The sequence below is a fragment of the Phyllopteryx taeniolatus genome, chromosome 10 (assembly GCF_024500385.1).
Source record: "Phyllopteryx taeniolatus isolate TA_2022b chromosome 10, UOR_Ptae_1.2, whole genome shotgun sequence".
NCBI classification, from domain to species: Eukaryota; Metazoa; Chordata; class Actinopteri; order Syngnathiformes; family Syngnathidae; genus Phyllopteryx; species Phyllopteryx taeniolatus.
In genome coordinates, this window is record NC_084511.1 from 11,473,373 (window position 1) to 11,617,551 (window position 144,179).

Consider the following 144,179-nt stretch of genomic DNA (forward strand, 5'->3'; position numbering starts at 1 on the left):
ACGCTCTAACCAGTCGGCCACCGTGCCGCAACATACCGGTATTTCAAATCCAAATTAAATGTTTTCCTCTTTGAAGTAATCTCCAAAACGGTTCTACTTGATGAGCCCTTAAGCTTGGGAAAGAGAAAAAAATCACATGGAGCCAGGTTTGTAGGGAGGTTGATCCAGCACGCGAATATTCTTGTCAAGCAGGAATTGTCTGATGCTCAGAGCATTGTAAGCAGATGCAGTCGTTGTGAAGTAGACACAAGTTGTCCTATCTACAAAGCAAACGCCAGAATGTCTTTTGTGACACCAGTACTGGAACCTTTCTGAGACACCTCATACTGAGGCGATCAACAATTTAGGATTAAAACATGCCACTTCAAAATAAATAATTAACTACCTTCAAAGTTTAGCGTTTTGAGAGAATATTTAACTTTGTTTAGATCACAGGTAGGCGGCACGGTGGCCGACTGGTTAGAGCGTCTGCTTCACAGTTCTGAGGACCCGGGTTCAATCGCCAGCCCCGCCTGTGTGGAGTTTGCATGTTCTCCCCGTGCCTGCGTGGGTTTTCTCCTGGCACTCCGGTTTCCTCCCACATCCCAAAAACATGCATTGACAGCTGGGATAGGCTCCAGCACGCCCGCGACCCTAGTGAGGAGAAGCGGCTCAGAAAATTGATGGATAGATCACAGGTGTCAAACTCAAGGCCTGGGGACCACATTCAGCCCACCACATTTTATGTGGCCCACGAAAGCAAATCATTGCCGTCGACTTCCATGATTCTTGCTAAAATCTGTACCAAAATTTCACATCTTCATATGTAATAAATAACGTTGAGATTTTGCAAGCATTTTTTTGTTACCAAATTACTTTGTATATAACTCCACCAATAGCTGAACAAACTATTTTCCTTGACTTCTCATTTGAAAAATAGTTATCCATCAATTTTGTTGTGTACAGTATATGTAATACTTTGACTAGGCGCTGAAACATTCACACGGTTTCACAGTCATATTGGCCCTGTGAGGGGAAACCGTACCAACAATGTGGGCCACAACAAAAATGAGTTTGACATCCCTGCTTTAGATTAACTTCAGCATGTTCATGTTGGATTTGACAATTGTCCCTCATAAAGCAAAATAGTGTACATGGCTCTGAGGTTAAACGGCTCATATGTTTAAAATAATGTCAGTCATGAATGATTTTTGTCTTTTTCTTCCTTTGTGGAGGTTGAGCAAAAAGTAATGAGAAATATTTTAAATCCTCAGAGGGAATGATAAATAACCAGTAGATAGGTTTGACCTGCTGCGTGAATTTCTTTTTTAAGGAGACAGGGTCCCATCTGCATGCGCAAGTGGACACTTATAACTGGCATATAATTACAGAGCAAGGATGTGGCAACCTTGCCTGGGAGTGTGTACGCTGCGATGATGGGAGACTTGTGAAAGTCAAACAGCTACTTAGAAGTTGAAGGTGCATGCCAAAAATCTGGTTTGTTGGCCTCAGGACAAGGACAAATGTGGATGAGGCTGGGGGGAAGGAGCTGGAGGGATGGATTACTCCCCGAAACGTGCGGCGCTCGGCATGATGACGAGTGTACCTCTGCATGACAGGTGACCGCCATGATGAATTCCAGACAACGGTCATATGTCTGGAACGACTCACTGAAAGTGTGAAGTGATAAGTGCAGAAAGACAGTGGAAGGAGGGTAGAAGAAACACATCGGCATTCGAGCTTGCTCGTGTTCATCCAGTTAATTACTGTAATTGGTTCCGGCTGTGTACAAGAGAGTAAGCATTGATCAAGGAGTATAGCAGATAATTACCATACCTCTGAGGGCTAAGACTATATTATTATTGCTACATATCTCATTTAGTTGTTCATATAGCATGGATAATATAGCATGGATAGCTCACAGATGGGAACCGAAGGATGCAGGTTAAAGTCCTGCGGTGGATAAAAATATATGAAAATTGGGGCAAACCACTGGCGGTATGACACCATTTTGCGGCCCCCTACTATGACACCTCGGAATATTCCCCACATACTGTCTTCTGCCTGCCTGTTTGTCTGTCTGTCTGCCCGTCTAATATATGTCAATTAGTTGCAGTGTCTGTCGTCCACTTAAACAAATCTACACTTCCCTTAAATAAATGCTACTCTTTCCCATGAGGATAAAAAAAAAGGTTGGAAATGTCTCAGTATATTCTGTGAAGATAGTAGATAGTTCACATGGAGTAACTTTTTGAGCCCATTTAAACTGTTTTGCTAACAAAACAGCAGTATCTACCGAGGCCCATAAACACTCTCTCACTTTCTCTCAAATAAACTAAACTATGGAAAGTTTTAAACAGTTTTTCTGCACAGTTTTAAAGATGATCTACTGTGGTGACGGACTCAATAGTGTGCGATGTCATTGTGAAACATCAAGTGCCACAGCTTTGAGGAGCTGATGCTGTTTCTTCTGTCGGAAATTATCTGCCCTATTTTGGAGAAGATTCTCTCAGAGGGGACTGTCATTGCTACAATGCAGCTTCCAGCATCAGCAGTTGAAGTATCCACACTGGTACCTCTGTTAAAATGTTGGTGTTCATTCTTCCAATTGCACGGATGGGTGCCTTGTTTGTGGAGCCAGCTCAATAAGAGATTTTTTTTTCTTGCAGACTTTACACTGCCTTTGTATTGCCAATAAAGTTTAAATGTGTCCAGCCCTGCTGTTCCTGCTGTCACTCATCATCTTAACTATGCCTTATCAGCATGCTTCTGTTGTCTATGTTTGTGGCCCCTTGCTCTGTCTCTCTCATCTTCATCCCTCATCTGTGTGCTCTGTGTTGCGGTGCTGCCCCTAACCCCATCTGCTTCACACAGTCAGAGAGAGAAGATGCCACACATCCTGACCAATCGTGTGCAAGCTTTCATCGCTCACTTCAAAGATCTGGATCTCAGAGCTGTTTCATTCGTGAGCGACACATCACTAGCCTGCAACAGCGAGGCGGAAAACCAACATTGAATGCCCGTGACTTTCGATCCCTCAGCCGGTACGGCATTAAAGACCGGCATCATTTTGTAAAGGATATTGCCACATGGGTTAAGGAACACTTGAGAAAACCATTATCAGTTAACACAGTTTGTCGCAACATCTACAAATGCAAGTTAAAACTGTACCATGCAAAGTGAAAGACAAAAATCAACAACACCCAGAAACGCCGCCAGCTTCTCTGGGCCTGAGCTCATCTGAGATTGACTGATGGAAAGTGTGCTGTGTTCTGATGAGTCGACATTTGAAATTGTTTTTGGAAGTTATGGACGTCGTGTCCTCTTGGCCAAAGAGGAGAAGTACCATCTGGATTGTTAAAAAGCCAGTATATGTGATGGTATTTGGGTGTGTTAGTGCCCATGGCATGGGTAACTTGCACATCTGTGAAGGCACCATTAATGGTGAAAGGTAAATACAGATTTTGGAGCAACATATGTTGCCATCCTAGCAATGTCATTTTCAGGAACGTCCCTGCTTATTTCAGCAACACAATGCCAAGCCACATTCTGGATGGGTTACAACAGCATGGCTTTGTAGTAAAAGAGTATGAGTACTAAATTGGCCTGCCAGCAGTCCAGACCTGTCTCTCATTGAAAATGTGTGGTGCATTATGAGGTGCAAAATACCGTAACGGAGACCCCGAGCTGTTGAGCAACTCAAGTTGTAATTAGTTTCCTCCATTCCCAAACGCTTGAGTGTTGTTAAAAGGAAAAGCGATGTAACACAGTGTTAAACATGGTCCTGTCCCAGCTTTTTTGGAATGTGTTGCAGGCGTGAAATTCAAAATGAGTGAATATTTGTGGAATCAACAATAAAGTTCATTAATTTGAACAATATCTTGTCTTTATAATGTGTTCAATTGAATATACTGCAGGTTGAAAATTATTTGCAAATCATTGTATTCTGTTTTTTGTTTGACACAAGGTCCCCACTTCACTGGAATTGGGGTTTGTATATATATTTTTGTGCTAAACAGGGGTTTTGTTTTCGTTTAGCAAAATGCATTCCTATTGTGAACAATATTATTCTTACAGCTTTATGGTCTAATAATACAAATGACATTGCAATTTTATCTTCTGTTATATCCGAGTCGCTACACTTAAAAATTCTCTGGCGAGTAAAATTATTTATAAACTGATACAGTGAAGAAATGTCATAAAGTGAATGGCTTCGTTCCATCACATGAAATAAAGCTGGATTAGTTTAGTTCCATTTGATTTATTTCAATGATTAACTAGTAGCATTTTTTTCACATGAAAAATAATATACATCTGCTTCTGCACTCCCCTCATCATCCAGTGCCTGCAAGCATAAACATCTGTGCCTAAAATTGGCTTTTTAGTGAGTCCCACGATGTTCACGTGTCTATGTGACGAGCTGCAGGCGGTTGTTGGGGCAGCATCTACCATTGATGAAGAACACCAAGAAACAATTTATCGCCGGCGCACCGAAGGTAGCAAACATTAGCGATGCTGTTACAGCGTCTGCTTCGTGGTCATGAGGTGTTGTTGCCTCCAGTCATACGGCCATCATCATCAACGACCGATTGAATGAAGAAAAGGAGGAAGAAACTAGCAATGAACTTTCTACCTCAGGGAAAATAAGGACACTTTGTTGCTTTCAACTTTTTTAGGCTGTTGTCTTTAATGTTGAATTAACAATGCATAAGACTTTACGTATATGATCTCTTTAATTGCATGCTTTATGGTGGTATATAAACCTTGAATTAAACTGGAAGGTTGTAAATGTTATTATTACCATGAACTCACCAATATTTCCTTAATTGCCATTACGAGTACATGTTGACCATTGCAATTTTCCAAATAAGACGTCAAGTGAATGTCACATCTAAGCACTAAACTATAGTGAATCCCCCCCATTTACGGTTTGCTATTGCTTTAAAAAACTCATCCATTTGCAGGTTTTGTGCTCTTTCTGGAATGGCCCATGATAACAAAAGATGGCATAGTAAATAGTATGTCATGGAAGTATGTTCAAGTGATACAGCTAGACTGAGAGGCTAAGCTCTTTGTATATTGGGGAGGAGCCAAGTGTAGCGTGGGATTTTAGCGGAAGTAATGGAGAGTCTCTCCTGCATGTGTATGTTTTTGCTATGCTGAGTGGCTATTAAAACAATGTTTTTTCAATAATGTTGAAAGATGAGTTTGAAATCATCATTGTTTTTGGATTACAGTTTGGTGTACTTTTATGGTTTAAACTATTAATATAGGCAATTATATACATCTTGAGGAGTGCGTCAATTACGTTTTTTCTTTTTTTTCCCTCTTTGCAGCAGACATTTACAATACTGTATTGCAATGAATTTTACTGTTATCGTCTTCATAACAGAGGCATTTTGATTTGCCCTCTTATGTTGCTAATACCATTATATTAGCGGCATCTCTTACTATAATGCAGTGCAGTTCAAGACCACTCTAAACTGCAACAATCAGAAGATACTGTTAATGGCTACCTCTCTGGCAGTGTCAGTCAAAAGTGAGCATTAGAAATTAAAGGTTGAATTTGTCTTGAGTATTGCATCACCAAGGTCCACTATTGCTGCACTGTTGCTGTTGCCTCTGGACTACACTGTCTCCCTTTCTTGCAATCGTACCAGAGCAAATATTCATGAGGTAATACTGAATAAAGGTAGCACTTACATTGGCACGAGAATGTCATTTAAAGCCAGGTTATCAAAATCACTATTGTGTGGCTCTCTGAAAGATTAAGTCGGTAATGTTTACGGCTATTGTTGGATATTAAAGCTGACACTTTGGCTGACTTTGCAGTGAGCATTCTGTTGCAGAAAGAGAACCTCTACAGAAACAAATCCATCAAACACTTTGTAATTCAAACTATATTTTGTTACATATGAGTTTGGAAATGAGTTTTAACTGCTGTTAAGCACTCAACAAGCATGTTTAGCTTTTTCTTTGGCTTTGTGTGTGTGTGTGTGTGTCTTGTTTAAAGAGTATCAGTGATAACAGAGCAGCACCACATGCAGCTCTGTCCGGCCTGCAAGTACTTTATGCTACATCGACAATAATAATACATCAAGACATATGTGAAGTGACTTCTCTCTTGTCAAAGAGCGTGTGACGTTTTAAAAATGTTTTAGTTTTCAAAGCAGCAGCTTCTTTTTATGCTTGTATGACAGTTACAGTACATTGAAATATTACTTTAAACATTATCTAAAAAAGTAAAGGTTTGCCTTTTGACATTGTACAAGTAATTAATGGGGCAGCTGTGGCTCAGTTGATAGAGCCCGTCGTCCAGTGACTGAGAGGTCGGCAGTTTGAATCCTGGCTCCAACTGTCTGCTGTCGAAGTGCCCTTGGGCAGGATGTTGAATCTTAATTTGGTACCATTGGGCTGGCACCGCCTTGCATAGCAGCAGCTGCTCCTTGGTGTGTGAATGTGAGCCTCTGTAAAGCGCTTTAGGCAGCGCTATATAAGTGCACTCGATTTACCATTCAAGTATAAAAATGATAATTGTGTCATTGTAGATCGCAAGAAAGCCTATGACAGGGTACCCAGAGAGGAACTGTGGTACTGCATGAGGAAGTCTGGACTGGTAGGGATGTACACTGTATTGCCAATAGTATCTGCGCACCTGTCCAAATAATTGAAATCAGGTGTTCCAATCACTTCCATGGCCACAGGTGCATAAAATCAAGCGCCTAGGCATGCAGACTGTTTTTAAAAACCTTTGTGAAAGAATGTGTCGCTCTCAGGAGCTCAGTGAATTCCAGTGTGTAACTGCGAATGGATGCTACCTGTGCAACAAGTCCAGTCGTGAAATTTCCCCACTCCTAAATATTCCACAGTCAATTGTCAGCTGTATTGCAAGAACATGGAAGTATTTGTGAACGACAGCAACTCAGCCACGTAGTGGTAGGCCATGTCAATTGACGGATGCTGAGGCGCATAATGTGAAGAGGTCGCCAACTATCTGTCAATCGCTGCAGACCTCCAAACTTCATGTGGCCTTCAGATTAGTTTAAGACCAGTGCGCAAAGAGCTTCATGGAATGGGTTTCCATGACTGAGCAGCTGCATCCAAGCCATACATAAACCAAGTGCAATTCAAAGCGTTAGTTGCAGTGGTATAAAGCACGCCACCACTGGAGTGTAGAGCAGTGGAGATGCGTTCTCTGGAGTGATAAATCACGCTTCCCCATCTGGCAATCTGATGGACGAGTCTGTGTTTGGTGGTGGCCAGGAGAAAGGTACTTGTCTGACTGCATTGTGCCAAGTGTAACATTTGGTGGAGGGGGGATTATGGTTTGGGGTTGTTTTCGGGAGCTCGGCTTGGCCCCTTAGTTCCAGTGTAAGGAACTCTGAATGCTTCAGCATACCAGGAGATTTTAGACAATTTTATGCTCCCAACTTTGTGGGAACAGTTTGGAGCTGCTCCCTTCCTCTTCCAACATGACTGTGCACCAGTGCACAAAACAAGTACTATAGAGACATGGATGAGAGTGTCTGGTGTGGATAAACTTGACTGGCCTGAACAGAGTCCTGATCTTAACCTGACAGAACACCTTTGGGATGAATTAAAGCGAGAGCTAGACCTTCTTGTCAAACATCAGTGTGTTACCTCACAAACATGCCTCTGGAAAAAATTGTAAAAAATTCCCATAAACACACTCCTAACCCTTGTGAACAGCCTTCCCAGAAGAGTTGAAGCTGTTATGGTTGAAAAGGGTGGACCGACATCATATTTAACCCTATGGATTAGGAATGAGATATGACTTAAATTCATATCTGAGTCCGGGCAGGTGAGCGAATACTTTTGGCAATATAGTGTATGTTAGAGTAGTACAGGACATGTATGATGAGGGCAGCAGAAGAGTGGTTGGGTATGTTGTAGGTGTGATAGAGGAGTTTAAATTGGAATTGGGACTGGATCAGGGATCAGCTCTAAGCAGAACAGCGATGAGGTGTGGTGTTGGTGTGACAGAAGAATTTAAGGTGGAGGTGGGACTGCATCAGGGATCAGCCCTGAGTCCCTTCCTGTTTGCAGTGGTCCTGGATAGGCTGACAGATGACGTTAGACTGGAATCCCCCTAAACCATGATGTTTGCAGATGACATTGTGCTCTCCAGTGAAAGCACGGAGCAGGTGGAGGAACAGTTAGAAAGATGGAGGCATGCCCTGGAAAGCAGAGGAATGAAGATTAGCCGAAGTAAGACTGAATATACTGTAGGTGCATGAATGAGAGGGGTGGAGGGGGGAGAGTGAGACTAAAGGGAGAAGAGATCCCAAGGGTGAAGGACTTTAAATACTTGGGGTCAACAGTCCAGAGCAATGGTGAGTGTGGTAAGGAAGTGAAGAAACAGGTCCAAGCAAGTTGAAACTTCAAAGGAGCAAGTCAATAGATCAAATTAAAAGTCAAATAAAGTATGTTCTTTGTGTAGCTGTTTGTTCCTGCAGCCGTTTCAACCTTCAGTACTACGCAGCTTCGCCATCATAGCCATCATTCCTAATCCATCTCAGTGACTTTTTTATTGCTCTGCTTTGCCTCCTTTACATCATATTTCCTGATTCAATACTCCAGCACTCAAGTTACCCGTTCAAGGCAAAACCACCTGTCACATTAAAAGTAAACAGGCAACCTGTTCTATTTCAGTCAACCCTAAAGTTTGCTTTTACAATCAAAAAAATAGCGGCTTTGAGTCACCATGCCTGCTTAATTTGAAAAGTCAACAAAATCAATAAGATGTTGGTTTATTCATCATTACTGTCCATAAAGGCAACCATTTTTGCAACAGTCCCTGCAGCAAAGTTGCTTAGGAACTGCTTCCCCAAAACCATCTTTTTCTACTCACCTATTTATTCCACCTTCCGAAATCCCTGAGGTACCTATGCAATATATACTTTGCTCTCTTGAAATCTTTAAATGTGTGTATCCAGGATATTATCAGAACCGTTTATTTGACAATTGTTCACCTTCACCATCACTGGAGAGGCACCCTCTGCGAGGGATTAAGGTAAACTTCACATACTAAACCAATTAAAGCATGTTAGAATCCACGCTCTTATGGAATGTTTTATTTGTATTAGTCATTCAAACTGCTCTAAGTGCTAGAGGACTGCATCTTTTTGCACAATTGTCAAAAAAAAAAATAATAATAATAATGTACCGGCATTACCAGATAACGAGCAACCCTTTATTGCTCAGTGACTGTTTTTCTCAATGTCTTTATGTCTCAAAAGTGTTCTCTGTCAATTGACTGTCTGTTGTCGTACTAGAGCGGCTCTAATTACCAGAGACAAATTCCTTGTGTGTTTTTGGGACATACTTGACAAATAAAGATGATTCTGATTCTGATTCTGATTTTGTTTAAACTGAATGATAACAGACTGGCAGTAGTTTACACCTTCATTGTCTGTGTAAACAGCTTGATACCCTGGATAAAAAAATAATCCTCTAGTTATTTGTGCAATGCCTACAATAGAAGGTGACAGTTTGCAGACTGCTGTTCCAAGCCAACAGGTGTACAGTGATGGTTCAGCACGGGATGTTTTCACAGATCATTTAATCATTCATTCCAGTGTTGTCGTCACTCAGGTTGCCATCTGTGCTGCACTGGTTAAAAGCTTCAAATGCATCACTTTGTCCAAATATCGCTCATGTCAAAATTAATAATTAGATTTTCTTGAATTAAATCACTCAATTAGCAGTAGAATGAGGATATCGCAATAATACTGCAAAACACACTGCCACTGGGACGAATGTGCATGGCCACTAAAAGATGGCCTAAAATCCATTTAATTAGAAACAGTTGAGTCCTCTACATTTGAATTCAGTTTGAAACCATTGTTCAATGTTAAATGCATATTTTGCTGTATTATAATTCATTAATACAAATTACATAGCACAGTAAATAATATTATACTTCCCCTTTTGTAATAATTGTGTATTAATGTAGCATAATTACACTATATTTATGTCTTACTACAGTGTATTCCAACATGCAACTTTAATCTTCTGCTATGTTCTTGTTTCTCCTGTTCAGCCTGTATATGCTACCCTTGGGTTTAATTCTTCAGAACTTTAATTTTGACTATTATAGCTATGCAGATGACACATAATTATATTTAGCAGTGTCTCCAGATGACGACAGTTCAATTGAGGTGTTGTGTCACTGTCTAAAACAGATAAATAACTGGATGAGCCAAAATCTTCTTCAATTAATCTTCTTCAAAACTAAGATAATTGTTTTGGGCAATAAAGAAAAGAGGATTGCTGTTAGTAAATACCTGGAGTCACTCTCTTTAAAACCAAAGACCAAGTCCGAAACCTTGGTGTTCTGATAGATTCCGACCTGACTTTCAACAGTCATATCAAATCAATGACTAAAATTGCCTTCTACCTTTGAAGAACATATCCAGAGTGAAGGCTTGCATGTGTCAAGCAGACCAGGAGAAGCTCATCCATGCTTTTATCTCAAGTAGACTTGACTATTGTAATGGTCTTCTGACTGGACTCCCCAAAAAGAGCATTACACAGCTGCAGCTCATTCAGAATGCTGCAGCTAGGGTTCTGACCAAAACAAAGAGGTCAGAGCATATCACCGTATTTTCACGACCATAAGGCGCACTTAAAAGTCTTAAATTCTCTCCAAAATGGGCGAGGCGCCTTATAATGCGGCACGCCTTATGTGTGCATCGAGTTCCAAGATCTATAGATGTTGCTGTGTGATGACCGCTCCACTTGACCTTTTTTTTATTTTTAGCATTTCCTGCCGATACGCTGCTTACACAGAGGAAATTGGACGTGGCTGAGGACAGGGGAAGGGTGCGTGAAGTAGGACGCTCAAGCCACGACCCCAGTAGGTATATAGTGCCGGGGTTTTTTTTTTTTACCGCTTGACTCACTGGGAGCATTTCCGGGGTGTCAGTTACGCGGAGGAATATGGGAATCGAGCAGTTCAAGATCAACTAATCCATGCTTCCCAAGTGGAGGAAGCAGGAAAACGAGCTTCGCCAAGTCAAGAAGACGAAGCTGAGTTTCCACGGAAAAAATAGAAAAACAAAATGCGGAAACAAGGCGAGGTGGCCCGACCAACTCGAGCAATGGATTAATTAGCAAAGAACAGCCGGGAGAAGCGTCTCTACAGTCACTATTTGACTGAGTACAATAACCCGGGGCTTGCCATCATTCTGGGAGGCTTGACGAACCGCTGGACATCGTGTAAACAGGGCGTTCAAAGTGAAGTGAGCGGCGTGGGAGCCATGGATGACAGATGGCGAACACATCTTTACTAAGACTAGGAGGCAGCGCCAGGCGAGTTACGCCACAATTTGTACATTTATTGTGGATGCTGGGGCTAACGTGTCTGCTTGCACTGTTGTTCGAGCCCGACGTGTTTGATTGAGAACTTGCCAATAACCAATAATTAATATTTTATTACACTAGTTTTAAACCACAAATTTTACTAAGATGAAATGCAATTCTAGAGGTGCGATCTGCCTTCCATTTGGTCAAAAGGGGCCGGCCTCGCTCTCTGAAACGGATCAAAAGGCCGAAGCTCCTTTGTCGCTCTGGCTCTCTCACTCTCTCGTTGTTCCACCTGCCGAAGGCCTGGCCTAGCCCGGGGAGCCCCCAACCTCACCACGAGGTTGGGAGACACCGAACTTCCCTGCCGCACTGCCAAGCGTGGACCGCAGGGAGCACCTGCCAGCTCCCCAAAGCTATCCTTTTGGGTGTGGGGCAGTTTATGGATGAGGCTACGTTGGGAATGGATTGCGATCTTTCCCTGACAAGCTTTGCCACTGTCAGCGTGCCAGCCGACCTACACTTGAAGTGTGTCTTTTTCTCTTTGCTTCCTTTTTCTGCAAACCATCCCTCGTGAGCGCGCTTGCCAACCCCAGAAGGTCGACCCGCCTGCCTGAATTGGTCAACATGTAAGTCAAACCTGCGGTCTACTAAAAGTACAGATTAGTGCATATTGGGTTTTAAACTATCCCCAGCTATATGCATTGTCACCACATGCTCATTCTACCAATCTCACATCAAAAGTGAGTTTCCTTTGCCAATGTTCTTCTGTACTTTGCTTGTTTTGTGTTTTTCTGTGTTGCTTCCCTATAGATTCCCCATGTTAGATCATTACATTTTCCATAAAATTCTCTACCTTCATTGTTGTGTGTGTTTGGGTCCGAGGAAAGATACCTCTGGCCGTCTAGAACTCTTATCAAAATTTCAAAAAGTGTAGCAACCTTCAGATTGTGAGACTGATAAAATAGCTTAATTTATAATGCTGTCATTTAAAATTACGCTAAACCGGAAGTAATGCAGGCGTCGCTTCCAGCTCATTCTTTTCTCCTAAATTAATAACATTTTTATTTAACACATATACGCTACAAGGTTAAAAACTCTTCTTTTTCCCCCATGCTTTTTAGAGCATTTCCACTTTTGAATATTTCTTGCACTGTACGCTATTTTAATTTTATTTTTATTTTTGTTTTAAATGTTTATAAGCTGTTTTTTCTTTGTTTTTAAGTGCTTTTAATCATGTAAAGCACATTGAGTTACCTTGTGTATGAAATGCTCTATATAAATAAACTTGCTTTGCTTTAGATTGTCCCTTCTCAACGCTGCTATTTGTTTTTAGTTATTCTTTACAAAATCCTACTAAACTGAAGAAATAATAAAAATAGTAATGACAATAAGCAGCTGTATGACACTGTTATTCCTGTAATTATTCAACTAAACAAGCATGACATTGGAAACATTATGCCTTTGAAAAAAGAACCAATTATTCTGCTTTGCGTCACAAAAGACAAATTCTTTATTTTGGCAAATAATCAGCATAATCTATAATTATTGATCCTTTCAATGGATGAGTACGGTAATTGCATCTGTCTGCAGACTTTATTCAAATTTAATGACTGACAAATAAAATTGGTTTGCAGTACAAAAAGGAGGGAAAACAGAAGTTTCATTTACACCTTTATTTCCAGTGCTACAGGTTGTATTTCATTACTCGTATGCAAAACCTTTTTGCACAATGTAGTCATTCTGTATAATTTTTAACTCGGTATTGCACGAGAAATGTAACCTCGATAAAATGGACCCCGATATAACTGATATCGGATCAAATGGACCGTCGGGACTGAACAATGTGTTCAAAAATAGTTTCCATTTGTCAGTTAAACTGGTGTTGACAAAGTCTGTTACTGTAGTTCCAGAATTGGCTGCTGCTGTGTATTGGCACTGTGGCGCAATGCAGCCAATTCCAAAAGACATGCCTCCAATGCCTATGTGGTGGTCATGTTGAATGTGGCACATTGACGTGGTGGAAATGTCATGGTTATATCTATTTGTCTACTATATGTAGAGCACCAGCAGAGAGAGAGTGGCATTGTGGCAGTGTTAACTCTGAGGAATACAAAACACAAGTCTCTGTAGTCTGGAACATGCTATTTTGATATTTTTTTTTATCCATCCATCCATCCATTTTCTGAGCCGCTTCTCCTCACTAGGGTCACGGGCGTGCTGGAGCCTATCCCAGCTATCATCGGGCAGGAGGCGGGGTACACCCTGAACTGGTTGGCAGCCAGTTGCAGGGCACACATAAACAAACAACCATTCGCACTCACATTCACACCTACGGGCAATTTAGAGTGGTCAATTAACCTACCATGCATGTATTTGGGATGTGGGAGGAAACCGGAGTGCCCGGAGAAAACCCACACAGGCACGGGGAGAACATGCAAACTCCACAAAGGCGGGGCTGGGGATTGAACCCCAGTCCTCAGAACTGTGAGGCAGATGCTCACCAGTCGTCCACCGTGCCGCTATTTTTTTTTATTTATTTTGAACTTTTGTTTTTTTTTGTCGAGCCGTTCGCCTTTGGCAACGGATTTGGATCTAGGAAGCACACTAATTTCTCGCGGCTTATGAAAGCGACTCGCATGTGTTGAGAACTGTACGTCAACATTGTCACCATTACCAAGCACACCAGCATGGTAAGTTTGGATAAAATGAAAAACTTTCAAACATTTTCAAGCTTTTTATTATACTTATTTACAATAACTTTGTATTGTACTTGCCGTTTTAGGCCACGAAAAAACCCACTAAGGAATAATTTTGTACTGGACAGTAATATGTTTGCATATGGCCTAAAAAAAAGTGCTTCCATGGAACAGACAATCGGCTATAACGGACTTAGTCCTTTCTATCGAGGTTCCAATGTATAAGAACCATTTTTTTCCCCCCACCCTTGTAATTCACAAGATTAATTTACTTATTGGAGTAAGTAGTACTTTTTAAAATTAATCACAGCAAGCACAACAATGTAATTGTGTTGATGAATGTTAGTGTTTGCAGACTTAAATTTTAAGTCAGAAAATAAGACTACCTTCAACCAGACGATGAGCTAATACACATTAATTTGAAGTTGGTCATGATGCAACAACTGCTCACAATGCAGACAGGTTGATGTACTAGACTGTTTGTGAGACAGGCTTTCATGACCAGTGAGCCGTCTCGTTGCGAATGTCTATAATAATCCCAAAGAAAAAGATAAATGTTACAAATAAGTCATAAATTCAGTTCGAAATGAAATATTCTTCCTCCCTTCGCACCAATACGACTGTTGAAGCCTATGGCTAATGCCTGCCCTTTACCTGTCGTCATTCATCTCGAGGAGTCAATTGGTCTGCTTCTGCAGGGTGCAGAGGTAGTTACAATCTGGCTATGACTCACGTTTGGCTCAATTGTATGATTCCGTTGCACTCTTTGATAGGATGTCGGGGACTTGAAGCTTGATGCACTTTGACTAAATGACCACAAAGTGAAGATAGCGAAACAGAGAAAATAATATCACAGAGAAATATTTTCATCTCTTACCTGGAGGAATGTATTTGTGAAAATACAATTACAGGGTATACTAAAGAAGGAAAATGCATTTCCCTTTGTCTCGCCATGCTGCACTATTTGCATATACTGGGCACTCATGCCAGAGTAGCATCTGCTCCATTTGCACACTGATTGAGGAGTATCTGTAACATTTGCACAACCATTGTCCCAGATTATTGCACTACTCGTCACTTTAAACCGCATACACTCCTTGAAGTCTCAGCGCCCTTTGCACAATGGTCATTGCACCGGACTATTGCGATATTAGTCATTCGAATTGCTCTAAGTGCTAGAGGACTCTGCATCTTTTTGCACAATTGTTTTTTGTCAATGTCTTTATGTCTCCAAAGTTTTCTGTAAATTGACTGTCTGTTGTACTAGAGCGGCTCCAACCACCGGAGACAAATTCCTTGTGTGTTTTGGACATACTTGGCAAATAAAGATGATTCTGATTCTGATTCTGATTCTGATTGCCTCTGTTCCAGTTTTGTGTGATTAAAAATGCTGCAAAGCAGAAAGAACAATTTTCCGCTATTCCAGTAGAGATCATTTTCAAAGGAATGCCCGTGTTCAAATCCCAAATTGTATTAATATTTAATTGCATTAGAAATTGAATGGGGAATACAATTATATAAGTAAATACCGGTACATCTGTTTCGCCAAGCAATAAATTGAGAAAACTCCCTGTTAAGTGGCAAGGTAAGATGTGAGGAAATGGTTGTTTCAGCGTGGAGGCATGAGGAGTGGCGTAATCCACATTTCTATTAATCGACTTCCTCGATGTGAGAGAAAGAGAGAAATTCCTCTGTGATTGGCCTCCGTGATTCTTCTCATGTTTGGTCTTTTCCTTGAACGTTAGTGATAAAAGGTAGGAATTGATGCCGGAGTATATTTAAAATGTATAAGCAGTCTTTCAATTAACAGTTGCTTCTTTCATTTTGTCACCACCATTATCTGTTTATTTGTCCTGGAGAGCTACAAATTGTTATATGCTTAACTAAACAATGTAAGCAAAGTCAGCCCAGTATGGAAGGTTGCTTAGTGTGGTCATAGTGTGGTCATGGATATACCCAGGATCAACATCTTTTCGTTCAACTCTGTATCTCAAAGTTGTAATGTTTTTTTGTGTGCCAGAAGTTTTTTTCCCCGAGATTTAGTTCCATTGGCAGAGGCTTTCCTAATTTGTCCTGACCATTAGTCCGTCTATCCTGTCCCTGTGTAGCCCCCAAGGCCAGTTTTCTTCATCTCTTCTTATCTCAACAATATTTGCGCACTCATGCCGCTGGGTCCTGTTCTGGTCGGTTCATTCTATCACAGTTAGGGATGGGGTCTGCAGTCGCTTCCTCAGCCTGCCGCCATTGAGGTTTGGGAGCAGAGGAAACGAGAGGGGCAGGGTGCACAGGGACTCGGGAAGGTAAACTAGGAAAAACAGGTGGTACGGAACGAGGTGCCGAAGAGCCGGAACGGGAGCCTGCCGCAGCTACCAAGGAGCAGGAACGGGGTCTGTAGTCGCTTCCTCAGCCTGCCGCCATTGAGGTTTGGGAGCAGAGGAAATGAGAGGGGCCGAGTCCACAGGGACTCGGGAAGGTAAACTAGGAAAAACAGGTGGTACGGAACTAGGTGACTTGGGGGCTGGTTTGGATGGACGTGACTTAGGCGTAGAACAAGGTGTGGAAACTTGTGAAAAATTATATAAAACGGGAGGACAAAATATGACCTTTACTCTGGGGCTTCCATTGCCCACTACGCAGCGGTCCCGGATAAATAAAGGTAAGTAAAGGTCAGACGAAAAGGACTTGGGCTTGGACTCGCAGGGGTCGGAAAAGGGGAGACATGACAAAAACTGACTAGGACGGGAAAAACTAGGAAAGGAACCAGAAAAATCTAAATCTGTGTCAGAGTCAGAATCAGACAGGAGGTTAATTAAATCGGGGCCAACTTCACAATCGGAAAAATCATAATCTAAAAAAACATGTGGAGGTAAAATGAGTACAAATTAGGTAATAATGTAATGATGATGTAAAATGAGTAAAAGTGAGGGACGCAGGTGAAAAGGACAGAAGATGCAACGATAGGGCTGACTGGTGGAGGGTAGGCATGGTTGGCAGGCTGAGGGCGCTGGGAGGCAGACTGGTGGCGTGCAGGGTGACGCAATGTTCTTCCCGCTGGGTCCTGTTCTGGTAGGTTCATTCTGTCACAGTTAGGGTTTTTGAAGGCAAGGAAGACAAGGCAAAAACGTGGAGGACCCAAGTGCAGGAAAGCAAGGAGGCAAGGCAGGAGTGCAGGAGTCTCAATAAAATGATATTTTATTCCCCAAAAAAAGGCAAACAAGGAACGTGGAAAAAGTAAACTAAACAAAGTCCCACAACTGATAACCAAAGTAACAAAGAAGCACTTGAATAAACCTAAAACTGGAAACAAAGCATGACTGGTGAAATAACTGAGAGACAACTGGCGACTATGATGTGGCACAGACAGAGACAATGACACCTCACAACGACAATGAACCGACCCGAGCTGAAAGAAACTAGGGAATTAAACACAAGCAGTTTGACGAGACAACGAGGAACACTTGGACAAGACACGAGTGGCTGGAGGGAGCTGATTGGTTGACACAAGGTAGAAGGTTGACGAGAACAGGTGGACACTAACTAAATGAGCACACAAGACATGACAAACGTGGATGCAGGAAAACATGAAACAAAACCAAACACAACCCAAACCAAAACAAGATGACTAACAAATGAATGCTGTCTTTGACTTCGGTTACTGCTACTGTATGTTAGAAGCATGGAAGATTTGGAATTGTAATATATTGCATTGTGGTTTCAGTTGAGTGGTAATTAGCAGAGAAGGGATATGGAACCTTTTTAAAACCATGGTTTAAAACAAGAACTCGTTTGAATTAACATGTACATGGTTGCACATGATTAAAATGTGTTAAACTAACATATTATTTGATAATTTTTTTGAGGGAAAAATGGGGAAATTATGTCAGTTTAACACATTTTAATCATGTGCAAGCGAAAATTACCTCTTTTCCAGGTTATATATATATATTGCTTCTTACATTTGCCGGAGAATTATTACTGTGAAATACATGCAATTATGCCTTTGTCATCTAGATGCTATGTTGATGACAGTGTGACCTTTATTTAACAAATCAAAGTCAAATGGCATCCACAAATTGTGTCTATTCCATTGTATCACAACATGGTAAAGAAAGATGTCACCAACATTCCATTTATATGCTGAAATAACGGTGAGAACCATCATGAAATGTTTATTTATTTATTCATTTATTATTCTTTTTTTTAATAAGTTAGAGTATTACCTGTGGAAGTTGCTTGTGAACTGGGCTTTGTTGAGTGTTGCACTTTTGAAGCAGTATTTCATCACAAGGTGGCAAAACTTCACTTGAAGACCCAAACATCTACTGGGGACAAGAACAGTGTAAATTTTCTGCACAGAGCTGCACTTCCTTCTCTACCTTCAATGGAGCATGAGGAAAAATCCTGAAAGATGACAGTTGGAGAGGCTCAAATCTTCTTTGTCTAGACCATGCTCGTAAAGGTGACTGGCTTTTCAGGTTGAGCCCATTCCACCCCACCTCTGTTTCCTCTTTAATGAAAGCCTGAGGAGGTGTAGCTGCATCGAGGCAGGAAGCGGATGATTAAATCACACAGGATTCCTTGTCATATTTGACCTGAATGGACCCAGAGGAGATGTGGCGCAGGTGGGAAACACATAGACCATTCGCAGCCCCGCTTGAGTTGTGTCTGTTTTCTAAATTTATACGAACCTTTTGTTCATGCAAATCATCATGTCGTTTTTTTCTGAGTACCATGAGTTTCCCTTCATGTTGTAACGGTATCATAATGAATGCGGCTATCTGAGCCTCTTTCTTTCTGAGTGACACAAAGAATCAAGCTGAAAAGGATCCTTTTTTTCCAGATGTTCACAACAAGAAAGGAAAAAAATACATTTGTTTGAGGAAGTCTTATCTGCTTGAAAAACTACTCCTTTGAGCAGAACATCAATGTTCTTTTAATAAAGAAAACAAACCTACTCAATGGCTTCCACTACCAGCGACACAATATGTTTTTGGCAAATACTGCAAGTATAGAGTCCAACAAAAGAACATCATGAGGAGTGTATAGTCAAAACAGTGCTACTTTGAAGATGGAACATCTTAAGTTTCAACCAGAAAAGCATTCTGGTTGAACTTCTGTTTTATTTATGTAGGTTTTTACTTTCTGTTTTTGTTCCATTGCCATTGGCTTGATAAGACACTCAGCTAGATCTGTGTATCATTCATTCTTCCCCTTTTTAATTGGCAATTTTGAATCAAAAAACAAAATAACGACTATTTTGTCATGTGTGTTTAATCTAACGCAAAATAAAAAAATTTCACTTGTTTACTTTTAGGCTTATTTCAAAACTACAAAATTGGAAAGAAAAAAAAACGGTCACAAGACAGTTTGATTTTAATATTTTATTCAACATCAGGGACAAAAGTGTTTGAAGCATTATTGTAATCGGCTTCATGCATGGCGTCTGACACGGAAGATATGCTTTTGCTGAATTCAGAACCAGTTAATGAACGTTTTCTTATTGCTTGATCTATTTGCACCGTACTGTAGTGGCTTTCTGGAACCGCACCCCACAACTAAGACATGTTGCACACTGTTCTTCGTGTATCATTGCACAATGGTTGAAATAAGAATGAAAATAACTATGTTAAAGTGATTTGCCCTAAGTCTACTTGTCCACCTGTGGTGTTTCATGCAGGCAGGAGTGAGTTATACTGTAAACAATGCGACCACACAGACAAACAGCAGTTAGAATAATTATGTATTCCTTCTTAAGAGTAACACCTTTTATTACTCACAATACATAATAGTCCAGGTTTTAATAAACCTGATGGCTCATTTGATGGCTCTTGGTTGTGATCTGGACTAATTGTGGCAGCTAACATGTTAAAATTTCTTAACCAATGCTTTGTTACCAAACTTCCAGGTCATGTTAACCCAACCAATTAAATGTTAAAATCATACTCAGTCCTGTGGCCTTTTTTTACAATTTAGTGTTTTTTCTAATTATGAAAAATCTGAAACTTTTTGGGGGTGTTACATTTAAAACAAATAACTAGATGAGTAACGTTTTCATTTTTTGATTGCCAATTGAAAGAAAAACGAATGATTCGCAGATTCAGCTGGTATCCAGCAGCTGAACAAATGATTTTGAGTTGGCTCTGCGCTGACTGACGTCGTGCACTCGAATCCATCTGTCTGTGATGTTTGACAAGGAGCACCAAGTGAATATGTAGACTACTACGGTAGCTTTGCGCAGTAGCATCAAGCCACCTATTGGTTACCTGCTATGCACTTGTTACTTTTACAAAAATAGTGATTGTTTTGTGTGTTTTAACGTTACATTAGCGGTTGATTTCATTTTATACTCACATGAAAGTGTGTGTAATAGAGAGTAGCCCATCCTTGTTAGTGTTAAAGTTAAGAACGTGTTTAAATTTTTTAAAGTTTTTATTTTATTTAGTGTGTTTTTTGTTTGTTTGTTTTTTTAACTTCTGGTTGTATTTTATGACAATAAAGTAATGTTAAAATGTTACTTACAATATTGTCTGTACAGGTAGACATAATAAAAGCTTTAACAGATTGGTCTTCCAAAGGCAAAGGATGTCCCAGAATGCTCAACACTGCTGCTGACACAACACAAATCCTGAAAGAGAGGCGACTTGATTTTCCAAAGCAAAATGTCACAGTAATTTGAAGATTTCTATCAATGGGAAAGAGCTGACAAGGTTCCTCCACTATCAGATCTTGAAGACCACGATATAGGCTTAAATGAGGTCTGCTAAAAGGCTTGCAGCTTGACAATTTCTCCCAAGGATGGTTACCCTCAGACCGAATGGACCGTGCATTCCTCCACCACTTTTCTAAATAGAACGTAAAGCACAACTGAAACACCACAGGTGGGTGTTGTTTGCATATTAAAGGGATCATCGTACTTAGTGTGTGTCTTTGTACTGCAATCACCAGTATGAATAATATCTAACTGTAATACATTATATAATGTAATATCTACCAGGTGTCCTTCTCGAGAGATGCTGCCAATGAAATTGTGCAACAAATGATGTTCAAGGGGAGACAGGGGGCCAATTTGAACAATGGCAGCTTGTTGTGAGGTAGCGGTTACTGAAACATTTTGGCATTGAATGAGGGACAATAAGCAAAAACCACACTTCTCATTTTGTATCATTAACCATCATTAACTGCGGCCCGCTTCACACAGAGTGACGCGGTCGAAGGGGACTGAAGAAGAACTTTGCTAACAAAAAAAAATGACAGCTGGCAACTCTTTGTCAGACACCAAGCCACTGAGAAAAGCACATCAACTGTCGCATTGCAACTGAGAAACTGTGACCCTGTTGAGTTTTGAGGCTCCAAATACAATGGAGTGTGACACAGTGTGTCACAGTTTTATTACCCAAGAAGGATATTTACAGGAAGGAGCAGGTATACATTTCGTCACTGTCACGAGGCCTCAAGCTTACTGTATGTGCGCCTGAGGTAAACATACAATATACGCTTTTTTTTACACCTCTGTTCTGCCCCCCCCCCCCCCCCCCCCCGACCCCCACCCCCCAAAAATAATAATAATCAGACCTTTTGTTGAGTTGCAATGGCATTTCAACAGCGCACTTGTATTACAGATGAGACAAATAACTGGATGTCAGCAGCTGACATTATAAAGCTCGCCAAGAGCTGAATTAAATTTAAGGGTGGCGTTATTTGAAGAGCTTGAATCGCTTCTTCAGTCATCCCCTGTCGGTCCTTAAACCGGTTCAATACTTATTGCATTTAGGAGAAAAAAAAAGAAATTACCACACCAAAATCCCAACTTACCCTACTATAACATTGGTTCTCAATTGTTGTCACGCCCGCATTTTTCTATGGTTGGCAAGTCACAACCCAATTTTATAGCAGTTATGAACAATAAAGAACATATTGTTCAAAAATAGCCCACGAACATATGAATATCATATTGTTAAATAAAAAATACTCATGCTAAAATCTTTAATTTGCCTTTCAGAGCACCTTATTAAGAAACTGAGGATCAAGATAACCGCACAAAATGTAATATCTTGGCACTGATCTCTTCTTTTTAGAAAAGTGCAACATCAATAGTCTTTCTTTTTAAGAAACTAACAGTTTTAACGAGGGCTGTTCCACACCGCGATTTTTCAGGCCGATACCAGTATGAACACTCGCTGATACCGAGTACCAATATCATCAGTACCTTTGATGAATAAATATCAGTTAACGATGCACATGATGATCCATCCATCCAATTTCTTTACCGCTTATCCTCACTAGGGTCGCGGGCTGCTGGACCCTATCCCAGCTATCTTTGAGCGGGAGGCGGGGTACACCCTCAACCAGTCGCCAGCCAATCGCAGGGCACATAGAAACAAACAAGCATTCGCGCTCACATTCACACCAATGGGCAATTTAGAGTCTTCAATCAACCTACCCTGCATGTTTTAGGGATGTGGGAGGAAACCGGAGTGCCCGGAGAAAACCCACGCAGGCAACATGCAAACTCCACACAGGTAACTACCAAATTGTTTAAGGGGGCTTAAGATTGTTTTTACGGGGGCTAAAACACAAAAACTTGGCCATAACCACATACAACCAAATCTTTTTATTTTTTTATTTTTTTTTTAGGGGGCTTGATAACAAACTCTTAAACTCACTGCTGAGAATTATAACTTACCATTTCTTAAACTTCCCTTGGCACACTCTCTATCACTGTCATGACCTGTCTCTCCTCCGCTCTTTGCTGCTCCTCAACCTGTTTTTTTAGTACTAGCGGACTCCAGACTGTAGGTAATGTTAGGAGATGTTGGTGATTCTGGCGGCATTGTGTTAAGCAGTGCTCACACGCACACAGCGTTCTGCTTTCTCAAGACTCATTGCAATGTGGACTGCTCTTGGCGGGGGAAATTGATCATCTAATGTCAGTGGTTAAAGCGTCTAAGCGACGTGATTGGGCCAGGCAAGTGTCATTTACAGTATAGACCGGGGCTATTCAAGTTCATAATGAAGAGGCCCACATTTAAAAAACGTGCCATTATACTTACAATTCACTGAACACGAGTGACCACGTTTGAAATGCCTTTATTTTACTTTATGACTTTCATTCATCGTAGCACACCTACGGATATTGACCTAGGTGATTTAAATATAGCAGTTTTCGTTTCGGGTGACACGGTGAAGGACTGGTTAACACAGACTGGTTTTTCTGCCTCACAGTTCTGAGGTTCTGGGTTCAAATCCAGCCTTCCTGTGTGGCCTTTGAATGTTCTCCTCGTGCCTGGGTTTCCTCCGGGTAGTCCGATTTCCTCCCACATTTCAAAAACATGCATGTAGGTTAATTGAAGACTCTTAAATTGTCCATAGGTGTGAATGGTTGTTCATTTTTACTGTATGTGCCCTGCAAATAGCTGGCGACCAGTTCAGGGTGTACCCCGCCTCTTGCCCAAAGTCAGCTGAGTTTGGCGCCAGCACACCCGTGACCCTAGTGAGGATACGCGGTTCTGAAAATGGATAGATGAATGCATGTTGTCGTTAAACAGCAGTACAAAAGTGCTTTTAACAAAATTGACATGCATCACAGCTTTTCAAAGTAAGTATAAAGTGCAAAGAAAAATGGGTTGCATCACACCAGCATTTTTAGTAAATATAAAGTCCTAACAAAAAGGAGTTTGAATGCATTCACCAATCATTTTAAACATACTGTATTTTTCCCGGTTGTTTGACCTTCGAGTGGTAAAAGGCCCAGGATGTCCTCTCAAAAGCAGTCACCGTAAAAAAAAAATTTTAAAAAAAAATGCACATACAAACAACGTTGATCTGTGTGATAGTTGTCCGTACATTTGTCCACTGCCAGCGACATAACATCAGCGGCCCTCAGTTTATCGAGAACAGTTATGAAAACATACAATAGGTGGCCAAAACGTCCACTATTGTATCCGACAACGGTATAAAATTGATGGATGCTCTTAACCTGGTTTTTAATTTGGTCATCAGATGCCACCCAATTAACAGAAGTCAGCATTCAATCCTTTGCCATCTCTGTGTCGACAAATGCCTTTTTCTTTTAAGCAACGATCAGTGCCACCCGGCTAGAAGCTGCCTTTTGTTGCATACAGGACTGAGTGAAGATAATCCGGCTTTTCTCGTAGTCGTCTTTTAAACTTTCTATTTCCCGTGTGAGTGTATCCGAACCAAGGGGATAAACTGCATCAAAGTTGTGGTTTTGTTTGAAAGTGCCTCCGTGGGTAATACCGGCATTCCTTCGAAACCGTGTTCACCTCGTTACCAAGCAAACACATGGGTGTTTCCTCTGCATTTTCCGTTAATGAATATTTTGTTGAAATATCTGAGTTTCTGTCGATCTGTCCATCTTTTCCTTCAGGTCGATAACGGCATGTTTGTTGGAATACACGAGCCTTTTCTGGAGAAGAAGAGGACACAATAGGTTTAGTGCTTCATCGTGACGCATACGCCTCACTGTTGCCCACTGCCATTGCAGAGGACGTACAGCATGAATCAGCGCTTCACTAGACTGACTAATTTACATTATTTTGGTGATGCTTGGCGGGCCAGATGAAAAGCTTTTGCAGGCCAGATGTGCGGCCGTCAATTGATTAGGGCTTGTACAGTTCAATGCACTGCCGTAATTGGGACACATTTTTCGTGCGGTCCTAGTTCTTGCCTATTCAGTTTATTATCGTGTTACATCGTTATTGGATGCTTTAAAAAAAAAGGACCAAAGCTGCCCTCTAAAACAGTGAAGGGGACATGTCCTCTGCGTGTTTAACTACGCCTTTGATTGGAATCAAAATAATTCCATGACAAAGAGAAGCAGTGATGTAGAAATTATGTCACCAAATTGCCTGAAAAATCACTCATATTGTACTGAGCAGCCAGAACCTTTCATATTCAGCAGTAAGTTCCATGACTGGTTGAAGGGTGATAATCACAACTTTAATCAGTGGTACCTAAAAGTGGTGCTGTTACTAAATAAATAAATAATTTACAAACAATTAAAAGATTTCCTGACATCTCTTGGTTATGTAGTATGGTGGATCTGTATGCATTTATAGACTGGAACAGTTTTGCTGCACAGCAGAGGAGTCTGGTATACTCCCGCAGAAGTTATTTGTGTTGTATTGTGTTATTGGAATTGCAGTCGGAGAGAGAGAAAAGGGTTATAACAACATCATATGACATCAGTAACCTCACATAGGACTTGGATTTACAGAATATTACTTGGACTGGGAAGGGCACGACAAAAGTAGTTAGTCAGGCAGTGCTAACATTGTGTGGTGGGAGTGGCTATGCAGAGCCAGAACACTTGTTAAGAATTTGAGGGAAAATGAGGACAGTCCAAGAAGTTAACGTAATCATAAGTACTGTGTAGTTCAGCGGTGGCCACACACCAAGCAACTTATCCCCTCCAGAGACATGCTAGTGCCTAGTTTCCCAATCTTAACTGAACCAAGACACATACTGTATATTGCATAGAATATTCACATGGCACACCACCAAAAGAAATGTAACAAAAAAGGAAGTTAACTGAAAAAATATCTTGTTTCAATTGACTCACAAATTTACTCACTTGGTGTAAAGTCTGATTCTGTTTAGTTGAACACAAAGCTTTCATTCTGTGGTACGAATGTCAGTACGTGACTACAGAGGTTGATTTTACCTTCTGCCAGCGAGTGAAAGAGCATTTAATTGTTCTGCCTGTAACTGTATGTCGCTGGCATAGATAGCTAAATAAAGATGTATTATTTGTACTAAACCAATCATTTTCAGCTCAGTTAAGTAAATTTGGATTATTTCCCACAGCACAATTTATGACACTAATATGCTACGGCACAGTGGTTGAGATCACCTGTGCTAGTAAATCAACATTGTAACAGCAGCACATCAGTTATCAGGTGTCCAGAGTTGCTATGTAGGCACAATGAGGAAGGGCGGACCCAACCTCACCTCTTCAAGAGGGATGCCTGGGCCAGGGGGCGCACCCCAGTGGGACCCAGCCGGCAGGGCACCATCCGCTCCCAGGGACCCAGGGTTGTCCGCCAGCCCCCCGGAGGAGGACACGGTGCTGCTGGTAGGGTCCAGGAGGCTACTAGTTCCTAGCACTTGCCTACTACTTGGGCTTAATCGTATTACTAGAGGAGCATATTAGTTTGCTGTTAAGGTGTATTTGCATATTAGTAGGCCAAAAGTGCCACTAGTAGTAGAAAAAAAATATCACTAGTAAGACATTCTACTCGTGCACCAGAGGCGCTTACTGCTAAGCTTGATAGCAAGGATATATAATAAATGCTAACGGCGTGCCATAAGATAGAGCTTGTTGTGTGTGATATTTTCATCAGAGGGCCGTTCGTAATGTTCCACCTGGAGTGCAGACATGCAGGAGACCGCTGCCTTGGCTTATAATGGCTATCACAAATGTTGCAGTAATTCCACTCCGTCTTAGAAACTTCCCTCCCCTCCCAAATTGCAGCAATGGAATGAGGCTGCGACTCTTTTGGTTTGCAGAGAAGAAGGCAGTTTTTTTATTCACCCCACAGCCAAGAGGATCGGAACGCATTCCTTCTGTGGGCTTGCATCATGGAGGCCAGCAGCCACTCCAGCAGCAATCAGGTTCTCTATAAAGATGTGAGTATTTTTTTTCCTTTAGCTATTTCATTTGGGAAAGTGTAGGGGGACATTTTTATCACATGGATATTAACTGTTACTCTTTTGGTATTTTTAAGAAGACATTGTGTGTCATTCAAATTGATTGGTATTCAAATTGAAGAAAGGGTGAACACCTGTGAAATATTCCAGCAAAACAAATTAAAATGTTGGAGGCAGCAGAAGTTCATTAAAAAGAGAGAGTGAGAGAGAATGTGTGCTCTTTGAATAAACTGAAGGCTCCACTTCTGGAAAAGTAGTGTACCTCAGTCTTTTGCTGAGTGCTTTGAGTTTATTCAGAATTTAAGTTTGTTCATCTCATTTCACTTTTTTTTTCATGGCTCGCTTCCACTTGAAACTCTTCTATTAGCCTTATATCTGGGATGTCCTTGCACCACTCACTTTATTATGGAGCAGGAGGGAAGATGGGCTTTTTGGCTGTGAAATACCTGCTCTTTTCACCTGTTGCAGAATTTCCACACAACAGAGTAACCTTGAAGTCGTATTAATATTCATGGACATAACAAAGACGTGGATCACATCAGATTCAAATCATAAAGATGATGAATAAGTGATGGGGGTGGCTGATTATCATCGCAAATGTGTACATAAGAGTTTGAGTGTGTCTTGGTGTGATAAACTGCCATCTCTGCTTGCTGCTTCTGTTGTTTCCCCGAGCAAGCGTTCGCTCTTTGCACACTAACAGCGGGGGGCTGCAGGCACTATTCTCCTCACAGTTCCTGGCTTATTCTGAACTCCAAACCCTTTAAAGCAGTAGCTGGTGTGTGTGTCTGTGTGTGTGTGTGTGTGTGTGTGTGTGTGTGTTGGGGGGTGGGTGCACACTCTCACACTGCTCAGTCGGACGCCATAGCTGCCTTTTCTGAATCTTTCCTCTCGAGCCCCACCTTCCCTCTTGATACCGAAACAGCACACAGTTAAGTTTCCACTTGGCTTCAGTTGCCAGAGCTTATGCAAGCTGCCCCATGTGAGTCGTTCACTCCCCAGCGGACCGGGAGGACACTTTGATGTGTTTTATGGTCACTATCACTGATGTGTCACATCTATGGAATGCATTAATCACAAATACTATAGATAATATTATATGCTCCTACAAATGTCATGCAGTGTATGTAGAGATAGAAAACTGTTCATATTGAATGCTACCCACCTTGCTGCTGTTCTCTAAAATAGTAGGGGTGTATCAAAGTATACAGTGAAATTTTACGATGTGTAATATAAACTGCATACAGCACAGTGGAACACCTCAGGTTAAACATAATCACAATTTGTACAGAATGGGCAAAAATACTCCCATTCTATACATAAGTAGAAGTACAAATACTGGTAGAAGTACTGAATCAACTACTTATGTAAAACGTTAAAAAGTACACACTTTGAAATGTGCTCAAGTACAAAAATAAAACGGTACCGGTAAAAAAAATTTAAAGTTAGTTTTTTATATAATAGCCGTTTTGGCATGAAAAAAATATCTTTTTCTTCGCACCGAATAGTTTCCCTCTTTTATTAATTTGCATAGTGCTCCTACTGAGAATGAAAAAAGAAATCTCGCTCGGGCTTTTTTGCTATCAAAAAAATAAAATAAATAAATAAAATTTAAAAAAATATGCTATCAAAATGTGTTCCCATAGCTTTGCCATGTTGTGAACTGACTAACAAAAAAATACTGAATTAACTATTATAACAATTGAAAAAAAACACCTGACCTGTACTGCATGTTGTTGTTGTTTTTTTCTCAGATTAAGCTGTGAATATTTGAATGCCAGAATCATTCTTAGAGCCAAAAACATACAGATATACAAATACAGATGTCTGTTTTCAAATGTAGGGGTAAAAGTAAAAAAAATTATAATAATGAATACTCAAGTAAAGCACAGACAGCTGAAATATCAACTAACTATAATAACAAAGAATTTGTAGTTAATTAGTTCCCACCACTGTGATTGGCTGGCAACCAGTTCAGGGTGGACCCTGCCTCCTGCCCGTTGATAGCTGGGAGAGGCTCCAGCACTCCCGTGACCCTTGTGAGGATAAGCGGCTCAGATAATGGATGGATGGATGGATAGTTCCCACCACTGGACTTGGAAGAAATTTTCCCTAACCAATAATGGAAATAGAAATCATTCATTATCATTCATTCAACGCTCAAATTTGTGGTACCGCTATATTTGTGCTGTAATAATTGAACATTTTACACTGCATACAAGTGTTTAATAAAATATGAAACATGTGAAATGAATGAATAACAGGCATAATGTAGAGTTGATCAGGCATTAACTTGTGTGATTTTGCAACTTTTGTACGGTTTTTTTTCTGAAAATGTTGATCAAATCCCAAACTGTACAATTTCAGCACTATTTCCCCCATAATAAAGCATGTGCCTTTTTGTAATCAGCAGGTTGTCCAGACTACTCTGGCTGAACAGTCACAATACAAAGTGCAAATGAGAAGCTTTCATTTTCTCCCTACAGAAGGTCTGCTGGAACAAAAGCCTGCCTTTATTAATTTGTGCCGTCAAGCTCAGGGAATTGCTGACAGCGGGCAGATTAAAATTAAAATTGAAGGGGGAAAAAATGAAAGAAATTAATAATTGTAACCTTTCTACAGAACTTGTTGCAGTCGGCTCGTCCCTGTGGTCTGCTCAAGGAGGGTGGCTGTAGTTCATTCATAGGGAGTTTTTAATGGTGGATAAATCCTGTAGAATGCCACAGTCAGAAAGGTCACTTCTTGTGTTAGGACGTGAGAAGAGAAAGATGCCAAAAGAAAAGAAGATATACTGTAACTTTAATGCTACATTGTAAAGTTAAAGCTGCAGACTGTAGCTGCTTAGCTTAGTTTTATGGTTTTCGACAAAATCATACTTTTGAACTGCAAACTGCGATGTTGGCTTTAAGAATTCAAATAATATGTTAGTAGTAATATTATTATTATTATTATTATTATTATTATCCAAACATCCATCCCTCCATCCATCCATTTTCTTCTGCTTATCTGGGGTTGGTGGGGACAGCAGCTTAAGCAGGGAAGTCTAGTCTTCCCTCTCCCCAGCAAAAAGCAGGGAGGCCACTGAGGCCACCTGAGGCCACCAAAACCAGATCCCCTCAACACCTCGGCTGCGCAAAGAATACGTTTGGGTTTGCTGGGTCAGACCGGCATCTTCCTTATTATCGGAGCCAATACACCACCAACTGGTGATGTGTTCCAACGCCAGGGCGGAAGATAGTCCAACCCTTCTCAAGAGGACTGGTACCAGAGCCCAAGCCGTGTTGAGGTGAGCCCAACTATGTCTAGTCAGAACTTCTCGACCATGCACAGTAGCTTAGGTTCCTTCCCTGTCAGTGAGGTGACGTTCCACATTCATAGAGCCTTCTGTAGATGGATATCTGACCACCAAGTTGCCCGCCTTCGGCCGCTACCCAGCTCACACTGCACTCGACTCCCTTGACCCCTCCCATGTGTGGTGAGCCCATGGGAAGGGGGACCCACATTACCTCTTCAGGGTGTGCGCAGCTGGGCCCCATGGGTTCAGTCTCGGCCACCAGGCGTTTACCATTGAACCCCACCTCCAGACCTGGCTCCAGAGGGGAGTGGGCACAGGTGACCCATGTCCAGGCAAGGAAAAAATGGGTTCATTTAAATTCACCTTCAAAAGAGGTTCTGAGCTGTGCTTAGTCTAGTCCCTCATAATACTAATATGATATATCAATCTTTTGTCATAGAGTGCCAAGGTAAAATGACCTACTGTCTCCTGTGTCGGGGTTTAAATTCAGTGGGGCCTCCCAACTCCTCTCCACAATACAAACATTACTGTCACAACATGGTATGTCATTTTAATACCCGACCTCAAGAGTTTTCCCTTCTCACTGACTATCCTGTAATAGTGACAAATAAAAAAATCTATCAATTTTGCCTTTGTATCATTATTTTCCACTTTATTTTTCACAAGCTGCTTTGCATCCGTTGGAATAACAAAAACGATTGACTCAAAATAAAAAAGAGCTGTACTCATGTAAATTTTACCATTTGCAGGTTGAAGGGGCTAAAGAGAAGAGGGCCAAGTATCGTGTCTACCAGCACATGGCTCTGATTCTGGCGTTTGTCTTCCTCTTTTTGGGCCTGTGCATTTTCAGCTTGGCATATCTTTGGAGCCCCACTCTGGGAAAAGTAAGATGTATTTTTGTTGATGTGTCATTAACCTCTCTGTGTCTTTGCATGCAAAACAGAATCAAATACTGTGTAGACATACTGTATGCAGTTTCAATGAAGCCAAGGACATCTTTAGCACACAAACCATTTTGGAAAGCGTCCATTATCTTGAAACAGTACTTGGACAGTAATTTAATTTGGGGTCTGAATCAATGTATTGTTCTTTTTGGCTAATTACTATGTATGTCTGTAACATTGAGCTAAATCAAAATTTGCACACGTGAAATCAACGTCATTGACACATTTGGTAAATGTCGAGATGAAAGTCAGATGGAAAAAAAGAAAAAGCAGCAAAATCACACAGGTTGCATCAAAGCAAAGCTACATAAGTACTGCACACACTGTATTTATGCAGTCTTGTGGAGGTTTCGCTGGTGCAAATTTCAACCTGTTGCATTTATCTATTTTTTTATCATACCGTCAAGCTGACCAGAGTGCCTGTAGCGAGACGCGAGCCCCTTGGCAATGTAATCAGGATAAACTCTTGTCCTGGCAATTTATCTTCTAAAATCCAATCCAATCACACTTGATGGAGAACATTTTCACTCGGCTGCCTTCCCCCCAATATTCTCAAGGCGCCAGAAAAAGCTTATTTACCCACACTAAAATGAAAACAAATCGATGATCGGACATCCAAAAATGTGTGACACATTGTAAGCACACTTGGAGGAAAAATAATTTAAACTAAACGATGGTTAAGGAATACAGCACATATATATTGAGCGTTAAATGCCATTACTGTGAAGATCCCCTTCACACTTATATAATTACTTCAATCACTTTTTAATTAACATAATTATGCAAAAGTCTTCTCGAAGCTCAAACTAAATCAGGCTCATTTTTCACTTCGAGTGTTGGCAGATTTGTCCATGTTTCCTGCTTTCAGCATACGAATCACCTTTGAGCAATTTCCTTTGTCCTTGTTAAATTTTTCATGCTGCAGGTAAAGCAGTCATTATTTCCCCTTTAATAAGCTGTGATCCTTTCTCACAAGGCTTGATGTTGATGATCTCAAGCTGTTGATGGCAGAGAACCCCGGGTTTTGCTTTAATGGGGTCTTTGGGGGGTAGGAATCATTCTCTGGCCTCATTAATTGAGCGACATGGAGCCACTTTAAGGCGAAGCACCAGTCTGTTCCATCTGATGGACAGGTGCTTCTCACATTCAATGAAAGCACAATCCTCTTGGAAACCATTGTGGATGCCATTCCAATGGCAAAGCCATGGATTTACAACTAGACAGACAGACGGATGGACGGATACATCTGCCGGGAGGGATTAAATCTAGTCCAAGACATATGGAGTCAGCACCTTGTTTGTTGGGCAAGGGGTAAGGCGGCAAAAGCCAAACTAGCATTGACTCAACAGCTAATGGCTAATATTAGGTGTCATAGTAATTACTTTGGGAAATGTAAGCAACCCAGACTTCAGTGCTTAGGTCCTCAGCCATAACACTCCGGTTTTCAAAGACAACTTTATTTACTAGGGTCCCTTTAGACTCAAGGTAATTCAGGGTGTGTTTACACTTGAGTTACGTTGAGACAAACCCAGATGCGAACCAAACAAGCGAACCGAGACTGCTTTAAAGAGCAAATTGTGGTGCGTGGTCTGTTAAACTGAAATATGAAAACAGTACAAACAACAGGCATCGGAACACACCAAAAACAGAACCATCTTGCGTTGACTCGACTAAATGCTAACATTAGGAACCAGACTTCGTGTGAATTCGGTCGATGTTAACAATTTGGATTTTATTGCTTATTTACTCAGATAGAGTAAATACATAGTCTATATAATGGTTTTTAAACACAAATTAACTTTAGAGAGTCACTCTAGACCTAACCTTACTCACTCAACACTTACTGTGTTCGCAATTGAGGGAAATGATTTACTTAATGGCGGCACGGTGGCCGACTGGTTAGAGCGTCAGCCTCACAGTTCTGAGGTGCGGGGTTCAATCCCCGTCCCCGCCTGTGTGGAGTTTGCATGTTCTCCCCGTGCCTGCGTGGGTTTTCTCCGGGCACTCCGGTTTCCTCCCACATCCCAAAAACATGCATTAATTGGAGACTCTAAATTGCCCGTAGGCATGACTGTGAGTGCGAATGGTTGTTTGTTTCGATGTGCCCTGCGATTGGCTGGCAACCAGTTCAGGGTGTACCCCGCCTCCTGCCCGATGACAGCTGGGATAGGCTCCAGCACGCCCGCGACCCTAGTGAGGAGAAGCGGCTCAGAAAATGGATGGATGGATGGATTTACTTAATACAAACCTGTGTGAAAAACTCTAATTCGTTTCATGTCTGTTCAGCTGAAATATGAACAAAAGGCATCTAAACGCACCAAAAACTGGATGTTTATTGTAACAAAAGTCTCCTAAAGCTTATCTAAGTGTACTGCACAAAGGAGGAACTCCCAACAAAGTCAAGCATATCTACAGTATACCAGAAGACAGCAATATTGTTTGGGAAGTTCAGTTTTTATTTTTTGCACAATAAACGTGACACACAAAGTCCCATCGGGATGCGACAAAGTAATCCAACTAACCATCATCTGCAAACACTCAGACTCTGCAACAAAGGTACAGGCAAATTGCAGTATATTTTGGTTACTGTATATCCACTGTGTCTGAAATACAGTAGTAAAGTCTGAATCCACCATCATACTACATTCAAACAAAATACTGAATGGTCCTTTTTTTCTCTATTTTCTATGTAACATTTTACAGTTGCCTCAATTCTGCTCTTTTCGAGATACGAATCAGTGAAAAAGACATTGCATAGAAAAGTTCCAGTTCATACAAAAATAAGTTTCCATCCATCCCCCCGAATTCCTGAAGGATTCCTGACTATGCAGCTAGTCTGTTGTATATACTGTATATAAGTCACAAATTGTATACTACAAGTATTCTATGTTCATGTAATATTTGTATGTTACTATTGTGCTCATTTCTTTTGACTGTGATCAGAATTAAATAAGTCTGCTTTTCCATGACACAAAAGAGCATAGATCAGTTCAGAGAGCTGACGTCATGATTCTCTCTGCAAACATTCACTTACAATGAGCCACACAGAAGTCTTAGTGTGTCCAATCAACGGGCAAATGCACTTTTGCTAAAAAAAAAAAAAAAAAATACAAATAATATAATATAATATAATAATATCCTTCAAACACTCAAGCACAGTCACAAGGATGGCAGGGTGTAACGGTCCATGTACTTTGTGGCCATTCGTTTACCTTTTGATGTAGGAAAACAAAAAACGGGAGCTTAAGCTGAGCTGAAGTCTATGAACAGCAGTCTGACAGTCCTTAGAGTCCAGGTGTGTGAGGGCGGCGGAGACATTGTCGTCGGTTGACCAGTTGGACCGATAAGCAAACTGGAAGGAGTCCAAGGAGGAGCGGAGGGAGGACTTGGTTTGTTTCATGACTAGCCGCTCGAACCACTTCATCAGGATGGGAGTGAGCGCTACCGGACAGTAGTTATTGAGCCAGGAGGGAGACGACTTCTTCAGGAACGGGATGATTGTGGTGGCTTTGAAGCATGTGGGGACAACACCCTGACTCAAGGAGGTGCAGCTGCACAGTCCCTCAGAACACGACCAGGTATGTTGTCTGGGTCTGGGGCTTTTTGTGTGTTGATCCCAGCGAGAGATCTTTTCACACTGTCCCGGGTCAGTGTCAGCATTTGGTCACCAGGATGGGGTAAAGTCTTGTGTGCAGGGGTGCTGTTGTGTGCCTCAAAGCGAGCAAAGAAGTCATTTAGCTCATTTAGCAGGGAGGTGGCGCTGTCGCATGTCTGTGGTGAGGGTTTATAGTCCGTAATGGTTTGAATACCACGCCACAGACTCCTGATGTCACTGCTGTCACTGAAATGGTGGGTGATCTTCCTGGAGTACTCACTCTTGGCCTCCCTGATGCCACGGGACAAATTGGCCCTGGCTATCCTCAGCCCTTCCTCATCCCCAGATTTAAAAGCCATGTTGCAGTAGTCTGTAGACCTCCCCCGACAGCCATGGCTTCTGATTAGCACAGACTGTGATGGACTTAGTGATGGTGACATCATCCATGGACTTGCTGATGTAGTAACAGTCTCTGTGTACACCTGAGGGTCTGTGATGGAGTTATAGATGGCAGCCTGTACACGGTCCAGTCTGTGGTGGCGAAACAGTCTTGAAGTGCCTCAAGGGACCGTTATGGCCACACTTGTACCTGTTTCCTAACTGGTTGGGAGACTATAAACAGTGGTCTGTAAGCTTGCATTAGCATAACAGTGAGATGGTCTGAGCCGCCGAGGTGGGGGAGGGGAAGGGGGTTAAAAACATTGTCCAGAGTGTTATTTCCCCGTGTTGGAAAGTCAATGTTTGAGTAGAGATTTATGTGTGTTTGTGATGAAGAAAGTTAGTAATTATTCAGGTACTTGAATTGGTTGGTACTTTTATGATGTAACAGTGGATGAAATAACGAAGCTTAGGGTTATGAGCGATGACCTCAAAATATCCCTGCTCTCTTTTAATATTCACTTACGTCCCCTTTCAGCTCACGTTCCATATGAGTGGACTAACAATCCCAATCTTGATGTACACCCTGGACTGGTCGCTAGTCAATAGCAGCGCACACATAGACAAACAAACAGTTACACTCACACCTATGGACAATTTAGAGTCTTCAGTGGACCTAACTTGCATGTTTTTGCAAAGTGGAAGGAAGACAAAGTACCCATAGAAAACCCACACAGGCACAGGGAGAACATGCAAACGCCACACACGAAGCGTCTAGTTGAGATTGGAACCCAGAACCTCTCGACTGTGAGGCAGACATGCCTACTAGGCCAGCATTGGTAAATATAATACTGCAAAATGTACGACTTCTTCCGCATTTTAGTTCAAAATAGTCCCAACAGGTGAAGTTCTGTTTTGATTTGTACAGTCACAAATTTGTTCAGGCCGCGGACTAGTTGGGTTTAAATTTCACTTTTCACCTGCACACTCACCTGGTTGTTGTTGTCGATTCTGACTCAATTGCTTCTAGACTGCTTGTTCAATTAATCAAAAGCCACAGGATCAACAAAACTTTGTACACAGCGTTGTCCCCCCCCAAAAAATCAATAACTGATGGTAAAGATTACATAATATAACTTTGTTGCCGCATGGGAGATCCAGATCAGAGCTTCACCACAGCCATGAGTACTTTAGCACCAGCTCACCAAGACAACACATTTCTATGTACCCTCAGCAGTGTATGTCGAAACCCAGGCTGGTAATTTGCTCTGTCCATTGTATCTCAATATGACATTAGAACCGCCTGGGATCTTTTTTTAATTACCTGCAAACATATGTTCTTACACAAGCTTTGGGAAGAGTCCATCATCTTCCCTGTGTGTGTGTTTGTGTGTATGTATGTCTGGCTCGTACACACTCCATTGCATCAGCGTGCATTATGTGTGCATTATCTTTTGGCTTACGGCGAATTTTCTATTTGCTATGTGCTCATTATTGTTCTGGGCCACAAGTCTCGCAGGGGGATTGCGCCTCCTGGTAAAATCCAGTTTTACATCAGCACCCTTTGAAAATGGATTCTGAGATAAATGAAGATTGAGTGAGAAATTTTCCCTGTAAAAATCCATCCAGACAAATAGACAATCAAAATGTTGATGTGTGTTTGTACCGTATATACTGTACACTGTTTAAACGTCCGATGTTTATGCCATAGCTATTCTTTTTACATTCTGAAGTGATTAATAGACTAGTATGGCAAAGCCCTTTCACAGAAAATTATATTTTTGTTATTTTTGTTAATTTTCAAATTAGATGTTTTCAAAAAATAAAGTGGACGAAACTAGTAAAGTACTTGATTTTTTTTCTTGATTAAGATGTCAAATTATAGTTATTTCCTTGAATCCAACTGAAAATGAGTTTTAGTGGTTACATTTTATTTGGTCCGTTGTGGTAAAGAAGGAGCCAAGCCAAAATGCGACGCTCTCAATTTACCAGTCGATCTATGTTCCTACCCTCAGCAATGGTCACGAGCTGTGGGTCGTGACCAAAAGAACAAGAGCCCGAATACAAGCGGTCGAAATGAGTTTCCGCCGCAGGGTGTCCGGGCTCTCTCTGAGAGATAGGGTGAGAAGCTCGGTCATCCGGGAGGATCTCAGAGTAGAGCCGCTGCTCCTCCACATCGAGAGGTGCCAGATGAGGTGTCTGGGGCATCTGATTCGGATGCCTACCTGGTGAGGTGTTCCAGGCACGTTCCACCGGGAGGAGACCCCAGGGACGACCCAGGACACGAAGGAGAAACTACGTTTTTCGGCTGGCCTGGGAACGCCTCGGGATCCCCCCGGAAGAGCTGGATGAAGTGGCTGGGAAGAAGGAAGTCTGGGCGTCCCTGTTAAAGCTATTGCCCTCGCGACCCGACCTCGGATAAAATGGATGGATGGTTACATTTTATGAGCAGTATGGTAGATGAGTGGTTTGCACAGCTGCCTCACAGTTCTGAGGTTTCAGGTTTAAATCCAGGATCTGGCCTTCCTGTGTGTTGTTTGCATGTTCTCTCCCTGCTTGTATGGTTTTGCAGGTTAGGTTCATTGAAGAGACTCAATTGTACAATACTGTAGGTGTCAATGTGAGTGTGAGTGGTTGGTTTTCAATATGTGCCGTGCGTTTGGCTTGCGTGTACCCCGCCTCTCACCTGATCTGTGCAGTGATAGGCTCCAGCTCACACACAACTCTAATAGAACATTTATCCAACCTGGTCATTCCTAGAAAGAACATCAACATCTTCATTTCCGCCACTTCCAGGTCTGCCTCCTGTTGTCTCTTCAGTATCACTGTCTCTAATCCGTACATCATGGCTGGCCTCACCACTGTTTTATAAACTTCATCCTTCATCCTAGCAGAGACTCTTCAGTCTCATAACACACCTGACATCTTCCTCCACCTGCTCCAACCTGATGCGACACATTTCTTCACTTCCTTACCACACTCAACATTGCTCTGAACTGTTGACCCCAAGTATTTAAAGTCCTCCACCCTCGCTATCTCTTCTCCCTGTAGCCTCACTCTTCCCCCTCTACCACTCTCATTCATGCATTTATATTCTGTCTTACTTCGGCTAATCTTCATTCCTCTCCCTTCCAGTGTATTCCTCCAACTTCCCAACTGTTCCGCCACCTGCTCCCTGCTTTCACTGGAGATCACAATGTGATCTGCGAACATCATGGTCAATGGGGATTCAATTCTAACCTTATCTGTCAGCCTATCCATCACCACTCCAAACGGGAAGGGGCTCAGGGCTGATCCCTGATGCAGTCCCACCTCCACAATAAACTCCTTTGTCACACCTACAGCACACCTCATCGCTGTTCTGCTGCAATCATACATGTCCTGTCCTATTCTAACACACTTCTCTGCCACTCCAGACTTCCGCATGCAGTACCACAGTTCCTCTCTGGGTACTCTGTCATAGCCTTTCTCTCGATCTACAAAGAAACAATGTAGCTCCTTCTGACCTTCTCTGTACTTCTCCATCAACATCCTCAAGGTAAATAGTCCATCCAGCCCATGATCAATTGATTATTTCATCTCAAAGACATTCTTAGCTAACTCTTCCTTTAAAATAACCCCTACTCCATTTCTCTTGCCTTTTACACCATAGTACAATAATTTTAACCCTGCACCTAAACTTCTAGCCTTACTGCCTTTCCACCTGCTCTCCTGGACACACAATATATCAACTTTTCTCCGAACCATCATGTTTTCCTGTCATAGTCTCAACATTCGAAGTCTCCACATTCAGTTCAAGGCTCTGTGCTTTCCTCTGCTCTTTCTGCCTAAGAACCTGCTCTCCACCTCTCCTTTGTCTTTGACCTACAATGGATGGGTTGAATGTTATGCTTTATTAATTTCCGACAACTAAATGCACGGTGAACTGCCGCAATATTGATTGCAAAAAGGTGGAGTCCGTTTTAAAATCTTCTTTCCTACTCAAATGTAAAGTGGTATAAACGATGCCCAAAGTGCTTTACAGATGATCAGTCACCCATTTACACACACATTTATACACCAATGAATTGCCACTGCCTGGGCAAACAGAAGCAATTTAGGGTTCAATGACTTGCCAACGGACACGTCAACAGCGGACAGTCAGAGCCGGGATTCGAACCATCATCACTGAACGACCGGCTCTACCAACTGAGTGAGCCACAGCCACCATATTGGCATAGTCTTCATGAAAGCACTTCATGGTGCTGGATAGTCTCTTTTTGTTTTCATTTCAGGTGGTGTAAATAAGTAAAAAATAAATATTATAAATAATAAATTTGTTAAGCATGTTATGTCTGAGGCCAAGCATTACAAATGAAAACTGCATATTAGATGTGCTAAATCGCATGCTATTTTTTAATTCAAGAACCACTTTGAAGGGGATTATCTGCAGACGGACAGCCTGGCAGGGAGTAATTGCGGACCTGTAGATGAACCTTGAATGGCTCACAGGTGCTGCTGAATGGTGTGCGATCAGAAAAAAAAAGAAAAAAAACCTCAGGAATACGTGAATGAGAGGCAACCGGACCATTATTCAAATGAAAATTGCATCACTCATCCTGTCCCTCAGTAGCTGCCAGATTGTCCCTGGTGATGGCCTCTTAAAGGCCTCACTGTTGGGATCTCCTTGTGTAATAAACATTGCTTCCCCACCAGTCACACATACAAGTATATGATCTCTCAAAGCTTGGACACCCGACCCGTTTTGTTTATTTATTGTAAGCTGCATACCTTTCAGACCCCGTAGCATCCAGTTGTCAACATGTAACCGGTGCAGCAGGACATTATTTGAAGTGATTCTGTCCATGAACACACACACAAACAAACAAACAACATACCTATGTTGCAGTGTTTGTTTACACAGTGTGAAAGAATTAATTACCATTCATCGGGGGGTCCTGTGGATAGAATTCATTCAGTGCAATTGCTCTGGATTAGAATCTCAGTTCAGACCATTCTGCGTGGAATTGATCTGCTCTCTATGGGTACTGCAGCTTCTTCCACAGGCCCAAAATGTTACATTAATTGAAGTCTTCAGAAATCGCTGATTAACTTTTAATACAATATCAGTGTATGTCTTAGATAATTATCCACAAAATGGGAAAAAAAGCTAGATTTCTATGAAATGCTGCCATATTCACTTAATGTAAATAGAAATAAATAACCCAGAACAAACATAAGTCATTACATAAATTTAGCTCAGGTTTTAGTTTAAGGCCAGAATTGCACATTTTAAAACTTACAAAATTACATCATGTATTGCCATAATTGACAATCAGTTACCCAACAAAGAGAGACCCACATCCTTTTTCTGGGTCCCAATCCTAAATTTGTAAACCCTTTAGCAGCATTACTGTATGTGTTTAATATTTTAGAATGTTAAAGCTGATTTACAAGTTCGAATAGGAACTGCCAGATAAGATGAATGTTTCCCAATTACTGTAAGTTTCTCTCAGCTTTGAAGGAAAGATAAACAAAATTATTTCATTGGCCTTCATTGAAACAAAAGAGGCGAGTTGCAGATCACCCATTTGTTAAAACCACAGTTTAATACAACAAAACGTTTTCATTGTTCATTAAGATACGCATTGTTGACAGGATATGGAGTACAGTGAGATTCATATCACATTAGAAATGTGCATCACTAAATATAATTGAATAACAGACAGAGACAGTATTGATTTGAAGCTGATGTATTGATATATCCATCCCTCCATCCATCCATTTTCTGAGCCGCTTCTCCTCACAAGGGTCGCGGGCGTGCTGGAGCCTAACCCAGCTATCATCGGGCAGGAGGCGGGGTACACCCTGAACCATTCGCACTAACATTCACACCTACGGGCAATTTCGTGTTGTCAATTAACCTACCACGCATGTTTTTGGGATGTGGGAGGAAACCGGAGTGCCCGGAGAAAACCCACGCAGCCACCGGGAGAACATGCAATCTCCACACAGGCGGGGCCGGGGATTGAACCCCGGTCCTCAGAACTGGGAGGGAGACGCTCTAACCAGTTGACCACCGTGCCGCCCTGTATTGATATATTATCATTAAATATTGTGATGCAATCTAGCAAAATAATGATATTTTGTCCCTGTGACTGAATTGCAATCAGTCTCGGGTCTGATAGAATATGTTTCAAGCTCTGTCCCGGACCCTTGCAACGGAACTGCAGTAAAGTACAATAAATTGATGATTGGGATGCAAGGGTGCTTATTTAAACATCTGATGGGGCAAGGCATTTTAAGGAGAACTACTCCTCTGTCTGCTAGCAAGTAGGATTTAACACTTAAAGCTCATTTGTTCATTAGTAAAACGTGAAGTCAGAACCGTTCATTAGTAGGTGAATGCCCACTAACATTTCATTGTGAACACCACACTTCCTTCTTTGATGACCGGGAAGTCACGATGACTTGGGGAGAGGGGGGAGAGGGGGGAGTGCAGAGCAGGGTAAAACAAAGTGAGGTTGTTTGAAATTGTTGCCAGTGGATTGCCTGAGGTAGGAATTGTTGATTGTTGGTGGCTGCAACAGCAGAGCGTGACAGAACTGCAAAGCCCACAGTCAGGTATTTATTATGGCACACAGCTGGCATGTGTTTTCCCCCCCTCCCCTTCCCTGAAAGAGTCATTTACATCTAAAGGATTATGCATCTAAATTACCAACACTTTATTTTGCCGGTAGCTCCGATTGCAGTATGTCATACGTTCAGCATGTTGGGTGTGCAGCGTGGTGGGTACACACACACAAAAGCTTTGTTTTCTCTCTCCACATTATCTTCCCTCTTCGACTGCCAAGCAAGACTCCTCTGTTGTACAATTTACAGTGATTGAGCTTTCACATTCACTTTCACTCACCCGGTAAGTCAGCGCCGCTTGCCTCTGGGGACACAAGACCAGCACATTCCCAAACAGGCTGCATACAAGAGATTGCATGCTGGAAATGCACCATTGAGCCGCGCCTTCTTTGGGAGTATGGGGTGGGAATGCAGGCGTTTTTCATGTTGCTCTGAGTCCTGATGGGTCTCTTGGAAATGATTAAATCTCTATCCTGAAAATAGGCCAATTAGTCACCTCACTCAATATGCAAGCAGAGAAGTGCCATCTAAATCATCACCACAGGTCTCTGGCTGGGACTCAATATGACACCTCGTGAAAAATAACCACAGCTCATTAGCCTGTTAATGGGAGAAAAATTGCTGCAGCTCCAAAGACTAGAATTTTAATGACACGTATACATATTGCGTCTTAACATACCAGACTGAAACAAAAAGTAAATCAGTCCTTTTTTTAAAGAAAAGATTTCAGAACCAAAGAAACTACAGGGAATAAGTAAACCAGACATATGTGTTATTGGAACAGATATCTATTGTAGGCATGCTTTGGTCGCACTCCAGTGGTATAAGGTGTTCAGCAAGGGGGGTTTACAATGCTAAAAGAAAGGGAGAACAAAATCTTATCATTTACACTTTTACAATATGAGAAAAGTGTGAAAATGAAAAGTTCAAGCGCTGTCCCTACGGATTTATGTAGATTTAGATTAGACACACTCAGCACAGCATAAACTTGATGTGTCCTTAAAAAGTAATGAATACTGGACTTTACCTGACCAAATGGGAATAGATATGAATCCTTACTTATTCATCCATTTTCAGTAGTGCTTATTGTCACTAGGGTCGCGGGCGTGCTGGAGACTATCCCAGCTGACTCTGGGCGAGAGGCGGGGTACACCCTGAACTGGTTAACAGCCAATCGCAGGGCACATATGGACAAACAACCATTCGCACTCACATTCACAACTATGGGCAATTTAGAGTTCTCACTTAACCTACCATGCATGTTTTTGAAATGTCAGAGGAAACCGAAGTACCCGGAGAAATCCCACGCAGGCACGGAGAGAACATGCAAACTCCATACAGATGAGGTTGGATTTGAACCCGGGTCCTCAGAACTGTGAGGCAGATGTGCTAACCAGTTGGTCACCGTGCTGCCATGAATCCTTATGTTTGTGTTTAAATAAGATTGTTTACTGCTGCATATGAACTCCAATGCTGGTATTGTACAGTATATCAATGATAATGTTGCCACTGCCCTCAAATGGCCAAAGATGAGCTACTGCAGCTTCAAATTCAGCAAAAATAACTCTTAGGTTGTTCATTCTGTTTAATGTTAGACAATTAAGATGGCTGTTTTTCTGTTTGTGAAAGGATACAAAGCTTCTCCTCAGTTCCTCTGAGCATGTCTCTCGCTGAGATAATTTGGGGCTCATTAGCTGCCTGACAGGAACAAACAATAGCCTAGGTGAAATGTTGCAGGGTTTAATTAACAGCAACATTGTAATAAAGTAGGCATTAATATCAAGCACCCACTGTGAGTAGGATTAGGAGTTGGAACTTCTGGAGACTCTATGACTTCTAGCGTTTATACCTCCAAATTATCATCAGCTTAATCACCGGCTGTTACTGAACCTTTATCCGGAAAGGTTAAAAGAAATTCGGATATTTGTTGGGTAACTATAAGTGTTGGTCTGGACATGGAGGTAATTGAGTGGAGTCTGACCATGCCTTTACAACACTGTAGTCATTCCTGACCTCTCCCCAGGGTGTATTCAACAACCTTTCCCCTCAGTGATCCTCTTATTTTCTGTAACGTCCTGGAGTAAACCATACTTCAGTAAATTGGCTCTACCGGCTATAACTTATCTGTGCTAGCTGGTCGTGGTTTTTATACATATTGTGAAGCATTTTGCGCATCTCTTTTGCACTACACAATACCTTGCTCTGTTGTAATGCTTTTGCATTGGCAAGGTACAAGTTGTTGTATCTGGCTCCCAAGTGTGTCGAGTTGATACCATATGGGGGGCACTGACGTATTATACTCTGGAGTCTCTACTTTGCTGTTGCAGTCCATTTTCCACCCTCAATCTACTCGGAAATGTTTTTTACCCCCAGGAAATAAGCACAAAAGATGCTGGTTCTGGCGATTCTATAAATTATTTAAAGGTCAGGTATTTTGCTAAGCCAACTTTTTCTAGTATTTGGGATGTAAAATTGTCTTTATGGTGCCTCAGTAAATAAACGTGAAATATGAATAAAAATCACCCACGTATTCCTGAATCCTAGACGTTGTTCTGCCGAGAGGCCTGAAATCAGGTCATTTGAATTTCTCAAGTTTATCTACGTCAATAGTGAAGATCTCCACCGACCTCTCCGCTCCCGAGCCAGCGTTGTCAACATAGCAAAGACGTGTGCGGTCATAAGTGGGGATTCTACACAGAGGCAACTTTCAGAGGAAAGCGGGCAGTCTGAGCCAAATATGGACAAAGTGGATACAAAACTGGTTCAAACAGAAGTAGCTGGTAGAGGGGCCTTTTCTGGAGACTCGTTTGACAAAACTGAGGTGTTTTTTTTTTTTAAAGGAAGTGGACACTTTTATACTACGAATAAGTCCATCTTAGAGAGTCACCATATGACGGTCTATGGGACCTTTAAATTTTTGGTATCATGTTGGTCAGACTAAATTCTGAAAAAATTCAAGTTCTTCTATTTCAGGATGACACTTGACTGTATCATATTGGACTTTATATGACTATAATTCCTACACAGAAAAAATGTCCTTTGAATTTGGTTGCGCGTGATTCAAATGTATTAAACTAACGTGTTAAACTAACATATAACATATTATTTGACTATTTTCAAGAAAAAGAGAGGGAAATAGAAGTCTACCACATTTTAGTCATGTGCAACTTAAATTTTTTCCAGTATAGCTTTATGACAATGTTTATGACAAAAAACAAAAAAACTTAAACTCAAAGCTCCAGTTTACCTCACCAGACAATTGTGAATGGGTGGGTGTCCCAATTCGAGGCAGGTCCGAACTGCTGTAGTGTGAAGCCTTTGCTGAATTTAACTTAATGCAACAGACTGAATCGAATCAAATCTAAATCTCGGCAGCGTGAAAGAAACACCAGTGCCGGACATGAAGTAGCCAATGTGTGTGAGTTGAAAGCAGCAATGTGGATCATGTGTCAGAAGAAGTGACCACCAGGAGCAACATGAAATCACTTGTCCTATATTGAGTGTCTCTGTCATGTCTAAATTGTCCAGTCTACGCATTATCTGGATTAAAAGATTAAATTTGTAGTAATGTCTTTCAAAATTTCAATTTCAATTTCCTCCAGTGTGCATCAGGCATCTGAACGAATCTGCCAAAAAGCATTCTCAGGTTCCCAGAGATGAACTTAAGTAGTCGTTAAAGAAAAAGCCTCAAAGATAGCAGTCAATGAGGCGCACTAAATGTAAAGTAATCCAAAGTGACAAATACGCAGGCTTTGAAGATACATTTGAAATTTGAAGGCCTTGTTTCAGCAGCGGTCAGGATGGACTGGTTGTCCAGTGGTGTACTGCACAGCAATGTAATAATACTTTGGTTTGCTTTTGATGTGAATACGCAGAAGCATTCTTAATCCGTGAAAACCCAAGCCACAGACTTTTAGGGGCACAGGCTAATGTGTTACCCCAAAGCAAATTCAAAGTAGCCTATTAAATAAAAAAACAACAACAACAACAAAAAGCAGTCCACTCACTCCAAAAGCTTTTCATCAGTACTCAATGTTCCAGTGCTTCTGCATCTGACCATGACAACTTGTGATTGTATCAGATGAATGGTATCAGAATCAGAATCATCTTTATTTGCCAAGTATGTCAAAAACACACAAAGAATTTGTCTCCGGTAGTTGGAGCTGCTCTAGTATGACCACAGACAGCCACTGTGAGAAAATGTACTTTTAGGACATAAAAACACACTACTGAACGAATCATTGAGCAAGGTTACCAGTAATGTGGTAATGCTACTACAATGGCAGTTATGCACATGATGCAGAGTCCTCAAGCAATTTAAAGCAGTTTGAAGTGATTACTCGTGCGATTATCTGGTACAGTTACAATTGCTATCCCAGCTATCATCGGGCAGGATGATAGCTGGGATAGGATCCAGCACTCCTGCGACCCTTGTGAGGATAAGCGGCTCAGAAAATGGATGGATGGAGTTACAATTGTGCAAATGGTGCAGAGTCCTTAAGAAATTTAAACAGTTTAATCCAAAGTGAAAAATATACAAGCTTTTTTTAACCTGTTCTAGGATTTCTGTGCCCTCATCATAAGTGAAGGCGGCCATGGTCTTGTTGTAGCAGTTCCATCTTTGATCATCTTGCTCACTTCCATGTTTCTGTTATTTGCGATCATATGTGTAATATTGGCGGCACGGTGGCCGACTGGTTAGAGCGTCAGCCTCACAGTTCTGAGGTGCGGGGTTCAATCCCCGTCCCCGCCTGTGTGGAGTTTGCATGTTCTCCCCGTGCCTGCGTGGGTTTTCTCCGGGCACTCCGGTTTCCTCCCACATCCCAAAAACATGCATTAATTGGAGACTCTAAATTGCCCGTAGGTGTGAATGTGAGTGCGGATGGTTGTTTGTCTGTATGTGCCCTGCGATTGGCTGGCAACCAGTTCAGGCTGCCCAATGACAGCTGGGATAGGCTCCAGCACGCCCGCGACCCTAGTGAGGAGAAGCGGCTCAGATAATGGATGGATGGATGTGTAATATTACATGTACCCTCAGTTTTAATACAGTGCAGCCTCTCAGGTTGAACACATTCCATAAGTTCTGGTCAACATCTTTCCCCATAGGATATAATAGAAACTGAATAAAGGGGGACGTATGCTCTTTTCATACTGCTACCAAGATTTTAATGAATCTTCACTCTCCGGCCCCGCTCCCTCTCATCTCTGCCCAAAGAAACACCCCGAGCTCACTATGTTCCATCCATCCATCCATCTAACCAGTCGGCCACCGTGCCGCCCTCACTATGTTTATTTTTTTTATTATTTAACCTGTCCTGTTGAGCTGCATGGCCATGCAGAATGATGGCTTTATATGCCTTTTGTGCTGGAACAGTTTTGCTGTGCAACAGGAGAGTTTGAAACACTCCCTCTGCTTATTTTTTAATGTTTTAATATTATGACGTTTATTGAAAACGCAGCCGGACAGAAAAGAGTTTTAGGGGACAGACAGAGGGTCAGAACAGACAAGGGGAATAGGGGTGCGAAACACAGCAGAACAACAGTTAGACAGTCTCGATATTTGTTACAAAAATCGTGTTCTTATTTGTGGACGAGGGACATGCAACAACTAACCAATAGGACAAGATGAGAGAGGACAGAAAAGGGCAGGGCAGGATGTGGGAAATGAGCAAGGCAGTGCTGATGATCAGTGGTGCAGTGGGATGCTTTTATAGTGTCTAAACACCTGTAAGAACCTGAGAGTTGATATCTTAATTGAACCTGTGTTATTATTAGTGGTCCCAGCGCAAGCAATTAAAGCCTATAGCGTGTCTATGGCACGTGTGCTGAATAGGTTTGACTCGCCAACATCAGGTCTGGATACTGATGCCATCCGATATCTGACACAGACAGGTAGGTAGATGAGCACATTTGCAGAGATTTCCGCCATTTAAACCTGGAAAGCTTTTTTTTTTTTTTTTCTTGCGTTACGGAACCGCAGGAAGCTTAATTACTAAAAGGCTAACAAAATGCTAATTGCAATTAATGCTGTTAATCTGACCGTGTATCTAATTGCTCCAAATTACAACCTTACCGCGCTCACAAACTGTTTCTTGAAATGCCACTTGGCTCCTGGATCCTGGAGTGTGTTCTTGTTTGAGATGCGTTCATAATGGAGGTCACTCTTGTTGTGACACAGCTCAGAAACTTATATGTACAGTAGTCACAGCCTACAATTATCTTTGTCGGGGTCTGCCGCAGGTTCTCTGCTTTGCCTCTGAATGCATCCAACTCTCAAGATGCTGTACTTTTATTACAGTTTTGAGTGGCATTCAAAGCCAGATCTTTACAGCAACAATAAGTACCGGGATTCATTCAGCACGCCTGACAAAGAGCAGATTGATCTACAGCTAGGCGCCATACTTACTTGCCTGGGAAAGACATTAAACACAACATAAAACAATTGAGAAACTGGAAGGGGGTGGAGAATTTTTTGCAACACTGTCATTGCTGTTGTTGCTTGACTTGATTTTTATTTACAGTGTTCCCTCGCCACTTTGCGGTTCACGTTTTGCGGCTTCAGTGCTTTGCGGGTTTTTCCAAAATATTCATCGAAACAAAATAAATTCATCAACAAATACAAATGAAAAAATACAGCCATATCGGCAGCCATATTGCGGAAAGACGCGTTGTTTGATGTTGATGCGCGAGAGAGAAGGTTTCCGTGCCTGCCAAACAAAGAGATGAGTTGACTCCACTGTACATGCCACGGGCACTCATACAAGTCGCGTGATTGGTTCCCGGCGCGACATCGACCAATGAGAGCACGAGTGGATTGGCTGCGCATCACCGCAGCCTCATCCAGCATCTTCCCTCGTTGTGTCTCGCCAGTCTCGTCCACGCTGTTGACTGTCTCGCATACTGTATCTTAGTGTTGTGTTCCCGATAACTTATTTTGATTAGTTAAGCCCTCACAATGCCGCCAAAGCGCTGTGCCTCTGTGAAAGCTTCCTCCGGGGCGCCCAAGAGGAAGAAGAAGATGATGACCATCAGCGAAAAAGTGAAACTTTTAGATATGATCAAAGAGGGCAGAAGTTATGCATCTGTGGAACGCCATTATGGCGTGAATGAATCTACAGTGCGGTACATCAAGAAAGAGTAAGCAAACATCCGCAAAACTGCTTCAATAACCTTCAATAAGGAAGCGAAACGTGTGGTAACTCCGTGTAATAAGAGAATTGTGAAAATGGAAGCTGCATTGGCATTGTGGATTGCTGTTTGCAGGGAAAAGACAGTGAGTTTGGACACTAATATGATCAGGACAAAGGCCAAAGTTCTCTACGACCATTGCCCGATGACGACAATGAAGCAGTCGCCTTGAAAGCATACTGGCGTAGTTACGACATTGCCTCATGTTTGTCTAATATCCAGCAAGCATTAAAGGACATGAAAAGTGAGACCATAAATTCTAGCTGGAAGAAATTATGGCCGAACGCGATGCACGACTATCCAGGCGGGAATTTTGAAGCAAAAGAAAAAACAAAGACAACAACTACGCATCACCATGTTTTACTCCAACGTAAAAAGAGTCTCCGAGTGAACCTTAAGCCTCTACGAGTCAATCCATGTGATTTGCGATTCACCAGCGTTGTCACTCACTTTGGCGAATGACCAATGAGCAGCCAGCATCAGGCAGCGCCGTGCAGGTGGGGGAGGGACTTAATTAAAATTAATTTACTGGTTTATTGGTGTACTAAAGAACTGTAGAACTGAAGAGTGATTCATTCGTTGAACATCTTCGTTTGCAATCCGTTAGACACGAGTGATTCGTTCGTTGAACTTCTTTGTTCGTGATCCGCGAAGGAGCGATGTACTAGTACGATGAGTGATTCATATGCGCAGGGAATGACGTACTACGCAGTGTACGTACTCATGAGTGGTTTTTAACCGCTCATCCTGATGTCCTCGTAGGGATAGCTGAGTCAGTCAAGCACACAGAAACAAGCGCACACACGGGGCGTGGGTCGGATGGCGTCTCCATAATCTTAACAGACTCCACATAAAGTCATGAGAGGACAGGGGATCGACATGCAAGTTAGATTCGCCAGTGCAAGGCAAGCTGAAGCGTAAGCAACAGGGAATTTAAGGAGGGAGATTTATTTGAAAAGATTAATAACAAAAGTAAAATAAAATGTATATATTTACATATACATATCACTCCCTCTCTGTCTCTAATGCAATTATTAAAGCTTTTTGTGTAATAATAATAATAATAATACATTAAACATATCATGCCTCTCAAGACACTCAAAGACGCTTTCCACTCATCAGATGTCAATAACAGTAAGATGAGTGAGCAGGAAGCCCAGGTGGCAGGTTCTAATGCCAGCGACGCTGTCCACCGCGGTAGAATGCAGAAAAGTCACGCCGGCCGGCGAGAGCCTGGCTGGATGTAAGGAGACGCGGAAGCATGTTCGCTGGCTGAGCTCGGTGCACATATGTTCACGAGTCACAACCGAAGCCAGGTGTTTGAGAGCTTGCTGAGAGAGAGATAGATAGGTGATAATTTAGCTTTATTTTTTTTTTAATTTTATTATTATTTTTTTTTTAATCTCCCCGCCTTTCCTAGTACGTAACAACCACAATGCATAGTCCTTCGGTAAACGTGTTGAATGAACGTGAACCTCAGGTGTGGATCATTAACTGAATGAGGAATGATTTAATGATTTTGTGAAAAAGAACTGAACGATTCAGTGAACAAATTTTTGAACAAATCTTTTTTACGAACTGATTCTAATGATTCAGTACACTCAAAAGAACTGCCGTGCCCATTACGCAGTCCAGCTTTTCAATAGCATTTAAGCATTCACGCGGAACGCTAATTAAAAAAAAAAAAAAAAAACAAGCGATTGGGACGTGATTGTTGATTCTACAATGCTCAGTGATGGTACAGTACCATAAAAGTGTAAAGAGATCCACGATTTCACTATCGCCACACTATTTTTGCTATTTTCCTTCGTAAAAAGTTCATTTTGATCGTTATTACTTTTTTATTTACACATTAAGAATACAGTTTTACTGGCGTGTTCAGCACGCAGCGCATTGAGGGCTTATTATTCATACCCAAGTGCGCGTTTATAAATCGTCATACAATAAGGACTGACTCACTGAAGGACTTACAGTACTTATCTTAAATAATATTCACAATGAAAAGTGAGAACTTTCAACTTTGTCTGTAGTCCGAACTGTGAGCTGGTTTAATGTGCTGCACGGCTGACGTCAAGTAAGTAAGTGCTTCTCCCCCCGTCAATCACCCACAGCTTTGCTAGTTAAAGAGTTGCCTAATCTTGTCACCTTTTCTCGCTTGTCGCATCAAAATTACGATGGCGGGAGCAATGGTGTGTGTGAGTGAGTGTGTATATATGTGTGTGTGTGTGTGTGTGCATGTGCGTGTGTGTGTGTGTGCGTGTGTGTGTGTGTGCGTATGCCCCCAATATTAAACCGCCACTCACTTTCACGTTTACGTACATGCACGCACAAAAGCACGCACACGTAATCAAAGTAATCAGTAAAGTAACTGAGTTACTGTGTGCATTTTTCATTATTTCCCATCGGGAAAATTGATAAGCAATACAACACAAATCAGGGATCAATCATTATCAAAGAGCTTCCACTCTAATTTTCACTTGTCGGTGACAGTTGTGGACAGTATTTCTCCAGTGTTGGCATGTGGACTCTCTTGGGATTGGAGTTTGGATGTCATAGAATTTGCGTTAAAAATCTTTTTTTAAAAATGCTATAGTAGCTCACCCTTGAAGGAATTGATTTTCAACTGGTCTATTGCAGGACTGAAATCCACTGTGGATGGAAAATCTGTATAATAGGACTAGTTGTGAGACCAGTTCACTTGTTGGGGCCTTGTTAAAATGCCCCAGGGCAAGGAAATGAACTCCCAAATAGTCTGAGTAAAGAAACTGTGGCACAGCCCCTTCCTTCACACAACATTGCTGTTAACTGTATAACACTGCATTGGCTCCCAGTGTGTTACAGGATCGATTTTAAAGTTATTTTTCTGTTTTTTAAATGTAATGTCTTAATGGTCTTGGGCCTTCCTATCTCTCAGAACTCCTTTTACTGGATGACGCATTGCGAGCGCTGAGATCCTCCGGCACTGGCCTTTTAATCATTCCAAAAGTCAAGACACATACCTACGGTGGTGCATTGTTTCAGTTTTAAAGGCCTCATTTGTGGAACAGCCTGCCGGAGAACATCAGGGCTGCAGAGAATGTTCTTGTTTTTAAGAACAGTCTCAAGACCCACCTTTTTAATTTAGCTTTTAAATAAATATTTAATTTACTTATCTTTTAGTTATCTTAGCTTCTATTTCTACTTCCTGCCTTTATATCCTTAGGTCTAGTTGTTATGTTTCATTTATTTCATCTTTTATATTTTTAGGTCTTTTACTTGTGTTTTGATCATTCTCGCTTAATAGTTTTAGTTTTACAAGGTTTTATACACTATATCGCCAAAAGTATTCGCATTCAGAGTTCCTTTCACTGGAGCTCAGGGCTAACATTTCCAACTTTGTGGGAACAGTTTGAAGATGACCCCTTCCTGTTCCAAGGTGACTGTGCATCAGTAAACAAATCTATAAAGTCCTTAAAGACACGAATGAGAGAGTTTGATGTGGTGAATTTGACTTGCCTGCACAATCCTGACCTCAACCCTATAGAACACTTTTGGATAAATTAGAGCAGAGACTGAGAGCCAGGCTTTCTTCTCCTATATCGGTGTGCAACCTCACAAATGCGCTTCTAGAAAACCTTACCAGAAGAGTTTAAGATGTTATAATTTCAGAGGGAAACCAATGTCATATCAAACCGTATGGATTAAATGTAACCCATAAAGCCCTTAAACATAGCATCACTGCAAAACTTGCCTAATAGATGCTTTACAAGCATTTACTAAAGACAGCGAAAACTAAAAGCCAAACACCTCATGATGACTATATCATGGAAAATTGATTAATTATAAAAGTTAGATGTCAGGAGTGCTTGGCCACCCATCACGTGCAAAAATTACCCAATCAAGTAAATGTTTTGTGAGTTGCCTATTTGCATAAATGTGCCATATTGTTGTGACGTATAATCCTTGGTGATAAAATGTTGCATCCCTCAGTGAAAATACAATCGATTTCTTCAAACTCTGGTCCCCCTCTTCCTCAAACAATAACAACTCGCCTCGGAAAACTCTTGGAATAGCCTGCTGAAAGCATGTTAAAAGCATGTTATGAAGACACCTGGGAAATGTTTCAAATAGTGAAAATAAATTGCATAATATGTTTCTTTAAAACATGTATCCCCTACAGCATATTTACATGATGCCTTTATGGAGAACACTGTCAATTTTGTAAAATGTTACCACTGCGAAATGCTTTAAAAAGAAGAAAGAAAGAGAAAGAGCAAGGAAGGAGCATCCTATTCCCCTTAGCTGTTGCACAAAGACAATACAATATGTTGTTTTCACTTTGATTTTGGTTGGATCATAACATCAAACTATACAATGAGCAACAATATGTCCCAGTCCTCGAGTTAGTGTCACGATGCTGTGCTACCCAACAGCTCTCAAAAGTTAGCTGCACTATTCTGCCCCATGAGGGCGACTCTATTATCGGAACAGTAGCACGTATCAAGGTGATTTATTGCCACCGAGCGCTCAAGTTGTTTGAAATGACTGCTGTGATTAGTCATATATGCTTCAGAGCGAGCGAAGAAAAGCGAACGGCGCTCCTGTAAATTAACAGCAGCTGCACACTGTAGTCGACCACGACGAAGTGGTCAAACACGTTGAGCAACAGAGTGGCCAGGGGACAAGGAGAAAGTGGGTCATTACACCCCCTTCAGGTAGGAGCGGGTTGACAGGGAAGAGAGAGAGGCTACTTCAAGATTCAGAGGTTGTGGAATGAATTGATTTTTTCCGCAGTGGAAATAAAACTGCAGAAGAATGATAGCCTGTAGCCTCTGCCAAAATCCAACTTGAGTAGCTGCACATATGCTCCATATATTCCACCGGGCTCTACACCCACCCAGATAAGTCCATGGTTCATTACTCCAGACAAAAATGTGCTCGTTGAAGAGCCTTTTGACTCGTTAGTTACTTCCAAACGTTGTATCTTTTTCCTTTTATTTTACCAAATTGGCATAACCTCATATGTTCACCTTATTATTGTTATTATTCACGCGTTATTCTGCTTTTCTTATTCCGCCCCATATTTTGACGGTTTTCTACATCCACATTTTACATCCAATTCACATCGTTCCAACTTCAACATGTTCCAGAAATTCACGGCACGTGGCATTTCTCATCTCATTCAAAAAGTTGCACATTCCCCACAATTCTATATTTTACACCCAAAAAAATCCCCATTCATTCCCAATAACACATTCAACTAAACACATTCACAACGTTCCCAATTCCCAAATTCTAAATGTTCCGCTCATTCAGTTCACCTTGGGATCAATTTCAACATTCCAAAAATTCCCACACACCAAAAATGTCACGTTTTTCAGCAACAAAATTTCTGTTTTAGGACAAATTCTACATTATTCCCTCCTCCTTCAACATTTTTCAATCAATTCAAACCATTTGAACTGCATAATATTATCAACATTCCAAAGATTGCCACACACCAACGATTTTATGTTTCACCAAATATTTACAAATTTTTTATCAACAAAAAATCCTGTATTACGACATAGTCTACAAAATTCCCTCCTTCTTCAACATTTCTTGACTAATTCAAACCATTGCAGCTACAAAATATTTTCCACATTCTAAAAATTCCCACACACCAACAAAATTCCTGTATTAAGACATATTCAATATTATTCCCTCGTCCTTCAACATTTCTCCCCCAATTCAAACCATTCCAACTTCAAACTGTTCAGCCCATTCTATGTCATTTCATGTCACTCAACATCATTCCAAATAATTCCACATCATTCTACGTTACCATATGAGTTCATTCAGCATTTCGGCATTCACACGCAGTTTTTCCAGAAATTGCATATTCTATTACTAATGTTTTCACATGCATGTATTGTCAACAAACAATAAAATCATGTTTTATGTGTGGTTTTTAACGAGTATCTCCAATGGCCCCTAGTTCTGTCTGGCACATACTTCCACTTCAGATAAGGGAAAAGTCTCAAGGCAAGATCCATTCGCCTTGCAGTCTTGCCAACTCCTCAGTCAGGAAAGTAGCTATTGGCCGTCCTAAAAGTTGCTAGAAATCTCTAGATAATGTCATAGCCTTATTTGCATAATTGATTGCAATGGACGCTGTAGGAGAGAGGAATAATGTCGTAGAAGAGATAAAAAGTGAGTTTTAAAAAATGCTAAGTATGATTGGAACTGCAAATGAACTTTCTGTTGATTCTTAGTTTGTTTTCTTTAAAGTTAAATGAGTTTTGTTTGGTATTGTTGAATGCTAAGAGTAAAAAATGTTATCAAAAGAATGGAGGGCTGTAAGATTCACAACAAACCAAATCTATTGACTGGCAAATTAACATGAACAATGGGATTGGGACCAAGTAGCAGTTGTGAGCCGTGTTTTTCTGTGAGTGCTTTGCGATAGTGGAGGGGCTTATGGCAGCACCCGCTGCTCCTTAAAGGGTTAGTGTTAACGTGGCAACTCTGTCACCTTGACTTTGATTTTATAAACCAAATGGTGAAAATCAAGATTAAAATGGACAAACAGTAAATTATAATGATTTCTATGTAGCATTTTAATGAGAATGGAGTTTTTTTTTGGAGTTCCTGCCTTGGTTTGATGTCTCTCTTTTTGAACGTGGTGTCGAAATACTCGAACTTGGTCACGTTGGTGATTATATGAGATGTATCCCCTGTGTCCACCATCAGGCCTCTCTCCTGATGCCTGTCCATCTGCCGCTGGGTACCGGTCTCTCTGTTTCTCATCTTCAACGTGAAGTCAGCTTCAGCATCTGAGATTTTACTCATGGTGTCCTGTCTGTTCTTGTCCATCTGCCTGCACGTGGCATCTCTTTTTTTATAACTGACGTCCATCCATCCATCCGCTTCTCCTCACTAGGGTCGCGGGCGTGCTGAAGCCTATCCCAGTTATCATCGGGCAGGAGGCGGGGTACACCCTGAACTGGTTGCCAGACAATTTAAATAAATGTAAAACTGTTCAAACGCCCCACCCCCCACCTTCCTCACACACGCACACTCTTCGACGCACTTGGACATATGTCTTCAACTTGTCAACCTAAGGCCACAACCAGTGAGGAGCCAACTACTCAGATAATATTATATTTGGCTTTATATTATATTATTATAGCTATACATAGGGTAGTTATGTAGGCTAAGCCAGAAGAAAACACTTGCAAAGTTAGAAGCTAATATAGAGCGCAGAAGAAACATAATTGACTTAATTTAAGTAGTTATATCCAATTATCTTTTCTTGAGCTTTTAAATTGCACTGCAGAAAAACATTTAAAGCAACCTTATGCTTTTTTCCACATTAAACTGACAAGCAACACCTGTCGGTGTTATTTCTTCCCAAGTACACAAAAGGATGTGAAAAAATACTTGCAGGAGCTTTGAAAACAACTGAGGGGAGGGTGATACAACTTTTTAATGCAAAACACATAGAACGGAAATTCAATTACCTTTGGCCTCAGAGTAGTAAATGAGTCGTACAACCGACAGAATAGTGTTTTAATTCCTGGGACGGCTTGAATGGAATATATCACTGAAACAACTGTGGTTTCTCTGGTGAGGAATGATACTTTTAAAGAAATTTGGCAGCAGATAAAAGAGAGAGCACCGTGAACAGCAAATGTTTGTGCTCGACCTCACAGGTTGGAATGGTCATCGATCAGATGTACTGAATGGGTTTCTGGTGCAAACGTTGGTCTTGTGACAAAATTTTTTTTATTACAATGGGTTTATTACACTTTTTTTTTCAACTGATTTAAGACAATTTTGCATCTTTGAAAATGAAAATGACGTGTTTCTCTTGTTCGGATCAGGTTTTTATGCCAAGTTATGAACAGTTTATTTAGCAAATGTTACAAACTTTGACTACTGTAAATTCAATAGTAGACATTGATCAAAGTGAGTGCCTGTAAATTGAATGTTACGCCATCATTGTTCAAAATTCAGGGCATGAACTTCCATTTATTTGAACCTCTAAAATGAAAATATCTGTACCTGTGAACAAAAACATGTGGCCATAATTTGTAAAAATTGACCTGATTTAGCAAATCCAATGTGATATTTGGATTCAGCGCAAAAAATTGTCAAAATTGTACTGAATCAGCTAAAAAATATTAGACAAACATTTGTTGACCAGTGTTGTCAGTAAACTGTATTTAAGCACACGGTATTTTGATTTAACAGGTAAAAGAGTAACAAGTAAAGCTAGATAGCCACCATTAAGTCCCTACAATTAAGGGACGAACATAGTTTAGTTAAATTAGATTAGCGGAAACAATTAACTGTTGTTTCAGGTAAAATAAGATTAGAATGTAAGATTAGGTCAACTCCCTCAAGAAATGCTTCCTATTTTTTAAATTACATTTTTTTAATTTCACATTGTGAGGCATTGTGTGGATAATATTAACATATTTTATCCATTTTGGAATATGGTTGTAACATAACAAAATGTATAAAAATGTAGGGGGTGAATACATTGTATTTGAAAAATTACCTTTTCTGCTGTAGATCAGGTTTTGTCAGTAAAGATTGATGCTGTACACACACAGCATGACCAATCAAGGGTGCTGTTGTAATTGATATGTCAAACCAGTCAATGATTGCATGAAATCCTGCTGTTTGTTTGCTCTAAGAAGTCCTCTAAAGAAGAAGTCTGGCTACTCTAGATCTTGGGATACACTGTGCCAATTAAGCTAATTTCAAGCCTGATTCAGTCGCTGATTTCTATTCTCGTCAGTCGCGCGGTATAGAGGGTGTATGAGGATTGGCAGCTCTCGACCACTCGCACAACAATATCTTGAATTGAATTGAAATAGAAATTTTGTCACCTGTGACAGTCATTTCGCATGGCTGACGCAGGGTTATGACTTGATTTTTCATTTCTGTCTTCATTGTGGAGGAACTGCCAGCTAAAAACAAGTTATGGAGGGTGGTTATTGTGATTCCATTTATACCCCATAAAATAGAAGAGAGTCGCACTACTTTTCTGTTAGCCTTGTACTGTATTTAACGCTAACATTTAGTCTACAGTTGGCGGAAATATTTTGGTTTAGCCCGTTCCTTGAAACAGGACTTACGTGGCTCAGCAACGACCGGACATGACAGTGTGAGCATTGTACTATGTAAAGTTGGAATTTAAAATTAACATTTCTAAAACTGTATGTCCAAGACCATCCATCCATTTTCTATACTGCTTATCCTGTTCAGGATCACTGGAATCAGAATCAGAATCAGAATCAGAATCATCTTTATTTGCCAAGTATGTCCAAAACACACAAGGAATTTGTCTCCGGTAGTTGGAGCCGCTCTAGTACAACAGACAGTCAATTTACAGAACACTTTGGAGACATAAAGACATTGACAAAAAACAACAACAAACAACAATTGTGCAAAAAGATGCAGAGTCCTCAGTTCGAATGGCTAATATCGCAATAGTCCGGTGCAATGACCATTGTGCAAAGGGCACTGAGACTTCAAGGAGTGTATGCGGTTTAAAGTGACGAGTACTGCGATAATCTGGGACAATGGTTGTGCAAATGTTACAGATACTCCTCAATCAGTGTGCAAATGGAGCAGATGCTACTCTGGCATGAGTGGCCACTATATGCAAATAGTGCAGCACGGCGAGACAACTACAGTGAGTACACGAGTAATACATAATACAGAAATGTGACAACGAACTCAAGTCAAAAAATTGCCAGCTTGTTGTAATGGAATTGTAAGTTAGCTGTTCAAGAAGTTGATTGCAAGAGGGAAGAAGCTGTTGGAATGTCTACTAGTTCTAGTTTGCATTGATCGGTAGCGCCTACCTGAGGGAAGGAGCTGGAAGAGCTGGTGACCAGGGTGGGGAGGGTCCGAGAGGATTTTGCACGCCCTTGTCTTAGTTCTGGCAGCGTGCAAGTCCTCAAGGGAAGCTGGAGCCGATCCCAGCTGGCTGTGCGAAAGGTGGACGACACCCTGGACTGGTCGCCAGTCAGTCACATATGACATATAGAGACAGACAGTCATTTCAACTAGTTGACCAGCAAATCATCAAAGACCTTGAAGACATGGCTATCTGCTATCTGCTTGTCGGAGTCAGTCTCGTTGCCGTGCGGCTCCTCAGAAATGATGCCGGCTTTTACGAAAGCTCGAACAACAGTGCAAGCAGACACGTTAGCCCAAGCATCCACAATCCATTCACAAATTGTGACGTAACTCGCCCGGCGCTGCCCCCTCGTCTTAGTAAAGCTGTGTTCGCCGTCTGTCATCCATCGCTCCCACGCCGCTCGCAACTTCACTTTGAATGCCCTGTTTCCACGGATGTCCAGCGGTTGGAGTTCCTTCGTCAAGCCTCCCGGAATGATGGCAAGCTCCGAGTTATTTCACTCAGTCGAATGGTGACTGTAGAGACGCTTCTCCCGGCTGTTCTTTGCTCATTAATCCATTGCTCGAGTTGGTCTTCCAACTCGGGCCACCTCGCCTTGTTTCCGCGGAAACTCAGCTTCGTCTTCTTGACTTTTTTTTTACATTTTCCTGCTTCCTCCACTTGGATTGGTTGATCTTGAATTCTTTCGCGGCTGCTCGATGCCCATGTTCCTCCACGTATCTGATAGTTTGCAGTTTAAACTGTGCTTCGTAAGCGTGTCTCTTCGTAGGTGCCATTTTCGGGGGTCCTTAGCCAAACCGATGTTGTTTTGCACAATGCACATACCAGCGCTATATACCTACTGGGGGCGTGCCTTCAGCGTCCTCTGTCACGCGCACTCTTCCCCCTTTACGTCCGCATGCTGTCCTCAGTCACGTCCGCCTTTCCTCTATATAAGCAGCGTGTCAGCAGGAAATGCTCCCAGTCAGTCAAGCGCAGAGCTCATCGAAGTCACACAACAACATTTACAGATTTTGGAACTCGGTGCTCAGATAAGGCGCCCCTGTCCATTTTGGGGGAAATGTAAGACTTTTAAGTGCGCCTTATGGTTGTGAAAATACGGTAATTGTTTGGGTGGAGTCCCAAAAGCGCTTGAACCCCTTGCCACCTTATCTTAATGCTACATTCACAACATACTCAGAATGCAATTTGGGGGTCTCTAACATTTAAGTAATTGCAGAAGCTTAACCTGTAACTTCAACTTTTCATTTTATAAACTTAATAGGCTGGCAATCCATTTCCCCTTTACAAAAACAAACTGCAGAAAAGTGTGGTGCTAATTACAATGTAGCACTGTAGCAACACTTTAAAAGTGTTTATATTTAGTCGCTTCCTTCATATCTTTTCATTACCAACCCAGCACATGTAGCCAGCATGTTTTCATGCTTTTTCTAAACATGAGTCCAACACCTGAATGTCAAGTCCATCCAATTTCTATCCCACTTATCCTCATTTGGGTCACATTTGAGCTGGAGTATATCTCATCTGACTGGACGAGATGCAGGGTATGCCGAACAACCATTCACTGGCAATTGAGAGTCTTCAATCAACCTACCACGCAGGCACGGGGAGAACATGCAAGCATGCATGCAGGCCCTGCCTGTGTGGAATTTATAAAAGTTTGAAGAAGCAGTTTAGTAGTTGTGTTAGTACAAAACTGTCAGTCTTTTGCTAGAAAATGAAAAACTAAACAAAAGCCGAATAAAAGAGCTGGAATTTATTTAGGGTCTATCAGAGGCAATTTATAATGCCAAAAACATTGTTCATTGTTGTCGCTACATAACAATATACAGTATAGTAGCCTATAGCACTAATACTATAAGGATGTTATACTGTACACGAGAGTTGGGAAGTCGGGTCTGACTCTTAAGCAGGAACACCACACGGTTCGACGCCAACTGGTTAAGCTATGGTGTCTATACTGCGGCTGTGGAGTCAGTCAAAGACGTACTATGCACTTCGAATAAAATAAAATACAATTCCATAAAATGTGTGCAGCTGTTATGCACCAGTAGTCCTTCTATCCAGCTGTACATATAACGAAGTTGAGTTGTGAGTGTGACTGACTTTACAGGCTCTGATGCACTACAACAAAAAACAAAACACAAATGGGCAGCCAGCAAAGTGTCTCTTATTCTTTTTGGCAAATGGTAATGCAGTGCTTGGCGGCCCACAAAGTCATCATCCTAGATACACGATGCCTGTTGGATGTTTGTAGCTTATGCAGGTATTCTGGACTTTTAACTTGAAACTACTTTAGTAAGTTTTTTGCTGTGATACAGCTCCAATGTTTTCTTGATGAAGATATACAAACTGTCTGGTTCATTTAACTTATTCATTGTTTGAAAAATGTTTTTGAATGTTACCAAAGGCTTACAGTATTACCACCACATACTGGATACACATTTTATTGTGTTTCCATTGTAAAGTGTCCCACACTATTCAACCCACTTTTCAGTATCTTTTCAGTTTGGCGTCAGATGCAGAGTTATGCATGTAAATAAACACAACAGGCACCTTTAAAAAAAAAATACTGCGGATTATGATGGAAGGAGGTTTAAAACCAATGTATAATGTCATGCATATTTTCTTTGTTTTGTTAATTGGCCATTTCAACATTGTCTCTCGGTCCTAAGGTATAACGTCACACAAAGTAATTGATGCAGTTAGCCTAGAACCATCCGTCCTATCCACCCTGACAGTGATATGCAGCCTTAATCAGCGTTTACAAGATTTGAACCGTACTACCGTGGCTAATTGAATTGTGCTGCTTGGTGAAAACCTTCAGTATGGTTGAAATCGTTTTGACACAGCGGCCAATTTCTTGTATTTCTATTGTCCAAAAGTTGTGAAAGGTACTAGAATGACTGATCCGTGCCATATCACATACAGTATGGTGCCCTACTGCTGGAAACAAAACAAAGTTCCTTAAGAATGTAAAAAATGTCTTGCTTCACCCTTTAGGTACCATACCACATTGTTACGTTCCCAAACAGCTGGATGCCTACCATATGTGATCATATAGTTTTTCTAGCACTTTCATTCATGGTAAAAACAGGCACTGGGCTTCTTGTCGAGTAAAGGAAATTAAAAGCATTCAACAATCGTGAAGCAGTGAACAGTTCCACGATAAGCCGAACTGAACTACTGTTTAATAGACATATTCTTTGTATTCTGTGTTTGTCTGTTGAGGCTGAATGTGCACTTGGACCTGGAAGCTGCAAACGAATTGCCTGCACCGGGATCAATAAAGCTGTCTGAATGTGAATCTGAAACATTAAGAAGCCCAATGAAACACACCAATGTGTGAACATGAAATTCAACAGCCACAAACTGAACCTCATACCGTGGGGCGTTGCACTCAACTGTCATCGTCTTCACAGAGATTAGTGTCGCACACTGCCCAAAGCCTGTAGCCCCTGTAGCAACTAAGTGGATGACACATTAGTGATTGACCAATACTCTCCAAATTGAATTTTCGTAGCTGGCATCCATCCAGAACCAGCTGCTTGTATGCATCTGGCATCACCAAACAGCAGGCCACATGTGTTAGTTAGCCACAGAGTGTTCCTACTTCATTTATCTGAATCCTGCAAGCCTTGGGAGATGACAGGCTCGGTAATTAGTGTCCACAAGCATAATCCCCGTGGTATGGAGACCCCACACTATCAGATCCAAATTACCTCGTGCAAGAAAGCAGAGCCGCAAATCTTCATCCCACATGGGCCGACAGCCTGACACCAACAAACAGGTGTGTAAATGTGCGAAGGCCATGTGCTGCTCTGTTTCTGGGTGGAAAATCTATATGGGCTGTGAATTATTTCCCTTGCAGGTCCTCATTTTCCACCCTTATCTTTGGATGAATCTGCTGCTATTCTTGTTTGAGTGTGTTTTTCCTCTACGATCTTTCCACCCAGGTTTGTTTTCATTACCTGTAATTATCCTGTGTTGTTTTGCTGATAAAGCTTCAGTGTGCACAAGTCTCTTTAATCATCATTATACAAGGGCTTGGCTTTAATGTTCTAGCTAAACATAGGTATTCTTGCTCGTATTTGCAAAGGTGAAAATCTGCAGTGGTAATTTAGAAAGAATGTAGTCGAGATGTTCCATTTTTCATGTTGTGATACTCCAAAAAACATTCTAAAGGAAGGTACTCGGGCGAGAAGAGTGTAGTTCTCCTGTGGGTGCCCATGTGAAGAGACGTGCTATCTAAATATGCGTGCTGCAGGCAACTTGATGATACAAGTAGAAGTGAGGGAGCCACAAAGTGCCCTCATTCTGACTTCGTGCTCAGCTGTTTCCATTTCAAACTCCACTTTAAGTCTGTTGATATTTTTTCTCTACTTCATACCTGCGAGACAGACATGCTCAAAGGGTCGTCCCTGTATTTTCTTTTAAGCTCAGTAATTTAGAAAATATTTCTCTATGACTGCAGTTTAAAAGTTGTTTTGACTTGTTTGTTACAAGCATTACTGAGTATACGGATGTGTTCTTAGAGAAATATCTCTATTAACTGTACATGCATCCATTTATCCATTCATTATCCTGTTCAGGGTTGAAAGGTGTACTAAACACTGGATTGGTCAGCAGTTAATCATATCATAAAGATAGTTAAGCATTCACGCTCACCTTCACACTGTCACTATGGCACAGGTGGCTCTGTAACATGTAAGTAACATTTTAAGTTTAGGGTAAAATGAGGTTAACCACTGCTATTAGTAAAAGCATAATGAGGGCGGAATGCACGGTGGAATGAATCATGTAGCATATGTGACATTTGAGCAACCCTAATCATCACACGAGTGTAAAAAGAAGCTAACCACTGTTAATAAGTAGAAGTTAAATCAATAAAAGATAACTTGGAATACAAGCAACAATGAAAGTCTTCACCGAGCTGTACTTCTTCTCTTACCACCCAGTGTTGAGGGTGGGAATCTGGGAATAAATATTACAAAAAAGCTACAAATAGCCCAAAGGCATACATTCTCGTGGTTCGGCACCCGTGGATTCACGTATTCACAATTTTCTATTTAAAATTCTTGAGCCACATTTCAAACTCAAAGTTTTCGAGCCATTTTTTTCCTGAAAAGATGTTCCTCTGTTTAGACACATCAGTCACTTTTGCCATCTGAGCCAGCAATTTCGGTATCTAGTATGTAAAGTACCGATGCGGGATGTGGGGTTGAAATGGGCCCTGGAATTTGCCGGTTTATGATGTTCTATCAGAGGGGTAACAGAAGCATAACGCCGACAGTCTTTGGCAAATAGTGAGCAATTCTTCAAAAAAAGCTTCGTCAAGCTGTTTACTCTCAACTAAACAGAAAACTCGGCGAATTACATGTTATTGCGCACATATTTTACAGATATATTACAACACATATTTTAGCCTTTAGTCTGTTAGCTTAATGCTAATGCTAACACATAATGGGACACACATACATAACCCTTTATGCAACTGAAATTTGAGCACAAATGGTGCAACAATGTATTGAGACTTGGAATATAACAGTACTTAGTCATATATTGATTATGTTCTGCAAGAAGCTGGGAAGATCATAGGCGTCGATACCGTACAGACATCCATTTACAGTACCGGATATCTGTCTATCTATCTGATACTGCACCCAGGTGTCCCAGGGGGGGCAGCATTGAATTAAAAGAGAAAGTGTGACTAAAACGTTTTAATTAATTTGAATTCCATTGAATTACTTCATTAATGCCTGTTTTTCTAAAGTACAATATTGGAGAGTGATTTTTTTTTTTTATAATTCAAATAACACGTTACAATTTTCTTGTTGCTTTATGGGAGGCTTGAACAGATTAATTCCATTTCCTCTCAATGAAGAAAATGATTTGGAACGTGGTCACAGAATGAACTAAAATTGTTTCTCAAGGCCCCGCTGTTTTTTCCATTCCTCCGCTATATCACAGATCACTTACCGTGGCTTCCCAAAATTGCAGTTTTGTGTGAGTGTGTGGGTGTGTGTAATGTAACTACATGTCTGTTGCGGAAACCCCTGCAACAGAATGTGGTTGATAATGATTGTTTTGATGGGTTTTTACACTATATCTACCACTATAGTTACCACAGTCGCTGACGCACTTCTCAGCCATTTATTGAATGCCAGGAGAACAGTAAAATAAATAAACAGAATACGCACACTTACTGTATTCAAGCTATTGTCGGCCATAGCCCTAGCCGAGACACTCACACAATACCCTACCAGGCCCTGCCTCTTAAAGGCACAGATCTAACACAGAAACACTACAATATGTACAGAATTTTCTCAGCATTTTATACTTATAATTCTTTGTGTGTTCAAATATGCTTACAATGTGTTTAACAAAGCTTGTTTAAAGGAGTTTAAATGGTTAAAGTGTATGGGAGGGGTAAAAAAAAAAAACAACAATAACAACAAAAACATTTATACGGTCTCGCTGTATCGTGGATTTTTACCTGTATCAAGTGGGTCTGTAATGTCTACCCCGAATGAACGGGGATTCACTGTCTATAAAATGGACTACAGCTTGTTTTTTCCGCAAGTTGTCGGGCAGAATGACAAATGCAAGAGAGTGTGTGAAAAAGTGGAGAAGACCTTATAAGGACTGAAACCAAAAGGACATAACGTTCACTGGTGTAACTGTCTAAGCTGCTGCCCACCTCAATCCATCACACGGCTGCCTATGGCTCCCTGGAGGCCCGTTGCGCCGCTCTGCCCCCGCGCCACCTTTCCCTCCCACTGCTGCCCGCATTACACCCACTGCCACTGCCTCCGCCACCACCCGCCTGCCGTGAGTGACAGGCATCTAGTTCCGCCTGACTGCAGCGTCGATCTCCTTCCCCTCAAGGACAACGAAGAGGGCATATTGTCATCAACTCATCTCTCTCACACTCCCACGGCCGCCGCCTTGGCCATCGCTGACATCTGAACATATGCACGCTGTCTCTCGCCACATACACACACACATTTATGCACCCAGCAATCCAGTCACCTATAACAACATCTATACAACCTTTTCCTAATGTCCCCGGGCTCAGTACGACCACGACCCTTTCGCACAAACAACCCACAGGTTTGGCAGCGCCTGCCGCTTTTCATTCACTGCTTTCAATGTGAGTATGCGGCGGAAAGCATCTCACCGCTGTTAAGAAGCACGTCAGATGGAAACCTTGACTGAATAAACAGGGTATAGTCTGCGGGGGTTTCAACATGGAGCACCTGATGTGGTTTTCTTGCTGTGCATAAAATTCCTTTTTGTCAGTGTGTGATGAGCATAAGGACCAGCTTGTACAAGAGAATAACCAACAAAATGGAAGGTATTTGCTATAAAAAGTAACATGGACATTTCCCAGTACAAACCCACTTTGGACATCAACATTAATTTGACATTCATTTTACATCTTTGAAAAAGAACTGCAGATTTCTGCCAGTGACTTTTCTGCAATTGACACTTGACAACATGGGGTTAGCGCTGAACCTCAGCTTAAAGTCTGTTATGAAAAAGTGGCAGTAAATTGAATTGTGAGACTGTCAAAATCCCCCAGAATGTTGACATGAGATTTTCAGAGCTACGCACCATTACATTTTTCAAGTCAGTTTCCTTGGAAACTCAGTTTATTCAAGTAGATTAGCCCAAACGTGCTCGGGATGTCTGGAGACTTATCATTCACACATTGCAGTAAATACCCTAATTAATACAGTACAATGATGAATATTGTAATTAACAATGGGTCAAAAGGTCTCTTGTAATGGGAAAAGGGTCACATGTAAAAATTAACCCACTGTTAATTATGGCTTCCTGCTTGCTTTAGCCTCTTTTTACACCATTCAAATATAACCTGAAATGCAAGTACTATAAACTGTTTTATTAGGGGGCAGGCCTTCTTTCAAGCATTTTTTGAATAATATAGCACATACATATTTTTTTTTTCCACAAGTCATAATACATTAAGACTATAATAGATTTCATCCGCATTTTTGTCCAACCCTCTATCATTTTTTTCTCCCAATTGTGTGGTTTGTATCCATACTGTATTAAGAGTATTACGTTTCATTATCCATCCATCCATTTTCTGAGCCGCTTCTCCTCACTAGGGTCGCGGGCGTGCTGGAGCCTATCCCAGCTGTCATCGGGCAGGAGGCGGGGTACACCCTGAACTGGTTGCCAGCCAATCGCAGGGTACATAGGAACAAACAACCATTCGCACTCACAGTCATGCCTACGGGCAATTTAGAGTCTCCAATTCATGCATGTTTTTGGGATGTGGGAGGAAACGGGAGTGCCCGGAGAAAACCCACGCAGGCACGGGGAGAACATGCAAACTCCACACAAGCGGGGCCGGGGATTGAACCCGGGTCCTCAGAACTGTGAGGCTGACGCTCTAACCAGTCGTCCACCGTGCCGCCACGTTTCATTATAAAAAGCTATATTGACCTGTTGCCAGTTCTTGATATATTTTTTTAATGGGACAACTATAAGTGGCTTCTGCAAACTGTAGTAAAAAAACAAGCAGCTTTAATATTACTGGAAGATCACTGAGAGTTTCAAATGGATAATGTAAGTCTTTGTTTAAACAAGGAGCGACACGTATTCGTATAGGAAGTATAAGACAAATTGGGAGTTTTTCCATGCACTTTCACCTGCCTGCACTGTCACGAGTGAAGCTAATTAATTTTCACAAGGCTTTTTAAATGTCTCGTAGCCCAGTGACACTTGATATTTAGAACTTTAGTGTATAGTTTCAGTATCGCATTGGAAATAATGAGAACTAGCACTTCAACAAATATTAACCCATACCATCTTTAACGAGACAAGATACTGCATCGTGTTCTAACACCTTCCACTTATAGCAACTCAGCTCAGCTCTCTCTCTCTCTCTCTCTCTCTCTCTTTCTCTCTCTCTCTATCTCTAACCCACAGTCCAAGTATCAAAAGAGGTATATGCTGTAAATATATCCATCCATCCATTTTCTGAGCCGCTTAACCTCACTAGGATCGTGGGCGTGCTGGAGCCTATCCCAGCTATCATCGGGCAGGAGGCGGGGTACACTCTGAACTGGTTGCCAGCCAATCGCAGGGCACATACAAACAAACAACCATTCGCACTCACATTCACACCTACGGGCAATTTAGAGTTGTCAATGAACCTACCATGCATGTTTTTGGGATGTGGGAGGAAACCGGAGTGCCCGGAGAAAATGCACGCAGGCACGGGGAGAACATGCAAACTCCACACAGGCGGGGCCGGGGATTGAACCCCGGTCCTCAGAACTGTGAGGCAGACGCTCTAACCAGTAGTCCACCGTGCCGCCTATTATTATTATTATTATCCCATAGGGATACTCTCACTGTTGAATTTCCATTACAAGTAATCGTAATTCACTGTTTTCCCCAATTGCACATTTATGCTAATATAAAATAATGTTAAAATAGAAGTTTAATTCACCACTCTTGCGGATTATTTAATAGGCCCGACTTTATCCATAACGGTCCAATTGACACTTAAATCTCAAAGCCATTTTCATTTGGCTTCTGCTGGCGGTTTTAAGTTCTAGGTCTCTTTGCCGATGCTGCTGTGACCCATCTAAATGGAGATTTATAGGGCAATGCCACTCTAATAGTGATCTGCTATTAAGAATTATATCCCATTATCATCCTATTGTTCTCTAACCAGACAAAAATAAAGGTTCTGATGACAGTATGTAAGCAGGCAGACACAAAACAATGAGCATGTGGGAGAGCATAAAGTGAAAGCTAATTTTTGTCTTTGAGCATTGGAGGTCAGCTGTGTCTGATGTACATAAATCCTGACGGAGTCCCGTTTGAATGTATTCATTAATAATGCGTCTCATTGGCAAGCGTCTGATTTACCACAGAGAAAAATGAAGATGGACTTAGCGATATATTTCACCGCGCAAACACAACCCTCACATAAATATTAATGGCATATTTTCAACCGGTGGGCATGAATCGTTTTTCAAAAAGGGAATTTTATCTGCCATCCAAGCATGTCTGCACCAATTTCGGGCCACAGTGAAGAGAACACTTGAACTATTTATTTTAGATCCTTGAGGAAACCACTGATCAATAATCTCATTCATCTTTCTTATGATACATTTTAACATTGACATATTGTTTAGGCATTTTATTTAGCCTAAAATATATTCCACCCTTGTAGTATTCGTGTGTGATTTTGTGCTGATTATTCTTCCATCATTTTAGGTGTACGACCACCAGTACAAAGCGCTTCTAGATGGCGTCGAGACACGCAGCCTAATGGAGATCGACCCGATTCGGCAGATTGAAATCTTCCGAATTGGAAATGGGAGTCAGGAGGTTCTCGAGGTGCACGACTTTAAACATGTAAGTGAAGGGATATACATGAGCATTTAAGAGGAAATGTGGGAAATTACGATGATGACCATGTTTATATATTGGCCTTTTCAAAGAGTGAATGGATAACTGTATTTACATCATGGTTTGTTGTCTGTATTTTAACATCATTTAGAGAAGAGATTCTCAAAGTGTGGAACAAATACCACTAGCGGTACGTGTGCTCCGTCTACACGAAAGAACCACTGCCTAACAACAGTTCAATTGTATTTCACTTTTTAAGTTCAAAACATTTGCATTTGATCGTCAAGAACTGTTTGTTTTTAAATATTTATTTAGGTACAATTTTCATTCAACCTTTATTTGCCATACATTTTAATTGAATGAGTATGCTTTTTTTGTATTTTACTATACTTAAGCGCAGTGATAATGTTTAAACTGCAAAATCTTACACTAGCTTACAATAATATTAAATATTGTAGACCTTTTAGAAATAAAAGTTGATGAACACGTATACCTACTATACCACTGTATATAGTCGCCGTTGGGCGGAAATCTCGTAAGTCCAACTATGGTCAATTTCACATTTTTTCACAAATCAATACTATTGGTTTGTCTCCACTTTGTCTTTTGTTTTTACGCAATATTAACCAATATAAAGTGGTGAAAATAGCTTGAGAACAAATCTGTTGATGGTCTTGAAGGCTCAAAATATCTGAGAAGGGTTGTGATTTGTCGCCTATTTCCTCGTTCTGCGGAAGCCGTGCAGCATGATAGTCGCCTATATTAGAAGTCTGGATGTTTTTAAGACAATAACGAGTGAAAATAGTGGTGTTAGATACCGTTGATTAGGCTTGTTTTGTTAAAATCGAACGCTGTAATGCTTCATTGCAGAAGGACGCTAGTCATCCTTGGAGGTAAGTTTGCATGCGCAATAATATCTGATAAATACACGGGGTTAGTCGGCTCATTGGTGTATTTGTTCCATCGCTCTAAAATAGTTTGGGATGATGACGTTACACAGGCGTTTGCTTCTGTAACATATGGAAGGCTTTTTATATAGTCGGGGGCTCGCCGTCACCACGGACGTAGATGTGCAAAGCTGGCGCCCGGCGCCATGTTCGTAGTGGTATGTTACTAAAATGTTCTAACGGGCTATATATCAAAATGGACAATATCATTGGCTAAAGGATAGAAACACAAATAAAATGATCCCTGGTTTGTAAGAATTGGTTAAGGATGAAGGATTTAAATCAGCGCAAATTTACTTTACGAGAAATCAATGTAAATCAATAGGAAATGTGTGACCGAAACCTTGACTTTTTGGCTTGTTTCGTATTAGTTGAGACGAAAATGTGATGTTTAAACATGCCATTTTCAGATTTTTCAATGGTGGCGTCCGGCTGGGCCATCTCATTTTCTCATAACCGCGAGGCACCAGAGAGTTAAGGTCACATGTGAGCTGGAGCATAACCCAGCTGACATTGGGGGAGAGGCGAGGTACAGCCTGGACAGGTCGCCAGTCAGTCGCAGGGCTTCAATAGACATCTTTGACAGGACAACAACTTCTTAAAATGGCATTGCTGAAAATGTAGGGCACAAGAAATAAAACTATGTGGACACTGCAGGTGAAGGTCTAATTATACACTTTGGAACACGACCACCAACGAGATGCAGGTCAGCTGTTGAATGCAAGTGTGAATGTTAATATGTGATTTGCTGCCAGGCCGTGCCCCTTTTCTGCGCCAGGAATGGCTTTAGCTCCCTTCAAACAGGATAATTGGCGCAGATAATGAATGAGTGGATGACCATAAATTCCCGGAATAACTGCTTAAACACACAGTCATTAGAAGAGCCGATTTACTGTTTAAATGCACTCAAAGCAGTCCCAAGAGGGGGTTTGTTCTTTTCCTAAAAGACTAATTCGCTAGTAGCAAGTTGTTAGCGGTATAAACACTATTCAGAAGCCCGTCTCCATTTGTTTCACACTGTAGCTTTTGCAGTAGCAATTTTGTCTCCAGCAAAAACTCATTAGCTTACCTTTCATTTCTAAATCCTGCTCGAGTGTGCTGGTGGTTGCACAAGCAGCACCTCAGACAACAAAGCCTGACGCTCGATTTGTGATTCTTACATTATTTATTTACTTTGAAATGTTAATAGACAAACCTTCAATTCAAATAAAATAAACATTCACTTGTCTTTGTCTGTTACAATGGCCAGCAGAATGTTAACATCTGCAATAATATTTGTCCACATTTCTTTATCTCGCCTATATCTTCTCTCGCCAGGCTGACACACACATACACTGACGCGCACACGTGTACACACACACACACACACGCACAAGCCTGTTGCTTGTTCCACTTCGCACTGTTGAAGCAGATCCCCTGAGGAGACTCACTGCTCTTCCATGAAAGACTAAGTAGCAAGCTCGTAAGCACAGTAACTCAAACCTTCTTCTGAGTGAAAGAAAGAAGAATGGGATCGAGCTGGTCTATAAAACACACCGAGAGGCAGCTGTGTGTGCTGATAGTTAAATTGATTTCTAACAAAAAGAAAAAGCTTGCTTGTTATTGAAAATGACCGCACTTGGCCAGTCCAGACACGGTCTCCATCAAGCCTGAGGACATTTTGGGCAATATGCCACCAGAACTCTGGGCCACAGATTTCAGCTGCTTATCTTCCACAACAATTCATGACTTGTATAAACGGCAGAGAGGAATAATACACCTTGCGAGCAAAGAAGCAGTCATTCTCCCATTAAAGTCTTAATTATTCCAATTGGTTGCAAACTTGCACTGAAACTTCGTTATAAGGACGTTCATTTCAGGGGGGGGTGGGGGGGGAATAATGCCGTTCCTTTCATTTGTAGCTGGTACACATACGTTATAGACTATCAGTTATGAAATCAAAACTACTGACTAAAAGGTGCACATTGCATTACACAATAAGAAATCATTTCAAAAAATAAAACGGTTCATTTTTACTGCAGAATACTTTCAGAAAAATTTATTTCAAGGTCCAGAAAGTTAGGAAGGCATAATGTTCACATATTGTCATGTCTTAGACCCAATGGATCAAATGGTTTACAGTTTAGTTAACCATATACGAGGATCAAATTTAAGATGGTCAGCATTACACTTTCAAGTTTTTCTATACTGTAGGTGAAATTTTCTAATTTTAGGTATAGTTATGTACTACTAGGGGAGGCAACTTTACTACTCTACATCGACCTTTTAAGCTTTGAATCCCTGTAAAGTCAAAATAAAAAGTGTTCTAATTTGTACACACCCCAGAGAAGTGTGTCGTTAACAATCTTGCCAAATTTAAATGATTGAAAAAAAAAATATAGGATGTAAAGTGAGACTTCAAAATCATAAAACCAAGCCTTTCTTCCTGCTCTTGAACGCTATGGGTGTGAAACCACGCCCTCTTCAACTGTCAGTCAAATAACACACCTCTGTCTGATGCCTACACATCCCTACAAAGAAAATATATCCGCTTAAAGCATCCAGTGGCCGGATTATATCTCACCACGTCGTCGCAGATTTTTCACAGTCAATTAAATTTATACGAAGTTTCACATTTCGCACACAGAAAAAATAAAGGGTTTTGGGTTTGTAAATGAGCCCAGTCAGATGGCAGCCGCTGCAGCCATACCAATACAGTATCTACAGTATAGATATTAGTTTACAATATTACTTCACTAAGGTGACATACTGTACTGTACTGTACTGTATATCAAACAAAATCTAATTAAACTGATTTTTGCTTTAAATTCAAGATTTTATTTATGTCTAAGTTAGGAAAGCGCTGAAACACAAGCGTCAGCCTCACAGTTCTGAGGACCCGGGTTCAATCCCCGGCCCCGCCTGTGTGGAGTTTGCATATTCTCCCCGTGGCTGCGTGGGTTTTCTCCGGGCACTCCGGTTTCCTCCCTCATCCCAAAAACATGCATTAATTGGAGACTCTAAATTACCCGTAGGTGTGACTGTGAGTGCGAATGGTTGTTTGTTTGTATGTGCCCTGCGATTGGCTGGCAACTAGTTCAGGGTGTACCCCGCCTCCTGCCCGATGACAGCTGGGATAGGCTCCAGCACGCCTGCGACCTTAGTGAGGAGAAGCGGCTCAGAAAATGGATGGATGGATGGATGGATGTATAATGTAATAGACAATATATAATAATATACATTATTTCCAACAGTTTTGTCTTCATTTCATAGCGTGTGTCTTAACTAGTGCCCAGCTTCCAGTTCCAATCAGAGTTCAGCTTCTGTGTGTTGCCATGTCAATGTAAATTGCCCAGGGCCTTCAGAATCCCGATCGCTGGCTTAGGACGATAGACAATATTCACAATGGCTGTCTTTCTTAACCAATCAGATGTTAGATTCGCTACTTTCACATCACAGTCTTCTTTCGCTGTGGCACAAAAGTCACGGCTACATTTTCCCCTCCTCTGATTGGTTGCATTTTCCCATTGTAAATAACCATCTTAAATAAAAAATGCTATTTTACCGATTGAGTTATGTGTTAACCTAGGAACTGGTCCTTGGTATCACCTTGACAACTCACTTATCTATGTAAGTCCATGGATAGTTTCTGGCTGTGTCTCATTTCATGATGCAAAAATTGAGGGTATACTGCCTTATCCACCAGTCCACAGACTCTCAGAAGAACAAGAATCACCTTTTATTGTCATGAACATGCATGCATGCACATGAAATTTGTTCTCTGCATTTAACCCATCATAGTGGACACATACACATACACATTTTAGTGGAATACACTGGAGCAGGGGGCAGCTGAAGCGCCCGGGGAGCATTTCAGGGTATTAGTGTCTTGCTCAAGGACACCACAGCCGGGAGTCCGGGGGATGTTGGCGGATGGTCCAGTTGGGGTCTTGAACCTGGGTCCCCCACACTGGCAGGCGATGATCTTAACCATTGGGCCACGGCTGGGAATTTTAGTGGCCCCTTTAGTAGTTTTTCTTCCTTCACCCATGTCACTTAAAGCCTCAGCGAAACCTTTGTTGCATGGCATGGTGTGTTGTCTCTCACTCCCCAAAAACATCCCCCTGCCACCTCCTCGCTGACATCGCAGTCTTGTCGGATCATGGTGGCCATCCGCCAACCATCCAGAACTCAAGCACAGCATTCATCAGTGAGTAAAACTTGTCAAAGTCAAACAAAGTCCTTCAGAAGTTTCACTGCATAATAATACACAATTTCTATTGACATAGTCAGAGAGATAATAATTTAACAATATGTTTATTGTTAGTAAACTTTTAATGGTGAATCTACATGGACAGCTCAAGGATAGGAAAGCAATTAGATGAGATGAAATAGTGTGAGGTACCAGAGATGCACAGCCTTGTTTTTCATGGTTTTTATTTCCAAATGTTGAACTGAATATGGGTTGAAAAGAATTATGCAAATCATTGCAGTGTAACTTTTTTTAGCATGAGGCTTTGTGAGACTTGCTGACATTGCTTTAGATCTTTATTCACAGGAGCTGAATGATGCATGCCGTTATGTCCTCCATCCTGTTGAGTAGACGCAGATGAACATCTCGCAAATGGATACGCCAAGTGGCCTCCCCCCTTTATTTTTCTAGCGTCATCTCACAAAATGACATCGCTTTTCCATTTCTCATCCCTGTGTCAATGTGTCTTTCTTCATTTTCTGGTTGACCAAGCCCAGTAATCATTGTATCTCATCACAACATTGCCCTTTGCTTTCCCGCCCGCTGCTTCTCGATACAACCCAGCCAAATTAAACAGAGACTCATCACAATAAAGCCAGGCATAAACATCATGCTTCTGTGCTTGAGACTATTATTTCCCTATCCTTCCTGACGCAGATGAAATTACAGGCGGTAGATTGCGACAGGCTTCACATTTTATCCTGTCATGCGCGGCTGCTGTCTGCTTTTCTGGGTGAAGACACCTTGCCGAAGAAATCCAGGATGTAGACGTGGCGGCCACACGGTCAAGTTAACTGATTAAAAAGGAAATGTCACAGCAATCGGCATGTTGCCCCAATTAAATTAAGAGAGAATCAAGTTCATTTTCATGGCGCCACTCATAAAAAATTTTAGCCGACGCCATTCTGTGGCAGATGTAGATCCTGCTGTCTGTTCTAATACAGTGTGATGAATGAGCAGCTCTCTGCAGGAAATAAATTGGATACAATCCGATCTTGTGCGCGAGTTTCAGACACTGTCTCGGCAGAATATGTTAGATTAACATACAATAGTGTGGAGCGAATTAACAAATCTCTCGCTCTCATGCCCGTTGAGGTTTGACGTGTCAGACTGAACAGAGCACCCAGTGGAGGATCACCGCTGCGGCTGAAGAGAGTGACTTCAACACTTGACTGCGCAGATTAAGAAGTGACAGCAACCTGTGACTGGTTAATTCAATGGGGGCCCTCTGCAGAAAACACTTCATTCTCCAAGCATGTCACTCAACTCTCTGGCGTATACGCAATGAAGTGTTGTACAGCCACAGCGGAGTATCCACGCCATTTGTCTTCTGTTCCATCTAAAAGAAAGAGCGCTGATGCGTTGGTCAATAGTCTGTGATTGTAAAACATGCTGCTAAAAAAAGGTATACACTATTATCGTCAACCCCTGCTATTCCCGGGGAATACTACAAAAAGCGATTTTTTTTTTTAAAAATGCAAGCAATTGACATCCCCCAAAAAAGTTTCAAATTGCGTTCATATATATTTATAATAATAGTTTATACTTTACATATCCCACAAACTAGGATCCCAAAACACTTTAATATAATTTCAAACAATATTACCCTTAAAAATAATTGGCTTACAGATTATTTGTTTAAAAAAAAATAATACAGCAGCAAAAACGTATACATGCAGCCAAGACACCATAATTTCTGCTAACAACCCAGGCTAAATTTAGCTCCTCCCCAACATACAAAGATCTGCATAGAGATTAAGTGTATCACTTAAACATACTTCTTTGTCGCCAGTTACTACTTTCCTATAAACCTAGACTTTGGCACCTTTTTCGGGCGTTACAGAAAACACAAAAATATAAAAACATTTTAGCTGAGGTTATGGCATTTAAAAATGAATAATGTCAACTTTTTATTTGTCTGTTACAAGAAAGAACATCTGTGGCAATTTTGAAAATCTCCTTTCTCATCTGCTAACTTTTAAAATTAGTTGTTTCCACATCTGCTCGCTGGCGAAAATGTTATTTTGGTCATGATTTTGAACTGGCGCACATCTGCAGATATACGTGTTCACGAAGTAGCTGGTTAAAGTTTTGTTTTGATTCTGACATTCTGTGATAAATAACATTTGTCGCTGGTGGTGTAGAACCAGGAAAAGATTTCAAGAAATCATGCTCAACTTTCTGCATTATTTCATTTGTGATTTATTTTTTAAACTAAGAATCACATATTTATGTCTTGTCAGTCGCCTGTTGCCAGGAAAACAAGTTTGCAGTTCTATGCAGTCTGTAGTTAGCTTGCTGAAGTTAAATTTTTTTCACAGACTGGTGTTCAACAATGGTCTATTATTTTCATTGCTGCAGCTGCTAGCTATAAGAATTATTTTTCCTTTGTGACTGCCTGTTACCACGAAAAAGAGTAGGAACAATTCTGCAAATATAGGTATTCGCTAGCCAAATGTTATTTCAATAGTGATTTTTGTTATTATTATTATTAGTAATCACATTCATGTTTGATTATTTGTCTAGAATTAAGAGAAAGAACTGGAGCCAGTCAGCAGATATTCGTTAGCTAGTGGGTTAGCCTACCTTTTTTAGCTAAATGAGGTGGATTGTTAAAAGAAAAGGTGATGTAACACAGTGGTAAACATGACCCTGTCCCAGCCGTTTTGGAGCCATAAAATTCCAAGTTAATGATTATTTGCTAAAAACAATCAAGTTTAGCAATTTGAACATTAAATATCTTGTCTTTGTAGTGTATTCAATTAAATATAGGTTGAACGTGATTTGCAAATAAATGTATTCTGTTTTTATTTATGTTTACCACAACGTCCCAACTTCATTGGAATTGGGGTTGTATAAACTCCTCTCGGCATGATGCAGTGCAATTGTACGAACACCACACCGATACACATATTGTTAAATGAGTGCCTCTTTCGGAGTCTATCGAAACTACACTTTCCATGGGAAAGTGCTGCCTTCTCTTCGTTGTTCAACCATACCCATGCATTTTTTTCATCTATTGCACTTTTAAGTGCATTCTTGCACTGGTGAACTCTTCATCAGTTGCATAACGGACTACAAAAAAACAAAAAAGAAAGATTTAAAGGAATGCATTACGCATCGACTTCTCTTTTGATTATCTTCTCAAATCGGCCCCCTTCAATACAATTGCCTGGGTGCTGATGGAAGATGCGCATTGCACAGAGTTAATGAATGAAAGATATATCTGAATTTCTGAGCAATCTTTTTTTCCTGACATTTTCAAAGGGACTCACTGGGATCCGCTTTGCCGAACATCAGAGGTGCTACATCAGGAGCCAAACCAGGACACTGCCCACAGCGGCAGAGGTGGAGACTGAAGACGGCGACTTAGAGGTATGCGTCGCGTGTAGCGCTACAGAAAGTGGTCATGCATACTGAAGGGAGATAACCAGTATATGGGCGCCTCACAGAACCTCAACCTGTCCATCCCCATCCTGTCCCTCTTACTGAGCTTTGTGGTGCCTGTGGAACACTCAGCTGCCGACAAACCCACAGCCTCTTTGTGGCTCACATCAAATGGTGTTTGCTGTCAATCCTGAGCCAATATTAATTTTTAATCATGTCCTCCAAAGGCTCTACTCAGATAGCCTAAAGGGGTACACTTGGACTGAGAGGGGTGACTGTAATATGCTAGTTTTTCTTTTTCTTTGTAAAAGACATTTTCTTTTTGCGAGGCTCCTCTCAAAGTTTATAGGGATTCATTTGACTTCTCTGAGTGTAAGCTGTATGGTGAACTCTGCAAAAGAAATGGAAGGAATTCAATCAATCAAAATTCCCATTTTTTTCTGTGTCACAGTGCAATTCATTGAGTGGGCAGCATGTTCAAAGGGAAAATCCAGCCTCATATCCGCTCATTTCCATTTTACCTCTTAGCTGAGAAAAAAAAGTTGGCAAATATGCAGCAAAGAGACTCCATTCAAAAACACAGTAAGTCAAATGTCAGCACAAGCAAAACTTAAGTCTCAGTTTTTTAAAGTTTGAGAGTACAAGCTGCACCCAGATAACCAAGTACGCTTTCGTTTTCCTGTCATCGTCATGTCAGATCCATGTTTAAAGATATTAATTGCTGGGCTAGCAATTGTGTGAACATATGGATAACCAAGTATGCTTTCGTTTTCCTGTCATCGTCATGTCAGATCCATGTTTAAAGATATTAATTGCTGGGCTAGGACCATATGTTCACACAATTTCTGTCCTTTCAAGTGTAATTGGCTGAAACGGCAGTTCCCAATTGAATCATCTGAAGCCAACAAAGTGATTGGGGCGAGATATTGGTCGCTTTTAGTATGACTGCCATGAGGATAGTTCTGGTCCAGGTTCAGTGGAATCCATATTTCAGATCCTACTTTTTTAAGCGATGATTTACAGCATGTAGTAGTTACCATCATATGCTATGGAAGGGTGAATAGACTCTATTATTAGTGGCAGTGGTGAGAAGTAAGAAAGCACAGTACTAAGTAGATTTCGCAGGTGTGTCGATCTATTGCATTTATTTTTCTGATGACTTTTTACCTTGTTTGACTGGGTGCTTGAGATCTTGGGGACTTATAAGGCAGAAAAAACAGGGACACCGCTGACATGAAGGAACATGAACTAGGGAGCATTCATGACAATGGCGTAGCAGATTTGGACAAGCAAGATATTCCAAATCCACGGCCTGTTTTAAGACAAATTTTTTATGTTTTCAGCTCCACGAATGATTTGTGGCGAATATGTTGTGTCTTGTTCCAGCATAAAAGTCACAAGCCTCTGACATAAAAAGATGTTGTCTAATCTTAAAACACTTACAGGTAAGGTGTATTTATCAGATGTTATTATTAGGTAATTTAGCATTTTGTTTGTCTGTTAAATAAAAGCAATGGGAAGACATTGTTTTGATAACGTATAGCCTATTTCTGGGGGTGCTGAAGCATGTATATACAGCGGCTGAAATGAGTTTTTAATACGTCACCATTTTTCTCACTAAATATACTTCCAAAGGTGCTATTGACCTGAAAATTTCACCAGATGTTGGGAACAACCCAAGTAATCCATGCATACAAAGAAAGTAGAGCAAATAAGCACATAAATTAAGTTAAAAATGTGAAATGATACAGGGAAAAAGTATTGAACACATGAAGAAAAGGAGGTGCAAAAAGGCATGGAAAGCCAAGACAACACCTAAAATCTATTAATAATTAAACAGCAATCCAGCCCCTTGTCAGTCCAAATTAATATCAGCTGGTTCAGTCCTACTTGTAATTGACGGCCAACAAAAAGGTCTCAATGCCAAGGTGTGAGTCAAGACAAATCTCATGATGGATAAGAGTAGAGAGCTGTCTCAAGACCATCGCTAACTAATTGTTGCAAAACATAACGATGGCATTGGTTACAGGCGCATATCTAAGCTTCTGAACGTTCCAGTGAGCACAATTGGGGGCATAATACGTAAGTGGAAAGATGCCATCTACGAAGATGTTGAAAATGAAAACGAGGGTGGACATTTCAGAGGATAATGATCCAAAACATACTGCCAAAGAAACTCTCAGTTGCTTTCAAAAAAAAAAATTTAAAAAAATTAATTAAGCTGCTACAATGGCCCAGCCAATCACTAGACTTTAATCCAATTGAAAAGATATGGAAAGAAATGAAACCCACGGTCCATAAAAAAAGTGCACGGAAACTACAAGATTTAAAGACTGCTTGTGTGGAGGAATGGGCCAAAATCACACCAGAGCAATGCATGCGACTAGTTTCTCCATACACGAGGCATCTTGAAGCTGTCATTGCAAACAAAGGCTTTTGTACAAACTATTAAATAAATACCAATTGGCATGTTCAATACTTTTTCACTGTGTCATTTCACGTTATTACACACAACTTAATTTCTGATCCTATTTGCTCTACTTTCTTTGTATGTGTGGATTACTTGGGTTGTTGCCAACATCTGGTGAAATTCTCAGGTCAATAGCATCCATCTATTCGTTTTCTGAGCCACTTTTCCTCACTAGGGTCACGAGGTCAATACCTCCTTTGGAAATATATGTAGTGAGAAAAATGGTGACGTGTTAAATACTTATTTCAGCCGCTGTGTGTGTGTGTGCGTATATATATATATATCCATCCATCCATTTTCTGAGCCGCTTCTCCTCACTAGGGTCGAAGGCGTGCTGGAGCCTATCCCAGCTATCATCGGGCAGGAGGCGGGGTACACCCTGAACTGGTTGCCAGCCAATCGCAGGGCACATACAAACAAACAACCATTCACACTCACATTCACACCTATGAGCAATTTAGAGTCTCCAATTCATGAATGTTTTTGGGATGTGGGAGGAAACCGGAGTGCCCGGAGAAAACCCACACGGGGTGAACATGCAAACTCCACACAGGCGGGGCCGGGGATTGAACCGCGGTCCTCAGAACTGTGAGGCTGACGCTCTAACCAGTCGTCCACCGTGCCGCCATATATATATATATATATATATATATATATATATATATATATATATATATATATATATATATATATATATTAAAGCAAAAATCAGTTTAATTAGATTTTGTTTGATATACAGTACAGTTTACAAAAGATCACTTGATTGAAAAACGTTCATTTACATGACAACTGTGTTTTGGGAACCTGAAATAGGCTCAAAGTGTAACTTTTTTACACAGATTGCAGTAGATAGCTCAATGTGGTCGTCTGTAAAAGTTTTTACACAGCCTAAGTCCACCACTAGTTTTGTTGTTTCACGGAAAGCTATCACAACAGACGGTTTGTAATCATGAAACTGAAAATAGTGAAAGAGTTTGGAGTACCACACAAAACATACAAACAAAATTTGGACATTATGCAGAGCAGGGCTGCATGGACCCATGAGATTCTGGTGATGATTTGGTTTAAAGTGCGGATAAAATTGCTTTTTTTTTAGTCACTATGGCACCGTTTGTTTGTTAACTAACCACGGACAGATGGATAAACAAATTTCAACATGAGGCTTCACCAAACATTTGTTACGTGTGTTAGTCTGAATTCGAACAGTGATCTGAACAGTGGTCTGAATTCTACCTCGCATTATTAAACAACAAACCTGATGGGGTCTAAAACAAAAACAATTACAGGCGCCGATATAACCAAACAATAGTTCTAAATGGTAAAACGTAACCTAGTTACCTAATCAACAGAGGTAGCTGTACAGCAGGTTTAATTGCCTTTAAAATAGGTTTTTATGGATCAGCCAACTGCTGTGGCGCTGTCTGCTGCTAAGGATGTTTCTTTTTCCATATCCCTTTGCTGCACGGAAGAACTGCAGTAAATATTATCATGGGGACTGTGTTTAGAAAATATACAGTGACCTTAGCCAGACCTCACCAGCAATAGACAGAAGCCCCTGAACCGTCCTCTGTGAGAATCCTCCCACGGTTGACCTGCCGAAGCTCAGCACAAGTTCCTCTTCAAGTGGTGGAGCACAATGAAGCTCACAGGGGTTAAAGCCCAGCACAAGTGGCTTCTCGCTCAACCCAGCCGCAGGCTTTCTGCGAGGAGGTCTCAGAGGAACCACGGTGGGCTTCACAAGTGCGCTGAAAAACAATGGAAAAATGTGAGAGAAACTGCAGGCGATTGATGACATATCCAGCCCATATGAGGGCAACACCAGGTGATAAACATGAATTGTTTGCCAGAGTTTCCCCGACCCATCCTTTTCCAATTTGCCTCTTCCATGGCATGTCTGATAGAGTAATGCCTGAGCTTCATTTCCCTTCCCCCAGAGTGACACACAAGTCGCCTTACACCTCCATCGCTGTCTTTATTGTCAACGGATGCTGCCTGCTCCATTTAACAGTCACTTAATATGGATGACCAACGCTCTCCCTGCATTGAAAAACCTCCCACTCAGACGGCTGCAAACACGGGTGAATAGCAAGGTGATACACCAAAGTCCTGCAAGAATAGCGGCTGCCCCTTCTTTAGAATGTGTCGAGAAATCAGTGCAGCACAATGCTACCAAAAAAAAGTGTGATATGACTAATTGATAGTCATCCATTGCAACATGATCTATTACCCTTTAAAGCAGGGGTCTCAAACTCAATCTACCTTGGGGCCGCTGGAGGCAGAGTCTGGCTGAGGCTGGGCCGTAGCCTCGGTGCATGTGCACGCGCGTACAATTTAAATTAGAAATTTAAAAAAATCCATTCTTCTCAAACGTCTTTTTTATTTTTTAATAAGATAAACAAGGACGCTGGTGTAAACAAGTTGTGTGCAAAACTACTACTAAAACTCTCAATCAATCAATCAATTAACAAATAAATAAACAAACACAAAATTAAATGAACAGGGACCCTGGTTGTGTATAACTTTCCTCGGGTACTTCCCTTCTTTGCTAGTCAATTTGTATGGAACATACTGTACTGTTAACTGTATAACTGTTTACTGTACAAAACGCCGAATAAAACAATCAATCAATCAACAAATTAAGAACTAGTAAGTATTTAAATCAGTAATAAATTTCAGTTTTCGGTTTCTTCAGTCTTCTATATCTGCTGTATTCAAATTTAAATGTCGTTATTAACACAGTTCATGGCAACGCTGCTATAAGTTTCACTCATTGAAAAATGTTTCTCTGCTTGCATCAAGCCCGGTCGATGTCACGCTCCCAAGAGCCATATACCCCACCATGATTGGTAGGTTCGTCAGCTCCGCACACAGCACTGTAAAAGTGCCATTCATATAAAACTCGAGGGCCGCACTAGCATTAAACTTTCATATTAAGGTGGGGGCCACAAAATATCGTCCCGCGGGCCATTTGCGGCCGCCAGTTTGAGACCCCTGCTTTAAAGTTAATGGGTTGTAGATAATTTGATTTAGAAAAAAATGCACCAGCAAAAACAGACACTGCGGTGAAGCCACTATGTACTACAAGTACTTCTCCTCATAATCCAGGCTAAATTTAGCTCCTCCCAACATACAAAGATCTTCATACAGTCAAAATGTATCACTTTAACATGCAGTACTTTCTTGGCAGCTACTTTCCCATTAGCCTGGACTTTAGTGCCAACTTGCAGAATGTTAGGGCATAACAGAAAGCACTGGTGGCACGGTGACCGACGGGTTAGCATGTCTGCCTCACAGTTCTGAGGACTGGGGTTCAAATCCCGGCCCCGCCTGTGTGAAGTTTGCATGTTCTCCCTGTGCCTGCATTGGTTTTCTCTGGGTACTCCAGTTTCCTCCCACATAGCCAAAACACGCATGGTAGGTTAATTGAATGACTTTTCCCCATTATAGAGGACTGTCCGTGTTCCAATGGCTGAGCACTGGAGCACGGATGGCGCAAGAGTTGTCAAAAGAGTTGTCAAACTCTTAAATGTGCAGTAAGCTGCAGCTGCACACAATAATGCCCCTGCCACACATTACTTGTTTTTCTTCAATTGTTTTTATAATTGTGAGAAGCCCAAATTAAAATTTGATGAATTGCCCTACCCGTATGCCAAAAGTGTAAATCGTTTTGTCTGAATTTCAAGCTGATATTAGGCCTGTGTCTGCATTATTTACAAAACCTGTCTCTCTCTTTGTAGGCAATCAATTTTTTAACCTCCCATCACCTTGTTTAAAAAAACACACTCTCTCTCCCACACACACACACATGCACACATAGATATATATATATACATATATATATATATATATATATATATATATATATATATATATATAGTATTATAAGTTGTCTGAGGCTGCACCCATGGCAAACAGGTCATAGGTGAGACAAAGCACGACCCCTACGATGAAGAATATATATGGATTTAGGTTTCCCTTGCCTGGACGCGGGTCACCTGGACCCCCTCTGGAGCCAGGCTTGGAGGTGGGGCTTGAAGGTGAGCGCCTGGTGGCCGGGCCTGAACCAAGGGGGCCCGGCTGGGCACAGCCTGAAAGGGTAACGTTGCTCCCCCTTCCCATGGGCTCACCACCTGTGGGAGGGACCATAGGGGTCGGGTGCAGTGCGAGCTGGGCGGTGGCCGAAGGCAGGGACCTTGGCGATCTGATCCCCGGCTACAGAAGCTGGCTCTAGGGACGTGGAATGTCACCTCTCTGTCAGGGAAGGAGCCCGAGTTGGTGTGTGAGGTTGAGAAGTTCCGACTGCATATAGTCAGGATCACATCCAGACACGGCTTGGGGTCTGGTACCAGTCCTCTTGAGAGGGGTTGGAATCTCTTCCACTCTGGAGTTGCCCAGGGTGAGAGGCGCCGAGCAGGTGTGGGTATACTTATTGCTCCCCACCTCTGCGCCTGTAAGGTCAGAGTACCCACCCTTTTTGGAGTCCTTGGAAGGGGTGCTGGAGAGCGATCCTGCTGGGGACTCCATCGTTCTGCTGGGGGACTTCAATGCCCATGTGGGCAATGACAGTGAGACCTGGAAGGGCGTGATTGGGAGGAACGGCCCCCCGATCAGAACCCGAGCGGTGTTCTGTTATTTGACTTCTGTGCTCATCATGGACTGTCCATAGCAAACACCAAGTTCAAGCATAAGAGTGTCCACACGTGCACTTGGCACCAGGACACCATAGGTCGCAGTTCGATGATCAACTTTGTGGTTGTGTTATCGGACTTGCGGCCGCATGTCTTGGACACTCGGGTAAAGAGAGGGGCGGAGCTGTCAACTGATCACCACCTGGTGGCAGAATCCCCTGTCAGAAGGTGTTTCAACTCCCACTCCAACAGAACTTTGCTCATGTTCCGGGGAAGGCGGGGGACATTGAGTCCGAGTGGACCATGCTCTGCGCCTCCATTGCTGACGCGGCCGACCAAGGTGGTCGCCTGTCGTGGCGGTAATCCCTGAACCTGTTGGTGGACACCAACGGTGAGGGATGCCGTCAAGCTGAAGGAGTCCTATTGGGCCTTTTTGGCCTGTGGGACTCCTGAGGCAGCTGATGGGTACTGGTTGGCCAAGCGGAATGCAGCTTTGGTGGTTGCTGAAGCAAAAACCTGGGCGTGGGAGGAGTTCGGTGAGGCCATGGAGAAAGACTTCCGGACGGCTTCAAGGAAATTCTGGTCCACCATCCCGGCGTCTCCGGAGGGGGAAGCAGTGCACCAACAATGCTGTGTATAGTGGGGAGGGGGCGCTGCTGACCTTGAATTGGGACGTTGTAAGTCGGTGGGGAGAATACTTCGAAGACCTCCTCAATTCCACCGACACGTCTTCTCATGAGGATCAGAGTCTAGGGTCTCTGAGGCGGGCTGTCCTATAGCTCGGGTTGAAGTCGAAAACCGAAGCTCTCATGGTCGATCTACGTTCCTACCCTCACCTATGGTCACAAGCTGTGGGTCGTGACCGAAAGAACAGGATCCCAGACACAAGCGGCCAAAATGAGTTTCCTCCACAGGGTGTCCGGGCTGTCCCTTCGAGATAGGGTGAGAAGCTCAGTCATCTGGGAGGAGCTCAGAGTAGAGCAGCTGCTCATCCAAATTGAGAGGAGCCAGATGAGGTGGCTAGGACATCTGATTAAGATGCGTCCCGGACGCCTCCCTGGTGAGGTGTTCTGGGCACGTGCTACTGGGAGGAGACCCGGAGGACGACCCAGGACACGCTGAAGAGACTATGTCTCCCAGCTGGCCTCGGAACACCTCGGGATTCCCTGTAAGAGCTGGATGAAGTGGCTGGGGAGAGGGAGGTCTGGGCATCCCTGCTAAAGCTACTGTCCCCACGACCCAACGTCGGATAAGTGGAAGAAAAGATATATATATTTATCTATATATATATATATAGATATATATATATATACACTTCTGAGGACCCGGGTTCAAATCCGGCCTCCCCTGTGTGGCGTTTTGCATGATCTTCCCGTGCCTGTGTGGGTTTTGTCCGGGTACTCCGGTTTTCTCCCACATCCCAAAAAATTGCATGCTCAGTTAATTGGCGACTCTAAATTCCCTGTAGGTGTGAATATGAGTTGTTGGTTTATATGTGCCTTGCATTTGGCTGCCTACCAGTTCAGGCTGAACCAGAGTCAGCTGGGATAGGCTCCAGCACGCCGAGTGAGCGTGCAAACTTGCTAGCACTGATTTACAACCCAAATGCGTTTATATGAGAAGGCAGCTACTACATGAGCTAGCCGAGAAGCTCCTTAAGCTGCTCTTTCATCTTCCTCGTTGTTCTGATGACTTGAAAGTAGCTAAAACCTGTTAACATTAATATTGTGCAATGGAATATATTTGCGGTTGTTTTTATTAATAGCTCCATTTAGAGCCTGGACTATGTTGTTTAGGATGCACAATATTACGATGAAAGATGGTAGGAGCAGTACACTGTTTAAGAGAGTAAAAACAAAAACACTTACAGTAAATGCACTCTTCAATTTAAGGAGCTTAGACATTCATAACATTTGGGGATTTTTTTTAGAGAATAAAATAATAATTCATTTATAACTGTAATAATGAATTTAACAAATTTTATTACATTATACGTCATTGGCTGGGGACTAGTCCAGGGTGTACCTTGTGTGTCTTACCCAATGTCAGCTGGGATAGGCTCCAGATCAAGGGTAGAAAATGGATGGATGGATGGATGGATGGATTGCATCATAAATACAATTTCACATTTAGAGATAATTAACTCAATTCGCCCACGACCCTTGTGAGGATAAGCGGTACAGGGATGAATGGATGCATAATTGGATGGATGGATGGATGGATGGACGGATGGATGGATAACTTAATTCCAGTGCTTTCTACTTATACTATACCATACTGGAATGTCGCAGAATAATGATTTACTTCACATTGACCTTGTTGCTAATATGGTTGCTTGGTGGCGACTGGCGAATAGTTGGGATCTGAAAAGCATGTCCGAAGCATGATTCCTGGTACTGGATAATAAATTATTCACTTCAGTAATTCATGGCCAAATGGATGAGATATTGTAGAGTTGAAATGCCAGTACAAACGTCATATAGCCATAGTGGCAAAAGTTGCCTGTATAAACATGTCAACTGAAATTCGTGTCCTGGCGCAATTCGTGGCGCATGGAAAAAAAACAGCTCCTGGGTGCCATGATAAAACATTTGTTGGTCTCTAGCAAACATAGCAACACTTTAAACAATGTGTCATGGCCATGTCATGGCTCTGGGTAGCAGAAGAGGGTAAATTCATTAACTACAGTACAAGCAGCGTATAATTAGTAAGTCAACACCACTGTAGGCGGAATGTCGTACATACACAGGGAGTACACCTCACAAAACAAATCATCCTTTTTCCCAAGGTCCAATTGTTGGGAAAAAAAAGTTGCTTGTGTCCTAATAACACATGATTAGTCAGTAGCCAAATAGACGGGCCTCGGAGAAGTGTGTATAAACCAAGGACTGTAATTATGTTCTCTTTGTTCTTGTTAACTGGCATTTAGAAATCCCTGCACCATGCTAAAAGGTTGACATTTTAGCATACCTCCCTCCCGGGTGCACCACCACCCCCGCCTCAAGTTATTGCGGTCGTTTCTCAGCTGTGAAGACCAAGTCATGTTGCGAGACATGTGTCGTGACCTCCATTTACTTTACACTTTAAAAGGTCCATTTAGAGTGGGCTGTGTGTGTTCCTCCACTTTGACTTTAATTTCTAAGAGTTGACCGACTTAACGCCACAGCCAGTGGCTTATGTTGGTTTACCAAACAATTTAGCCCCCCAAGATAGCATAGTCAAGATTCCAGGGCAGCTCTAAAGGTTCATGGTTTGAGCTTCAGCCTTGCATGTTTTCTCCGGGTACTCTGGCTTCCTCCCAAATCCCCAAAACATGCGTGTTAGGTTAATTTAAGACTGAATTGTCCATTGGTGGGATAAGTGTGAATGAATGTTTGTATATCTGCCTTGCAATTGACTCGTGGTCAGTCCAGGGTTCACCACTCAAAGTCAGCCGGGATAGGCTCCAGCTCATGGTAAAGAAAATGTTTGGATAAGGGTGGGAATCCCAGAGTAACGCATGAGGCAATATTACCGTGAACCCAGTAGCAAGCGTCACACAGCCGTTGCGGCCCAGAGCAATTAGATAATGAGATATGTGGCATTGTCAGGGAGTTAGAATTCACACTCTCATACACATTTGCAGCAATTTGTTTGTGTAATGGCTGTACAGTGTTACCAATTCACAGGGCGGTCAGGGTGTAGTAGCTTACACACAGGACAGAAAGATGCTAAAAATGTGGTAAAAGAGCATTTTTGGTGTGTCTACAGTAGTCTGCATGTAATATATCAGCAACATAATTTTTGTGGGCCACATAGCACATCACTGTATTATGTAAACATCTCTCAGGCAGAGGAGGTGGCACAGAGTGAGGAGGGTAATAGACATTATGACTCCGAAATGCTGATTTTATTTATTTAGTTAGTTGGTTATTTTCAAATATAACCACTTCAACTTCTCGACTTCCTTCCTTCCACATTACAACACTGCCACCTGCTAATTTAGTCTGTAAAAAGAAAGTGTGCGATTTCCCTGATACGTGAAGTTCGGAGCTTTTTGGTACAGGAAGGTCTCAAACACGGCTTATTTTTAACGAGGAGTGATGGGACGAAAGGGGAAAAAAAGGCACGATATTAATAAGTCCTGCTCTGATGATAGCCCCAGGATCCAAGGCGCGATACTGTCATATACTGCACTGCAGTTCCATTATAGTAGCCTGGAGGGCTCTTTGCGTCCGCTCTCTCTCCCCCCTCCCCTCTCTGTTTTCAGCACCTGTCTCCAATCAGCCTCATCACCACCGGTATTTAAGCCTGGCTGTTCCAAGAATTCCTCGCCAAAGTATCGCAGCCTCTCCTCGCGGTACCACGGCCCACCGTACTCAAGTAAGCCACTTAACGCCTCGTTCCCTTGTTAACTCTTGTGTCTCCTTGTTCCCAGTGCTCCCCTGTGTTCCTGACCCACGTCATTCCTGCCACCAAGCCAGCCGCCTGTTCTGTCCACTGCCTGCCACCTGTCCACGCCACCGCCTGCCAACACATCCAGGACCACCTCCATAGCCTTTGCTCAATAAACTCACATTCAATCTCAAACCGTACAGTTATCCCACCGAATGTTCCAAAGTAGCACACATCACTAACCTCCTCTGCGACAAAGCAGCAAAATGGTCCACTTCATTATGGCACAACTCCTCCCCGGTCCTCCTTTCGTTCGATTCCTTTTCTGCCGAACTCCCTAAGGTTTTCGATCACCCCATTCAGGGTCGTCATCTCCTCACACTCACTCAGGGCGCTAAATCCGTTGCGGAATATTCCATCGACTTCCGTATCCTTGCTGGTGAATGCAGGTGGGATGATGCAGCCCTTAGGGGAGTCTTTTCAAACGGTCTCTCCGAACAAATCAAAGACGAGCTTGCGGTCCGGGACGAGCCCTCCTCTCTCGAGGCTCTAATCGTCCTCTCCATCCATCCATCTGGATAACAGACTGCGAAAGAGAGGCCGTGAGAGAGGGCTATGCTCGCGTAAACACTTTCCCACTCTGAGCACCACGCTGTCAGTCTTCCGCACTTTTGTCACTCCCCGTTGCATCCGATGAAACCATACAAATTGGTCAAACACATTTAGATCCACAAGAACGTCAGCGTCTTGTCATCCAGCGGCTGTGCATCTACTGCGGTCAATCCGGTCACTTTATTTCCTCGTGCCCCCTCCGACCAGAAAGACCAGGCTCACCACGTCCCGAGACCATCGCAGTGAGCCAAACCTCCATTCCCTCAAGCTCTCCCTCGCGCATGACCATGCCCGCTTGCATTATCATTTATGCTCATAACACCCCCAACCCTGCCCTTATTGATTCCGGTGCCGATGATAATTTTATTCATGAAGAAATAATTCACCAGCTCCAAATCCCTCTCCAACCACTTCCATCCCTGAAAAAAGTCACAGCCCTGGATGGCCGAGTAATTTCCCTGGTCACCCACCAAACAGTGCACATCACACTCCTTATTCCAGGCAATCGCCGCGAAAACATTTCCCTTTTTGTCATTACTTCCCCTGAGACCCCCTTAGTTCTTGGTATTCCCTGGCTCCAACTCCACAACTCCGCCATAGACTGGACTCTTTTATCCATTATCAGATGGAGTCCTCATTGCCATTCCCAGTGTCTCCTTTCTGCCGTTCCACCCTGAGAAGACCCACCACCCTCTGCCGTCTCAGTGGACCTCTCCCAAGTTCCAGAAGAATATAATGACCTCTCCCCAGTATTCAGCAAGGAATTGGCCATTTCTCTACACCCCCCCTCCCCCCACCGCTCATATGATTGCACCATAGACCCCTTGCCGGGAACTCCACTTCCCACCAGCCGACTCTACAATCTCTCCCGGCCTGAAAAAAAGGCCGGGAGAGAGGATTACATGGCTGCTGGCCTCATACGCCCCCTCCTCGCGATTTTTCTTCGTAGAGAAAAAAGATACCACTCCCATGCATCGACTACCGAGGACTCAATGACATTACAATTAAAAATAAGTCACTGCTGCCCCTGATTCACCCATCCTTTGACATCCTCATTTTCTCCCACTCCCCCGAAGAACACTGCATCCATGTATGCCATGTCCTCCAGCACCTCCTCGAGAACCGTCTATACGTCAAACCGGAAAAATGTCAATTCCACCTATCCTCAGTACATTTCCTCGGCTACATCATTGCAAAAGGACAACTACAACCGGACCCCGCAAAAATCCAAGCCATCATCAACTGGACCGTCCCCGCGACCCGCAAAGAACGTTTCCTTGGATTCGCCAATTTCTACCGCCGATTCATCCGTAATTACAGCAAGGTCGCTATTCCCCTCACCAGACTCACATCCACCAGCTCCCCCTTTCCCACGGCTGCCTCACAAGCATTCAATAAACTCAAATCCCTGTTCACCACTGCTCCTATTCTGCGCCACCCTGACCCTTACCTCCAGTTCGTGGTGGAGGTTGACGCCACGGATTCCGGAGCTGGAGCAATCCTTTCGCAGCGAGACCCCATGAGCCATAAACTTCACCCCTGTGCTTTTTTTTCCCGTCGCCTATCTCCAGCAGAAAGGAATTATGACGTCGGAAACCGCGAGCTGCTGGCCATAATATGGGCCCTGGAAAAATGGAGGCACTGGCTGGAGGAGACTAAACAACCATTTCTCATTTTGACTGAACACAAAAACCTTGCTTACCTCCGTACCGCTAAACGTCTCAACCCCCGACAAGCATGTTGGGCACTATTCCTCAGCAGATTCAATTTCAGTCTCTCCTTCCGTCCCGGTTCCCATAACACCAAGGCAGATTCTCTCTCCCGTATTCACTCACCACCCTCCAGCACAGCAGAACCCGAATCCATCCTTCCAGCCTCCTGCATCCTTGGAGCGGCCACGTCGGTGGTCAAGGAGGCCCAAAAGACCCAACCTGATCCCAAGACCGGGCCTCCTGACCTCCTGTTCGTCCCAGATTCAGCACAGTCGGAAGTTTTGCAGTGGGCCCACAACTCTAAATTAACTTTTCACCCTGGCATCACCTGTACTACCCAGTTCATTCAACAGTACTTCTGGTGGCCCAGCCTCATCAAAGACACCAGAGAGTTCGTTCAAGCCTGCTCCGTCTGCGCCCGAGGGAAGTCTTCTCAACGACCTCCAGCTGGCCTGCTGCACCCATTGCCAGTTCCCAGCCGCCCTTGGTGTCATATCGCTGTGGACTTCGTTACCGGCCTGCCCCCCTCTGAAGGTAACACAGTTATTTTCACAATCATCGATCGTTTTTCCAAGTGTGTCCATTATGTGACCCTCCCCAAACTCCCGTCCGCCCTGGAAACTGCTAACCTCCTTGTCTTACATGTCTTCAAACTCCATGGTAACCCCATCGACATAGTCGCCGATCGAGGTCCCCAGTTTTCCTCTCGGGTCTGGAAGGAATTTTGCAAGGCAGTGGGCGCAGCAGCCAGCTTATCCTCGGGGTATCACCCACAGACCAACGGCCAGATGGAGCTGGCCAACCAAACCCTGGAATCGGCACTCCGCTGTGTGGCCGCCCGCAACCTCTCCTCATGGAGTTCCTTCCTCCCATGGATTGAATACGCTCATAATTCCCTCAACAGCTCCGCTACTGGTATGTCCCCATTCATGGTTTGCTGTGGTTTCCAACCTCCACTACATGAGCAGGCGGTGGCAGTCCCCTCCGTACAAGATCGCCTCCAGAGAGTCCAGGTGGTTTGGAAGGACGTCCAGGCAGCGCTGAACTGGTCCGCGGCACGCAACAAGTAGTCATTGCTCCCCAACCCCCGAATACAAGGTGGGTCAATCCGTCTGGCTCTCTTCCCACGACCTTCCTCTTCAAACAGAGTCCTGTAAGCTCGCTCCAAGCTTCATTGGTCCTTTTCCCATCATCCAAATCATTAACACCACTTCCGTCCAGTTAAAACTGCCACAGTCCCTAAAGATTGGGATCCAGGACCTGGTCGACTGGGAAGGGTACGGGCCGGAGGAGCGGTCTTGGATTTCCCGGAAGCTTATACTTGATCATATCCTTTTGGACGACTTCTACGCGGTTCACCCGGGGAAGACTGTCAGGACACCAGGAGGCGTCCGTTGAGAGGGTGGTACTGTCATATACTGCCCTTCAGTTCCATTATAGTAGCCTGGAGGGCTCTTTGCGTCCTCTCTCTCTCCCCCCTCCCCTCTCTGTTTTCAGCACCTGTCTCCAATCAGCATCATCATATTGCAGCCTCTGCTAGCGGTACCACGGCCCACCGTACTCAAGCAAGCCACTTAACGCCTCGTTCTCTTGTTAACTCTTGTGTCTCCTCGTTGCCAGTGCTCCCCTGTGTTCCTGACCCACGTCATTCCTGCCACCAAGCCAGCCGCCTGTTCTGTCCACTGCCTGCCACCTGTCCACGCCGCCGCCTGCCAACACATCCAGGACCACCTCCATAACCTTTGCTCAATAAACTGTTCATCATTTTACATCTGCCTCCGCCTGCTCTTGGGTCCAGCTACTCCCCACACGTGACAGATACTATGCAATTAAGCTTTAAACTGAGGGAAAATCACCTTGTAAAAACATTTGTCAAGTGAACTGTTCTTCTGGCTGGCTAATTAAAGAGGGACTTGAACGTGTGCTGCATTAGCAGTTAGCATTACCCAGTGCCTGTCATATGTCTCTATTAAACAACACTGACATGTAGTCGTGATCATTAAACAATAATAGTTTACTTTACAGCTCATGAACTACAGTATCAACAAATTAAGCCCACTAATAGTGCTCTGATGCCGAGCGATGCATCGTGCCGGTGAAGAAGAGAAGGAGGAGGAGGAGGAGAATGCAAGGCTTTATTGTCTGTCACATTAAACGATACTGTCGCTATGCAATAATGAAGATCACATGCAAAGTCATTTGAAAGTCAAATCATCACTGTCTGTGAATTTCAATGATGTGTAATAGAAAGAGCATGCTGCAGGCTTGCTGGAGAGAGGCAGAGGAGGAGGGGGTCAGAAAACAGGAGTCAGGAAGTCGGCGCCCTCGACTCATAGAGATGACAGATTAAAACAATAAGGCTGATGCTGCTATTTGGCTCAATGGTGTGTGTGCTAGCAGGTGGATGCCATGGATACTAAAATGGAGGACTCCCAAGTGTGGGTTCCCGCCGAGGAGCCTATCGTTGACCCGGCATTCCTCTTGCAGTCGAAGATCTGGGAATTCTGCCAGGAGCTGCCCATCCACTGGATCCATCCCTCCCCTTTGAGCGGTGAGGCATCAGGGAGGATTTTGACGGGGGGCTTCTAAGCTTAAATGCACACTATTAACACCCGGACTGGAGGGTGCGTTGTGCCACAAGCCATGTGAATGGTTTGTTGAGGGAGGCCGCATGCAGCACAAATTTAACACGTATTTTATTTGATTTTTGACAACTAGCCCAATAGCCTGTCTACATTGTGTCATTTCAGACAAAAAACAAAACAAATGCTGTTACGTAGAATTAAGAAGCAGATGATTACTCTGGCTTAGATCATGCTCTGATATGCATGGCTAACTCTGGGAACTTCTGAAGACAGATGCGTGTCTTGCCAAATCCTGTTAAACAGTTGATTAGATGGACTCCAATCAAGGTGCAGAATAGTCTCATTAATATTCAACATTGTGGCAGTAAAGAAGTGACACCAAAGCACACCCCATTTCCTCAAATAGTGGCCACACCGTGCCCCAATTAGTCGCCATGGATATCGTCCACTTTAACCAATTAACGCCACCCTCAATTAGACGCCTCCCTTTTCCCATCAGGGGAAAAATGGTAATTACATCAGTTGATATATGGTATTCTTCATCAACGGACATTAAAGACACAACTGCTGAGCACATTTGAACACAACTGCTAACCAAACCAACAGCACCTGCGAATATGGTCTGGTAGTAATAGTGAAGGCTTACTTAACAGCAAATAGCATTCCAAGAGACTAAAATCACACCACAATATTGTGTCGGTCCATGTTTGTTATTTGCGGAGCTCCTAGACAAGTAAAAAGGTTAAAATTGACGTTTCTTGTGCTTTTAATGTATTTTTACCGGGATTTTACTGTTTCATTGTGCGATGTCCTTGTGTGTGATAAAATTAGCCTTTAAATAAAATGCATGATCATTATTCGGCTGCATTTCTCCATGAAAGTCACATTTAACTACAGTTTCACTTGACATACTGTACAATGTAATACACCAGTAATATTGTTGAATATTCCAAAAGTTTACTTGCACCGATAAACAGTGTATGAGTTCTAGTAGTCTGCTCATGTTATTGGGATTACAGTAATATAAAAAGGAGTTAAATACATTTTCTTGGTTCTGTTCCATCACTAGAAACAACTATGTGGATATTAAATTTGGGATTTTTTTGCAAGGCAGAATCATAACAGCACCTCCATTATTTGAGTCATAAATCTCTTGTGGCCTGTGAGCTTTTGTCATTAGAGCATTTCTGACAATTTTGGCTATTCAAAACAGTTGTGCAACTGTGTAGGCATCCTATCTTACTTGTGTTTCCAAATCAGATTCTGAGCTGCAAGAGGAGGTAGAGCACTTGGACTCCCCTGACACAGAGGTGAAAGGTCATCGCTCCACCCGTGATGTGGAGGACCACCCTCCAGTGAACGACTACGTAAGTGTGCCGTGACATCTGAGGAACTCTCCACCAGTTACAGTCGAATCACTTCAATTAGCTGCATCTCTGCCTCCACTTTTTATGCATATAAATCGCTCCCTAATTGATGTTAAAACTGACTTTGTGCACCAGAGGGCACAGCAATGGCTCTATATTTCTGTTTAAGTAAGGCCAGTTCATTGAAGACTCCCTTAATGTCCCTCCATTAATTGAGAGGAACATCCAGCCTCTCCAAGGCAGAAAATTGCGCCTAAAGCACCTCTTAGTGCCTTTTCGCACTTTGCAGTGAAACGCGCCACACAAAAGGAAGCGCGCTCAAGGTCATTCGCTGCTGCACAGTTAAGTTACATTTATTAACAACGCTTTAAATATCAAAGTGTACGACATGAAGGGGGAAAGACGGACGGCATATTCCGTTGCGGTAGATTAATTAATTAATTATCCATGACTGTGTGAGAAAAATGTATTAGGCACTGACATAAAGGAAAGCACACTACAAACCATAACATCACCCGACACGACACACACTCACACTACACACTAACACACACACACACACGTGACACAGCACATTCATCACAACACGCGAATGGCCACAAAAAGCAGGGGCGCTGTCTCTTCAGAGCAGTGCGCCACATGGGCAGCAGGAAGGAGACTTCCTATAATCGCCACATTTATCAGAGTCGTCCCAAAAACACTTCTCAATACTCCTTGACTTAATCGTGAGAATGACATTTGAATGAATTTAGTAGGAAAACATGCCAAGAGCTCCTTATTGGCTCACTAACGGCAAGTTAGTTGAACAATGGAATTTTGTACTAATATTAAATAACACAACCAATTAATGATAACTAATTTAAATAACACAGTATATTATAAACGTGTTTAAGGAATAAATATATGAGAATTGACTTTCTTTTTTTTTAATCATGGCTGCATCGCTATGTTACTAAAATATAACATATTCTCTACCTAACTTTCTTCCCCCAGCAGGGTGTGTCTCTTCTTGTCAAAGGACATCAAAATCACTCATTACTTCTTTCCAATCCTTAATTTTTTGTAATTTATTTTGCCCAATGTGACATACCTGATTTTTTTGATGTCAATGTGAACAGTACAATTCATTTTTCTTTCCAAATCTGACCCAGGCTTCTTTCATATGTGGATATAAATTGGATATGTATCCGATGCGAGTGCAGTCTAGACGCTCACGTCGTGCTCATCCAACCTATACAGTACGTCATCAAAAGGCGAAAACCGTCACGATTGTTCTATCAAACAGATACGCGGGACAATTAAGGGCGGACGAAGGAGCAGGAAACAGTCAGTGGCGAAAAGAAGATGCTTTAGAACTGATAAATGTAAGAGGGGACTGGTCAGTCCAAGCATAAAATCTTTGAAATTGCCACAAATGCGTCTTGAGACGTACACGCGGAATCATATTTACTTCTGTAAAGAGACGGCGCCTCGCGATGGTGCACATGCGCAACGGGACGTCGGGTTTTGCGGCATGGGTGTGATGTCACAACTCTTTGTGTAATGTGAACAACTACATAATAACCTCGGATTTAACAAAAAATCTGAATTGGGCATCATGCCCTACAGTGTGAACGTAGCTGGTGTTTCACCAACATACCGTAACCACTAGCGGCGTTCGACTCCATTCTGCCAATCAAACAGAGCCAGACAATCACATGACCACAACTGAAGTCTGCGCAGCCCCACACGGAAGCAAAGTTTTCAAAGTGATTCGTTTATGTGAAGCATGGCAGAAACCATCGAGGGTTACCTTGGCGCATGACTCACGGTCAGAAGAGGTAGAACACCCCTGGCGTCACATTCAATATGTTCACATCACAGACTATGAAAAGCAACAGCTACTGTATGGCATGCGCGTGCATCTGTGTCTGCTTAAAAATGTCCACATTTCAGCCTACAAGAACTCCACTTGGAACTTGAGAAAATGCTCTCTGCCCATTTTGCTGTTTCATGGGTGTGAGCAAAGAAAGTTAATTGTGGATTATTTCTTGTCGGGGAATTTGCCTCAATTTGTTTTTATTTTATGAAGATTTAATTTGCATTCACATTGAGAGGAGCTAGATGAGGTGACTCTGGCATCTGATTAGGATGTCTCCCGGGGACGACCCAGGACACTCTGGAGAGACTACGTCTCTCGACGAGCCTGGGATGGATGGGTGAAGTGGCTGGGAAGAGGAAAGTCTGGGCTTCCCTGCTTAGGCTGCCCCGCAACTTGACCTTGAATAGGCGGAGGAAAAAGGATGGATGGAGGAGGCCCTAAATACTACTATTGTATTTCTAGTAGTAGAAGTGGCCCGTAGTTTACAACAGAGCTCAGTTCCTATGGCGGCGACAATTACAATTTGTACTTGAGTCTTTATGCCAAGGTACCCCTGTACAATAGTAGTACAGTAGTAGAATTTAGTAGTTTTTTGCACAAGCTACTACATTCTTATTTAACTAAATCAATCCTGACATATCACCCACACAGAGCAATGACAAGTCTGGCAACAATGGGAATTTTGGCCCAAAAGAGGGACAATCAGCAATCTCCATTTGGAAGAATGCACTGGTGGAATGCCATACAATATATCACACACATATTCATGTCATGTACAACCCCAATTCCAATGAAGTCGGGGCGTTGTGTGAAACATAAATAAAAGCAGAATACAATAATTTCAACCTATATTTAATTGAATACACTACAAAGACAAGATATTTCATGTTCAAACTGATGAACTTGATTGTTTTTCGCAAATAATCATTAACTTAGAATTTTATGGCTGCAACGCGTTCCAAAAAAGCTGGGACAGGTGGCATAAACACCTGTTTGGAACATCCCACAGGTGAACAGGTAATTGGGAACAGGTGGCTGCCATGATTGGGTATGAAAGGAGCTTCCCCGAATTGCTCAGTCATTGGTCATTCACCAAAGATTCAGAAGTGAGTGACAGAAGGCTTCAGCAGTTCGTTTCCGCTCCCAGCTCAAAGAATGAATCATTTCATAAATGGATTAATTCAGTACGTTCACTAAACAGATTTGTTCTTCTGAACGAAACGTTCGGGAACGAAACAACACTATAGTCCACTTACTTTCCGGGGAAGAGTAACGTGTTACTTTGCTCATTGCTCAAAAAGGACAGCATTTTGGAGTTACACGTTCCTTTGTAAAGCGTTACCGCCATCACTGAAAATGCAGTATATAAAAATCAAGTCAAGCAACAACTCGCCCTTGGCTATGACAGTGATGCGCCAAATTCTCCACCCCCTTCCAGTTTCTAAATTGTTTTATGGTGTGGTTAACGTCTTTCCCAGCCAAGTAAGTATGGCGCCTAGCTGTAGCTCAATCTGCTCTTTGTCAGGCGTGCTGAATGAATCCCGGCACTTATTGTTGCTGTAAAGATCTGGCTTTGAATGCCACTCAAAACTGTAATAAAAGTACAGCATCTTGAGAGTTGGATGCATTCAGAGGCAAAGCAGAGAACCTGCGGCAGACCCCGACAAAGATAATTGTAGGCTGTGACTACTGTACATACAAGTTTCTGAGCTGTGTCACAACAAGAGTGACCTCCATTATGAACGCATCTCCTTGTCGCGTTCCAGGTTTTTGTCGGCTTCACCTCCAAATAAATCAAACAAGAACACACTCCAGGATCCAGGAGCCAAGTGGCATTTCAAGAAACAGTTTGTGAGCGCGGTAAGGTTGTAATTTGGAGCAATTAGATACACGGTCAGGTTAACAGCATTAATTGCAATTAGCATTTTGTTAGCCTTTTGGTAATTAAGCTCCCTGCGGTTCCGAAACGCAAAAAAAAAAGCTTTCCAGGTTTAAATGGTGGAAATCTCTGCAAATGTGCTCATCTACCTACCTGTCTGTGTCAGATATCGGATGGCATCAGTATCCAGACCTGATGTTGGCGAGTCAAACCTATTCAGCACACGTGCCATAGACACGCTATAGGCTTTAATTGCTTGCGCTGGGACCACTAATAATAACACAGGTTCAATTAAGATATCAACTCTCAAGTTCTTACAGGTGTTTAGACACTATAAAAGCATCCCACTGCACCACTGATCATCAGCACTGCCTTGCTCAATTCCCACATCCTGCCCTTTTCTGTCCTCTCTCATCTTGTCCTATTGGTTAGTTGTTGCATGTCCCTCGTCCACAAATAAGAACACGATTTTTGTAACAAATATCGAGACTGTCTAACTGTTGTTCTGCTGTGTTTCGCACCCCTATTCCCCTTGTCTGTTCTGTCCCTCTGTCTGTCCCCTAAAACCCTTTTCTGTCCGGCTGCGTTTTCAATAAACGTCATAATATTAAAACATAAAAAAATAAGCAGAGGGAGTGCTTCAAACTCTCCTGTTGCACAGCAAAACTGTTCCAGCACAAAAGGCATACAAAGCCATCCTTCTGCATGGCCATGCAGCTCAACAGGACAGGTTAAATAATTAAAAAAATAAACATAGTGAGCTGCGGGGTGTTTCTTTGGGCAGAGACGAGAGGGAGCGGGGCCGGAGAGTGAAGTGAAGCTTCATTCAAATCTTGGTAGCAGTATGAAAAGAGCATATGTCCCCCTTAATTCAGTTTCCATTATATCTTATGGGGAAAGATGTTGACCAGAATTTATGGAATGTGTTCAACCTGAGAGGCTCCACTGTATTAAAACTGAGGGTACATGTAATATTACACATATGATCGCAAATAACAGAAACATGGCAATGAGCAAGATGATCAATGTTGGAACTGCTACAACAAGACCATGGCTGCCTTCATTTACAAGTGTATAAAATGTCCACACCATCAATCAGTAAAATAGCTAGTGCACACACAAACACACACACACAGAGATATGCAATTAGCTGCAGCTACGATTTGTCAGTGCATGACTCTCATGGGCAGAAGAAGTCAACATTCGAGTGCACCTTCTCGTCCCAGCGCACATTTATAAGGCATGATACCTGTTTGGGTCCCTGCGACAGGCTGTCAGATATGACCTTTAACACGGCTGCACGTGCATCGCACACTCTGAGGCCCAAATGGAATAACTGCCGCCAGACAAGGTTGAGGGGATGGTGCCGCTGTCCTTGACCCGTATATCAAGGATGTGCTCACAAAATGGATGGCCCACATACATACAAATACAATGGTAACTTGGCTCAAAAGTTTAATTCCTTCTACGACCAAGCTTGTAACTCAATTAATCATACAGTAAGTCAAATAAATGTGACCCATTTAAATTAAATTAAATGCCATTAATCCCTTGCAGGCCCCCAAAAAACACCACAGTTTTTGTGTTTTTAAAAAAAGAAAATGTTTTTATAAGAAAATCAACACTGTGTTCTACAAAAACATAATAAAAAAAATCTAAAGCAATAAATGCTGTATTTGTGCCTAGTGCCATCAGGAGCTGGAATCAGATTGGCTGGTTTGTCTGCGTGTGAGCATCTGAGTGTGAGTTGAGGCCTACAGCAGCTCCTTGCAAGTGTTCTCATTTTGTTTGTGTGTTTGACTCTTTGTCCGTTCAATAAATGGCTCAAATCTTTACAGTCGCGCCAGAGCTGCTCATCACTGGAGAGTTTCGCAAAACAAAATAGCGATCGCCCTTTTCAATTACATCCACCTTGGCGAGGCGCAGATCTGAGATCGGGCAGAGCAGCTAATAGAAAATGACAATATGCTTACCATGTTGCTGTATACTAGCTCACAGCTGTATTATAATCCACAGTCTCCACTTTGCTGCACTTTGCGCGCATTGTCTTCCAGAATAAAACACATGTATCGTGACCGTGACCAGCAAATAGATACCTAGACCAGGGATGTCAAACATTTCAACGTAGTAATTGTTGCCAAAAATCCCACTTCATTAACTACCTCGGTTTTAAATTCATAATTCCATTCACATTGGGAAGAGTAAAATGCAAAACTAAAACGAACTTTTTAAATGAAACATTACATTACAACATTATCCGTGTATACATGTGCACGACATTTAATCAGAACAGCTGTGTGACATGCGGTCATTGTCATAAACGTCACGTCATTTCTCGAGATGGAGGTCCGTCGTCAATTGAACAATGTAGTTGGGATTGTTTTTACACGTTTATAAAAACAAGGATATTTTTTTTTCCCCCTCCAGTCACGAATCACATTTTGATGGCGCATGTGGCTGTGCGACTTTGGGCTGTGTTGCCAAATACGGCGTTTGTCCCCCAACATATGAAGCCTTCTTAACAGTGTGTTTAGCTGAGATTTTCTGAAAAAAATTAACTGCCATTCAAAAACCATTTACAGATGCTAGAATGAGTGTTTGCGATAATGTTCACCAGGCATAAGTACAATTCGTTCAGTTCACATTTGTCCAAAATATGAGTTCATGAACTTTTGTTCATTGAACTGTATCTCCATTGCCAAGTACTTGCCCATGTGGGGTTCAGTTTTTTGTTTAGTTTATTTATGTATGAGAAGTGAGGTTCTTGACCTGCTCAATTTGTAAAATGTCTTGAGATATACAATTAAAACTGACTCGAATGAAAACAGCGTTTTCATTCATTTTTGCAATGGGTATTTTTAAAATGACTCTCTATGTAAACATTTTCAAAAACCCACAGAAAAACTAGAATGGCTGACACAGTTTTCGGAGATGTATGGTTGAGTAAGCTTGTATGTGCGCTCTAATCACATGCAACAAAGAGACCTAATGGCGCTTACGCTTCATTAAGGCTGCTTGTTTGTGAGCGACTGCCTCAGATTTCCCAAGGTGAGCCATTCTTATCACTGCAGCATTCCCACTACAGGAGACGACTCAAAGCCGCAGTGATTAATATCTGCCCCCCGTTTTAAAATGCTACCTCATTAATTGTCTTAAAGGTACAATGCTGCCTTTTGGCTGTTCATTTGATTTGTTTCCTGGTACGCGATCATTTGAATAAAACATTTTCTCTATTTTTCCGAAGCAGTGTCCCAATTTGTTGTGTGATAAGCAGATAAGATAATCGTCGGTCCCTTGACGGGTTTGCTGTTGTTTCTATAACAGATTGTTGACAGCCAGCTGATGACCCTGAAACTTGACTGAAACTATAAATCATTAGAAGCCTACCTCTGCGTGTCGTGGTGATAAATCTAAGAGGCCTAACCAAGATATCAGCTGTCACGGCATTTCTATTTGCGTTAGATCTCCTACGTTTGCATTTCTACTCGACTTTATCAGAGCTCACATCAGAAGCCTCCAAATACTGGTCATGGCAAAATACTGTCAATCACTACACAAACTAAATCATGTTTGTGTACACTACTCTGACGGATGTTACTGTATGTCCACCAGCAAATCACAAATGAATTAGTTTCTACACTATAATTGTGAAAGGTCAAAATCAGCCTTTTCAAAATACACCAGGCTAATCTTAATAAACATGTTTATGTCATCTTTAGGCTGTCAAATAAATGGCAAAGCATACCTCTTGACTCTATGGAAAACATGCTCAAGCAGTGGTTCTTAAACCCATGGTTTCATACAATACATGCATTCACTGAACCCTTTTTTGTGGGGGGGGGGAATAATCATTTTTATTTTCAAATTCAAAACATAGTATGTAATTTATTAGTGCGCAAAATGAACAACACATCAGTTGTACACAAAACCAGTGCTCAAAGAATACAAACAAAAAATATGAATTTCCCACAACAAAAAAACAAAGCCATAACCCAGTGAATATTTACTGCCAATCATTTGACTTACTGTATATAGCGCTTTTCAAGGCACTCAAAGATGCTTTGGAATTGCATACATTATTCATTCCCTCCTGCAATTGGCTGGCAACCAGTTCAGGGTGTGCCCCGCCTCCTGCCCGCAGTCAGCTGGGATAGGCTCCAGCATACCCGTGACCCTAGTGAGGATAAACGGTGTAGAAAATGGATGGATGGATATTCATTCACTCCACAGTCACATCCTAGTGGTGGTAAGCCACAGCTGCCGTGGGCCAGTCTGAGGGAAGTGTGGCTGCCATTCTGCGCCTACGGCTCCTCCGACCACCACCAAACATCCAACCACATGCATTCATGGGTTACTGTATGTGTCTTTCCCAGACATGCGTTCGTGCACCACACTGCCCACAATCACTCAATGTGCCTTTTGCTGTTGCCTGACAGAGAAAAGTTCAGAAATGCGCAGCTTCACCTTGGCAAGTCCCACTCAGTCTCATATCATTTTCACAAAACAAGATTTTTCTTTTCCTTATTTTTATGTATCCCAAGGATCGCTCGCAAAGTCGTAACGTTGCAAAATGTTGTAACAAACGGTGTGCAGCCAATGATGGTCAAGTGGAGCGAGACGTCACGAATCATACGAGTGGGCTGAACAAAACGGACACACAAACACAGTGCGTGCGTGTGTAACGGAGACACCATTAAACATGACACCGAGGAGTCCCCAACCTCGTGCTGTCTCGGCTGCCCCGATATACGCTACACGTGTGTGCGTGCGTACGTGTGTGCGTGCATGTGTGTGTGAGTCTTGACCTCCACTGAACCCCTGACACTGGCTCACCGAACTCCTGGGGTTCAATCAAGTCCTGCTTAGGAAGGACTGTTCTGCCCAATATATATGCCGTTATATATCCCAGCTGTCTTCGGCTGAACCGGTCGCCAGCCAATCGCAGGGCACATAGAAACAAACAACCATTCGCACTCACATTCACACCTATGGGCAATTTAGAGTCTTCAATCAACCTTTGCCACGCATGTTTTTGGGATGTGGGAGGAAACCGGAGTGCCCGGAGAAAACCCGCCCAGGCACGGGGAGAACAGGCAAACTCCACACAGGTGGGGCCGGAATTTGAACCCCGGACACCAGAACTGTGAGTCAGATGTGCTAACCAGTCGACTACCGTGCCGGCAAGGCCTGAACAATTGAAGAAAATGTTTTCCTTTATGGTCTCTCTATATTGAAATCACTGTATTCCGTACAAAGGTTGACAATAAAAGCATGTAAGCATGTAATGATGGATTACAAAAATGCCAGTTTTCCAGTTTACATGCAAACTGAATACAGTGGTACCTTGGCTTACGAGTGCCCTAATTTATGGGTTTTTGAGCTTGGTCTTTTTTATTTTATTTTATTTTTTCTTATTTTATGAAATTTTTTTGCTTTCTGTTGCAAGCCAAAACTTACGAGCAAGGTTGAGATATCCCACCATTTGAGTGAAATGGGAATAAAATGAAACAGTTAATGTGCTGTAATGCCCACAAACATGGGCAAGGAAAGCGGAAGAACTTCTAGCCGTTTATTGAACGGGGCAAAAAGTCAAACACACAATTACAAAATGAGAGCACCCACAATGAGCTGCTGTAGAATAACCGCCCAATCCGACTTCAACTCCTGATGTCACTCACTAGGCCACATCCCTTAACACACAAATATTAGTACCTACAGTAATTACACCTCTTCATGTGTGAACATGGCATGTTTTCCCTCTGCTTGCGTGGGTTTTCCTCTGGGCACTCTGGCTACCTCCCATATTCTCAAAATATGCACGTTAGTATGTAGGCAGAAGTCCAAGAATAGAGTTATAAATAAAAGTCAACCAGTGAGAAAGTCTATCACCATACAAAGCTGTGTGTGCCATTGCATACATAAAAGGAACAATGACGTATACAATAGCTGGAGCCAGTAATAAAACGTATACAGCACAGTGGTATACAGTATCCAATTTCTTTCAAAACTGATCAGGAGCATTCATAAAAAGCAAGTCCTCATAATCCAACAACGGTCAAAATGTTGTTTTGATCAAATGTTTTCTGACTTGCAATGAAAAACGTGATTTACTGTATTTCGAAAAAAGAAACCCAATTTCAATTTCAACTTGGAGACAAGTTCATCAATGTGCAGTTTAAAGGACAGGTTCTCATCAATTAGAATGCATAAGCATTTTATAAGATGTGATCATATCGATTTCAACCTTGAGCAGTTGAGGTCTTCCATTTGTCTGCATTCAGCACTGACTTGAGCCGAGTCAAACAAATCTGAACCGCGTCAAAGGCTGCTCGCAACAACTCAAGTGATTTTAAAACAATAAATTACTGAATCATCAACATAAAAACATAGCATCAGGCAAATGATCACAAAGCTTTTTCCGAAAGTAAAGCTAGCGCACGCTCGGAGCGACACCACTTGAGTGTCTCCGAGGAGCCATTTACTAAAAGAGATTGAAATGTGGTGAAACGTGGACCGAGGGCAGTGGAGTTAAGTGGCACTTCTCCGAAGCCCATTAGGCCTTGCTCATGATCAAAGGCCTGGCCCCTGCGAGTCTTCCAGGGTGTGAAGCAGCTAGCACAATGGGAAAAGCCAGGGGCCATTAAATCTAGCTAATTTACCTTTCGTTTGGGCTCCAATTGGCCCCTCTATAAATTTAGTGGCAGCCAGCGAGAGTAAATGAAAGAATCCTTGTTAGGCCATCATTAGCCTGCTAATTGCTTTAGCAATGGGTTACATACTGAAAGTCAAGGTCAGGGAGATGTTGCTCATTCGAATCCCGCACGGGGAGGCAGGGCTGACACGTTGATAACGGAAGGGATCAGCTCATGTAGTGGTTCCATTCAGTACGTTCACTCAAAAGATTGGTTCATTTGAACGATGACACTACTCAAGCCTCGCCTACTGCTGCATCGCGCCCCCCCAAAAAAAAAAAGAAATGCTGGGTGGTATACAAAAGTACACTGATGCAATTGAATTGGGTGCGCATTTCATAGCTTCATTGTACATCCGCACCTGTGCACCACTTATGTGCATCCCTGATCATAACCTTAGCCAGCTATGAGGTCCCTGAGGTACCTACGTACTTCTAAGCACTATTACCATCAGTAGAAAGAGGGTTTATAGTCTTCAAATTTCACTTAGGCTGTCATGTTGGCAATGGTGACTCAGTCTCATGTCCCCCTCCACAGAGAGCTGTGGGTCTGGAGCTGGACAACCGCCTGGACGAGCGCGGTTACTGCTGCCAATACTGTCACCGTGGGTACCGCTTCTGCCGCCGCTACCACGTGCCGCTGGGCGGCTTCAACCCGTGGCCGTACTACTACCGAGGAGGCCACGTCATCTGCCAGGTGGTGATGCCGTGCAACTGGTGGATTGCCCGCATGCTGGGGAGGGTCTGAGAGGGTCGGGCTGGGGGAACGTTGTTGTCCGCGTTGAATTGTTGCTTTGATGCATCTTTCACCACTCATGAGATGAAAGTGGACTGACGGCCGTTAATTATTTCCCGAGCCGAATGTTGGCCGGAGGCGTGCCCGTCACACTAAATAGGCCCTGGGGCATTTTGAAGGCTTTCTTAAAAGGCAGCCGTCATTTATCATTTCCTTTGCTTTTTGTTTTCTGTCATCCTGTGTATAATGCATGCTAGCATGTTTGGACGATGTCAAATATTTGAGATAAAAATCTATTTGTTTTTTTTTTACTATTACTGTTATGTATTAATATTTACTTAGAGTATAACAGTAGTTTATGTTGAGATTTTTAATATACTATTTAGTGTCATATTTTGGGCAAGTTGCTATGAATAAACTTCTCTTATTTGCACATTTAGTGCCCTTGCAGTTGATCCTATGGAAAACATGCATTCCAGCACAAAGAAAATTTCTTGGGGGAGTTGGGAAGTCTCGGGGGGAGGGGGGGTGGTTTTGTTGTTGTTTTTGTTTTGTTTTGTTTTTTTATTCATTGGGGTTGAAAAGTACTATAATGTATAAATGTTTACATCCAGGATCACAGTATAAATGGCAACTAAAGTGTAAATTGTATTCTATAAATATTAGGCTGCATTTCTGTTTTTAATGGCTGTTTTGTATAGCCTTTATAATAAAATTCCTAAAAAAAAAATGTAATGGAAAAAAACTCAAATTCTATATTCATTGTCCAAAGTTGTCTTGACAATGTAGTACAAAATTGTACCTAAAGGTAAGCACTAGAGACCGTTTCATTTTGTAAACAATAGACACCAGGATACTTGCAGGTGGAAGAAAAAATTTGGAGTCCTTCATCTGAAATAAAACAATAACAAAAACTTGTTTGGTGTTGCACCGCCAGATACAGTGGGAGGTGAAAGTATGTGAATTTCTTAAATTTCTGCATAAATTGGTCATCAAATGTAGTCTGATCTTTATCTCAATAACTAGACTAAAGAGAGTCTGGTTAAACACAAACAATTATGTTTTCATATCCATCCATCCATTCTCTGAGCTGCTTCTCCTCACTAGGGTCGCGGGCGTGCTGGAGCCTATCAGTCATGCCTTCGGGCAATTTAGAGTCTCCAATTAATGCATGTTTTTGGGATGTGGGAGGAAACCGGAGTGCCCGGAGAAAACCCACGCAGGCACGGGGAGAACATGCAAACTCCACACAGGCGGGGACGGGGATTGAACCCCGCACCTCAGAACTGTGAGGCTGACGCTCTAACCAGTCGGCCACCGTGCCGCTATGTTTTCATATTTTTATTGAAAAATCATGTAAAGAATCACAGGACAGTGAGGAAAAAGTGAACCTCAAGGTCTCAAGGATTCTCCAAGAGCTAATCAGTCAGGAGTGAGCCAATCTGGAGTCCAATGAATGAGTAAAGCTTGGAGGTGTGGCTGGAATTCGCTCTGGCCACTCGAAAACACACACCAGTTAAGAAATGTTTCCTGTCAAGAAGGATTGCCTGATGTGTACCGTGGCTCGCTCAAAAGAGCTCTCAGAAGACCGATGATTTATCAATTGTTGATTTGTATAAAGATGGAAAAGCTTACAAAAGTATCTGTAATAGTCATCAGTCCGCATATTTCAAAATATGAAAACATGATTGTTTGTGTGATATTAGTTTAAGTAGACTATGTTGGTTTAGTCTTGTGATTTAGATGAAGATAAGACTACATTTATGCATAAATTTAAGAAATTTAAAGAGTTCACATACTTTTTCCTCCCAAAAAAAATCAAAATTAAGCCAACGGAACCTGTGGGTGAGGAGGATGAATGAAGTGGATGTCGCTAGATTGTCTCGTGGCGTTGTAGCCACTTCTAGTGACAGACTTGAAACCAGATCTTGTGGAACCCATTTTTCCACAGGCATGTATAAGATTTTTGCCTGGATTGTCTGAGTAATTTAGCAAAACATAATAGCTAACCTGCCATTCAATTCACTGTCAAAAGAGCAAGTGTGTGCCAATCCAAGCAAAAGAAAAATCAATTAATTAGCCAGTGCCTCAATGATCATGTGAACTAATTTTCTGAACTTCCACCACATCTATTTTTGAATCAACTTACCTTTTGAAAAACGTGCGGCTGCCCTCAAGAAGCTTACCTCACCTAACATCTTTTTTTCAACTGACACTTCACACATTGAAACTGCAGCAGTAGGGAAGATGGCTAATATCACTCTGGAAGAACTTGTGATGTCATGGTAAAATGTCCTATAGTACACTTCGTATTTTTATGTCAATAAGGTGTATTTTGTTTGTCATACAACACAAGAAAAATGTAGGTTTACGTTGGATTACTAAAGTATTGTGTGTTGCCTTAAACAAATGGCAATAGAGTGGAAGAAGTTGCGATAAAGTCAACTTTTTATTATTCACTTTTTGTGCCCGTAAATGGACAGCTGGCAGATACTGTACATGTGAACCCAACAACATGTACTGAAATGTTGTATTTTACCACAAATTGCTGCATCTTTCCAGAATTTCAGAGGACTATAATGAATAGTGTATGTAGATGTACCAGTATATCCATTTTCAACACCGTTTATCCTGGTTAGGGTTGCGGGACGCTGGAGCCTATCCCAGCTGACTTCGGGCAAAAGGCTGACTACACCCTGAACTGGTCGGCAGTCAGTCGCAGGGCACATATAGACCAACCATTCGCACTCACATTCACACCGTCACTGAGTGGGAACTGAACCCACGCTGCCTGCACCAAAGTCAGGCGAGTGTTGTGCCAGTATCCCTCCATCCATTTTCTGAGCCGCTTCTCCTCACTAGGGTCGCGGGCGTGCTGGAGCCTATCCCAGCTGTCATCGGGCAGGAGGCGGGGTACACCCTGAACTGGTTGCCAGCCAATCGCAGGGCACATAGAAACAAACAACCATTCTCACTCACAGTCATGCCTACGGGCAATTTAGAGTCTCCAATGAATGCATGTTTTTGGGATGTGGGAGGAAAACCCACGCAGGCACGGGGAGAACATGCAAACTCCACACAGGCGGGGCCGGGGATTGAACCCGGGTCCTCAGAACTGTGAGGCTGACGCTCTAACCAGTCGCCCGCCGTGCCGCCTGTTGTACCAGTATCGTGGAGGAAAATATATTTTTTTAATTCATCCCAAAATGTGTTTTTCTATATATATATTTATTTTGTGCGTGTGTGTGTGTGTGTGTGTGTGTAAAGTCCTATTTTTGATAGGATACAACACGGACAAATGACTTAACGGGAAAGCTCAGAGACAAAACAACAACAATTAAAATAAATATATTACAATATGATAAAATAGAAGCGCTCAAGCTGTGAAGCGTCTTCACGTACTTGTACAAAGATGGCAGAATATATTAACAACAATGCGCACACACATGCACACACACACACTCCTCAATTATCAATTGTGCATCTTCTTAAAGCACAACACATTTCAATCTGTCATAAATGAATTGTGTGTAACTAAGAAAATGAATAAATGAATAGACATCACATATTACAGTATTGACCATTTCAAAGTTAAAGACAAAAAATCCTCCTTGTTGTCATAGTTACCTTTCCTGCTTTCTTTTAATTAAAATGTCATTAAATATTAAACGTCACATTTTCTGTCATTAATAAAACAATGTGAGCACCCTCAAAGAGACTTGACATCCCTCGGGTGTGTTGAGTAAGCGCTGATGCAATGTGGGATTGAAAGTAATGCAATCCGCCTCATTCTGCACTGCAAACAAAAAAATTCCTGTCAAGTATGTTCCTAATGCAAACCATTGCAGTACCTGGACTAATGTATTGACTCTGTTCCTTATAGAAAAGTCACTGATATAAATACAATTTGGATATGGATGAAAAAGAGGGAAAGACATTTTAGCTCATGCAAATACATATGGATCGAGCTAAGGCGGCGGCAACTATATTATTATTTCTAAATCAATATAGTCGATGGCCCGGAGCAATGTGTCGAGTATAAGGAATAGTGGCACAATTTCACAACTGCAATAATTGCAAGCATACGTCAAATATACTGACAAGTGCATTGCCGGTAAAAGAAAGAAAACTGAGGCACTTTGGGAAAATTCACATAATCTGTTTATTTCTCTCTTTTTCCACCTCATCACAAGCTTTATTATTATTGTTATTATTATTATTATTAAAGCATGCTTTTGTGGATGCTGCTGCATTTACAATGTGGAGGAAAGGAGTTGTTGTTTTTTCACACAAAAAGTCATTGCTTGTTACTCTGTGAGTCAATTGTCACGGAAGCCCTGAGAGTCCTTTTGAATGCGGAATACTGGTATACACACATATTGAAGACGGCTCACTGAGCACTCGCCATGCCTGTTGGGACACCACATTCAATATTAACCACAAAATTGGAGCTTTAAAAGCCTCTGAATTGAGCACAATCCAATTTTATTGAAATGTTAAACTATTTTCACCATACGACAGGGATGTCCAATTCATTTTTTGTCACGGGCCACATCTTAGTTATGACTTCCCTCGGAGAGCCGTTACAACTGTGAACCCATACAAATGAAAGATTACCTTATATCCTGTAATTACATACAGTATACACAACACATTGATGAATAGCCAGTTTTGAAATCAGAAGCCTATAAAAACATTTTTTTCCACTATTAACTTTCTTTTCAAAGGAGGATTGGCAACAAAGAAATGCTTGCAAATATCTCAATGGCATTACACCAGAACACAATGAGAAATCTTGATTTGCTTTCGCGGGCCACATAAAATGATGTGGCGGGCCGGATCTGGCCCCCAGGCCACCAGTTGGACCCCTGTGCCGCAGGATATGGAAATAATCGCAGCCAGGGTCAAACTGGGGGCATCAGGGGCCATCAGAACAACTTTATTAATTAAGGTGATGATAGTCGACGTCGACTGATTGATGACGTCATTATTTTTCTCAATGTAAAAAAAACCCAAAAAAAAGAAGAAGAAACAAATCGGCGTGCGATCTCCAAACACAGTCTCGCTCACTCACACACTCTGGCTGCTGAAGGCACAACCATCCACCGGCACGTTCGTCCAATCGCACTTCTTCTCATGCATCGTTGAAGTATCCTTCAGGTGTTTGCCACTGTTTTGATGTGGGAAGGACGAGCATCTCTCGAGTGAACACGGTTCAAAGAAGCTTCACCGCTCTCCTCCTCCTCCCTTGAAGACGAGCCTTTATTATCCAGTAAAGCTCTCTAGCAATTTCATTTCTCTTGTTACTTATTGAGAGAGTGGACCCCCCCCCCACAAACCCCTTATTTTCATCTGAAATAATCCTCTTATGCTAGAGGAGAGGCTCTGTATTCACATAAATGACTTGCCTCTAGAGAGCCTGCCCAGTGGACGACTGGTTAGCACATCTGCCTCACAGTTCTGAGGACCCGGGTTCAAATCCAGCCTCGCCCGTGTGGCGTTTGCATGGTCTCCCTGTGCCTGCGTGGGTTTTCTCCGGGTACTCTGGTTTCCACATCCCACATCCCCAAAACATACATTGTAGGTTAATTAAAGACTCTAAATGGCCCGTAGGTGTGAATATGAGTGCAAATGGTTGTTTGTTTATATGTGCCCTGCGATTGGCTGGCGACCAGTTCAAGGTGTACCGAGCCTCTCGCCCAGAGTCAGCTGAGATAGGCTCCAGCACGTCTGTGAGCCTAGGGAGAATGAATGGTACGTAAAATGGATGACTGGGGGGAGCTGCAGAGAAACACTCGCCTCTCCTCAGAGAATGGGTTGACAGTGCCATCTTGAGTAAAGAGAGGTAAACATCATGTAATAGCACACTTTTCCTCAATCTACATCAACGGCACACTGTTACAAATAGAAAAAGATTTCTCCACACCAGTGGTGAGCCAACTTTTTACATCACTGAATACTTAGTGAATACCACCGTCATGACCAACATTAAAATAGCAGTAAACCTAAGTCTTTAGAATAATGAGACTGAGGTTTTATTCTTAATTAAGGACATTTGATGTTATTGCAAGCCAATGTAACAGTATGCATGAATTGTGTGTGAACATGAACGATGCAATTTAATATAGGAAAATAAAAAGACTGTACTTCATCTATCCATCCATGCTTTGAACCACTTATCGTCACTAGGGTCGCAGGTGTGCCGCAGCCTGTCTCAGATGACTTTGGGCGAGAGGCGTTGAATGTCCAACGTGCCGCCTGGACTGTTGGTAAATGATTCAATTAAAATGTGAAAATAAACACTTTGTTCTGATTAAATGCACATGTATTTAACTTAAAAGTTAACAGCTCTTAAGTTAAATACAACTAAACTGTACTGATTCCTTCATTTACCACTAGAAGGAGCCTACATGCTACTTTAAAAGAAGAAGAACGCTGCTTTATTGATCTCACAGCGAGGAAATTTACTAGGAGCAAACAATAATACAGAGTATTATGAGATGAGAAAGAAATCTATCATTAGCTTTATCTCAAAACTGTAATTTGTTTCCTTTGTTTTTATCCAAAAACAACACAAACGCACAGTTCATAGGGGAGCAAAAATGCATTTCTCCAAAATTGTACAATTTTTGGGAATGAGGGGGTCAAAAAAACTAAACAAAATTGTTCTTTCGTGCTTCAGCCTAGACTACTCCATTTCCTAAGAATCCTACTACTGTACCGTTAACACTAAAGACAGCTAAAATATTGATGTGCACAGAAGAATTAACAATCGACAAACTTACAATTGGAATGTCATTTATCGGGAACTGCAGACAGTAATGGACCTGCCATGTCAAAACTGCAGAATAAGGCAGAACACTGTTTACTTCGTTGTTCATACTTAACAAATGTCAATTTAATGTCTTACTGTCTACGTTGGATGAAGGTAAAGAACAGAAATATTGCTTCATTGCTTAATTTTAGGAGCATTTTTGCATCTGTGCTAACATCTATTTCTGGAAACAATGCTAATTTGAACAAGGTCTTGCACCATGCGAAAGTGTTGTAGTTTTGTTGTTATGATTGTTGTGAGGTGTTTTTGTTATGGTTTACTGGAGTGTAAAGATAACGATGGTGGATATGGCCTCCAGGAGGAACAGCCATGGCCTTAGCCAAAGCTAAACTTTTGGATGATTAAACATGCTCCAGGTAAGATTGAGCCAGGAACATTATTAAACAAATTTAACAGTATTGCTGAATTGTTCGAATTATTGAGTTTAAAGTAAAAATGAAAACGAAGCAACTACAATAATTAAATAAAAACTGCAATCATCGATGAGGTGCGAGGGCAACTCCCTTTTCAGGATGAAATGATCACATGTTGATGATGATGATGATGAGGATGATGACATGATCCCTTTCACACATCACACCCACCCAGCCGCACTACTGACCATCGTCACACCTCTGACTCCCCCTTGTGCCTTAACCATCCACAAACAGGATGGAGAATTTCGGGGGTGAGTCCTTGAGACTGTTTGTGCGTCCTGTTATCATGTTTGAAAGATCCAAACATTTTTCTGTGAACTGGTGTCGTGGTTGATTTATTATTATTTCTTTTTTTTAGAACTTTCAGAGAATTCTTTAAAACAGGGTGTCAAACATGTTTTAGTTCAGGGGCCACATTCATCACAATTTGATCTCAAGAATTAGTACTGTATATTCGTGGCCTAATAAGCTATACATAACGATAATTCCAATTTTTTACCATTTTTTTGGGTACATATGGAAAATATTCACATTTCTTGCATATCTTGTTGCAAATCTTGTTTTAAATCCTATGAGCAGTCTGAAATGTTCTTCTTGAGATCAATATACTGTATGTATATATACTGTATACCCGAACTAAATCAACCAATCTCATCTACTCCCTCCACCTCAGTCTGCTTTTGGGTCCAGTCCAATTTGATATGATTTCGTAACGTGACATTTACAGTGAGAAACTTTGCCTCTTATTTGGAGAACTGTTTGAGCAAGAGTCTTCTATTCGTTTCCTCAAAGTGATGTTATAAGATGTCTCCCATTTCTTGACAGTGAGAGTGAGTGCAGGTGCTAGTGAATACGTATATATGTCCTGTATTTTAAAAGTGTGTGGGGGGGGGGGGGGGGGGGGGGGGGGGGGAATATAGTAGCTTTTCACCAATTGTGGGTGGTCTGGAACGTTTCCACCATGGTAAACTGGGGCTCACTATAAAAGCAAAAAGTCATCTGACAAATCAATACTCAAGTAATGTACGAACACCTACAAAAAATCTACTTAATTACAAAAACGAAGTATTTTTGCTTCGTTGCGTCACACCACTGCCTTTGTTGCAGAATGTTTTAGCTGTTCAAGCCGCACACATGGCACATTCTGCCATGTTGCATTTTGTGAGCTGGATTAACCCAAAGTGATCACTGCACCGCTTCTCGCCACACACTGGAGGCGCCATCATGTCAGCCGTCATCCTTCAAGATCTCGCACAGCGAGGGGCAAAACAGTAAACACTGGAGTTGTGTCAGTGGCCGCGGGCAACACTGAAATAGTCCCCCCACTTTTTTCCCTTGTGTCATCTTCTGGCTTTCTGACTCGTTAAATTAAGTAATGGAATAGTGTTAGGTTATAGTCGCCTTGTATTATTTGAGTCATCCATAACGAGCTCACTGTTTGGCAGGCGATCGATGCGAAGAAATGAGTTGCGAAGAAATGGAGGCTTGTTTGTTGATGAACGGGTTTTTTTCCCCCAGTTTTCCAACAAAAACAGGATGGAGCGTCTTACAGCAAAACGCTGGGGTGCACAGCTGTGCGGCACGTGGGTGTCGACGCAGGAGGCAAGCCCCAATGCCAGACAGCTTCCTCAGCCAGCGCCCACGCACAGCCACAATCTATGGAGCAGAAACACACACACACACACGCTCAATCCAAGTCACTGCTGTGGTGGTAGTGACATACTGGGCTGTCTTCGGCTGTCAGCATGTAACATGCTGACATGCTAATGTATTCATCCACCCACAATCCACTGCTCTTCCACTCATTCTCTGCTTGTGCGAAGGGCTCATATGCACTTTGCACCACGAGTATTTTCGGATTCGTTCTTCCCTCAAACATGCTTTCTGAAACGTTGAATTTCCCCCCTGCTTGATGGGCAGTGCCCTAGATACGACAGACAAATATACAGAGATGGGTAAAGTAATAAATCAGAGCATGAACGTTGAATAAAATAAAAATTAATCATATATGGGAAGCCACACACACCTGCCACCATTTCAATTTTGAAGTGCCCAGAAACCAACAACACATGCATTGGGGCCTACAGAAACATTGTTTGCTTTATTCACTTAAATGAGTGTGTGTTTGTGTGCGTGTGTGTGTGTGTGTGTGTGTGCATGCGCGCGCGTGTGAGCGAGAGAGCGAGAGGGAGAGAGAGATTACGAGATTATGACACATATCCCCAAAAAGCATGTTTTAAAGTGATTTATGACCATAACGTATGGCTAATGTTGCCATATGCAATGACAAAACAACAATAGAAACATCTGCAACTTACCGCAAGGTGTTTTCTCAAGTTAGAAGTGGGCTCAAATGTCCAGTTTGGGCAGATGTAAGACTACCTCATCATAATCATCTTCTGTATCATGAAGCTGTTGTTTTTTTGCTGTGAGTGTGGAAAGTACATACTGCTCCCCCCTACCCCCCCCCCCCCCCCCCAAAAAAAAAAAAATTAGTCATTTTGATGGGCTTGCATGTGACTGCCTTGTGCCATCTCATTGGTGAATTGAAGTCAAAAGACCATTGTGATCACATTGGATTGGCGCAACAGCACCCTATGCGGAAGTCAATGATGAAGTCTAAAAATAGATCACACACGCAATAATGGATAAAGAAAAGTAGCGAGCGGCATTGTCGATCATTGTGACGGAGTAAAAGTATCGATTCTTCTAAAAAAAAAGGTAAAAAGTATGGTGCATTCAAACTAGTCTGAGAAGTACAATTTACCCAAAATGTTACTTGTGTAAATGTAACGGAGAAAATGTAGCACATTACTACCCACCTCTGCAAATATACTGTGTACCGTAATGTCTCATGTATAATGTGCACCCATGTATAATATGCACCCCCAAAGTTGACCTCAAAATTCTGGAAAACCCTTCTACCAATGTATAATGCATTTTTACAATGCACGATTTTGCTTCTACCCATATGATCAAAACATGAAGTATTATCTGTATTTTGTTTGTTTTTTTCAAAGAATTATTCGGCAGTTAAGCACTTTATTTGAACACGTAATACTTTCTTTTTATGTACTTGTTCTTATTTTGAAATTGATAGTCCTACGTTTATTTAGTAAATGAGAAAACACACAGTTGTGCTCATATGTTTAATTACCCAGGCAGAATTTGTAAGATGGGTACAATCCTTTAAAGAAAACATGAAGGGCCAGGCCAAAACACATTTAATTTTATTTTAATGGGATTCAAATTCAACTGTCAAGCATTTCAGAAAGGCATTATCATCAAAAAAAAAAAAAAACATAACCGTAAAGAAATTAATGTCTGTTGTTGTTCAGTCGTCAGTTGTATTTAAAAAAAAAAACAATATTTCACAAATTGTACCACGGTATGTGCACTTATGAGCACAAATGTAGATATTATGTAGTCATACGTACCCCTGTCATATTGGAAGGAAAGTGCAGGCTACACCTTTTTCATAAGCTGTAGGTGGCGGTGGTATATTAGAATGAAAGTGTACACCTTTCTCATAACCTCTAGGTGGCGGTGGCCTATTGGAATGAAAGTGTACAGCTTTTTCATAACCTCTAGATGGCGCCATACATTTATAAAATGGGAAAGTTTTTTTTTTTCGTTTTCCCCTATACCTATGTATAATGCGCACCATTGACTTTTGACATTTTGTGGGGGGGAAAATTGTGCATTATACACGAGAAATTACGGTAACTATTTAATGCATGGCAGTGGTCAAAGAGTTCTGAAGTCGGGGGTTTTAAAATCCCACCTCCCTGTGCTTTTCTGCAGGTAATCCGGCTCCCTCCCACATTTCAAAAACATGTTAGAATAATTGAAGACTAAAGTGTCTTTAAGAGTGAATGGTTGCTTGTCCATATGTGCCCTGCAGTTGACTGGCGACCAGTCAAGGGTGTACCCCACCTCTAGCCCAAAATCAATCTGTTATATTTTTTTTAGCATGAAGGGCAATGCCCCAACAGATGCTAGTTGACTCTTTGTACTTGTATTTCATACATAGTAGTTCAATCCGCTCTTTTTGTATTTAATGCAGAGCAGTATGACCTTTTCTGCCCTAATTCCAAGCAATTATTGGGAAGTTTTGAATACAAAAACATGCTTTCTGCAATAACTCAGACAGTTGAAGAAAATGATTTGACTCCGAGAGCCCTCGTGAACTGGTTGTCTCCAAGTTTGTTTTCACATGTTTTTTGTGTTTGTTTGTTTGTTTTTTGTGCTGCTGTGTGATGTTTGGGCAACTACTGTACAACACAAGAAACACACCCAGGAAGCCTTATAAATCTACTCTATATTCAGCATGAAGAAGGCAATTGACAATCAACAGTCACAAACAACAGTGCTTTAAGGCAAGGGCGGTCTACATACAGGGTATACGAGGTATATGCAGAGCAAAAAAAACAAAAACAAAAGAAGCAAAGACAATTAAGATTTGGATAAGAAAACATCTCCAGTGTAATTATTGATTGTCATAATCTTGCATATATTTGAACAGTATGCATATACATTCAGCTTGTCCTTACAGATCTAGAAAAAAAGACTTTAGTTTAAAAACACCTGCTCTGTGGATCAAGGTCAGCGTGTCTGCATGTTCCTGCCGTGCCTCAACCCACGATAGAGAACGTTTGGCCAATTTAGACAGCACTGTGGATCAATGCGGCTGGGCCGATTGGGGCCGATCACAAGTTTGGCCTCGGGGGGTCATTGGCATATAGCAAAGGCACACACTGGACTCGCACGAGAGCAGGAGCCGAGAGGGCCTTTAAAATTAATAAAACAGCATTGGTAAAGAAGAGACAATGAAAACTGATATATTACCTTTATGTACCTATACTGACTGTTTCGTTTGATACTGATTCTTGAATGCTTTTAATGCGTGACAGCTACAGTGTGCTTGCTGAACAGAAAGAAAAGGCGCATACACAGCAGCAGGATATGTACAACATGTAAGGGGAACGGAAAAAAAGGGAAAAATAAAAGTTTTGTCTTCCTGGTACTAAATGTGTATAGTCTTTGTAATTTCCCTCATGTAAATAGAGTACAAATGTGCCTTTTTTACAGAATTTAGAAGTTCACAAAATAAATAAAATTTGCCGTGGCCTTAATAGTGAATCTCAAGCGTATATCATTTGTATATACAGAGAGAGATCCGTGCATATTCAATCTCATATCAACAGGATTCCAGCCTAAAAAACACAAGACTGATTTAAAAAAAAATAATAATAAATCATCTAGAATTCGTTCTGTCTTTGCCTCCAGTCTGCGCCTAGACTTTGTTTTAAATGCCCTGTTCCGCAGTCTGGAAGCATGGAGCAACGGAGAGGACATGCATGCCTTTTCTTTTGCTTCTGAGAACATAAACTAGTTCCGGTGAAAGTCCCAAAAGCCATCAGTCAGGGTCCTTTTTGCCAGCAAAGGTCTGCACATTGGTTCTTGGCATTCCCTCTGCCGGAAAGTCCAAATTTCCTTGTTTTATATTCAATCCCCCATGTTTTGGTTTGTCCGGAGCCAAGCATCTTTTTTTTTTTAACCATTTACAAGTCCATTGAGATATAAGACAATAACAGACTAACTGGCACATTTGGCAAACAGGCATCCCTGCTTCATGTAATGGCTGTTCTCCTCAAGGAAGGAGTTTGGTGTGTTAATATCTTTGCATGTCCAAAATCTGAAATGTGACATCTTTAGAAAAAAAAAAATGAAACACTCCCTTGATATATTTCTTTAGGCACATGATCACAAAAAAGTGAGTAAACGATTGAATCCTGAGGCTGAGCTCAGCAACCTTGAGGAGCAACGTCTGATCTTGGATCAGATTGCAGCATTGTGGAAAAAATAAAGACAACGACATTCTCGTCCAAATGGTCCACGTGTTGCTTTTTGGTTGAGCTTGAGGAGAAGAAGCAGAGGCATGTCAGGCCTCTGCAGGCTCTGTCTTTATCTGGATAAAGTTTGCGGGCAGCTCCTGCCGGCCTTTGATGGCCTGCTGGGGCTGCAGGGACATCTCCCCTCGCACTTCCAGCTCCTCCACGGGGGTGAGGCCTTCGCACGGGCTGCTGCTCTGGGAAGAGTGTCCGTTGAACACCATCTCGCTGGCGAGCTCCTGGCCGTGGGTGTGACTGGTGTCTATGATCACAGTCCGGTACTGCAGCTCCGCCTCGCCGACGTCCATCTCCTCCTTGGCGAACGTGTTGGCCAGGGAAGGGTCGCCGCTGACCATGGAGTCGAAACAGCAGGAGTCAAGCATCTCCTCTTTCACCTGCAGCCCACAAAAATCACCCGATTTCAGCACGGTAGCAATGACGGTGCCGGGCTGCTGCGCCACCATGGTCTGCCCGCAGGTGGTGTTGATGGTGAGCAGGCGGGGGAGGCTGGAGGCGGGGGAAATGGGGGACGTGCAGTTGGCGGAGGAGGAAGAGATGGCAAACGGACCGAGGTTGGTGGCCAGCAGCTGCTGGGGGAGGCCCTCCTGCAGGCCGTTGGGCGCCTGGATGGTCAGCACATCATTAGCCTCGGTGGTGGGAGGGGGCATGGAGTGGAGGAGGATGCGAGGGCTGGAGCAGTGAGTGGAGACCCCGTTGGGGAGAACGGTGGTGAGGGGCAGGGGCTGAAGGGAACCAGATGATGTCAAGACAACCGGGAGTGAAGCAGAACCATTGAGGGCCCTAGAAAGACAAGAGTACAGTGACGACAGACTTTTTTAATTGCTTGTGCAGTTGATCAAAAAGTCTACACACCCCTGTGCAGATGCGAGGTCAGCGGTGTAAAACATACGGCCCGCGGGCCAGAACTGGCCCGTCAGGGGGTCCAATCTGGCCCGTGGACATTATTCTGCCCATCAGGCAAGTTTTAGTTCATTCATACATGTAGACTCTTTTTTTGAAACTCATGCTTTTGTTTTGACACAAGCACCGTAGAGGCAGAAGTGCTGTGAGTGGCGCAACGTGACATGCACGAAGCTGAGAGAGAAAGATCGGCGGCAATCCATAGGCAGCAAGAGAGTGACACTTTGTGTGAAGCAGTGCCTATATATGTATCATATCATGTATTGTTTGTTATGTAATTTCATGTGCAAATGTGCGCATGTGCAGTTAAAAACGAGTTTGTGAAGTTCATTGGGACATGGGTTTATTAAAGCCTGGATAAAAATGGTTGGGATATGTCAGACAAACAAATCATGTGAGTGACTCGCTGTGGTGACAACCCACTGACAGGAAATTGTTGAAAGTCACTTCTCGACAAATGGTGTATTGACGTCACGGAGCACACACTGCAGCGCACATTTAGTGTCGCTGTTTTTTAACTGTAATCCATTCTACTCGCCTCGTGAGTTTGCATCTTTCATTCGCGTCGGTGTTTACATTCCACCTCAAGCTAACACGAATGACGCACTACTAACGCTCGCTGAACAAGTAAACGAAATTGAAAAAAAAACACCCAGACTCACCCCTCATTATTTTGGGGGGCTTTAACAAAGCTAAACTCAACCACAAACTCTCTAAATACGAGCAGCACATCGACTGTCCTACCAGGGAAAATAACATTTTACACCACATACTATGCTAAATAATGCATACCGTGCCATACCTCGCACAGCTCTGGGCTCGTCTGATCACTGCTTACTTCACTTAATACCAACATACAGGCAAGAACTTAAATGCGCGAAGCCTACATTGAAAACAGTGAAAATGTGGACCAACGAAGCAAAGATAGAACTCCAAAGCTGTCTCGGCTGCACAGACTGGAGTGTCTTTGAAAATTCAGCTAGCAGCCTGGATGAATATAGGGACACTGGCACATCCTATACCAGTTTCTGTGAAGAGCTGTGTGTACCAACAAAGTCATTTCGCACGTTCAATAACAACAAACCGTGGTTCACTGCCAAACTTAAACAACTTCGCCAGACTAAAGAGGATGCATATCGAAGTGGGGAGAGGGCCCTGTATAATGGCGCTACAAACCAGCTGACGAAATAAATTAACAGTTTACCACTAACGACTCTAAATCAGTCTGGGATACATTACAATCGCTAACCAATTACAAGCAACCAACCCCCCAAGCTGAGAACAATAAAAGACTAGCCAACGACTTGAACCCCTTCTACTGCAGTGTCAGAGTTTGGTCCGCATTGCTGCAGTAAGTCGGACTCGTTTCCGGTGAGGGTTGGACTCCGCCAAGGCTGCCCTTTGTCACCGATTCTGTTCATAACTTTTATGGACAGAATTTCTCGGCGCAACCGAGGTGTAGAGGGGGTCCGGTTTGGTGGCCTCAGTTTTGCATCTTTGCTTTTTGCAGATGATGTGGTTCTGTTGGCTTCATCAGGGCGTGATCTCCAGCTCTCACTGGAGCGGTTCGCAGCCGAGTGTGAAGTGTGTATACAGTATTTACATTTGTTTGATGATCTTAAACATTAAAGTGGGGGAATCTATGCAAAAACATAAGAATCTGAGAAGGGGGCCAATACTATTTCACAGCACTGTAGCTCTGTTTCTCTCATTTCTTCTCCTGGCCAATACAGATGATAATGATACTAAAGCAGGGGTCAGCAACCTTTTTGAAACTGAAAGCTACTTCTTGGATACTGATTAATGGAAAGGGCTACCAGTTTGATAGACACTTCTGAAATACCAAATTTGCTCAAATTATCTTACCTTACCATAGTATGACCAATTAAATAATATTTATCTATGTGAAGACACTGCCATTTTAATGGATTTTCACAATATTTTTTTAGGAAACAGATAAATATCAATACGCAACACTTTATTTCTTTAAATCTCAGCAAGTGTTTAGATTTTAAAAGGATCCCTTCTACAACATTCCTAAGAAATCACAATGGCCCGTCACTGATGAGCTATTTTTAAAACAGATACTCATGTGGTCTTTGGGGGCTACCTGGTGCCCACGGGCACCATGTTGGTTACCCCTATACAATAGTATAAAAAAGTGTGTACCTCATAGCCTGCGCCATGTCCGTCCCCTGGTTTCCCTGCAGCATTTGCAGTAGTTGCTCAGTTTGTCCTCCCTGCACTTCCTGCTGCAGAGATTGCTCAATGGGCTCTTTCTTCATCTGCTTGACCTGCTGGTGAGCCCTCCCTCTGGAGCCCCCCCGTGCCACAGACCTCCCGTTGCTGGACCTTTGAGTGCCATACTCGTTGTGACTGTCGGACCCCGCATCATCGTCCTCAATCACCACCAGGTCGGCCGGCATCTCCTTGAACTGATAAACCAGACGCTGACCCTCCACCTTAGCCAGGATCCCTCGCTGGTAGTAGTACCTGCAGTTAATGAGAGTGTAGATCATATGTTAGCATACCGACTGGGAGAATGTTAGCCTTTAATAAACTCTCATGAGAAATAGTACCTGAAAAAAAAGAGCAAGATAAAACATCCTTATCTGCCTGAGCGCTTTTTGTACTCAGGTTGTTATCCTGCTGTATGATTATATACTGTACCAACTGCTAATATGTTAGCAGTCTTATAAATTATATTTGGAAACCATACCACAATACAGGGCAAGATGCAGAACGCTTATCTTTGGCTTTAGGTACATGCCAACTGCCAGCCCTTTAGCATTTTATCAACCCTCATTAGAAATAGTACCTAAAAACAGGGCAAGATGTAAAATCCTCATCAATCTGCCTCAGAGATTTCCCTACCCATCTTGCTATTTTGCTGTATGTTAACATACTAACTGCTACCATGTTAACATTTTATCAATTCTCATTTAATATAGTGCCTGACAACAGTAAAACATGTTAAATCCTTGTCAATTGCCTCAACACTTTCTCTGCTCAGATTACTACTTTGCTGTATGTTAGCATACCTACTGTCACCATGTTGACATTTAATCCTAATACGATGTAATCAAGGGTTTAGTGCTTTATTAAGCCCTTCATTAGCGCTAAAATATGAGACTGCTAAAGTGTCTTTATCTCACAGTCTTTTCTTTTGTCTTATTGTGAACATTTTCACGTCTTTTTCTTCTGCTTTCTGTCACATTCCACCTGCCTGTGGTGTGAAACGTGTTGCACAAATACATTTCCAAAAATATGATGATCCCTCTCTTTTTATACCTGAGCGCTCGTCCCATGGTCTCGTAGTTCATGTCGGGCTTGTTCTTATGTTTGCCCCAAAGCTTGGAGACGGCCTTTGAGTCGACCAGCTTGAATATGCCTTTCTCCCGCTGTGTCCACTTGATGTATTTGGGACAGGTGTTCTTGTCCTGCAGTAAGGCCAGCAGGAATTCCCACAGGTAGATGGTGTTCCCTGCAGATGATGACAGGGAAATGACATTGCATTTGCTGTTTTGATTTATTTCTTTTCAAACACACCTGGCATCCACGGAGGAGACTTGTATTATTCAGTCCATATTTTCAAAGATACACTTTCTCAATTGCACTAGAATAGTTGATCAACCCAAGGTTGTAAAATTCTGAAGTTTTGGAAGTTGCAAAACAGGGCGTTCAAACCACAGAGACAACAATCGATCAGCTTTATTTGCAACAATTCCAAAACAATTAGTAGCCTCAACAAGGATTGTTAAAAGAAAGAGAATTACCTGTATATACACAGGAAGCTACAGTATATGAAGCAAACAGACACACGTTCAAAGTACATGCATTGCAGGCAATTGTGAAGTTGTAAATTTCCCACCTCGAACTAGGTAATTTGGATTCATCTACGATTCAAGCATTCAAATTTTACTTTTCAGCAATGATTTTTGTCTATTTTGACTGGAAAACAGTGCCCTTGACATGTCACCGGACACAGCACTCACAAATCCAGCATAGATTGATACCAGTATTTATCTGTCTTTCTTTACAGGGCTTAAATTTCTGTTTTTAACTTGTATGACAAGTAAGAATGGTAAAAATAAAAAAGAGAGACGCATTTGACATTCATCATGACATTTATTTGCTATCCATCCATTTTCCGTAACGCTTGTCTACACTAGGGGCATCTATGCCAGCTATCTCTGGGCGAGAGGCGGGGTATACCCTGAACTCGTCGCCAGCCAATTGCAGGGCACATATAGACAAAAAAATCATTCACCTACCATGCATGTTTTTTTTTTTTAATGTGGGAGGAAACGGGCCAGCACGGTGAACAAACGGTTCGCACATCTGCCTCACAGTTCTAGGGATCGGGGTTCAAATCCCAGCCCCACATGTGTGGGGTTTGCATTTTCTCCCCGTGCCTAGGTGGGTTTTTCTCCAGGCACTCCTGTTTCCTCCCACATCCCAAAAACATGCGTGTAGGTTGATTGAAGACTCTAAATTGCCCGTAAGTGTTAATGTATGTGTGAATCGTTGTTTGTTTCTATGTGCCCTGCGATGGGCTGGCGACCGGTTCTGAGTGTACCCCGCCTTCTGCCCGACGATAGCTGGGATAGGCTCCAGCAGCCCGCGACCCTAGTGAGGATAAGCGCTAAAGAAATTGGATGGATGGATGGATGGATGGATGGGAGGAAACCAGAGTACCCAGAGAAAATCCATGCAGGAAGGAGGAGAACATGCAAACTCCACACAGGCGAGGCCGGATTTGAACCCGGGTCCTCAGAACTGTGAGGCAGATGTGCTAACCAGTTGTGCACCATGCCGCATTATTTGATATATAATATTAGCCGTACTTCTTTTTATACCTGTATGACTGTTGTTACTCCTGTTTTTTTTACTGTACAGTACTTTTGACTTTTGATCCAACATCATGAACTCCACAAATGCAATGTTTAACTTGATACCTGTATTTATCTGTCGCTACAGTAGTTAACTTCTTTTTACAACTGTATGACAGTAAGTTAGCTGTTTTTCATGACAAAGTTAAGACTACTCTTTTTGATAAGACTATTATTCTTAACATTAGAAGTCGGTAATACGTTTTTATTTTTACACTTAACTTAAAACTTAAGAAAGTTATGATGTTACTTTAAGATGCCTGGTTTTATCACAAAACGTCCTTTATTTCCTGTGTAAATGTCAACCAATCTGAGGTCGACAGCATTCTGATGTGTATCGTGTTTGACCTTGTATTGAGTGCATGTGGGCGTATTGGGATGGACTAAATAACAGAAAGGCAGAAAGTCGATTAATGTGCGGCGTGCTTTAACCAGAGGTGGTTAAAAACAGTAACGTTCCCAGTAGTCACTCGAATCCCAGCCGCCGTGACAGAGTGATGTATATGCATGAGACTAAAATGTGTCGCCCTGTGCGGTTCACAATAGTCTCTATCAGTGGAGCATCAAGGTGCCTGAAAGCGTGTCCCTGCAGGCCCTGAGAAATGCATCATTCACACCTGGCTGTTTGCACATAGGGTGACACACAGAGAGTGCGCCACAAGAGGGGGAGAGACCTTGATTTTGATTGGCTCGTTACAAGGAGGCCCACATGTTATCGAGGCTTACCTTTGCCCTCTTTGCTCTTCTTCCTCAGTGGAAGATTCGGGGTAGAGATGGGGGAGCAGGAGCGTACCGCACGGGGCTTCCTCACTGAGACAAATTGAAGAGAGAGGCAGGGTAAAATAATTACCACACACATTGTATACATGTTTTGTTGGAAAACAAGCTCACCTTTATTTTTTTTCTGCGGCTTCAAGGGACATCTTTGGGGGATCTCGTCCATGGATGAGGTGTCCTCATCCAGCGACAGGTCAAGGGCGCCATTCTCCATGTGGTCGGGCCGTAGGGGCGCGTACGTCAGGTCCGCTTCCAGCATCGTGCCGTAGGTGTGAACTAAACCACAGTCAAGAAGACCAAAAAAAAAAAAAAGTCCCTGGATGATGTGTGACACAAAACATCATCAAATCATCAAATGCCATGAGCTCCAGCTGAGCTTAAGTGAGGGACCTGAGTTCCCTTTAACATATTAATACACTGGTGCTGGTCATATAATTTGAATATCACGAAAAAGTTGATTTATTTCAGTAATTTCATTCAAAAAGCGAAACTTGTGTATTATATTCAGTAATTACACACAGAATATTACTTAAGACTGATACAAAAAAAATATTTCTCGAAATAATGGCCAACAGAAAATTATGAACATGAAAACTATGAGCATGTAGAGCACTCAATACTGAGTTGGGGTTCCTTTTGCCTGAATTATCGCAGCAATGCGGTGTGGCATGGAGTCGATCAGTCTCTGGCACTGCTCAGGTGTTATGAGAGCCCAGGTGGCTCTGATAGTGGCCTTCAGGTCTTCTGCATTGTTGGGTCTGGCGTATCTTCCTCTTCACAATACCCCATAGATTTTCTATGGGGTTGAGGTCAGGCGAGTTTGCTGGCCAATCAAGAACAGGGATACCTTAAACCTTAAACCAGGTCCTGGTAGCTTTGGCACTGTGTGCAGTTGCCAAGTCCTGTTGGAAAATAAAATCTGCATCTCCATAAAGTTGGTCAGCAGCAGGAAGCACGAAGTGCTCTAAAACTTCCTGGTATACGTGTTGACTTTGGACCTAAGAAAACACAGTGGACCAACACCAGGAGATGTCACGGCACCCCAAACCATCACTGACGTGGATTCTCTGCCTCTCCTCTCTTCCTCCAGACTCTGGGACCTGGATTTCCAGAGGACATGCAAAATTTACTTACATCAGCGAACATAACTTTGGACCACTCAGTAGCAGTGCAGTCCTTTTTGTCTTTAGCCCAGGCGAGACGCTTCTGTCGCTGTCTCTTGTTCAAGAATGGCTCAACCCAAGGAACGTGACAGCTGAAACCCATGTCTTGCATACGTCTGTGCGTGGTGGTTCTTGAAGCACTGACTCCAGCTGCAATCCACTCTTTGTGAATTTGCCCCACATTTTTGAATTGGTTTTGTTTCACAATCCTCTCCACGGTGTGGTTATCCCTATTGCTTGTTCACTCTTTTATACCACATCTTTTCCTGCCCTTCGCCTCTCTATTCATGTGCTTGGACACAGAGCTCTGTGAACAGCCAGCCTCTTTAGCAATGACCTTTTGTGTCTTGCCCTCCTTGTGCAAGGTGTCAATGGTCGTCTTTTGGACAACTGTCAGGTCAGCAGTCTTCCCCATGATTGTGTAGCCTACAGAACTAGACTGAGAGACCATTTAAAGGCCTTTGCCGGTTTTTTGAGTTACGTGGATGGATAGATTAGAGTGTGGCACCAGGAGTCTTCAATATTGGATCTAACCACAAAATTATAATTTTCTGAGATACTCAATTTGGGGTTTTCATTCGTTGTCAGTAAAAATCATCAATATTGAAATAAGCACTTGAAATATGTCAGTCTGTGTGAAATGAACGAATACATTATACAAGTTTCACTTTTTGAATGGAATTACTAGAATAAATCAACTTTTTTATGACATTCTAATTATATGACCAGCACCTGTAGTCGAGCCACACCTCCAAAGTGGTAAAAATTTTACCTGAATGAAATGAAATTCTACAGGAAAAAAATTAATCTAAGGTTCGTGTAGGTTTTTTTTTTCTCGCTTGTAAAGCCACCAAAAAGGCTTACAGTGAAGGCAAAGAGGAACATTGTCAAAAGAACAGGGAATGGAAGATGCCAACACAGGTCAATGGCTGACTGTGCATTTTAATATTGTTTTAATGTTATATTTCAGTATTCAGTATTTCAGTATGATAGGTAAAATGTGAGCCTGGAAAGATTCTGTTCCACTAGATCTCTACGTGATTTTAATTTTTTTCTAAATCTCAACAAAGAATCCATCCTTTGATGGTCCACTATATTGGGTATTCCTAGGGTAGGTTAGGCAACACGGTAGTCAAATGGTTAGCACGTCTGCCGCACAATCGAGAGGTTTTAGGTTCAAATCTCTGTGAAGTTCCATGCTCACACTGTGCTTGCATGTTTTTGTTCTAAGAATAAATTGTCCATAGGTGTAATGTGAATGTGAGTGGGATTGCTTGTTTAACTGTGTGCCATGCGATTGGCTGGCAACCTCTCGCCTAAAGTCAGCGAGGATCCGCTTCAGCTCATTCGAGACCTTAATAAATACTATGGAAAATGAAAATGGACGGCGTGATGAAAATAACTACATAACCTTGTGAACGAGTGGAGATGAATGTTCGAGAAGCAGCATATTTGTCAACAAAAAGTCATCTTACGCATGCGCTTCTCGTCCAGTATGTTGTTTGGCGACTCCATGTTGAGCAGAGCCGCAGCGGCCTCGTTTGTCTCCATGCTGTCCTCTCCACCTGACACCGTTTCTAAGAAAAATAACAATAATAAGACATTAGCTCCTTCAGTGTTATCATGTGGCGCACCTGCATGGGTATCAGAGCTCAGTGCCAGCACCAGATACTCGATTGGGGACACCTGCACACTAGAATAGGATCCAATACAAGAACTGTTTCCTACATTTCGTTCATATTTGAGTGGATCAGACATGTAAGCGATTTTCTGCAATTGGCTGGCGACCAGTAAAGGGTGTACCACGGCCTTCACCAAAGTCAGCTGGAATAGGCTCCAGCTCACCCGTGACTCTAATGAGAATAAGCACTATAGAAAATGGATGGATGTAAGCTATTATTAATCATCAGTCAGACACACAAATTTTGTACATACATGTTAGCTGTATATGTTGATTTTATGGATGTATATTGATGTATTTTAGTCATTTAGGGTCCCAGGGGCGGAAGTGAATGTTTAATTTAGTTCTTGAGCTGGAAAAAATGTGGACAGACTGGGCAGCTGTACCTAATGAAGTGTCCCCATTAGTGACAGCATAGACAAATGCAGTGGAACCAGCAAAGTCAAATGCGCTGAAAGTGGAATAAGTTGAAGTCAAATCAAATATCTCTGAAAAAATACACCTCCATAATCATGGTGTTTGTGCTTTCCTTTTTCTTTAGCTGTTTTTTTGGGGGGTTGGGGGGGGTGTCACCACAGAAGGCTACCGGGTGGCGAAGAAAAGTGTGATGAAAACCATAGACCAGGAGGAAAGCATCTGTGGCTTCTTCTTCTTCCTCTTTTCCATTCGGCTTGTCCCGTTAGGGGTCGCCACAGCGTGTCATCCTTTTCCATGTAAGCCTATCTCCTGCATCCTCCTCTCTAACACCAACTGCCTTCATGTCATCCCTCATCACATCTTCCTCAAGCTCTCTTGCCTGGCAGCATCATCCTCATCATCCTTCTACCAATATACTCACTATCTCTTCTCTGGATGTGTCCAAACCATCGAAGTCTGTTATCTATAACTTTGTCTAACTTGGCCGTCATTCTGAGGAGCTCATTTGTAATTTTATCCAACCTGGTCACTCCGAGAGCGAACCTCAACATCTTCATTTCCGCCACCTCCAGCTCTGCATCCTGTTGTCTCTTCGGTGCCACTGTCTCTAATCCGTACATCATGACTAGCCTCACCAGTGTCTTGTAAACTTTGCCCTTCATCCTAGCAGAGACTCTTCTGTCACATAACACACCTGACACCTTCCTCCACCCGTTCCAACCTGCTTGGACCCGTTTCTTCACTTCATGACCACACTCACCATTGCTCTGGACGGTTGACCCCAAGTATTTAAAGTCCACCACCCTTGCTATCTCTTCTCCCTGTAGCCTCACTCTCCCCCCTCCACCCCTCTCATTGTTGCCCATATATTCTGTCTTACTTTGGCTAATCTTCAGTCCTCTGCTTTCCAGTGCATGCCTCCACCTTTCTAATTGTTCCTCCACCTGCTCCCTGTCCACAGGGATTCCAGTCTAACCTCATCTGTCAGCCTATCCATCACCACTGCAAACAGCAAGGGGCTCAGGGCTGATCCTTGATGCAGCCCCACCTCCACCTTAAATTCCTCTGTCACACCAACAGCACACTTCACCACTGTTCTGCTGCCCTCGTACATGTCCTGTATTATTCTAACATACTTCTCTGCCACTCCAGACCTCCGCATGCAGTATCACAGTTCCTCTCTGGGTACTCTGTCATACGCTTTCTATAGATCTACAAAGACACAATGCAGCTCCTTCTGAACTTCTCTGTACTTTTCCATCAACATCCTCAAGGCAAATAATGCATCTGTGGTACTCTTTCTAGGCATAAAACCATACTGTTGCTCGCAAATACTCACTTCCATCCTGAGTCTAGCCTCCACTACTCTTTCCCATAACTTCACCGTGTGGCTCATCAACTTTATTCCTCTATAGTTCCCACAGCTCTGCACATCACCCTTGTTCTTAAAAATGGGCAAAGCACACTTTTCCTCCATTCCTCAGGCATCTTCTCACCCGCTAGAATTCTATTGAACAAGCTGGTCAAAACCTCCACAGCCACCTCTCCTGGATGCTTCCATACCTCCACAGGAATGTCATCAACTGCCTTTCCATTTTTCATCCTCTTTAATGCATTTCTAACTTCCCCCTTACTTATCATTGCCACTTCCTGGTCCACCACACTTGGCTCCTCTACTCTTCCTTCTCTCTCATTTTCCTCATTCATCAACTCCTCAAAGTATTCTTTCCATCACAGACAGACAGACGCGCACACGCACACGCACACGCACACTACTGGCATTATCTATCCATCCATTTTCTGAGCCACTTCTCCTCACGAGGGTCGCGGGCGTGCTGGAGCCTATCCCAGCTAACATCGGGCAGGAGGCGGGGTACACCGTGAACTGGTTGCCAGCCAATCGCAGGGCACATACAAACAAACAACCATTCACATTCACACCTACAGGCAATTTAGAGTCGTCAATTAACCTAGCATGCATGTTTTTGGGATGTGGGAGGAAACCTGAGTGCCCGGAGAGAACCCAGGCAGGCACGGGGAGAACATGCAAACTCCAAACAGGCGGGATTCAATCCCCGGCCCTCAGAACTGTGAGGCAGACGCTCTAACCAGTCGTCCACCGTGCCGCCTACTGGCACCAGTCAACACGTTTCCATCTCTATGGAATGTATCTCCCTAACCTGCTGCACATCTTCCCATCTCTATTCCTCTGTCTGGCCAACCTGTATAGATCCTTTTCTCCTTCTTTAGTGTCCAACCTGCCATACATGTCATCATATGCCTCTTGTTTGGCCTTTGCCACCTCAACCTTTGCCCTACGTCGCATCTGAATGTATTCCTTTCGCCTCTCCTCGGTCCTCTCAGTGTCCCACTTCTTAGCTAACCTCTTTCCTTATATGAGTTCCTGTACTGTGAGGTTCCAGCACCAAGTCTCCTTCTCTCCTTTCCTGCCAGAAGATACACCAAGTACTCTCCTGCCTGTCTTTCTGATCACCTTGGCTGCAGTGGTCCAGTCTTCTGGAAGCTCCTCCTGCCCACCGAGAGCCTGTCTCAGCTCTTCTCGAAAAGCTTGACAACAGTCTTCCTATTTCAGCTTCCACCACATGGTTCTCTGCTCTGCCTTTGTCTTCTTAATCTTCCCCCCCACCACCACAGTCATCTTACACACCACCATCCTATGCTGTCTAGACACACTCTCCCCTACCACTACCTTACAGTCAGTAACCTCCTTCAGATTACATCGTCTGCACAAGATGTAATCCACCTGCGTGCTTCTACCTCCGCTCTTGTAGGTCACCCTATGTTCCTGCCTCTTCTGGAAGAAAGTGTTAACTACAGCCATTTACATCCTTTTTTCCAAAGTCTACCACCATCTGTCCCTCCAAGTTCCTTTCCTGGATGCCATACTTACCCATCACTTCTTCATCACCCCTATTTCCTTCACCAACATGTCCATTACAATCTACACCAATCTCGACTCTCTCTCTGTCTGGGATGCTCAGAACTACTTCGTTTAGCTCCTTCCAGAATTTCTCTTTCACCTATAGGTCACATCCTACCGGTGGGTCATAGGCGCTAATCACATTATACATAACACCCTTAATTTGAAGTTTCAGCCTCATCACTCGATCTGATACTCTTTTCACCTCCAAGATATTCTTTGCTAAGGCTTCCTCTAAAATAACCCCTACTCCATCTTCCCATCTACACCATGGTAAAATTATTTTAACCTTGCCCCAAAACATCTAGCCTTACTGCCTTTCCACTTGCTTTCCTGGACACACAATATATTAACCTTTCTCCTAACCATCATGTCAACCAACTCCCGAGATTTTCAATAGTCCCAACATTCAAAGTCCCCACATTCAGTTCTAGGCTCTGTGCTTTCCTCTTCTCTTTCTGCCTAAGAACCCGCTTTCCACCTCTCCTTTGTCTTCGACCCACAGTAGCTGAATTTCCACCGGCGCCCTGCAGGTTAACGGTGCCGGGGGCGGACGTTAACCCGGGCCACGACCAATCCGGTATGGAATTCTTTAGATGAACGCTCATATTTGTTTGGCTAAGGTTTAAGCCGGAAGTCATGGTCTGTCCCTGCAGTTCCGTTATTGGAGCTTGGGTGGCGCTTTGCAGCCCTCTCCCCCTCTCTCTTTTCCCAGTAATCAGCACCACCTCAGCCGCGGACCTGTTACCAATCAGCACTCTACTCTGCCTGCATTTAAGCCTTCCAGATCCAAGACTCCACTGCCAGAGTATTAACGTTCTCCTGTGGTACAACGCCTCCCAATCCTACACGTAAGCTACGCTATCCTTCTGACCTCCATGTTTTTCATTGTCCTCAGTGCTCCTTCCGTGTTCCCCGCCGAGTGACTTCTTCCTTCACGCCGCCAAACCATCCGCCTGTTCACGCCACCGCCTGCCACACATTCCCTGCCTCGACAACCCACCAGTACGTCTCAAGGATCAGCTCCCTCTTTCCATAAACCGTTCATCCCAAACCTCTCAGCCTCCGCCTGCTTCTGAGTCCAGTCAAAATCGAATCGTGACAACGCATGCCCTTCCTGACGCAACCCTCTGCATTTATCCGGGCTTGGGACCGGCCTACAGTTTGCACTGGCTTGTGCCCCCCATAGGGCTGCATTAAGAAAGCATCTGTGGCTGCTCAGTACAATATGAGACTTTATTTATTCTAGCAACATGACACCTTCGGATACCTTCTTGAGTAAATGTCTGTCAGGCCTCTTGTTGGGTGAGTACTGAGTATGTTTCCTTTTTTTTTTTTTTTTTTATTTTATTTAGGAGGGGGCAAGCGCTCTAGAAAATGGATCGATGGATGATGTCTCTAAATGTCTCATATTCCTACCTGAGAGGTCCACTCCTCCCACTAGGATGGAGGGCACCTCCACCACATGCATGGCGTTGTCCATCATGATGCCATTGGTCACCTCGTCAGACTCCAGGCCCGAGTACACCTGCAGCAGATCTGTGGTGGGCACCTGCTCCACAATCACGGCCGGGAACACAGATGGGTCATCCAGCTGTGACAGACAGACGCGCACACACACACGCACACACACATGCACACACACATGCACGCACACACACACACACACACAGGGTTGAGTGCGAGGCAGAGGGTTGGCTCAATGCAGTCTACATTGTAAAACAACATAAAAACCCCTGATAGATGAATATCACCACCTGATTTGCTGCCTCTTATTTTCACAGCCGTATCAAAGCAAGCCAGCACCATGTGCAATTTGGGCTAATGTGTAGCAGCGGAGAAGAGGAGCTCATTTCTGAAGCGTTCAAGTAATCTGTGGAGAGTCATCAAAAGGAAGAAGACAGGCTGCAAAAATCAGCCTAACTCTCCCACACAGGGAAGCTTGGCTGGGAAACAGTCAATGTGAATGCTATAATTGGGAATTTCTCACACAATGTGCTTTGGGAATCTGTCCTGTGGGCAATATTTCACTTTTACACATTCACAGTCTTAACTGATTGTCTCGATGCAAAATCGGCCCTCCAGTCAAAACATGTTTGAAGTTATTGAAATGATAAATCCATATTTACTCACTTGCCAGGTTAGGTACAATCTAAATCATACCCATAAACAGATAATAATGCCGACCTTTTTTCTTTTGAATGACACTGACAGAAAATGATCAAAGCAAGAATAATACATGTCTGCATTGTCTTGCAATGTGTACGCATCATAAATGCGAGTTGGTTCTATGTTGGTTACCTTTCTAGCTTCATGAGAGGATCCAAATATTGGAAACAGCTCTTTCTAATATAAAAAAACACAATGAAAAATTTTTTGAAATGAAATGAATGAATAAATAAATATTAGGTAGTAGAGCTCTGAGATCTGCCGTCTCAGATCAGATAAAGAAGCAAAGAGTCCAAAGCAAAAAAGCTTTTAGCTGCTTTGCTGCAGGCAAATGGAATAAGTTGCCAATAGAATTGAAGTCAGCCCCAAGTCTCAGTGTCTTTAAAGCCAGATTAAAAAGCTTTTTAGAACATTTCCATTTCCAATTTTACATGATCTTTTCAAACTGTACGTTGTTTTTATTGTATTTTTTCTCTTTATTTTTATTTTTTTATTTTTTGTTTTTTTTTTGTTTTTAAGCTGCTTCATATTTTTCTCTTTATTGTTTTAATGCTTTGGTCATGTACAGCATATTGAGTTCCCTTGTGTATGAAATGCGCTATGTAAATAAATTTGCTTTGCTTTGCTTTATGTACTGTACGTATTGTAAATAATTTTATTGTGTAGCCAAATATGTGTGTGTACGTTTTTCGTCCCTATCACTTGGACATTGTGGATGATTTTATTTAATGCAGTCACACCACCAACCCACTAGATGACAGCAGAGTACATATTAAGATTACCCTGACTGTTGCGCCAAAGGCTGAAAAATTGCCTCACCTCAGGGAGCCATCATTACAAAGCAGTTCATGAAACAATGCTGGGTGTTTCTCGACATTTCTTTTTAACTACATATCCCAAAAAAACATCCTCTAAGTTGTAAAGACTTCCAGTCAAATGTAGAAAAAATAAATAAATAAATAAAACATTTTCATTCTATATAATATTATGATTTGTGTGCATGTGAGTGTAATGCAGTGATTAGCATCATTGCAGACTTGTAGTATATAAATTGGGAATTGGCACTAACAGTCCTGCGCTTCATTAAAAGTGAGAAAGGATGGCAAGGGTGCAGGAGGAGGAAGAGGAACAAAGGCTTATCTGTGATGTTAGACAAGTGTCCATTGTTGGCTTGAACCTCTGCGGAATACCAGGTGTTCAGGCCTTACGAGGGAGGGTTGGTCTGATTAGCCCATTTTGGCTACACTTTAACCAGGCCTGCGAACAGAGCAGCTTGTGATTTGCCGCCATTGTTAGCAGGCCGATGCTCCCGACTTCACGCAAAATGAGTGACAACAAATACACGTTGTGTCATGTGCGCAGACAAATGTTTGCTTTGACTACAAAAAAATATCAGTAGCAATGTTTCCCATTCGTCCCTGTCTGATACTATCAGATGTAGTAAGATGGTGCGGCTAACAAGTGTGCCTGTCAGCGCCCTTGAGAAAGTCAAGTGTGTGCGTGGGTGCAGACATTTTGACTATTGGTCGATTCAACTCCCCAAACAGCAACTCTTCCTTACCTGACTAATTACTGACAGTACTGTTGTCTCTGCAGATGTTGTGATGGTATACTAGCTCAGTGTTTCCCACCATTTATTGCGCCAGGCCTTGCAGTATGTTTTAAATTACAAAATCTCACCCCACCAAAGAAAAATGTGACAAAAAGTACATAGTATACTAAAATAATGATGATCTGCAGTTGCAGTGAAAGAGCATTTAATTGTTCTACCTGAAACTACAGTATATGTCGCTCACATGGATATATGAACAAAGATGCATTATTTGTAGTAAATTAAGTTTTAAGTGAAGTTGGACAATTTTCAGCATCTTTCACGGCACACTAATGTGCCATGAATCACTGTATTAGCTCATATTCTCATGTCAAAGTGCAACTACTTCTGCTGTACTGAGCATGCTCAAGTTTGAACAGCTACTTCATCTTTGTTGATTGCTGTTATTGTGTGCTCTTCATTTGCATTCCCACATTTTTGTCTGCAAATCCTTAACATGTTAACCGACTCTGCACAAGCTAAAGAGAGCCACTACAAGAGCTGTGTCCAATATTCTGCCTTCACAAAGATAATAACCCGCTCTGTAATATGTGGTGACAGGTTTGCAAATGAGACACTGAAACTGCCCAAAAAAAAAAAACACTGAATACTTTGCTTCCATTTCCAACATCCTATCTTTGCAAAGCAAGATTTTCTGCAATAACAGAGACCAAAACTGGACATGTAACATATTTCGGGTGTCATGCTTACCCCTATTACCCCAAGATGGAACCGGATTGTTAAAGAGAATCAAGCCAAGGCTCTAACTCATTCCAACAACTACAATCAGCACGATGAGTGAGTTTTATTTATGGTGAGTTGAATTTATAATTGTTTTTTTTTCTTATTTCTTTCTATGTCGGCCCATCAAAATATTGCTTTACCTGTCTGTACATCATAATCCATCCATCCATCCATTTTCTGAGCCGCTTCTCCTCACTAGGGTCGCGGGCGCGCTGGAGCCTTTCCCAACTATCATCGGGCAGGAGGCGGGGTACACCCTGAACTGGTTGCCAGCCAATCGCAGGGCAGATAAAAACAAACAACCATTCGCACTCACATTCACACCTACGGGCAATTTAGAGTCTCCAATGCATGTTTTTGGGATGTGGGAGGAAACTGGAGTGCGCGGAGAAAACCCACGCAGGCACGGGGAGAACATGCAAACTCCACACAGGCGGGGCCGGGGATTGAACCCCGCTCCTCAGAACTGTGAGGCAGACGCTCTAACCAGTCGCCCACCGTGCCGCCTGTACATCATAATCAAAGACAAAATAAAAAGTAACAAAAAATATATTTTTTTTTTGTTTGTTTTTTTAAATCATAATAACAAAAGCATAAGTAGTGTGGCAGATCCTCAACCATACTAGGCTAGACACATGCCATAAGAAGGTCATCCCATGATGCACTTTAGTGGAGTTTCTCACTGACCAACAACAACAGCGCTAATTGTTAAGAGACACCGTGCTCCGATTTCCCCCATACATTAATCATAGTCAGTACAAATGCAGCACAGACAGTTGGAAGTCAGAGGGTTGTTATTACGGGAGTTGAGCGGGTGGATGTAGTTTGTTCAGCAGGGTGGGTGCAACCAGAAACAAAGCCAGGGGAACAATGCGAGACCTTTCGGAAGAATCATCACATCTGCTCGGAACCGGTCGGTCAGGTTAGGCCTGAACAAATCCTCGTTGGGGATCCAGTGAGAACCCGTCATTCTGGATCTACACTCATGATGCGCTCACCAGCACGACACGCAGGAGCTCGCTCCACTGGATAGTGGCGTGGGCGTGCCGACAACCAGACAACTGCCGATGTGAGCGGGCCAATAGAGACACATGCTACATGATCCAGTCTCACAAGTAACCTATTTGCCGTAAATATATTTATGCTACACGCCCGCTGACTCCCCACTTTCCCTCCCATGCACCCTAACCCCACTGCGGGTTTGTCAGACTTTCCATGTCACTGTCTCCTCCTCCTCCTCTAGACGCTCTGACGGCCTCCCAGTGGCCATGCTGTTTTAAGTTTTGCCTGCCCTGCCGGGACAAGTCTCACATATATCAACAAGCAGCGTGTCAGTGCAAAGACAGGCCTCCAGGTCACCTCAAAAGTGCAGACTCAGAGTCTGCGCTTCTGTGTGACACACATACTCAAACGGAAGAAAAAAAGCAATACAATTGGACGGCGGTAAATGAGCAGAATGTATCCCACATCAAATTGTATTTTTTTCACGCATTCCAATTGACAATAGTGCAACTAGGACAAGCACTCAACTGAATAACCCCAACAATCCTAAACATGTTTGTTAAATAATGTTTATGTTGGCATAATAGGTAAAACATAAGCTATTCATAGCCTCTTTTATGATTTTGGTGAGCAAAAGCATTTTTAAGAACAAAATATTGCATTCAACTATCACTTTCTGGGTCAAATATAGCACTTCTATTGTCATAGTATAGTGACTGGTCACCAGTCAATCAAAATCGCATTCACTGCTACACTATGAAGAATTTTGTCTTCAATTAACCCAACATGCATGTTTTTTGAATGCAGGAGGAAGCCAGAGTGCCCGCAGAAAAGACACACGGGCAGGGGACGAGCATGCAAACTCCACCAGGTCAGGAAACCCCGAACCGCAGAACAGGTAAGGCGGAAGTGCTAGCAGTAGGCCACCGTGCGGGGAATAGAGGTTAGTCAAGTCGCAGTCAAGATGTCCTGGCTGCCTCTCACATTCCAAAGCATGCTGTTAGGTTCATTAAAGACCATGTGAGGCGAAAATGCTTGTTTGTCTATATGTGGCCTGGGACTGGCTGTCGACCAGTCCAGGGTGTATCCTGACTCTCAGCCAAAGGCGACTGGGATAGGCTCCAGCTCCCTGTGACCCTCTAAAGCAGGGGTGTCAAACTCAATTTCGTCACGGGCCACATCGTAGTTATGACTTCCCTCGGAGGGCCGCTACAACTGTGAACCTTCATCCATCCATCCATCCATCCATTTTCTGAGCCGCTTCTCCTCACTAGGGTCGCGGGCGTGCTGGAGCCTATCCCAGCTGTCATCGGGCAGGAGGCGGGGTACACCCTGAACTGGTTGCCAGCCAATCGCAGGGCACATAGAAACAAACAATCATTCGCACTCACAGTCAGGCCTACGGGCAATTTAGAGTCTCCAATTAATGCATGTTTTTTGGGATGTGGGAGGAAACCTGAGTGCCCGGAGAAAACCCACACAGGCACGGGGAGAACATGCAAACTCCACACAGGCGGGGCCGGGGATTGAACCCGGGTCCTCAGAACTGTGAGGCTGACGCTCTAACCAGTCGCCCACCGTGCCGCCCTGTGAACCTATATAAATGAAAGATTACCTCATATACTGTAATTACATACAGTATACACAAAAAATTGATGAATAGCCAGTTTTGAAATCAGACGCCTTTAAAAAGATGTTTTTCAACTATTATATTTCTTTTCAAAGGGGGATTTGTAACAAAAAAAATGCTTGCACATATCTCAATGGTATTACATCAGAGCACAATGAGCAATTTTGATTTGCTTTCGCGGGCCACATAAAATGATGTGGCGGGCCGGATTTGGCCCCCGGGCCACCAGTTTGACACCTGTGGTCTAAAGTATAAGCAGAAAACTAAATGAATGGATACTATACAAGAGGGTTGTCCCGATCCAACTTTTTCACTTCCGATTCGATACCGATATTGCAGCGTTGAATTTTGTCCGATACCAATATCGGTCCGATCCGATATCAGCAACAATCATACATACTTTTTTTTGTAGTATGGAATCTTAGAAAAGGCTTGATCAAGTGATATTACTCAAACAGCAGAACAATAACCAGCAATAGTAGGTATGATAACGGCCGAAGTGAAATTCCACGTTCAGGAACTTTATTTGGATTTGGACCAAAATGTAACCTTCCAGATCAGCTCGCATGACAACTGAAGAATCTGAGTTTGTTCTAAACAATTAGGAATGGATTTTTTTTCCACACAAAACACAATACATTGGCTCTTATTTGACCACAGATCTGTGCCAATGCAGAAAATTACTAACCCTGTTGCACAAAAAAAACTGTTCCATCATAAAATGTATACATCCACTCTGCAAGACCGAGCCACCAAGCAGGACAGGCTAAAAAAATAAATTTAAAAAAAATGCCACTGGCACGGTGGACGACTGGTTAGCGCGTCAGCCTCACAGTTCTGAGGTGTGGGGTTCAGTCCCCGGTCCCGCCTGTGTGGAGTTTGCATGTTCTCCCCGTGCCTGCGTGGGTTTTCTCCGGGCACTCCGGTTTCCTCCCACATCCCAAAAACATGCATTAATTGGAGACTCTAAATTACCCGTAGGCATGACTGTGAGTGCGAATGGTTGTTTGTTTCTATGTGCCCTGGGATTGGCTTGCAACCAGTTCAGGGTGTACCCCGCCTCCTGCCCGATGACAGCTGGGATAGGCTCCAGCACGCCCGCAACCCTAGTGAGGAGAAGCGGCTCAGAAAATGGATGGATGGAAAAATGCCACTTCCTAAAGCTGTCATGATGAAAGCAGTATGGTAATGCACAAAACAAAGTCTGTACCAACAGTCAAAGATAGCCAGAATTTGCCTTTGACAGGAATGGCACCAATGCAAGCAGACTGTAATGGCCTAAAGTGAAATTCCTTGTTCCGCACCTTTATCTGGATCTACATCTAATTGTAAGGACTTCCTCCTTGGCCCATATGCCACCATTTTTTGTGGTCATTGTATAATCCTGTATGACTGGTTAACAATCAAAACTGCAGCATCTTTCCCGGACGTCAGAACCATCAAACGACAACAACCTGATAAATCACTTTTGTAAGCCACTTGACAAAAAATAAATACAAAATCTGAGAAATTCTTCTAGCATTGCAAGATACGAACCTGGTTGATTTCGTCCATCCCGTTACTGGCAAATTCAAACACCAGTTCATTTGGGTGCACTGCGGTGGTCATGGCGGTGCCCACTCTGGCTCCTTCGCACGGATAGCGCCCCCTACAGATGCCCGACGCGGATGTTCACAGCGCAAAATGGTCTCCGAGTCTGGCCTTCTCTTCAGGGACCCCCGAGCTGAGATTTAGAAGATCAGCCTGGCCCTGCTGGAAGCAGCCTGGTCCCGCTCGGGATCCACCTGGAGCATCTACACCTGGAAAACCGGAAGAAGAGACAGGATGAGGTCAGGGGATTTGTCTACAGACAGCTTGAAATTTCAGTGTCAGCACTGCTATCGCACTCATTTTAACAGTTTCAAACAAAACGGATATTTAGAAAGATTAGTTCTGAAAACAACCCTCATACAAACACATTGATCATTTATATGATTAATTTGACCTGTGTCTCACCTTATGGTGTACTCACAAAGACAATTCTGCTCGCATGAAGACAGTAATATTTTTAGTGTCAAATGTCGTGGTAATAGTAGTAGTAGTAGTAGTAGTAAGCAGCTGTGCACCACTTCAAACTACAAACACATTAAGAAGCAGCTTGTTAAAGCGTCAAGCTATAATCTTAATAAACATTGGAGTACAACGCTGGCAAAGAAGACCCTTTGTCAGCAAAAGAGAGAGTTCCACTGTGTACAGCTGCCCCGTTTTTAAAAATCAGGATTTACTTGGTTGATTTGGAGGCTCTACAACTGGAATTTGACGAGCAATATAGAATTAGGACTGACTTTATTGATTTTGATACAAACGATGCAAAATCAGTGTAAGAGTCTGTGTTCTATGATGCCAAAAGAAGGTTTTGCTGGCAAAAGAAGTGGTTTAAATGTACAGCTGTTTCTCCAAAGGCCTACTTTTTTTTAATGACAACTGACTCTTAATTTAAAAAAAATAATAATTAAAAGAAAGGAAAATATGATAGATAATAATTTGCACAAAAAAGCAACTTTGCTTGTGAAAGAATAGGTCCTCTACTGCTGGTCCTTCATGTTTTTTTAAAAAATTGAGCTAAATCTGACCTACAGACTTGGACAAAATTGTTGGTACCCCTCTGTTAGTGAAAGAATAACCCCCAGTGGTCACAGATATAATTTTTATTTATTTATTTATTAATAATAATGAGAATTAACCCATGAAAATCAGACTTTGCTTTTGAATTGTGGTTCAACAGAATTATTTCATTTAAAAAACAAAGTCATACAAATAATTTCATCATAGGCACATGCTCAAACAAGGTGTGTCCTCTAATTAGCTTCACAGGTGTCTTCAAACTTGTAATCCGTCAGTCGGCCTATTCAAAGGGTGACGAGTAATCGCTGTCCTGTTTGGTGACATGATGTGTACCACACGAAATGTGGACCAGAAGAAGCAAAGGAGAGAGTTGTCCTAGAAAAGAAAATTATAGACAAGCACATTCAAGGTAAAGGCTATAAGACCATCTCCAAGCAGCTTGTGTTCATGTGATTACAGACAGATAATAAGAATAGTAACAAAAGAGCCCAGAACAACCTCCCAAAAAAATTAAAAGGTGAACTCCAAGGTCAAGGTACACCAGCGTGAGATCGCACTTTCCGTCGTTGTTTGAGCCAAAGCGGACTTCATGTGAAACGACCAAGGAAGACACCACTGTTGAAAATAAATCATAAAAAAGCGAGAAGCTGGCAAAAGATTTTGTTTGTTTGTTGTACAGCTCGACTTTGTTGATTCAGAACGAAAATATAGAAACATTTCCTTTTTTAATTGACAACCATTTCTGTTCTGGAAAGAGACCCTCCTTATCGTTAACCCCCCCCCCCAATCCCCACTTGGCCCCTTCGTGATGGAGTTCACTTATGGGCATCATGTTTTCATCACATGATCTGCATGGGGCCTGAATGAAGCCTCCACCACACACAAACACCAGGGTGAGAGCTCGCCCTTGTGATGCTGCACTGGATACCCTCGGGCTGTTGCCGGAGTGATGTGCCGGTGGGGAGGGGGAGTATAAGGAGTATGTTTGCATGAGTGTGCCAAAGCGGCTGATACGCACAAGCAGGTTTCAGTGCAGGATGATGGGAGTGGTGGGAGTGGCTGGAGTGGGTTCACGAATTAATAAAGCCCAGGGCCACACGCACACACACACACACACACACCTTTCACCGACACCAAAGTGGAACTGGAGGTCACACACATACACAAAGACACGCGCACACGCACTTTGCTTTACCCGCTGCTGCGGGGCGGAGAATATTTGCTTTGAACTGTCTTCGTAAATGTTGCAGGCCCAAGGTGGAGTCACACAAGAGGGGGATGGGAACGGGCGCCAGGCATGGAAAAGCACGCAGACGAGTAGTTAAATGTGCGTGGGGAGGAGCCCAGGGGGGTCAGTTGCAGAAAAGTAGCAGTGATAAAAGGAAGGCCTCTTGCTGTCTGTGCAGACAAATGTGCTTGTCATCTGGAGCTTTTCCCGAACTGGTTCTAAGTCTGGTTACTTGAGTTTTCAATCAATGAGTAAAAGGAGGTAAACAAAATAGGCTTGACAAATGACTACATGTCAGTCAAATCTGTAGGACATTTGGTTGGTCTTAATAGCACCTCTGTGTGCATACGTATAACAAGCAGGTTGGCTTTGAACCTCCAGGTACATGGTGCATATTCTTGCCAGTCAGGCGTAGTTTTCTTTTTTAATATAGGTGCCAACTTTGTTGGTTTTGACCCAAATGTGTGAGAGAAATGCTAAACTCTTCTGTACAGCTTGCCCTGACAACCAAGCTGTTTATAATAAAGATTGATTCTGTTGATTTTGACTCCAAATGTATACAAAAACGTACAGTTTGTGGTCAAAAATGCTGGTGATAAATGAAGCTTCCGCTGTCCAACTGGTCTTTAACAGGCAGTGTCTTGAGTTTTTACCCAAGATGCCTGAAATCAAAAAATGAATGCATAAATCTGTGGTGGTGATTTTGACCCATAAATGTCTGACTGATTGACCCAGTTGATTCCCCCGCCCCCCAAACCGTGTGGAAATTTGTATAAAAACGGGGTCACTGTACTGGTGGAAAAGGAGTTTCACT

The 144,179-nt window shown here is 42.4% G+C and overlaps 2 protein-coding genes across 7 annotated transcripts in view; one reads left to right on the top strand and one right to left on the bottom strand.

Annotated features, from left to right (window-relative positions):
- The first annotated feature begins 26,493 nt into the window (after positions 1 to 26,493).
- Positions 26,494 to 106,893, top strand: tnmd (tenomodulin). Of its 2 annotated transcripts, none has more exons than XM_061788193.1 (7): positions 26,494 to 26,651; positions 30,717 to 30,851; positions 68,846 to 68,986; positions 77,426 to 77,533; positions 93,739 to 93,892; positions 95,187 to 95,293; positions 106,263 to 106,893. In XM_061788193.1, exons 1-7 carry the CDS (start codon positions 26,604 to 26,606, stop codon positions 106,470 to 106,472), a joined length of 903 nt encoding a protein of 300 aa, XP_061644177.1. In that variant the 5' UTR covers positions 26,494 to 26,603; the 3' UTR covers positions 106,473 to 106,893. The 2 variants fall into 2 exon arrangements, with proteins under 2 accessions (XP_061644177.1, XP_061644178.1); XM_061788194.1 differs by having other exon boundaries at positions 93,742 to 93,892.
- Positions 106,894 to 118,012: 11,119 nt separating this feature from the next.
- elf1 (E74-like ETS transcription factor 1) overlaps positions 118,013 to 144,179 on the bottom strand; it is a 68,758-nt gene continuing 42,591 nt past the window's right edge. For 4 of the 5 annotated variants that reach the window (XM_061786974.1, XM_061786973.1, XM_061786975.1 and 1 more), the window contains 8 exons: positions 141,070 to 141,332; positions 133,817 to 133,991; positions 128,834 to 128,935; positions 126,310 to 126,471; positions 126,145 to 126,228; positions 123,818 to 124,010; positions 122,696 to 123,019; positions 118,013 to 120,406 (listed from right to left, as the gene is read on the bottom strand). In XM_061786974.1, coding sequence (XP_061642958.1) covers positions 119,656 to 120,406; positions 122,696 to 123,019; positions 123,818 to 124,010; positions 126,145 to 126,228; positions 126,310 to 126,471; positions 128,834 to 128,935; positions 133,817 to 133,991; positions 141,070 to 141,141 — 1,863 coding nt within the window. In that variant the 5' untranslated portion in view covers positions 141,142 to 141,332 and the 3' untranslated portion in view covers positions 118,013 to 119,655. Of the gene's footprint in view, positions 120,407 to 122,695; positions 123,020 to 123,817; positions 124,011 to 126,144; positions 126,229 to 126,309; positions 126,472 to 128,833; positions 128,936 to 133,816; positions 133,992 to 134,154; positions 134,271 to 141,069; positions 141,333 to 144,179 lie in introns of all 5 variants that reach the window. The other variant, XM_061786979.1, reaches the window with a different exon arrangement.

Excerpts from the sequence above, each read along its gene's own strand:
- tnmd (XM_061788193.1), top strand. The coding sequence starts at position 26,604 with ATGGAGGCCAGCAGCCACTCCAGCAGCAATCAGGTTCTCTATAAAGAT. Across the intron at positions 77,534-93,738 it reads CTGAAGACGGCGACTTAGAG|CAGGTGGATGCCATGGATAC; the intron begins GTATGCGTCGCG and ends TGTGTGTGCTAG. Across the intron at positions 95,294-106,262 it reads ACCCTCCAGTGAACGACTAC|AGAGCTGTGGGTCTGGAGCT; the intron begins GTAAGTGTGCCG and ends CCCCCTCCACAG.